At 40.8% G+C, this 144,179-nt stretch overlaps 2 protein-coding genes and 1 long non-coding RNA gene across 15 annotated transcripts in view; 2 read left to right on the top strand and 1 right to left on the bottom strand.

The window, feature by feature from the left end:
• The window catches only part of SLC49A3 (solute carrier family 49 member 3), a 25,893-nt gene extending 2,491 nt beyond the window's left edge, over positions 1 to 23,402 (bottom strand). The window contains exons 1-9 of the mRNA XM_071424628.1: positions 22,800 to 23,402; positions 12,856 to 13,014; positions 11,760 to 11,979; positions 5,964 to 6,040; positions 5,709 to 5,846; positions 5,031 to 5,147; positions 3,327 to 3,479; positions 1,352 to 1,509; positions 254 to 366 (exon numbers count right to left, since the gene is read on the bottom strand). Of these exons, the coding sequence (XP_071280729.1) occupies positions 254 to 366; positions 1,352 to 1,509; positions 3,327 to 3,479; positions 5,031 to 5,147; positions 5,709 to 5,846; positions 5,964 to 6,040; positions 11,760 to 11,979; positions 12,856 to 13,014; positions 22,800 to 22,928 (1,264 nt within the window). The 5' untranslated portion in view covers positions 22,929 to 23,402. The remainder of the gene's footprint in view (positions 1 to 253; positions 367 to 1,351; positions 1,510 to 3,326; positions 3,480 to 5,030; positions 5,148 to 5,708; positions 5,847 to 5,963; positions 6,041 to 11,759; positions 11,980 to 12,855; positions 13,015 to 22,799) is intronic.
• Positions 22,119 to 29,563, top strand: LOC139588877 (uncharacterized). Its single transcript, XR_011678850.1, has 3 exons — positions 22,119 to 22,856; positions 24,433 to 27,692; positions 28,385 to 29,563. It is a non-coding gene; the product is annotated as an uncharacterized lncRNA (long non-coding RNA).
• Positions 29,564 to 49,958: 20,395 nt separating this feature from the next.
• On the top strand, positions 49,959 to 105,392 carry PCGF3 (polycomb group ring finger 3). 13 transcript variants are annotated; one of them, XM_071424620.1, is made up of 13 exons: positions 49,967 to 50,096; positions 51,330 to 51,431; positions 55,837 to 55,874; positions 77,130 to 77,172; positions 81,657 to 81,719; positions 84,464 to 84,581; positions 89,274 to 89,370; positions 93,139 to 93,194; positions 94,167 to 94,277; positions 94,779 to 94,867; positions 96,531 to 96,668; positions 98,671 to 98,751; positions 100,064 to 105,392. In XM_071424620.1, the coding sequence occupies exons 6-13, from the start codon at positions 84,473 to 84,475 to the stop codon at positions 100,109 to 100,111; spliced, it is 729 nt and encodes a 242-aa protein (XP_071280721.1). In that variant the 5' UTR covers positions 49,967 to 50,096; positions 51,330 to 51,431; positions 55,837 to 55,874; positions 77,130 to 77,172; positions 81,657 to 81,719; positions 84,464 to 84,472; the 3' UTR covers positions 100,112 to 105,392. The 13 variants fall into 13 exon arrangements, with proteins under 13 accessions (XP_071280718.1, XP_071280719.1, XP_071280720.1 ...); XM_071424617.1 differs by lacking the exon at positions 51,330 to 51,431 and having other exon boundaries at positions 49,959 to 50,096; XM_071424622.1 differs by lacking the exons at positions 49,967 to 50,096; positions 51,330 to 51,431 and adding an exon at positions 54,616 to 54,767.
• The last annotated feature ends 38,787 nt before the right edge of the window (positions 105,393 to 144,179 follow it).

Here is a 144,179-nt window from a genome sequence, read left to right as displayed (position 1 = left end):
TGACTGCAAGAGAAATTTTAACCCAGACCAGCAGTGGCATTCATGGCACCATAGAGTTCTTTCTATTTCAATCTTGCAGGATTGGTTTAGCAGGAGCAGCAAGGAGTGCACCATCAGACTCAGAAAGGGGGTTAGAAGATATTCTACAATAGGAATCAGACTTGCAGGGTTCCTCACACTGAGACCTGGAGAAGAGTGGGGAGTACCTGGGGTGCAACCAAGTGTCCAGCATAATTTCCAAGAACATACTTACTTGTCCAGTCCAGGGCTCCATCCTGGTCAAGGGCACAGGTGGAAAATGGATCCTCAGAAACACGGACAGTGAGAGCTTGTAGAAGAATCATTAAAATCACACCCTCAATCTGGCTGTGGGGAGAAGACAACATGCAGTTATGTTACCTGCCTGAGGTACCAGTGCTGCAGACAGGGCCACCTTCCCCAGCTGGAAGAGAATAATGTCTCTTTCTGCAGCATGGTCCTTCTAGCAGAGAAAGCTACTGCTGGATTCCTCTGGCCCAGGCATTTGGTTAACTGGTTCTGTCCCACGGGGTGTCCAGGTCAACTTCAGACAGAGGGCTAGGGTGGCAGGATCACTATATACTCCCTCTGAAGGCGAGCAGGTGTTGAACTACACCTGTCAAAAACCTGAGGCATATTCACTAGGCAGAGACTTGGAAACACTTCTCACTGCAGGACTGAGGATATAAAAAAAGGCAGTGGCTTCAGCCTCCTCCTCATTCACAGCTGGCTGGCAGCAGTCACTAAGTCCACAACCTGTAAGAGACAACAGCCTTCAAAGGCAGTGTCTGACGCCCCTCACTGACGTTTCTTGCTGCTGCACCTCCTCCTGACACAAACACATATCACTGGTGTCACTGCTTAGAGCTCCAGCAAGTCATTCCTGCTGAAATCCAGAGGCAGCCCTAGGCAGGTAAATTGATAACTGGAAGGACAGTCACTGTCCCTCAACAGAGCACTGGGAACTGACTCATCCCTGTACTGTTGTGGGAATGGTGCCTCTATTAGCCACGTAGCCCCCATCTACTTCAGAGGCAGGTGGTGCTGGGCATGGTTAAATCATACTTTGGCCAACCAAGGGAGACCTTCATTTTCCCTACTGCTTTTCTTAGCCTCTTCCACAGAGTCCTCCCTTTTTAAAACATTTAGCTCTTCATCTCCATGGCTTAGCCAGCCAGCTCCCCTTGCCAGGGGCATGTGCACAGACACCAGAAAGACATTCAGCAGGACGGCAAGCACTGATATGTCTATCTGCACCCACATCCCTGTGCATGTGTGTGTGAGTGTTGGAACCCAAGCTCACGTTTCAATTGGATTTAATCTGCCTGCTTACCTTGCAACAAAAATCAGGCCTGTAGATGTACCTTCTCCTACGGGGTAGGAGCACTCCACAGCCAGCTCCATGGCAATGGGGTAGATGGCAAAACCAAAGAAACCAAAGAGCGAACTGGTGATGGCCAACGTGATGGCCTGATGTCTGAACCGAGAAGTCTGTAGGCAAAACAAAACAATACCAAAGTCTCAATGCCAGCACTGTTTTGCAGAAAGTCTCTGAACTTTTAACCTGCAGAAAGTCTCAGGGGGTGGCTCACCAGTATATTCCCTACCTTTTCCTGAAAACAATTTTTTACTTTCAGCCCTCTAAAGTCAACAGAAGGCTACAAAATGGAGAGGTGTCTGTTGAACTGAAGTAAGGAGAGGATCAGCAGAATTATCTGAAAAGCACTGGTGTAGTTGTACTACAGTAATTTCACTGGTCAGTAACTTAACAGTAGTACGTTCAACATCTCTCTAGGGCCAAGTGAAACACACACCTTTGTCCCAAAGCAACATAATATCTTGGAAATTATGTTTGCATTAGATTACTTGTGAGAATTGTGGGTTGCTGCAGCTCAATGGTAGGGAAAATCAGTCAGACACACATTTGTAACACTAGGATTTTAACATCAAAAGATCTAAACAAAAATGCAAACAAAAAAACCACCTGAAACATTTACAAAACCTGGAGATTAGTTTAGTGCCTAGAACAGCCTGTCCCTAACTCTAGAGGGAAGAGCATGACCTTGTTCAGCCAATGCTACTAAAGACAAAGTACTTTACAGCCATGCTGCTAGTACCTCCTTCCTTCACCATGTAATAAATTCCCAGAGAGGAGCACAAGGTGTCTGTCCTGGGATGGCAGCAAACCTGGCCCAGCTAAACTGGTTATGTCAAGGAAAACTCTATGTGTCTGGAATCAGAGTTCAAAGCACAAAGGGATCAAACAGATTTGAATGGGTGATTTTTGTTCTACCACTTTGAACTAACAGTTCTTCTGGATGGGATGAAGGTGAGGAGGGAAGGGCAGGAGGAATAGGTTTGCTTGTTGCTCCCAACATAGCCTCTTACCTATTCAGTGCTTCACCTGAGTCCCTGCAAGCTGGATTGTATTCAGATCATCCTCAAAACAAATGCCAGAAAATAAAAAGGGAAAATGCAAGGTGTGCTTTAGGCACCTTATCCTACATTGACAAAAGCATTATATTTGTCTGTCTCTTCCAAATGGAACTACAATCTCTGGGGCCTTGGTCCCAGGGAAGGTGTGATCACCCTCTAGTGAAAGTCTGGATTTTTTATCACACAAGAGAAATGCACAGGATAAGACTGCTGGGAAAGCAGAAACCTGCACCATTCTGGGTTCTCTGTGGTGCTGTGTGTTGTGATCAGATTCCTGCTGTGTGATGGCTCCCATTGGCAATGGCTGTGCTTGAGTGCAGTACTTGTAACTTGGCCTCATGGGTGTAATTCTCCAGGTTGTGCATTCCTCTCCTGGCTGAATTCAAGTGTTTTCCTCTTCTGCCTCTCTTGTCTCTCTCAAGGAACTACTTCAGAGCTAGACTATAACTAGGTCCTTCCCACTAATGTCACAACCCTAATACTTACCACTGTTAAAGGCAGGAGTTGGAAAAATATGACATTCTTGTTCATTTTTGTGATATAAATACTTAGCAGTTCCCTTTCTTTTTTTCTTTAAAAGAATGGTCTCAGGAGTCAGTAAGCAAATGGTGATCCAGTATGGAGAAGTAAAATTATGCCTATTTATCTTTATCCCAATTCAGTCTGTCTCAGGCTCCACAGTGACTGTCAAATCCTCAGTAAAGGGTTTTTCTTTAAAACAAGAAATTCCTAGCCCAAAGAGATAATCCCAAAGGATAACACAGGGCTTAATAAACACCATGACATCAAATGACCTTGATTTAACTTGATGATTAATCAGATAGCAACAGAAATAAGCCCACGAGAATGGCACAATGCAAGGGAGAACTCACCACTGCAAACATGATGCTGGCAAGCGCACTCAGACAGAAACTGATCTTGGTGGACTCTATGAACTTCCTTGTCCGATCAACATACATGCCTAGCAGGAAAGCACCCAACAAACCACAGACTGTGAACAGTGCACCATTCAGGCCAGCAAAGTCCTGGAAGGCAGAAGAACAAGTAATGAGAAACTAGAGCAGTTAGGAAAGACGTTTTAATGTCACTGACCCATCTGCCAGCTACCAGTGGTTCATTACTGAGGTAGGAAAAGCTTCTTTGCCCATTGCAGTAGCTGAGGCCATCAGAGGGCTATGAGTAGTAAATGACAGAGTCCAGGTGCTTTTACAAGTGTGTGGGGGCAGCATGGTAACAGCACTCCCAAAGGATGACAAGTCTCTGTACACCTGTCAAGGGAGGCTGGATGCAGAGCCATAGCAGGTCCCTGGCATTAAATTTTCCAGCCTGGAGCCACAGGGCTCTTCCAGGGGCAGTCAGGTGATTTGTCCATACTGGTGACAATGGGCCCAACTGCCTTGGTACCTGCTGATGTCTATAATTACCCTCCCGGCCCTTTTCTAACCAGGGACCTGCACTGGGACACCCAAAGCATGTTAGAGGAGACACCAGCTGAGTCAAAGTCTAACTAGAGAGGCAGTGAGCAGTGGCTAGGATAGGGTACATGCTCTGTTGCCTGCAGTGATTGCCCTTTGCTTGTAGCACTTCTTGAGCTCCATAAGAACTCAAACGCAGACAGCAATCCTGAAAGCAGAGAAGCTTTTAACAAATTTGGAAAAGCATTTTTGGGACCCTGAGTGGCACTGGAAGGAAAGGGTATATGGAATAGCTTCTCTGGGCTAAAGGGCCAGGACAAGCCAGTCACACAGAGACAAAATCAGGATGCACATAAAGCAAGGCTGCAAAGTTTAAGAGGTTTCCAGTTAAAAGCCAATGGAGTGTGCAAAATGTGACCTGGCTATAGAGCCCTGAGCCAGATATCATCAGATCTGGGAGCTGAAGAGGGGGTGGACAGAAGCCAGACATGTTAATGTGCATATGTAACAGATGGAGAGGTGTTTTAAGAGGACCCCCATGGCAATACATATACCAGAACTGAAGTGCAGCCTGCTGAGAGGAAACGCCTGAACTGGGGGGGCCTCCTAATAAGCAGGAGGGGGAGAGCAGCAGGACCCAGCTGTGCACATACTGTGCTGAACTGTAAAAGTAGCACCTGCTTCATGAGAAGGATGAAGAAACGGCTGTTACAGTACCACTGACCTCTTCTACTGCCCTGGCTTCATGTAAATCTGTCCAAAGAGGAAAAGGTGCTTGCATCAGCTGGTCTTCGGCTTCACTCTAGGGCCTGCCTGGGCCCCATTCTACTCTGGAGTAGGTGACAGAAGGCTGCATAAGCAGTGCTCTGGAGTGGCTTAGAAAAATCACAATATTCTTTTTTCCTGAAAAAATTTTTGTTTGCAAATGGGAGCCTGGCCATGGGCAGTAATGAAAATGCAGGTCATCTATTATACTAAGAGTCTGACTGTGTTCTGGATTAATCTGCTGCTTAATCTATATTAGATAACATGAGCAAATAAGATATGAGACTGCAGCATATTCAATTGTCTTCATTTTGCTCTGAGTCCTTTATAAGGGAATATCAATCTGACTGTATCATAGACAATGTGGACAGTGGGGAGAAAAGGAAGAAGACTCACATTTGAATACCCCTTTTCACAAAGGATCTGTTCCAGCAGAGCTGAAAAGCAGGTGAACATCCCAATTCCTCCTCCAAAACACACTGCAAGGATGATGTATGGCTTGTTTCTCAGGAGCTAAAAAAAGAAATTAATGTAAATAAGTGGAGGAGGAAAAAGGCCTGTCTGCGACAGCAGACTTGAGGGTCAGTGGCTCTGACTCCTCAGTTGAAATTGCTGACAAGGTAACCCCATGATCATGGACAAAGGTGTGGCTTTGTCCCGGCAATTCAGCCAGAGGACAAGTTTCAATGGGGACCATGTTAGGGAGGGAGGAAGTCTTCAGTGCTCAAATTCTTCTTTGCTTTGCCATGTGCTATCCTAACTGTTACCACATCTGTTCAGAAGATTCAAGTTGTATGGTCCTCTTGGATAAGCCCAAGTCTGCCTGTTTGAGCTATCTGAACGACTGCCAGCCCACAGGTGATTGATCAGACAGTGTCTCTTGCAGCTTTGCTGTGAGCAGCTTCCACTCCCTGAGGAAGGAAGGAATACTGATCTCCTTTAAGGGGCTTCCATGGCAGGTTTGGAGGAGGGGCATTCAGAGTCTCTTTTGTAGGCAGATTGTTCAGCATATCCCCTCCTTGCAGGGCTGCATCCCTCACTCGAGCATGGCAGTCTCTAGGTTGCAACACTTACCATTTTGAGCCCTGTGAAGAATGGCTGTGAGTTGGAGTTGGTGGCACTGGCTGATGGAGGCGTTGGTGGGACCTTCTCACGAATCCCCAGAGTTGCTAGAGCACAGGCTGTTACTGCTGGGACAGCATAAATACCCAGCTATGCAACAGAAGGACAAGACAAGTTACCAGTCTTTCCAGCTCCACCACCTCCAAACAAATAAATCAGCTGGACCCAAATCAACCCAGCTGACTGATTAAAGCAGTTCTCATTTACCATCAATGGAATGTGCTTTCCTTCAGGAACTAGTGCAGGGGACAACAAGTTTGCTATAAGAATGCCCAAGGGATTGGCTGGAAGGAAATAGAAGAGAAATATTTTTTTCATGCAAGCAGTCAGAATCAGGTATCCACCCCTACTGCCTGCCAGCATCACAGCTGCAGTGTGCAGCACTGTAATGAACAAGGACAAAACAAGGCATATATAGGGAGAACCAGGAGGGGAACATTTGGAGAAGCTGACTGTGTGATCTTACTCTTGCCACATCTGTTGTCTCACTTGCATGAAATCCATTCTATAAAACCATCTCCCTTCAACTCCTAACTCCTGTAAACTGTTTTTCAACTATGGACTATGATGTCCTCACTCTCACAAGGCTGCCTCAGTAAATGTCAAGCTAAAGGGACAAAATTAAAATGGGCGAATCCATGTCATCTGTCCTGGTGTTACATAGCAGGAGTTACAGAGGTGTTTTTCTTTATTCCCCTATACCATTAGGAATGTATACATTGTGTAGAGGATTCCTCTGCTCAAGGGTGAACAGCCACAGCTCTCTTAGCCTCTGCTGCCATGACAGATGCTCCTTTCCCTTAATTGTCTTAGTGGCTTCTTAACTGCACTTACACTAATACGTCCATATCCTTCTTATATATAGGAATCTACAACCAGACACAGTTCTTCAGACGTGGACAGGCAACCTCCCTCAAGCTGCTGGCAATGATCTTTAGGAGGGTCACCAGGATGCCATTACTTTTCTTTGTCAAAAGGCCATGAAGAAAAAAAGTCACACTAGGTTCATTCCTGAGACCTTTCAAGCCTTTACATTTCATTTGCAAAGGCCAGGCAGGTATACAATATGATCTCTGCTACTTATCTAGTACAAAAATTACATGGCAGCAGAGAATCTTGCAGATTTTGTACAGGAGGAGGCAGTTGCATTATTATGGGGCTGGAGCTGAGCAGTGTGTGAAGCAGCACTCCTGGGACTCAGGTTGGAAACATCCAAAATTGCAGGCAACAATTTTTTAATGTTAAGGCAACATTCTGGAAATAGTCAAACAAGTAAAGCTGCTTTTCTACTAGCGTGCAGGGATGGGGTTAAGAAAGCCAAAGCCAGCCTGGTGAGCCTGGTGAAGGGCAATGAGAAAGGTACCCTTAAGCACTTTTGCAGCAAAAGGGAAGAGAAATGTGGGCCTTCTGCTGGATGAGGCAGGAGACTCAGTGATAAAGGACACAGAAAATATAAATGTATTCAATGCCTTCTTCACTTCTTCTTGATTGGTAAGACTGACCTTCAGCCCTGGGATCAGAGGTAAAGTTTGAAGCAATAAAGATTTACTCTCAATGGAGAAACAGTAGGTTGGAGAACATTAAGTAAGCCAGACATACAAATCCATGGGACTGATAGAACACATCAGTGCTGAAGTAACAGATTGTTTCCATTGCAAGGCCATTTTTGGTTACCTTTAAAAGCAATTCCAAGAGGCTCCTGAGGACTGGAAGAGAGCAAATATCACTCCCATCTTCAAGAAGAACAAGAAAAAGAATCCAGGGAACTTCAGGCTTTTCAGTTTTACTTTGTTCCCTGGGAAGGTCAGGGAATAATCAATCCTTGTCACCATTTCTAGGGACATGAGGGATGAAAAGGTGAAAAGGAAAAATGCTTAACTAACCTGGTAGCTTTAATACAGTGAAATGACTGCTGGATGGATGAGGAAAGAACAATTGACACTGTCTCCATAACAACCTTGCAGACAAGCTGAGGAAGTACTGTCTGTCTAGACAAGGGAGCAGTGAGTTGAACTGAAATCCAGCTGAATGGCTGGGCCCAGAGGATTGTCATCACTGACACAAAGACCAGCTGGAGCCCTGTCATCAGTGATGCACCACAGGGGTTGATACTGGGGCCATACAGTTTACCTGGATGATAGGACAGAGTGCACCCACAGCTAGTTTGCAGATGATGTGAAAATGGGAGGAGTGACTTGCAGAAGAGATGGCTGTACTGCCACTCATAGGCACTACAATAGACTGGGGAAATAGGCAGAAGGGAACCTGGTGAAGTTTGACTAAAGGAAATACAATATGCTGCACCTTGGGAAGAATAAGAACACATTCACCAGTACCCCTTCAGACTCACCAACTGGAAAGCAACTCTGCAAAGAAGGACCAGAGGAGGAGTGGGCAGGGAGTCCTGGTACACACTAACTTGACCATAAACCAGCAACACAGCCTTCTGATAAAGAAAACCACCACAATCCTGGGCTCAGCATTAGGCAGTGTTGTCAGCACTAGCAAGTCCACATCTGGAGAACTGTGAGCAGTTCTCAGGTTCCCGGTGTGAGAGAGACATGAATTTACTGGTCCAGAAAAGAGAAAAGATGATTAGGGGACTGGAGCTTCTGTCATGTGAGGAGCCACTAAAAGAGGTGGGACTGATCAGCCTGGAGAAGCTGCTGGAAAGCAGTTTTATAGAGACGGACATGGGGTCTTGGTGGATTGCAAGTTGACTATAAGCTAGCAATGAATCCTTGCAGAAAGGTGTCCAACAGCATGCTGGGCTGCATCAGGAAGAGCAGGTGGAAGATCCTCCTCCTCTGCTAAGTCCCGGTGAGAAACATAGAGTGCCAAGTCCAATGCTGAGTTCCTTGATACAGGTACCAAGTTAGTGGAGCAAGTCTAGTCAAGGGCCAAAGACATGATTAAAGGTCTGGAACATCTCTCGTACCTAAGGAGGCTGGGACAGCCGGGACTAGTTAGCCTGGACAAAAGAACATTGGTCAGCAATTATAAAGATGGAACCAGACTTTTCTCAGTGGTGTACAAAGTGTAACACAGGAAACTCCACCTGAATATAAACTTCTTTACTGTGATAGCTGTTCAGCACTGAAACAAGATGCTCAGATAAGCTCCTACACCTCCATCCATGGAGATAATCAAAACCTGACTCAACATAAACCTGGGCAACCTGGTCTTGACAATTGTGGTTGAGCAGGGGTGTGGACAAGATGATCCCAAGAGGTGACTTCCACCCCTGTCTGTTCTATAATGATGCTGAGGCATCATTAATAATCCTATAGCACACAACTGTAGCATTTCTACTCTTGTGCTTGGGAAAGTACTAGCTTATGATGCCGGTGAAATATTACCTGCTTCTAAGTACATGGAAACAATTAAATAGTTTCCAAGGAGATGGATTACATCTTCTCTGTTGGGATAAAATGCAACTGGGCATTGTAGGGGACTGCCTGTAAACTAGTCAGCTGTTTCCATGAGCTATCAACATGCTGAAGCAGTTCCAGAAAGTGTAGATGGGGGTTGGAAAGGTATAGGTGAGCATTGGACTAAATTTGAAAGGACTGAGACCACTTGAGGAATTACATGGTTTCAGTTGCCTTCTTTTCCTGGGAAGAGCTATTGCATGGCCTAGATTATGAATGGAAAGGAAGATACTGAGTTAATCAACTATACATTATGATGGAGGGAACTGGTGGACTAGCTTGCAGTACTCTGCAGTGGGGCTTTGTGTTTTGTGGTCAGTGATCCTGATGCACTGGAACTCTTCAGGGTGAAGAAAGTGATATACCAACAGACTTCAGTAAATGAAGGCTCCTATGAATGAAGCAAAGGTCACTTCAGTGCACTCAGACAACTCTTTCTCCTTCTGACACAGGAGAATTTCTTGTGATCTTCACAGGGGATGAGTTCTTGGCCCTGCACTGCTTCTCTCTGAGTAAGTCTCTACAAGTGATGGGCAGAACAAACAATTAAGCTGAGTCATTAATCATTATGACAGCTGAGTCATAGTAATTTCAGCTGCTCAGCAGGATCCTGGGTGCAAGGTTCATATTTATCACAAAAGCCCACGGAAGCCTATCCATAGGCATTAAAAGCAGGAGGCTGTAGAGCCAGTTTCTGTATGCAGCACTGATACTGACAGAACTGGAATTCTGAGTGCTGCTCAGCATTAATTACACGGGAAGTGGGCACTGATAAATTGGAGCAAGATGACACAAAAAGCTCACATCAGCAACAGCAAGAATGGAGACAAGTGCGAAGAAGCAAAGGGAAATTTGGCTGTAAAGTGCCTGGGAGCCATTTGGTCTTTCAAGACAAAGTAGAAAAGAGATATTCAAATCTTTCAAGAGAAAGTAGAGAAGAGCTGATAACTACCTGACAGACAGATGCAACAAGACTGAATACAGAGGGCATAAAGAGCATTGAGATAATGACATTTGCCATGAGTTAATTAACAACTGGATTAAAAGACTGGGGCTGCGGCAGATCCTCCTTCCAGACAGTATTTAAATTTTCTTGAAATTAAATCCTGATATTGTACAGCAGACATTATGGATGTAACCAGGCATTATTAATGGAAGCCTTCCATAGAGCAACATGCAGGTGCTGCAGCAGACAACCATCACCATTCAGCCTGCACTCTGACATCCCAACATGCCAGACACTGAACAGCTTCAGGCCTTGGGATTCCACTGTTCCTTACTCTTCAGGTTTGTTCTTTGTCATAGTTAGATTCATTTGGTTCTGTAAAGACCGAGGAGGCTTTGAGAATAAAATGCTCTTTAGCTTCTCTGGCTGCTCTCTCACTTAAAGGAGCCCTTTGTTTGCAGGCTGCAGTCCTTCAGGGCAGTGAAGCACTGAGTGCCCAGTGGTCCTTGGTAATGCCTGTATCATGCCACACTGACAACAGAGCTCCTTCTCCAGCAACGAAGGTGAAGGTCTGTCTCAGCACTAGGAAAAGCAGTGCAAAAATAATTCATTCGTTCTGACACCATAGATCCATTCTTGCTAAACAACAGTGCCCATGCTCTAGTCCAGTAGCAGCATTAGAAAAGCTGCATAGGGCTGCTCTTCATTCCCCACGCCTAACCCTTCCTTACAGCTTCAAGGCAATGGGGAGGGAAGGCAGCTGCTGGCTGTTTTGAGGGAAGGACAGATGGGGCTGCCACACACATAGAGGTACTATGAGGCTTCACAGCTGGAGCCAGTGAACCAGCCCAGTTTCTGGAGCACCTCTCAAGTCCTTGGAGAAAAGAGGAAGAGATTTCTTTGGCTGCTGGGCAAAGTGTCACATGAAGAGAGGAAACAGGTCTATCAAGAGTGGTATCCTGTCTCTATCTGTGCCCAAGAAGCCAAGAGAGGAATGTGATTAGAACAAGCTTATCTGCTTATCCAGTTTCCCAAATTCCAGGCACTTAGCAAGGCAAGTGTGCTTTCTGCATGGATAGTCCTGCCATTTAGCATCCCCAACATGTTTGTGCAGACAGACAAGTATATTTTGTTTGTGTGTGCATACATACCAATTAGGAATATGTGCTCAGCCTTCCTACTGGATGAACTGGTGGGCAAAATTGCCACAGCAGCCTCACCTCCCCTCCATCCAGTTACAGAACTTGGCAACTGTGACCACTGGCACTACAATGCAATTTAAGACACCTTCCTAAGAAACTGCAAAATTAGGGCCACTAAATCTTAGTAACATTAAGGGCTGTCATCACCCTATGTGATATTTAGGCAAAGATGACAACCTGGTCCTGGAAGAGAGAAAGAAGGTTAGGAGTCTGGGTGGTGAGCACTGCACCTGGATGTGGCTTATATCCACTTCTTGTTTGTCTGTGTTGTTGCACATGACTAGAAGACTTTTGGGTGAAGCTGTATCTGCAAGGGCAAATGGCTGAAGTACAAAGGACTTCCTCTGCCTGCTGCCTCTGAAAGGCAAACAAATTGCTAGCAAGTTCTGTGAGGCAGCAATGTTACTTTGCAGCTATCACTTACACATTGATGCAATCATATTTGCTGTTGCTCTCTGGTGGTCTGGGAACCATAGTGCTGCCAGCTTTGTTGGTGAAAAGATGATAAGAGGCTGTGCTAATGCAGAGAAGCACTGTCCAACAAACAGGTACCAGTAACTCTGGGAACCCAAGCTCAGGAACTTCAGAACGCTGAACATCCGGGTGATGCTACCAACCATGTTCAGCCATGCACTCAGGACCACCTGCAGGTGAGCAGAAACAAACAGGGTTTGCATGCTGAAGCCTGAAGGGCAGAACTTAATACAATGGATTAGCATGAGCAAGGTCTCAAACGCACTACAGGAAACACTGGGTGCTAGTAATCACTGCCTGCAGACCCTCCCCACCCCTCTGGGCCACTGTGAGATGCTCCTGATCCTACCCGCCTCCTTAGGGAGTGTCTTGGGGTGACAGGGAGCAACGTGGCTGTCTCAGCCCCATGTAAGAACCACATTGATGAGAAATCTGAAGTTCGCTAATTACACCTTGCTATCAAGTTTGCACCATCACCCATATTTTGCTGTGACAATCCACGGATAATGGCAATGAATCATCCAGCTTATGGATCCTGCAAATGTTCTTCTATTCTATTAGCATACTAGTGTTTCACTGCTGCTTTCCACAACACAATTCTGGGATTGTGTACAGATCGCAAGCTGGCTTAGCAGAGGCCAAGCTCTAACCTGACAGGGGTCTCTTGCTTGCACTCTGTCCTGCTATTCCTTAAACTGGCCCAGACAACAAAATTGTGGTGCTAAGACTTTTCCATAGCGGATCTGACCCAATTACAGAAAGCTCTTCACAGAGTCAGCTCACAATATCTGTCCCTGTCAGTTGGCTAAGAAAATGAAAACTAAAGCTGGAAAAGGCAAGCATACAACTTTATTCTGACTTTTCCCACTGCTCTCTCCACCATCACCACAGAGGTGATGTTACTGAACTAGAATAGAGCTTTCAACGTGCTAATTCTCTGCAGCATTTGGGAAGACTCCTATTCAAAGCATGTACATTACTGATTTGTGCTTCTACTGCTACCTCTAGGTGAAACTTCCTCAGGGAAGCAGAACACTTCAACTCACAGCACAGCGGAGCCCCACGCTGTCAAGGACCCATGTTGCCACCAGACCAAATGGGATTGAGATGAGGAGGTACACCATTGAGAGCCAGTTGACTGTCTCCAGGGAAATGTGGAAGTAAGCAGCTGTCTTATCAGCTACAGGAGCAAACGTCAGCCAGAGCTGCCGAACAAAGACCAAAAATCAGTAAGCATCAACACCCCCAACAGAACAGTAATTCAGCATCCCCTCAAACTGAGTTTTGAGGAGGCTCGCTGTCTTAGTCTCTCCTTGAAACTGTGATGTTAAGGCTGGTAATAAAATTTCAAACCTTCAGTGTCTGCAGTTACTTGGCCCAGAGCACCCCTTACATTTCACTGCTTCATCCCCAGTCCCCTAGTCCTGATGCTGGAGGCTGGCAAAAGTAGAAGTCAGTACCTTTCCTGTCCCCATGTTGAACAGGTTGGCTCTGACACACTTACTTACCTGATGGAAACCACATGGACTCGTTCTGTGTTAGCATAAAAATATAGAATCTGCCACCTCCTCTCTACAGCTAAGATCCCTTAAACTTGGACTGGTAGTTTCAGTTCCATTTTAATACCTGGTTGTGGCCTTGTAAGAACAACTTTACTATGTGTCAGCCAAGAGATATATTATTCCCTGCCTTCTTAGACACACTCAACAGATATAAAATTACCTAGAGATTGCATTATTTAATGTATTAGAACACATAACAGGGAGGTACACACAAAAGAGGTACTTCAACAACTATCCACATTTTTCTTCCAGCGCCATATCTGAACACAGCTCCCTAAACTTTGTTGTAGACACTGATTTCATTGTTCCTGTCTGCTTCTGGTTTCTTATGAGAATGACAAGAACTGCTTGATCCTAAAATCAGATTCTGAGATCACATCCATGAGAAAGCAAAGGAGGTACTGCAAGTTAGAGGATGTTTCTGTAGATTCTTTGCCAAGATGCATCCTAGTGCTTTTCAAAAAGACTGGTTTAACCTATCAAGTGGCCTAACCATTCAATGATGTCAATTACAGGCTGCCTCACTGTTAGAGGATGATCTTGCTGCTGCTGAATACTCAAGATTATAAAGTTTGCAGAAATGTGAGCAAAAACTTCAGTTATAGCTTTCTACAAAACAACTACAGCCACAGTTGCTTTCCAGGTACTCCCTTTTGTCATCACAATCTTCCTCTTCACAGCCTGCATCCTGCACCCAGCATCAGATGTGGCGTTTACGTGTAACTGAAAAAGGCTTGGATAATCTCAGAGGAAGGTGTGCTCCTACAAACTGTTTCTTGTTATTTCCAGGGTTCCTGGGGTTTTTTTCTTACATGATAGGGACCATAAAAACTGTCACATTATACAGGAGCAGAGGGGAGATGGGCTTTTCTTCTCCCTAGAGTCACCATGTGACAACAGCCACACACAAAGAATTCTTTAGCTAGGCTTTTCCCCTAGCAGGGAGGCAATGAGTAAATGGTAGTAACAGAGAAGTTTTGAATATATTCTCAGCAGCCTTGCAAGGACTCCTAGCATCAGCCCTTTCTTCTTTTCTGAAAGGAGCTGCCATGCTGTACCTCCTGTATTCAATTCAAAGCTCATATCAGCATGCTGGGCTCAGACACACCTATGTGACATCATTTAAAGGTCTGGTAGGGGACGGATTTGGTGTTTACTCAGCTGCTACAGCCTGGTGAAGGAAGATGCTAGGTGCAGAAGCAAACTGTACTCTTAGACAACAAGGAGATGAATCCAGGTCACTTTCCAGACTTCCATCAGACAGGGATGGGAGTTTAATTGTTTAATGCTAATGTAACTGTTTAGATGTTACAAGCATGACTAAGACATGAGCATTAGTTTGCTTATGGGATGCTAAACTGCTGCTAAACAAATCCCAGCTGTGTATTTCCAACAACAGCACTTCTGTGTTCCTCAACGTGTGTTGTTCCTCCTCCTGTGTTCCTCCTATGCAGGGGTGGTGGTGATGAAACACTCTACAGGAAACAATTAAAGAGATGATACATTTTGTAAGACAGCTTCAGGTACATTTTCACCCCCTTGCTCCTCTACACAAAATGATCAACCATGCATTATATCATTAGGAAAGTGATGCCACAAGCCAAAGCACAGCATTTTCTGTTCAGTGACTGTATGCATCCAGGTGATCTGGGACCAAGCACTGGCACAATTCCATTAGATCTATTAAAACCATTTCATGCAGAAAACCAAGCATAGGGGCTGCCCCGTATTCCTATCCCAAGCAAGAGCTCCAGTCCTAGCATATCCATGTGAGAGCATGGAGGGTGGAAAGTTGCAGCTTGTCCCTCAAAATAGGAAGTGGGTCTATTTATGGGTCTGGAGAGAAAAAGTATGTTTCATTGTTTACCATGTGTTGTTCTAACACAGAAATTCAGAACTGGGCAATGGAGCTCAAAATGTAACTGTAGTCAAAGAGGCCACCAAATGCCCCTACAACAAAGAGGTGGCATTGTGGGGTTTTGCCTATGCAGGGAAATACACAGTCAGTATGCCACCTTCTGCTTTTGGTTTTCCCAGTTATGGTAACTTCACCCACAGCAGTTAATAAGCTCTTCTGCTGGAAGCCAGAGCCCTTATCCAACATGCTTTTCTGAAACTTTGCATTGCCAAGGCCGGCACCTACATAGAGGCTGCCCTGAGGTAAGCCCCCTCAGGTAGAGCAGGTAAAGAAGATGCAGCTCTCTCTTGGTGAGATCAAAGTCCTGTAAGCTCCAAGGATGCAGAACAGAGACAGAGAGAGATTCTGGCCTCCAGCACTCTCCAAGGGCCATTTTCTTCACTAATCTTTGGCACACCAAAACCACAGAATCACAGAATGATGGAATATTCTGAGTTGGAAGGGTGCCACAAGGACCATCAAGTCCAAGTCTTGATTGAATGGCCTGTATCAAGGCTTACCACTGCAGATCACAGTGACAGATACAAGGGGAGAGACAACATGTGGGGTTACAGGATGTCAGACCCCAGAAGCTTGTTGCTTCTGGAACAGATAAAGAAAGTAGAAACAGAGAGATACCTCTTGCAGGGTTGTTCAGTCATTGCAATTTTCAGTCCCTGCACAAGCTTCACTTTGTGGAAATACACCCTCGTGGTCTGGTCAAGCTGCATGCAGCTCTGTTGTCTGAGAGGCCACACAAAACCAGAGCCTCAGTGTGAGTTGCAGAAGGCATCAAGATGAGTTCTTGCTATATACTGCACTGCTTCATCTGTGCTCACATGAGCTTCTCCAAATGCAGTTCAATAGATGCCACAAGGTCAACTCCTGACTGTGATGCTGGCAAGCAATTTTCACTCACCTACTACAGCTTATATCCCTTCAAAGCCCTGCCAGTGCTACAATTAATGAAACCTTTTGGCAAACTTTGACAAAATTCTCAATTTGGCACAAGTTAGAGTAGATAATGATGAAAGTCAGCAGCAGTTCACTTTCTGGACCACGGCAAGTTAATCAAAAGATTTACATGGAAGCCCATGTGTCAGGATCTTTAGCTTGTCAGAGTGACCCCAAGAAGAGTTCGAAAGTCTCTTCTCCCAGACCGGTGCTTGTAGAAGGAGTCAGGGCTCTTCATTTCTTGGTCTCAAGGTTGTTTATTGTATCTTATCTATAAAATTCTTTCTCCTGTCCTGCCAAGATCCGCTCAGCAAGACAGTCCGAGGCATTCTGCCTGCCCCCGGGGCGGTGTTATGTCTTTATACTAAAAACTACATACACAATGTTTACAATAACTTTGCAATACCTATCACCTATGTTAGACAGTGAGCTTCTACTCTAAACCAATCTAAAAGTGCCAACATCACAGCAGAAGATGGAGGCCTAAAAGAAGAAGGAGAAAGGCTGGACACACCCAGATCCCTCCATCTTGCCTCCTGAACCCCCATTCCAGAAACCTCAAAATCTATTTTTCCACCCTGTGATAACTTCACTATTATTCTACTTAAACTGTTGCAGCTTGCTGATCTTCATATAAGGTTGGTAATTTTCTCCACGGGTCATAATCAAAACCACAGGTGTTTTGGGCTCCATGCCAGGGCTTCTGAGACCCCTGGCAGGGGTCTTGGCCATTCTGGACAGCCAGAGGGATGTTCTGGGTTCCCACACCCATGCAGAGCCACTAAGTCACAGGGACTCACCTTTGCAAGCCAAAAAGCCACAATGAGTTTGTGACCTCAATCCCCTGACACCTGTCAAAACTCACTTCCCCAGCAATCTGTCATAGATTTTGCATTAGTTGTTTTCAAATTGCAGCTCCTCCTGTAGTATAATCCAATATCAATTGTTATTTCACTGATGTTTTAGATCATGGTATTTGCTCCTTCAGCATTTAGTTATGGACTTTTGTCTCAGATATGCACCTAGCTAGTGTAATAATAGATGCTTATTGGAGTTTCTTCTCCAATAATTGGACGTTTCTTCTCCAGGAAGAAGGCAGGAATTTTAGTTCCTACACTCCTTAGAAACACCTTCATCTCACTGTGGTTTTAGGTTTAAAGACAGCAAAAGCTCCAGTGCTTGCTAGTCTGGTCTGGAATACATACCTCAGCAGGTATACATACACTCTTCACTATAAAAACTTGTGCTCAGCAGCTGAGGAAGAGAACAGAAGGGCCCCTGATGATCCACGAGCCTGTTCCAGCTGACACTGGGGTACAGCTGTAACTCCCACTGCACACAGCTGCCTGACTGGGGAGCCATGCCCCCACACTAGAAGAAAAGGACAGAAATGTTTTCTACCCACAGTCAACTCATATCCTCAGCTACAGGAGGGCCTTTCCACATCTTCTTTAACAATGAGGCTTGCACCAGGGCCAGGGCACTGACACTCAAACTATCTGACTAATACTGATGTTGGGAATGGTTCTGGCTCCACTTTCAGCTCTCTTGCCCTCTGCTTTAATCTTCTTCTAGCTGACATTTTAATTCTCCTGCACCAGCCAGAGACTGCTTGGTCCCTTCTCCATTAACTGAGATTTAATCTTCATTAAAGGTGGCTGAAAGGAAGGATGGAGAGGGACTTTTCACAAGGCATACAGTGGTAGAACCACAGAGAATGGCCTTAAATTAAGGGACGGTAGATTTAGATTAGATATTAGGAAATTTACTTTAAGGTTGGCGAGGCACAGGAACAGGTTGCACAGAGAGGTTATGGACTCTCCATGTCTACAGGTGTCCAAGGTCAGGCTGATGAACAACTTGGTCTAATGGAAGGTGTCTCTGCTCATGGCAGAGGGGTGGAACTAGGTGATCTTTAATGTCCCTTCTAACCTATGCCATTCTATGATTCTATGATCATGATCTTATGACAACTGCAGGCCTGCATGAGCATTCCTGTAATCAAAACAGGTTACAGCTGTTCTCATGCTGATTCCATTTTTAAGTTTTTATGTTGTCCTTTCTGATATCCTTGTAGACCCTTAGCTGACAGGTAAGGGTTTACAGGTGTCCCACTCTCTTCCTCCCAGAATCAGATCAAGTTCTTTTGTTTTTCTCCTGCACTCATTCCCCTTACGACTCCATCTTTTCTTGGTTCAGTTCTTCCACCCTACTGCCTTCACTGTTCCCACTCCCACACAGACTCTCCAGGACCAATTTCACCTGCAGGATCTGGTTTCCCTCCACCCATTTGAAGGGAGCCCAGTGTTTGTCCTTCCTCCCATTTCTGCAGGAGGTAAGCTGTGAGACACCAGCCCTCTGTCTGCAGTGGTAGCAAGGTGGTGCCTGAAGGCAGGACTCCACACAGGCTCTGCACTTTGGTAAGCAACAGCTGTGAGCTGTCACATATGATGGAAATGGCATACATGACAGATGCAAGATTTTTGGATCTCAAAGTGCAGCAACGTTGATGCACCACACATATAACCAGGTACAACCCTGACAAAAGCAGTGCCAGACATGTTCTTCACAAAAGGCAAGCTGGTAATCAATGCCTGCTTTCCTCATGAACAAATCAAGATTCTAAAAGTGGAAAGTATTTGCAGAAAGGCAAGCATATGCAATCAGGCAGGGTGGGACTCAGGCCACTTTGCCATGTCAGTGGTGGTATCAGCTAGCAAAGGTTGCTAGATGGAGTATTTTTCATTGTCTAGCATACTGTATAGCTGACTATAGAATGAGACTGTAGAAATGCCCCCGCAGTACCTTTTATGTGCAGTTTTAAAAGAAGGAGCCAAGGGGGTTGTCTTGCATAAAATGGGAATTTCTGCTTCGTAACAGGCACCAGCACAGCTCGCCAGTCCCCATACAGGCTTCGCCTACAGCAATTCTGCCAACTCCAGCATGCATTCTTTCATGTGCCTGAAGACAGCTTACAAGGTGATGTAAGAGATCTTTCTGTGACATGGATGCTGCCTCCTTCTCCTCTGAAACTGGACGATGAAGCCCTTACACCAGAGTCCCCATCTTCAAGGTTAAAAGGGACACACAGCTTGGAAGCAAACAGCCCCTGTGCTCAGCTGAAAGAACCCATGCTGACACAGGAGTTTAGGACATTAGGACAGAGGTGTGATCTTCAGAAAAGGCCAGATTCTTGCCAAGATGTCTCTTTTAGTCTCTACAGCTCTCAAGAGAAGTAGCAGGAAAAAAGAGCAGCAGCTGTGTGCACACGTGTATCTATAAGGGCACTGCTGGAGCAGACAGGTGTGGGTGAGGAGTGTGTGCACCCTGCTCTGGAGCATGCCAGGCTCCACTTGTGCAGCTCTCCTTCCTCTGCCAAGTACACTGAGTGGTAGTGTAAGTCCTCCACTTAGTGAGTCAGGAGCCACTTGGCCAAGTGTGAGCTAGCGCCAACCCTCTGCTCCCTTGCTCCTTCCCAGCTTGCTCATGCTGGTGAGCACAGAACCAGGCAGTAAACACTCTTGGTTTCATTCTTCTGTCTTTTTCTGTGTCTCCGGTGCTAAAGCAAGAGAAAGTCCCTCCTGTGAAACACGAAGTTCCCACCTGTGCAGCTTCACAGGAAGGAGGAAAAAAGGGAGGAGCTATGTGCTACAGCAGCTGCAAGCACAGCATGAATACTCCTAAACATTAAGCCTTCAGATGAAAAAAATCATACTCAAAACCACAGTGGAAGTTGGGCAAAACAAATCTGGGGAGAAACCACAGGCAGAGTTATGTCAACCCCCCATCAGCAGTGCTGCAAGAGACAGCAGCTGGGGATAAATCATCTAAGTTTAGCTGTAGTCACAACATCCTCTTTGCACACGACTTCAGGCAGCAAGTATATTATGCTGATGTCTGCTTATGGCTTTCCTAAGATAAGGCAGCAGTTTTTTACACTATATTGTCAGCTAGGAATTCCCAGAATAGCCCTATTTAGGAAATGACAACAAATTCTTGATAAGGTAGTACCCACTTTGTACAGCAGGGAGAGACAGAGGCTTTTAAACTCAGGCCAGTAATAAAAGCACAAGCAAGGGGCTATATTTATCGTTGGTGTAAAAGCCTCTATATCATATTAACTCCACTCTGCTCCAGTTAATGCAAGGATTGCACACGATGAAACAGCAGGAAGATATAGGGAAGAGTGCCTCTTTCATCACCACATGGTCTGCTCTGGCTTTGCTCAATCACTCTCTAAACCAGACTAAGAAATACTCCTTTCTCAGCCTGTACTTGCTGCATGACGAAATGTGCTGTCCTGCAGTTAAGTTGCTTCTATCTTGTCTCCTTGACACTGAAAGTCTCCCCCACTCAGTACTGTCTCCTGATTGCCACTGCTAGTGGCACCAAAGGTCACTAATAGAAAACTGCATGTCTATGGACAAGAATGAGGAATACAAGGCATCATTCTGGAAGCTTGATCCAGCAAATGTGGTTCAAGCTAGAAAATTCAAAAGTCCTGTGTCCTCACTACATGCATTTGCAGATAGCCTTACACAGATGTACATAGAACAAAATGCTGCATGCAACATCTGCACAGGAATTGATGACACAACTTGCAGGGCAATTTTTCACATCACAGAACTGGTTAATTAATCTTTTCGTCTGTAACTTTTAAATAGCAACCAACCACTTTGATTTCATGGACTTTCAACTACTACGTCCATTTTAATGTGATTTTTATCAGGAACATTCAGAAGAAACTTTAGCATCAGGAAATGTTTGCTTACAACTTTATATGTTAGCATAGTTGCCATTCCAGATCCTTGCAATGGCTTAGAAACAATAATTCCATTCTAGGATACTTATTAGGCACCCAGTCTTGAAGTTGTAAAGTTCTGGCCTAATTTCATACCGTGGAAAAATAGTATTATGGGCAGTCAGGAAGTTGTCAAGATACAAAGGAGACAGAACAGGTCAATCTTCCAGGGCTACAAAGTTTTCAGCAACACACTGAGGACACAGTAATACTTGCAGATATACTGAAAAGATCTGTTTCTTAAAGTTTCACCTTTAAGATTTCAGCAAAGTCAAAATCTGACAAGACATCCTGAAAAAGACTTGGTACAGTTTCCTTCACCCATGCTGTCACTGTCCACTTATAGGGTTTATTTCATGTCACATAATGTTCTTCTGCTGTGCCAATTTAACTGCAAGCACGCAGTGGGGCCTTTCTGCAGTACACTTTTTTACACTCTTAAAGGATATACTGATTTTCCATTGAGAAGGTGCATTAATTTTTTTTCCCCATATACAGCCAAATTCTCACTATGTTTTTTCCATTTCTCTACTCCAGCACTCTTACATCACGGAATACCTAATCATCCTTCAAAGCATTTAAATGTTTGCAGGTTGCAGTGCCTGATCTTGTCTGCCAGACAGCCTGCATTCACAGCATGGTAATCCTCAAGAACATGAATAATTCTACATCAGTCTGATAATTATCAACAATGTCCTCAATGACTTGATGAGCAAAGATCTGGGCTTCTTTTTCATATACTAAGCCTTGATAAGAGGAAGCTTTATGGGTTTATCTCTAGAACTACTGAATTTAAATCAGTTCAACAGGTGGGGTATGACCTGGCATCCAATTTTTTCAAGTCTCTCAGAACAAGGCAGAGTAGGCAAAAAGAAGTTCATACAACCATCCGTTTAGTGCCTAATCACTCCTATAGTGTTCTGTATATGCAACAGACCCTGAAAGGAAGCTTGCTTCTTTTCCTGACCAGATAAATCTGCTGTCGCAGGCAAGCAATGCAGCAGTTAACTCCAGCTCCTCTCCCATGGCGTTTCAACACTGCTCTCCCATTCTTAGGCTAGAAACATGTGACCCTCAGAGACGATGAATACTTTCTCTGTCTCCCCGTGGCATACGAAGTGTACTCGGCAGCAATTTTTGCTGTGCTCCAGGACACATTTTGCTTCATCCCAGGCTGACTTGACGCTGCGGTACTTCCTGCTGAGCTCTTGGAGATCCCACACACCCTCCCGCCCCATCCTGCCCTTCCCCCGCCACACCCCTCGGTGTCCCGGATCCCACCGGTCAGAAAGGAAAGCGTGAAGGCCTAAGTCATAACCAGAACGACAAAGTTCAAAAGTAAAACCCGGTTATTCCGTCCGTAAGGCACGGCCAGGCTGGCGCTTCTCCGAACTGTGCGCGTACAACCGATTCGGGTGCTCCAAGGATGAGGGGGTGGATCTGAGACAGGGCACTGGGGCAGAGCCCTGAGGATTGCCTGGCTGCTTCTAGGAAGAAACAGGAGGTGCTTTTGGCTCTGGCGAGCCATGTCAGCCCGTCTTCCCTCCGCACCAGCAGCAGCAGCAGCAGCAGCGGCCAGACCTGCTCTCCAGATCTGCTGCACAGCGAGGCGGCAGGGAAGGGCTGTGTGCCCTGTCTGCTCTGCGCCTCCGCCTGCTGCTCGGGCACTCGGGGCTGCCGGCGGCCGCCCCCTTCCCCAGCACTCCGGAGGATCGTCCCAGCCCAGGCCGGCTGCGGGGAGCGGCTGCCCGCGCCGGGAGAGGCGGCCGCACTCACCATGGCGTTGGAGCAGTTCAGCAGGCACACGACGGCCAGCAGGAACCACCGCCGCCGGTACGTCCTGAAGCGGGCCGGCGGCCCCAGGCTGCGCTCCCCCAGCAGGCTGGCCGTCTCGGCGCCCTCCATCGCGGCTCGGCGCGGTGCGGCACGCTTCGCTCGGCTCGGCTCGGCTCGGCTCGGCTCGGCTCGGCTCGGCTCGGCTCGGCTCGGCTCGGCTCGGCTCGGCGCTGCCCCGTCCGGCCCCGCCCCGCCGCCCTTCCCGGCCTCTCGGGGCGGCCCCGGCCGCGCCGCCGCCCGGCTCGGCGCGCTGGGCTGCGCTGCGGGCGTGCCGTCGCTGGGGAGCCGCCCCGGGCCGGGCGCCAGCCCTTCCCCGCGGAGCCGGGTCTGGCCTGCCGCGCTGCTCGGCGGGTGAAAGCCCGGCGCCCCGCATCAGGGCTGCTGAGGTGCGCGGAACGGGGCTGCCCTGGCGAGGAGACGCCTCTCCTGCTCGTGTGTCGCCAAAAAAACAACATCAGCATCGCCTCCATCGCTAATGCCCGCTGACGGCTCCGCGTTCCCGTGGGAGTCCCCGTTAGCTATCGCCTCCGGCAGCAGCCGAGCGGCATCTGCCGCAGCTGGGGGTGCTGGTGGTGGCATGAGCCGGGAGAAGCCTTGCGAGAGCAGCCCTGTTCGAGGGGTGATCGCTTACTGGAGTAGAAAAAGGACTAGAGGAGAATAAGGGGAGAAGTAAGACCCACAGGGGTCTATCAGCCGAAGTATATATAGTTTGGTTATGGATTTTTATGACTGGTTTTGCTGCTGTCTTTCCCCGACGTAGAGACACCCTACTAGATGTTATCTCCTACCCAAAAACTCACGAAGGGAGAAAAATGTAAAGGAATGCAAAAGAAGTCTCCAATGGTTTCAAACAAGACCTATGACTAGATCAGATGAACACTGGTAGTGCTTCGGCGTCTTTATGTCAACTCTGAGATGTAATCACCCTCACACACCCACTGCACACCAACACTCGGCCTCAGCAGTACTGAGACGACAGGCTGATGGATTCCAGAAATGACCCTAAAATACTAACATCCACCATGTCACCTCTTGCTCAGGCCTTTGAAATCCTTGTGCCATTCCTCGCCACAACCTGCTAAGACCATATCACCCTCTCAGTAAGAGGCTGAGGTCACTTACTGTTAGAACGACTTTATGCCAAATGCATTGAGCATATTTGGAAGAGTGGGTAAGGAAGGTTATCCTGCATGCCAGTATTCTCTCATGAACAATTTTAGCTGAAATTTTCTGGGATCGGAGAGGAGTAGGGAATAGAGAGAGGAAAATGAAGAAGAAGGAACTATTTCTATCCCATGTCAAGCCTGTTGTTTCAAGGTAGAGGGAAGCATGGGTAATTTGTGCAAGTGAGCAAGCTAGTCAGCTTTACTGACTGATGGATTGTGCCTTCTAGTCTCTCTTAGCTGGAATGAGGGGTTGACATTTAGTAATACCAGTTGACATTTTGTAATAACAAGTGGGAATATTAAGGTAATATTATTGATTGACATGTTTGTCTATCTACAAATACCTGACCTGGTTTGCCTGGTGTGTGAGATGCTGACAAATGTGCACTGTTGTTTGTATGTTGTAGGCTGATGCACAGCAGCTTCTGCCCTGCTCTGGATAGACAGATGATGCAGTGATCTGAGTTATGTGCATGAGTGAACTGCCCTCCTGACTCAGCAGTGCTGTCACATGCAGAGAAACTTATCCACCAACATGCTAGGAAGAGCCCAGATGTGTGGGACAGCAGAAAGGCACAGTGGCCAGTGCTCACCAGGAGAGCCATCATTCCCTCCTCTCCCTTGTCTCTCCTGGCAGAAAAAGCCCTGTGTGAAAATCAACTTCACTAAGACTCTGTGTAGATGAGCATCACCATGCTCACACCCTCTTCTGCTTAAAATCTCTATTATCATTAAAGATGTCTGAAGAATGCTGTCAGAAACCAAGATCCCATGTGAAATTCCCTTACTGATTTATTTTGTGAGTAAAATATGTCAAAAGCTCAAATATTTGTAGAACAGATCAGATTCAAGTCTGCCCCGTTTAGCCCCTTTCGATATTATTTATGTCAAGATAACATATGCTGTTTACTTGAAATAGTGTCCCAGAAAAAATTGGAGCTGGATGGTGACAGAGATACTTTCTGTGAGAGCTCTGCCATTTGGGTGCAGACATCAGAAATCCAGTGTCAAACAGGGCTACAGAAAGGGAAAAGGACAATGCAGCAGAAGAGAACTGCTTTGATGTTTGAAGCAGAATAATTTACTCCCACACCTGGGAGTAAAATTAATCCTTTTCTCCACTTATCCTTCTAGATGTATTGCCTAGTTGTATGCACCCTGTAAGGACTGGTCTGGAGCTGCGGAAACATAGGAGTATTTCGAGCAGCTCTTTGTGACCTTATTCCTCTGCTCTACACCACATCCCTGATGAACAGAGGCACCAATTCTATTGGCAGCACAACCAGGACAGCAATAGGATTAGTGTTGAAGGAGAATGGCTTCATCTGCCCTGCATCTTCTCATTCTTTCCTAGTCCTTTGTTTGTTCCTAATGTATTTCTATCAGTCTCTTTCTCCCCAGTGTCGCCCTCTCTTTCCCATCCTATCCCTATTTTCATCCTTGTTCTTGTTTCTATGATCTGGAAGGATAAGCCAGATTTCTGCTTCTTAGTTAAGCAGTTTCTTAGGTACTTGTACTGGGATACCTGTAGCCTCTGATGTGTGAGTATATCTAAGATATACTGAACAGATCCAGCTATGTAATTGATACAGTAAGTAAGGGAAAGAAAGTTTTCAGCAGTGGAGTAGTTGAAATCTCTGTACCTTGGTTGAAAAATAGATATGAAATAACTTTGTGTCGGAAGAGAATTCTGCACCCATAGCACTTTTCAAGTATTAAACCATCATGATGGTAATTACATGATAATCCAGGTTCCAAGCACGGTCAGAAATGGTGGCTTAAGGGGGAGGGGAGTATCCAAGATTTGTAGATGCTCATGGTTTAAAGAAATTACAAATCAGAGGGGCTGCAAAATCTTACAAAGTTTTATTAGTAAATGACACTCTTGGCGTGTCAATTGGTGTAAGCACATGGCACTGGGTTTGGGTAATGGGGTAGGTTGAATGAGAACAGAGGCATGAATTGGAGAGGAGGAGACAGAGTGAAAGGAAAAAAAGTCCTGGCTCCAGCACTGATCCAGCTGATGGTATGTTCAGGGTTCTGGGAGCACCTATGCACCTGTGCACCCAGGCTTTATAGTGGTACCTTCTACAGATAAATCTCCCCATACTGGAGGTAAATTTCTCACTTTCTATGCAAATTACTAATCCTGTGCAGTCCATTCCTCTAGACTTTTCTGGAAATGGGTTGGGGATGGCTTTGGGGATCTTTGGTGGTCTCAATCCCCTCTTACAGCCCACTTCTCAGCCTCATCCCTGCATTTGTGTTGCGTTGTGCTCATCTCCAGGAGCCAGAACTAGGACATTTGTCCCAGAAATGTGCTGCCCTACCTCCTTGTGGCCTCTTCTCCAGCCACATCCTGTTCTTTCTTAGGGTAAATTACCAATAATTCCTGGCTGTTGTCACCAACAATCCATGGCTGGCTCCACAGCTATCTGGCTATTGGTGTTTGAGACATACACATTAGCCCTCTTGTCTCCTAAGATTCTACAGAAATGAAGTCAGACCAGTTTGCTTAGGACTTAATCTGGTCTTGAAAACCCTCAGCAATGGAGACTGCACAACCTCTTTGGGCAACTGATTCTCCTGCTGGATCAGTCCTAGGATAGATGCCACAATGCAGCCCTCAGATAAAGTACAACTCATTAAGCACAACCCTCTGACCTCATTCAAAGTTGGATCAGTTGGCTAAACATCCAGACCAAAATGTCTTAGCTTAAATACAAGAATGCTGGTAGACAGAGTTGAAAATGTTGCTACATTCAAGGTAAATAACATGCATTGCTCTCACCCATCCACAAATCCCATTCTTTTATGAAAAAAGGGCAATCAGGCACGTTCACTGTTATGACTTATCCTTGATGAACCTGTGCTGATTATTCACAATTGCCTATTTCTCCTTCATGTGTTCAGAAATATAATGCGAGAACCTTTTTTATGGTCTTTTTTGCCAGGGATTGAAGTGTGATTGGACAGTCTGCAGTTGCTTGGGCTGTTCTTTGAGTTCTTTTTAAGTATAAATGCAACATTTCTACTGTTGGCAGGGATATCCATAGCTCCTCAAAGATGATTGAAACCTTGTGCTGGAGTCAGATGTCTCTCTCAGCATCCTTGGACACAGCCCTTGTATTTCCATGGACTTGTATAAGCCAAGTTTTCTCCAGCAACTCCTAATTCACCCACTCATGGTGATCTCTTCTATCCATGAATACCAGGCCTGAAGCCCTAGGAGACCTTGCTGTGTAAAGAAGGCATTGAGTTCCTCAGGTTTAATTGTGTCCACTTAGAGTAAAACACCCAGCCTGCTCAGTGACCAGATGCAATTTTCCTTGTTCAGCTGCTTACCATTTAGCAGCTGAAGCTCTTTTTGTAACTATTGACATGAAAGTTAAAATTCCAGCTGAGCTTTTGCTTTCCTGACACCATTCCTACATGCCCAGGCAATGTTTGTAAATTCCTCCTGCGTAACCCATCCCTGCTTCCATCTTCTGTATATTCTTTTTTGCACTGGAGTTCTGCCACAATTCCATATTTACCCAAGCCGGTCTGCTTATTTATCTCTTTTTTTCTTGAAAACTGAGATGGCCTGTTCTTACACTTGGTGGAAGCTTCAGAGATCTCCTCACTGCTGGAAAGAGTGACAGAGTGAAAAGCAGCTGTGCGAGAGGTGAGGAACAAGATGTCCTGAGCTGCAGAACTAAGGAGTCAGATGTCTTGGGGCTGCACCTTTGGGTTGACTAGCACTGAGAAAGTTGCAACCCTTTCATCATGGTTGGGGCATTGGTAATATCCTCCTGCATGGATCATCTGCTTGCTGCTGACACTGCAGGTTTCTGTGCTGCCGTGCTAATAGGTTCTTTCCTTAGCCACAGGTTTTCAGGAAACTGGGGGCTTTTGTTATATTAGGAATGCTGCCTCTCTGCCATGTATCATTAAAACTTGGTAACATTGAAAAAAATAAAGAGAGAAAGAAAAAGGAAATAGGCAAACTTACTAGTTTTGTGTGTTCTGTACTATCTAAGGAGCCCGCATGGTACCTGAAAGTGTAATTAAAGGCCACGCAAGCTCATGAAATACAGAATGTGTGTATGGGGGTGGAGGTGGAATTAGGATTGCTCAAGCAGTTTTTATTCTGGCATTTCCTAATGTTTTAATGTTTAAATTAACAAGACTTAATTAATTTTCATTACACAAAAATATGGTGAAAAGTGATGTTGTAAAAAAAATGGATCCACTGTCCATTGCTTTTTTCTTGATAGATCTCAGAAGCAAAAGGAGGTTTCCCCAGGGAATGCTGATTTTTTTTTTTTAATCTGGATGTTTTAAAGCTAATAAAGTATGTATTTGTTTGGTTTTTAGCAGAGAGGGCTCTGAAGACTCATTCTGCAGACCTGGAGGCCAGAAGTCATACTGTGTGTTTCCACAGTGCACAATGTGGAAGGTGAATTGAAAGAAACTATTTAAATCTTTATGTCGAAGACTGCCATGATACATGTCTAAGACCCTTCATGGAGCAGATCATAAATTAAAAACAACAGCAACAGCAAAAGATTTCAGAAGAGAGAGCAATTATTGAGTGCACAGAGCAAAACAGCAGCAAAGTATCTCCCAGACTGCAAGAGAGTATTGCATATGCAAGTTCCGCATTACTGGCAGGTATGGAGAGGAAACAGGAATGCAGAAGTCACTGCACTGGCATGTTTGCAGACTGCTGAACCAGACACTTTCTTCCGGACATAGATTAGCTGCTTGCTTTGACAAACAGAGCAAAACAGGCCAATCGAATCACAAAAAATATCATAGGAGACAACAAAACGCATGTCCCACACTCTGGGTAGCAAACCAGTTGTCCAGTGGCTGAATCTCTTCACAGTGAGGCAGGTCCTGGGAATGATTCCTCATGTTGCCATCACTGGCAGTTGTGAGCCTGGAAAACCAGCTGTAAGGGAATTGCGAGCAGCTGCCAAAAGCATGGGAAGCTGTGTCACCTCTGCTGCTCTAAGTGCCAGTGAAAGACAAGTACATTATGCAGTCTCATCTCGGAATAATTTTCTTCAGGGTAAGTTTAAAGACTTGTCTACACTTTGTCTCGCTCCTCCTTGTGGAGATGTTCCTTCTCCCAAGGCTGAGTACCAGTTTGTCTTCATAGCTACAACTATTACTTCAAATGGGGAGATCCAGTCTCACAACAGGTCTTTTTTGGCAAAAAAAAAATTACATATGCCTTAGAAAGGGGATCCCATGAATGTGAAGTAAAACACACTCCTGACTGCTGTATTTCTGCTGCCAGTCTTTTCTGAAGCCTAAGATTACTCAATGAAAGATGTAAAAAATTCCTATTTATTTCAAAGTATTTTCTTATTTTGTATTTAGTCCTCCTTGAGCTATTTTGTTTCCATTTATACTTGTATCATTTTTTCCCACTTATACAAGACAAGCAAGTGGAATTATAGTTTATCTAAAAATCTGTCCTTTGTGAAATCACAGCTTCCTTAGTGACTTGTAGAATAAATTTTTCAAGAACAGAAATGGAAATAATACTTTAGTTTACTATTTTATTTTATTTGATGTGTGAAAAGAAATAATTATTTTAATTTTAATGGCTTCGCAAACATGCATAGCTGAAAGTGTTTCAGAATCATTATATCAGACCATATTTCATGCTCCATTTAAAATAAGCAAATGCAGAATCCAAACAAAATAGGTCCAATTTACATTTTGAAGTAAAAGGAAATTTTAACGATTAGCTTTCCTGAGACAGCATTGTCTCTGCTCTTCTTTTTTCTTTTTTTTCTTTCTTATTTCTTTGTCAGCACAAAGGTGTCTCACTGGGTCAGCAGTGTCTGGGTCTTGTCCCCTTGTATGGGCAAGACAAGACAGCCTTTTTCTCAGAAACATTCCCAGATTTGTCCTTTGCTCTCTGCACAAAGACATGTGTTAAATGGGAGCTAATGAGTGAAGCAAAGATCCACATATTGCCAACACAATTAGATGCATGATGGTCCCAGAAAGCAACAACTACAATTCCAGGTGCACTGCAACAAAGATGAAGATGAGAAGAGATGGTTGGTGCTATCCAGGTGGAGCACATCGGGGACTTAGTTAAATCTGCTTTAAGGATACTGTGCAAAGGCCATACCATTATCATTTTTAAATACAAGACATTATTGTTCATCTTCCCTGAAAGCAGTGACACCTATAGACAGTAGCTCCATGTTCTGCCTTTCTATCTTTTCTCTCGCTCCTCTTCCTCTTTCATTTTCCTTCTTGCTGAAAAACAAAAAATGTTGGGTGATTTATCTAGGCCTTTTCTGCATATCTGAGTCATCTCAGTTCAATTTCTAGTGTTTGGAAGACATATTTTGTGGTATTTTATTTCAGTTTCTCTTCAGAGGACTTTACCATGTCATTGGATGCACATTCTGTTATATGCCCCTTCAGCTGGACATTTTTCTGGAATGGAATTCCCTTCCTAAACCTAATTCAAAACACCAAAGAGTATGTTGTCATTTTTGACTGCTAATAACTACAGAGTTCCTTAAAACCTTTTTTAGTTTTGCCTTTCAGTAGTCAAATGCACTAATGCATTCCTTCTGCTTTATACACATTTTCAGATGTAGAGAGCAGCTCAATTATACAGGCTGGGTGAGGCATATATAGGCTGGCAGAGGATTTTGGACAGCAAAGTCCAAAGGTCTACAAGGTTACTTCCTCCTCTTCTGTTTTGCCTGTATCTGTGCATGCCAGAAATCCCCAGCAGGGGACTTCTTAATCTCTCTGCAGGAGGACGCACAGTATGTTCTCATACCCACAACACATAGAGGCATGCATGCTTGCTTTGCTCCTGGTATTCTTCTGTCAGTTTGTGTAATTGGAAAAGAGCAATTCAATATTTCTATTACACAGTGGTGGCAGAAAGTGGCATGTGAAAGCTTCACAGAAGTCCAGAATTAACCAGTTAATCTCAGTCCTTCTTTTGTTTCTGATATAGCTGCTGACCAGTAAATACATAACAAACCAACTGGACCTAAACCAGCCCAGAAGGATGAGAAATGGAAAAGTAATTATGTTTGTCATGCATGTAGTCAGTGTTACTGAAAATGAGAGCTAGCAAGTATTTGTGAAAGAAGTACAATTTACTTAGTGCTGCACTAGAAGACCCCTCCTTTTGCCAAGGGAAAAGTCTGGGATATGTATAAGTAACTTTTTGTGTGTGTTGACCTGTTTCAGTCATGCTGGAAATCCCAATGGCTTTGATGTCATATAAATTTTGTAAAAATTGGTTTCTAGGAAGACTAAAAGAAGACACAGCACTGTGCATAAGGAAAGGCAGAGAAGGGTCAGGTATTCTGTGTTCTGGTGAGTTCCCCAAAAGCTCAGGAGCAGAGTTAAGCTGGGCAGTTGGCACCCTGTCTCCTGTTCCAAGCCAGCCAAGGCACACTTGCCCCTTGCCTGCTGTCCACTCAACCAAAAAGAGCTCAGGGTCATCAGAGACACTCTATGTCTTGAAGACCAAAAGAAAAGATTCATGTGGTAGAGCGGATACTGGTAAGAAGTGCATGAAAACTACATGTTTTCTGCAGAAAGACCAATTTGTTTAGTTTTTTATTACACCAGGCCAGAAAGTAAAATTAGCTAGTTAAAAATCATGCCTATTTTCTTGCTGCTCTTTTCAGTTTTAATGATTTTTTTCCCACAGTATCACAGAGTTGTTAGGAAAATACCTAGGGTATAGTTCAAGTCTGTCTTCAAATTTGTTAGGACAGTATTTCACAAAGAACTTCTTCTGTGTTCTTGTGCTGAATTTCACAGTTGCTTCCCACCTTGAGCAAATACCCAGTTCTAGTTTCCATGTATAACTAACAGATATGAAGACAGAATTATTTAATACAGATCCCAATTGTTATGATTTTAAATTCTCTTTAGGGTCCTGCAGAATTACTGAAATGCTTTAAAGCTCAACTCCTGTTAGAACTTTATCCACCAGAGGCTGATTTGTTCTCTCTTGTGCTGTCAGACGTGCTAATATAGCTGAAAATGCAATTACACAATTTAAATGTTCTCAGCAGCACTAATTTTTAAAATCAAAATTGTTACAGAAAATTTTAAATACTTTTAGGGAATAATTAGCCTCTGTGTAAGTGATGGGGTATGGGGTGTTTACATCCTGTGGCTTGAGACTACAAAGCTGGAATTATCATTTGATTTTGAAAAACTCATAGACTGCATGGATGGTAAAGCTTTCATGTGACAGACCTGAACAGTTTTTATTCCAGCAGAAATAATGAGATTGATATTTGATTGTCATTGTGGCCTTTGCACATGCTGAAGAGAGACACTGTAATGTGTTACCCAGAGGAGCTGTTCATACAAAGAGCATGGGATAAATTACATACTACAGAGGCCAGTGAAGGTAACCTGTGTAGAGCTGGTTGCTTGTAAAACAAAGGTCAACTGTGATAGCAGAGCCAATGCAGTCAGCCATTCAGGCTGGTGCTGCAGTATATTATGCCAGCTCATCACTAAAGTAAAGGAAAAAAACTACACCAAACCAATTTATTTTACTATATTAATGCTCTAAAATCCAGCTGTTCATTTCCACATTGAACACATCATGATCTCTGACATGACTTCTTGGGCAGAGAATCTGTCTGAAATGGACTATGAACTACAAGAGACTTACAGACTGCCTGGCTGTTGTGCTTCACTACAGTATGCTCACAAGCTTTCCTTGCAGTCAGCTGCTATACACTCATCACTTCTGACAGTGGTGCAATTTGTTTATATTCCTGAATTCTCCTTGGGTTGGGGATAAGACTGTAGCTCTGATAGCCATTCTTAAAAACATATAGGCCAGGTTTTCTCCTCTAACCCATCTAAACCTTTAGCAGTCTGTATTTTATTTAAAAGATAAGGCTTCCCTCTATATTAGAATAAGTATTTCAAACACTTTTGAGAAAGCAACAAGCCATCTCTGCAATTTAGCCATACAACCTTTCTCCCACATTTTCATTTTCCTAAGGAGAAGTATTTTGCGTAAGACTTATTGATAACATTCTTAAAAACAAAGCCATTCATACATTCAAACTTAACTAATTCTATTTTTTGACCTCTGACTATCTTATTGAAGTCTCAGCAGACTCAAAGGTTGACCTATTATGCTAATTATATTGTAAAAAGTATATATAGTTTCCTTTATTTAGGTCCACATGTAGGTTCACTGCAATAAAAGACTTTATAATAAAATAATCACTGAAGATCTCAGGGAGCTTTTCAAGCATGTATTTAGGTCCTGTATTAATAGTTCATGTTCTGTTCTTTAATCTGGTTTTAACTGGGTGAAGTAGTACCATTTCAAGTAACAGCATATTAACTAATTAAGGAAATAATAAACTAAGTAGAATTATATTGCTGAACAGTAACTATGCTAGATAATGTCCAGTGTTTAAACTAGGGTAAGTATTTGCAAGCCAATAGTGGAGAAACTGTGATTGGAGACATTTAATGAAGATGAAGAGTTTTGGTAGGGGAAGGAAGAGAAGTCATAACAGCATGGACATCCTCTTGCTGAGAACGTGCATGTGGAACAACTGGCGAACTGTTTGCCTTTCTTTTTTGAAGGCCTTCTCCTGCTGTGGATTGTTCTGGATCACAGGGTCAAATACGCAAATTGTCTGCCTTGGAAACATGGTTGAAGAGCTGTGTAATAAGAGCCAGTCATGTACTGGCTGACCTGTAGCTCAAAGGCACATCAGAAATGCAATTTAACTAATCTCATTAATAACATGATGAAACCCATAGCACACACATTGGAGGGCAACTGTTAAGTTAAAACTAATTTGCATGAAATTGCAGGAGTTTTCAATAGTCTGAGTGGAGAAAGAAGTATTATTTTAGCATGTTTGTCATATGTTGCTGTTGTCAAATATCTGGAAAAAGTATTAGGTGTAATGTGCCCAATTTTCAAGATGAAAATATCTGACACAGGTGTGTTGGTTGCAATTAAGCCATAGAGGGTCCTGATGTGAAGTTGCCTCCCTCTTTGCAAGATTACTTTCCAACTACACAGATATAATGTCTCTTGAGCATGTGTGAAGGCCACAATCAAAGTAAAATCTCTGTGAGATTTCTGCTGGAAAAAACGTCTTTCAGATCTATTTCTTAGAAGTCTGCACAGGCAGACTTCTAAGAAATAGAAACAAACTAAGGTCTCTAGGCTGCTGAAGCATTACTGCTTGAGAAAATGAAGAAGAGCTTTCAAAATCTGCTGCTGCATCCCCTCTGAAGAGCATGCAGAAAGCCTGGCTTGCATTTAAAACAAGCAGCAAAAGCATGTCATAGTAATGAATCCTTTTGTACAGCAAAGTACCTATCTCCACTAAATCCTCCTAAAAAAGACTTCTAATAAGATAATTTACAGGCCTGCCTAAGTGGGAAAATGCCTATTATAAAAGTCTGCTCTGTCCTGAGTAAATTGGGAAAAGAGCAACTTTTGGGCAATAGCACATCTATGATGGCAATGTGGTTTATAATTTCCTTCTTCAGATAACGCCTTAATAGCAAAACATGAACATGTCTAGTGGTTAGCCCCATATCTGCCTGACCTAAACATTCAGCAATGAAGATAAGATAATCCCTATGGTTTCCATTTTCCCTAATGCTACTCAGATGGTAAATCACTCATTTAAGATAAATAAAATGTGAACTTTATCACTGTCTCCTGGTCATCAAGCTTTTAGGATCTCTCATTTGATTTTGACATTATTTCCAGAAGTCTGGAATTTTACTTATGCATTCAAGAGGTCTTTCTGGTAAAAATTTTACATTCACATGCAGTCATACATACTATAAGAACTAGCTCTCACTGCAGAGAGATCTGGACAAGGTGAGGAAACCCCAATGCCCATTTGCAGCAATATTTGCATTGTCCAGTGTGTTTTCCCTTATGTGTATTATTACTCGGACTCATGCTTGGCATAAAATTTGACAATGTATTGTTGCCATACTGACATCTCTAAATTGTTCCAAGTTCGGGAATTTTTTCTCTTGCTTCTATTTAATGAGTCAGCAGTTGAATTATGTTTTTTTAATTTATGTCCAGCAGGAATGACTTGTTAGGCTATTTTTTAGCATCCTTTTGAACAGGGTTCATTGTACAGATGAGAACAACAAGATTGTTTTTGTTGCAAGAACATTAAAGAACATAATAAATTAGATCAGCCATCCTCAGGTAATTTCTGCATATAATCTGTAAAATTGCTCTTTAAAGTAATTTCAGGGCAGGAATGTATTTGTACAGATTAACAATGTCTTAAAGGGTATGGAAAATGAACTCATGTCAGCTCCTCCTATCCCAACAAATGTTCTACCTCTGATGTGCAGCCTGTTTTTCCTGCTGGTAGTTTGCTGTGGGTGGGTATGGGAGGATGTTGGAGCATGGAAATGTTATTACAAAGGCAAGTCAGGACTCCAGAAGCCAGGCTCCTAAAATCTATGGTGTTTGTGAGGGTTTCTCATGTTTATCACTCTGTCTGCACTTGGGTCTCCTGTTCATGACCCTGCCAGCACAGTGCCGCTCTGACCCTTGAATCATGCTGCCTGTGAGCCTATGGACTTCTGTTTTCCCTGTCTCACCACTATGTTCCAGGGACTGATCATAGCTTTTTCATTGAGAACAGATAGTGGCTCAGTCTCTGCAAAGGGGTTCCTCCCACAGGCAAGGAGAGCAAACAAGGAATTCCTCAAGATCTGCCCCCTCATCACCCAGCAGTTTCTGTTCTTCCACAATGTAAAGCTGCCCTCAGCACCAGCACTAGCCTCCAGAGAAGCAGCCTGTGTCACCTGAAAGAAACCTTTATACATCTCAGCTGTGAGTCCATGCTTTCTGGGCTTCTAAGCTTTGGGGTATCCTTGATGCCTCAGGTCAGGCCAGGAAATACATGGTGCTTCAGCTCTAGTGGAGCAGCTTTGCTCTGCAGCTGGGCATTCCACGCTGAGGTAAGCACCTCGCCATTATCATCTCTCTTCATCTTTCTTCGGAGTGTGAGCTCCTACCAAGTGACTCCAGCCTGTCAGGAAATGCTTCATCTTGCCCTCACTCTGCCATTGCAGCTGGTAGGGGTCTTGCTGGGCTCTGGCATAGGGCAGGAATAAGGAGCTGAGACCTCCTGACCTGGGGTTTGACTGGGGCGCTGCTCTGCACGGGGAGGAGGGCTGTCTTAGGATGGCTGCTGACTGCACCTTCTCATTGCTGTGGTGGGGATCACAGCCTCAAAGGGCTGAAAAACAGCTGAAGGTGGCAGGGGTCTCTGGAGGTTGGTCCAGTCCAACCCCCACGCTCCAGCAGGGTTACTGGGGATCAGTTGCCCAGATGAGATGTGAGTGAGCTGGATTTAATTGCAGAGAGAGTTTACATTAGACAGAGTATGCAAACTCTCTGCAATTAAAGGCAGCCAGTGGCTCCAAGACTGCAGACAGTAATTATATGTGGTTTCTCACTTCCCCATCATATGAGAACAGACGCTGTGGGTTTGCAACAATAAGCCCTTGCCACTCCAAGGAAAGAGCTGATCTTGTTTTCTCCACTCCTAGGGTTGTTGTAAGTATTTTTTATCTAAAATGATTACAGAAGATCTGAGTTTGAACCATGGGATTTACTCTGCTTAAGTGTTTGATTTTAGTTTCTCAAATTACCATCTTAGTCGAGCTCCTTAGAATATAAAAATAACTGATCATTTTTGAAGTCCAGCTCCAACTTCAACAGTTTATTTAAAGAATATAAAATTATTTCTATAGATTTTTGCTTCTGAAATTAATTCTGTCTTTTTGAGAAAATAAGTTTCAGAGACAATTTTAGATTAATTCTTTAGTCCTGAAAATAATTTGTTTCAAGGGAAGTGGATAGCATTTAGATGATTGTACAAAGACAAGTGTTTGAGCAGTTTCTGAAAGGCACTTACAAAGATTTTAATTAAAATACTTTTATCAATGTTTAAGTATTTGTATGGAGTATGTAGATATCCCACATAAAGGTTAGGGAGCCTTTCAGTGGTTTTCTCATGGACAAGAAATCCCTCTGCCCTGGGCAGACAGGCAGTGGGACAGTATTCATTTTATTGTGCTAGACTCTGGATCACTGTTTCACATATCAGCATCTGCCAGAAATGAAAACCAAAATTAATAAGTACTTAATAGTACTTATAGTACTAATAGTAATTAAAAATTAATAATTATATAAGGGGTCTCATGGCATAAAATAGATTACAATCTAAAACCTGTCACTTTTTTACCTCTTATGAGGCCAAAGAAAATCAGGTACAAGGACTTAAACAGTGTTCCCCTGCAGGGCTGGCACAGTGTTAAGGAACTGTTCTATACACCTGCTTCTATGCCACGCACACCTAGATATCTCCTCCTGGAAAAACCAGTATCTGGTACACAAAAACTTCTCACCCAAGAATTCCCCTGTTAAATTCAGGAGAGCACCAAGACCAGTGCTTCAGATTACTCTAATAAACTCAGCTGCCTGAATTTGCTTCTGTGCCACTTAATTTCAAATTTATGTGTTTTTCTCCTTGCATCAGCACCAGTGAGCCTGGCAGCATCTGGAGATCTGTGCTGAGTTTTGCCTCCCTGGAACTGGGCAGCCATTAACTCCATGGAAAAAGCCCAGCAGATGCTACAGAGATAGAGAAGGTGCTGGAGCGTAGTACATCTGGAAAGGGATGGAGAAAAGACTTTCGTACTGAGACACAACATCTGGAGACAAGAAGGGAGAGAAGGACTCTTTTGGATGTCTTCAACTTCTTTGTGGTGGGGAAACAGAAAGGAAAGAGACAGACCTCTTCTCTGAGGTATAGAGGGACAGCACCAAAGACACTTGCCAGAGACCAAAGGGGCCCCTTTATTCCCCAGCAAGATGCTTGACTGAAGAAGAGACATACAAAGAAGCCATGGAATCTCCACTCCTGTAGATCTTTCCTGCTCTACTGAACAAGTTCTGAGGCACCCTGGTTCAGCTGGTACTCCTTTAAACATGGAGTTTAAAAGTGTGATGGGGCAAGTGGTGGATCAGACCTCCAGAGGTCTCTTGTGAAAAAAATACTCTACAATACTATATCACAGCTTCCTGAGCACTGTTTCAGCTCATTTTGCTGAAATATCCTCTGCAATCTGTTAGCATTCCAGAACTAACAGGAGTAGTACTCGGTGTGTTGGATGAATCCTTGTCTTGGAGGACAAATGCAGACAATAGGAGATAATTTGTTGTGAGGCTTCTTTGTCCTGAAGCTGTAGTATTGGTGACATTGCCCTGGTGGCAAGCCATCAAGTGCATTTCTACTGCCTGTTCCTCATGAAACTATGATGCCTTCATTTATCCTGATTTCAAAAGTTACTAGTGTTTTAAGAAAAAAGACTTTTAATGTGTCATGTTACAGCCAGGCAAACAAGCTGGGATTATTACAAGTAAAGCTTTAAGAAAGCTTTATGGGAATAAAGGGAGTCAGAGGCTTCTGCAAGTCAAGCTAGATGATGGCTACTGTAGAGGGCTAAGGAAAGTTGGTGGTAGAATCTGTAGTAGCAGCACCAGGTGCAAGTAGGTACAAGAAAAGACTAATGGCTTAATCCAGGATGAAAGTAGCACAAGAAGAGTGAAGAAATTTATGAACATATTACTGGAGAAAACAAAACAAAACAAAAACCAGCTTAGTGAAGAACAGGGTAGACCTGAAGTCCAACAGAGGTATATGCTTTTTGCTTATCACAAAGATAGAATACTATCTGTTTGGCATGCTCAAAATATGAAAGTTTTTCACAGGAAAATTATCACAAAGCTACAAGACAATGTGTTTCCCTTTAAAGATAGCTCTTATAAAAAAATAATGTGTGATTGACAGCTAGATATGGACTTTGGGATTATTTTCTATTTCCTGGGTCTTAGCCTTGTATCCCATTATTTGTCCTGGCTTCCTTATCAACAAAACATCAGTGTGCAAGCTGAAAACAACAGAGCTGTGCTGTTCTCCTCATAAGAAGAAAAAAATACAGTCTTTGTATTCCTCTGGTATCCAGCTTCACAAATGTACCCATTGTTTCTGCTTGTTTTCTGCCTGTTGCACTAGCAATACTGAAAAAGTAGTGCTGTACTCGCAGAGCTGTACTTGGGGATTCCAAGAGCCCTCATATCTCAGCTTCAAACTTCTGCATGGCTAGGACAATGTTTCTGTTTGTGTTTTTGCTTTGTTATCTCTGGGAAATACCTTCATTCTCCTTTTAAAGTGTACTCAGCTCCCCTAAAGGTCTGGCTGCTTCAGGAGCCCCGGATTCTGCCATCAACATCTCTTATCACTGTACTCTAAATATGATGCTGCACTGGTCACCATAGTAATACCCTGTCACTGTGAGTCTTTCATGCATTTCTCATCATGCAAACACATTTCTCAATTTTCTTTTTTAAAACTGAACTGCAGTAATCTAACCCACAAATGTCTTGGCATGATCACACTATTAATCACTGACATTGCTTTTTAGAAGCCTGGCACCTTGCTTCATTCTCTGTTTGCAGCTTGCTCTTTGATATTAAAGCTGACTTGTGAGAAGGGAAGAAAGGTGGGATGGCAGCTTTACTGCCCTCCAACTCTTTGCCCACTCAAGGCTGCAAAAGCTTATGGAAGTTCTATGCCACTGAAATAAACCTGCAGCCTGCATATCCTCCCCCACGTGCTTGGAAATGTGGCACAGATGGAGCTGTACTGTCTGTGGGGATTACATACTGGGGAGAGTGGCTGTGCACAAGAACCCTGTCAGTATTTAAACCCACTCACTAGAGGCTCATGGGGCGAGTGGGTAGAAAAGAATATGGAGAAGAGTTATGATATCCCAGTCTTGGGCTGGGGCCTGTCCTGGGCAGGGAAGCACAGACTGAGAGGTTTTCTTCTGACCAGAGACAGAAGAACTTCTGGAGAACCACAGTGGAAATCGATTTCCTAGCACCTCTAGGAAGGCCATAAGTGAGGCTGAAAAGTAGATTTTTAATGGGCAAAAGACAGGAATAACCCAATGTATGTTTTCTGTTTGTACAGAATGTGACTTACAATCCAGGGACCTAAAAGGATCAGACCACATCAAATGGAAGTAATGTCTGTATCTTACTACTGTTCTTTTCAGGTCTGCTTCTCCTCAGCTCCTATTACAACCGTTCCATGCTGCACCATTTGAAGGCTACACATATTACCAAATCAGAAAGTGCCAAAAATCATTGTTGAAATAATTTCTCCTTCTCAAAGGAGAATCATGTGCTGTTTTGAATTCAGGAGAGTTTTTCAGGTTGTTCAGTGTCCATCTGGCATTAGACATGGGGCTAATGAGGAGGAATTACTTCTGAGACCACTTACTCAAGTGTAGGTCTCTGAGCTCTCACAGATTTTTTGATTGCTGTGGTTTTTTAATGATAGTTGAGCATTACATGTATTTTAGATAACACGGTAATTGAGCTGGTACTGTTGACCGAAGAGGCTGTTGTAATGAAGTCGTGGATGGCTGCTCAGTATGCAAATGTCATAATGACACTGAACTCCGGAAAGCAAAAAGCACCCATATGGGAACTGTTTGCTGTAGCATGCAACAAATCTTTGAACTGCCCAGTGTTAAATGAGCCAAGCTGGATCTTTAAATAAATGGGTGTAGATTAACCATTAGATTATTATCTTCAGTAATTGATTAAATTCTACCCCACGGCACTCAACAGAATTCTCTTTGACAGAGATTTGGACTCCCCAGGAGAACCCCTTCTTACTCTCACCCATCCCATCCCAAAGAGAAAGGTCATCTGTGGGAATCTGCTGAGGGATTTGTTCATGTCTAAATGAGGAGCACAGAACAGCTGCAACCCCAGCTAAGATGGCCCCAACATTGTTCTCAGTCCAGCCACAGCCTATTGAACACATTGACCATTTTATTAGACTGGAGATAAATGTAAAGGTCTGACTCTGTCTTTACATATAATGAAAATTTAATTTAAATGTCTTAGGCATAAATTTAAATGCAAAACTTTGTATCAACAAACTTGGTTAGTTTACATCAGGGGCTCGATCTGATTTTAGAGAGTGCTGGCAAAACCAAATATAATTGGTTTTGCCATGTAAACTGCTCACCTTCTCCAAAGTCCTTTACTGTCAGCCTAGTTTTCTCCCAGGTTAACAGTGAGGACTAGCTCTCCAAAACCACCAAAACAGTGCTAATAAGGTAGCATTTGAGGTACAAATAAGGTAGAAAAATGTTACAAAAAAAATCCAGATTTCAAAGCAGGCTAGTACCAGGATTGGTACTTCACCAGTTCTTGTAGTTTTATCTTTGTTCTCATAGAAACATGGCACACTTTCATTCAAGCTAAAAACCTGAGGGAACCTAAAAGGGATTTAAGAATGGAAGCGAGGTTCTAACTCAATTTTGCTTCTTATTAAAAAAAAAAATAATTAAAGGCCAATATATTTCAAAAGGGACTTAAGGTATTGATTTAAGAAACCAAAATGAGATGCCAGACTTCTAGAGTGATTATGCAATGCTTCTTATACTGCATCAATTTGAAATACCCTAAGTCATTAATCACTGGTGACTAACATCATCTTCAGAGTTCATAGAAGGAATAAATGTGTTGCTGTCCATGACTGGGAACCTTAGCAGACTAACATTCATTAATCAGAGCTGTAGAGCTGTCTTTTCCTCAAGGAAAATGACAGCTTTATAAATTTTATCTGTAGTTTTCATAGGTGTGGGTGATTTGGCTGACTCATTAATCCAGGCAGAGATTGTTAATCAGTGGATGACTGCTATGTGTGCCACAAAACCATGATTCAGATTTGCTCCTTTATGGAAATGCCTGATTGAAATAATAGTATGTCTTACATTAAGCTGTAGCCTTCTTATTTTGATCTTTGTTTTCCTAAGAAAAATGGTTCATGTCTGCCTCCTCCAAATCTTTGCTTTCCTTTGCCAATCTCCAAGGCATTCAGCAATAAAGTGGCGACCTCAGTCTCTAGCTGTCACGAGGTTTATGATAGCAGGTGGCTGGGTCAAGAGCCACTACATCACTGTAGCCCTCTTGATGGAAAGAGCTGCAGTCCTTACTAAACCTGGGAAGGAAGAAGGGGTACAGGAGCCAGGCCTTCACTTCCTTTGTTAGGCTCAGTGAGTGTGTCATTGCAGGAAATTCCTTTGTGGCCAATGCAGAAGGAGTTTTAGATAGGCAATTACAGACCTCCTGCTGAAATGCTTGCCCTTTTCCCACTCAGAGAGCTGATTTATTTCTTTGGTTTTGAGTGAACTAGTTCTTCTACAGTTGTGTAGAAAAACTATCCATGTGTGCAGTCACAGAATGGTACAGATACTGTAGAAGTGAAGAAGACTAAGAGGAGGTAGTTAGTATTCAAATCTTAGTATTCTCCAGTATAAGCTACTGTAAAAAGGTTAGTCATAAGCCTGAAAGTGTTGCAGGCTTTGGTACATGTTGTTGGACAAAGGCTAACCACCTCAAATCAGCAATTCCTTTACCAAAGCTATTAAAAAGAAATATGAAAAAAACTCAACCCAGAACTTTCTGGGCTTTATAGTGGCTACATTTTAGAAGAAGGCCTCCATTCTAAATGTCTTTTCAAAACCTGTCATAAATTCACAGCTTCAACTATATCATATTCAGCATACCTTGTGTTGAAAGTAAGAGGAATGCACTAGTGTCAATTTGAAAATGCAATAAATCTAACAAGCCACGTGGCTTTAGGTCATGGCACGTAACCTTGAGACTGCCACATAACCTCTTAGGCTCAATAACAAAAGGGGGGATACCCAAAGCGGTAGACACAAACAGAAGGGGGGACACCCATTTCATTTCCCCTACCAATGCTTTCAAGTTTCCTGCAAAAGAGAAGTGTGTTTGCAAAATATCTGAAAGCGATAAATGGGTAATTGACTTTTACATACACTTACTACATTTTCTGTAAAACTTAAGAAAAAACAAATCCAAACTTCATATGCTCTTTCCTCCACTTTCTCTCTTTGCCCTCTTTCTCCCCTCCTACAGACTTTCAAAGTTTGTTTTTTTTCTCCTTCTTTGCAGTATTAATTAATTAATTAATTTAAAAAATTAATCTTAGTATTAGTTTGTGCTTAATTTTCCCCCTGTTTAGTTTGCCTAGCAGATGGGGGTCTATCTCCCAGCCTCTCTTCATTCCTCTTGCACAGCCCATTGCTTTGCTCCTTGGCCATTCTCTTAGATAAGAAAGAAAAATACTATGCAGTATCAGATGATGGAGAAGTGGAGGAAACAGGTAAAGATTTATGGGTAGGTTCAGTGATTATAAGGAGGAATATAGTCCAAACACCTTCACTGTCAATATCAACAAGAGATTTGCCTTCAATTTGAGATGTCTAAGACTGTCTTTGGACAATTATCCCACAAAATTACATCAGTATCTCATCCAAAATAAATAGCTACTTTGGTGACTTTCACTCACCATTAAACATTTCTCTATGTCGAAGGTTCTATCTGTTCCTCCTTCCTGGTATACTCTTCCAGGTATATATCACAGAAGGAGGAAACTTGTTCCCTTGTGAGACAGGGTCACGAAGATCAACCAGAAAAAAGTGATTTACAGTAAAGGGCCTTGCCATGCCAAATGCCTTGGGAAGGTGGCTATTTTTCACTGAGTCACATTATCTATCTGAATGTTAAATTAAAAAAGGTAGTTCCTAGGTGTGGGCACAGCTCTTGTAAAGTACAGGTCACTAGCAAACTGGTTTAATCAAACAGCTTTAGACATCCTGTTTGCCCTTCATATATACACACATTACAATCCTTTTCAAATCTGGGAGTCTCTGCCTAAAGTTGAGTAGCTCACATGTTTCTGTGGAACTTCATGGTAATTAGGTGGTACTGTTAGTAGTTCCTGCTTCACGAAAGGCTGTGAGAATCACCCACATGATGCAGATCGAGGTATTTCACTGGATGGTTTGGGTCACTTAGCACGGAAGGTCTCATGCAGAATCCCTGTAGCTCTTTCAGTCACAATAGAAAATGCCATGAAGTCCTATCTAAAGCTGCTCAGGACGTGGTTTCTCCCTGTGCCTGCAGGTGCAGCCTATTCTTGCTGCACTCAAGTCCAGCCACATGATGCAGCTTATCATAAGATAACTTTTTCATCATGGACTATAACTATTTCTTCAGAGTGGGGTGGCTGTTTGTGGCTGTGGTTGGCACAGTATGAATATGCTAGTCCCCCAAATGGATATGATCAGAAGGTGAACATATGAATTCCTGAGGTCTTGATAGCAATAAATTATTATTATTATTGAACCTTTTTTACTTCCTATGTCATTCTCCTGATTCCTAGATCAACAGCATACTTTACCTCAAAATCTGCAGCAGCATCTGGAAACATCTGCACTCCAATACATCTGCTATTGTCACTGATCTGGCAAACTTTAGCCTATCATTAGGATGTTCCCCTATTTTTCCTGCCACAAGAAACCTAGATATTTACCCAGCCAAGAGTGCACCAATCCAAGCCATGAACAGCCAGTTTCTGCAGGAGAAAGCTGTGGGAAATGGTGTCAAAGGCTTTGCCAAAGTTCACAGAGACAACATCCACCGCCTTTCCCTCATCCACTAAGTGGGTCATCCTGTTACAGAAGGAGATCAGGTTGGTCATCCAGGGCCTGCCTTCCCTAAACCTTTGCTGGCTGGGCCTGATCCCCCGGTTGTCCTGTATGTGCTGCATAATGGCCCTCAACATGATCTGCTCCATGTCCTCCCCTGGCACCACTGCCAGACTGACAGGCCTGCAGTTCCCTGGATCGTCTCTCCAGCCCTTCCTGGCAGTGGGTGTCTAGACTAACTTCTGGTCACCTGGAACCTTCCTCTTTAGCCACAACTGCTGGTAAATAATTGAAAATGACTCAGTGACTCCACCAGCTCCCTCAGTACCCTTGGATGGTACCATCTGGTCCCATGGACTTGTGCGTGTCTAAGTGGTAAATCAGCACATGCTGGATTCTCAAGAAGAAATTATTTTTATCCCTTTTTCTAAGTGTTCCTTTTTTCTGGAGCCTGCTCCTCTTTACAGACTTTACTTCTGGCTTACCACCTCTGCTTTTAATTTTGTACAGGTTGCATGGAAGTGTGTCTGAAACTAAATTGCTGGAATTTAAATATTGATCTTTGTGGTTTGTACTTGTGTAGTCAATCAAAAGACTGACCAGTGTTCTTGTCAGTGTTCACTGTGGCAAACTAGAGCCAAATTAAAACTGATGATCATGAAGAAGTCAGGAAGGTCAGCACCAGTCAGGAAGAGAACTTCCTCCTCAGTTTCAATGCAATATCTATAGGTGACAGTCACAGGGACCACACATTGCCTCGCACAATGCAGTAGACTGCTGATAACTTTCCTCTTACTGGAGCAAGCTCCAGGTTCTGAGAACAGAATATCCAAGATGCAGAACTCCTGGGACCTGAGAAAGAGTTTCTGTTTTGCTTCTCCCTGCTGCCCCCTGCCCTCAGTATAAATTTCATCATTTTAAAGTAAGTATATTGCTAAAGCTTTTGTGTTTAAAACCCAGATCGTTGAAGGGATCTAAGCTGTGTTTATGTAAGTAATTAGTGGCAAAAGATTCTTATTTTTGCGTCACTAAATCCCTCACTATTTCCACTTTTCTATCTAATGCTCATCTTTGAAACATTAAGAGGTTTTCTGGTGAGGAAGACTTCATAACCAGAAGTTTCTAATAGCTAGCTAACAGTTACATGTTCTGGCAAGAGCATTAATCTTTCACTTACCAGAGGAAATATTTGTAAGACTAGAGATACTTAAATGTCTGGTATTTGCTTTTTCCTCTTTTACAAATGATTGCTGAATCAGTTTGTCTCATACAGTTCAGTGGATTTGACTAGGGAATGACCTTGATTTATTTGACATCGAGACCAGAGAGAAAATGAGGGATTTTTTTTCCATGGGAAATGGAGGACCTTGAAAACCAAGTAACAGTGACGATTGAACAGCTCAAGTGGGTTGGAATGATTGAGGGTATAGTTAAGTTGGGTTTAAACCTCTCTGAATTTTATAGTATCCTTAATTCATAAAAAACAATTATGCAGATCAGTTTAGGAATAAAACTGTTTAGCTAGAGACTCAGAAAATGCTTTATCAATTCTTTAGCAAGGACAGCAGGGAGAAAGATACCAACTCACCAAACCTAAAATATTAAAGGTTATTGAAAGAAACAGGAATTTCCTACTATTCTATAGATGCAGGAGGTTGCATAACAGTTATAGTGTTAAACACTTATGGTTATTATGCTTATGCTCAGGTAACATCTATAACAAAATGCTGAACAATATTTCAGAATGTCAGAATTTGGGAAGCAGTGAACCTCCAAATAGTCTCTTGCCAAGACAGTTTGCTGGTTGATTGGCCTGTCACCTATGTAGCTGTGTCTGTAGGGGGTGGTAGCTCATAGCTCCTCCTGTACAGGACCAATGGGTCTTTATTTTTAGATCAGAGGATTAATATACCACGTCTCTGAAGCCAGAATATCACTGTGGTGAAACCGACATTCAAATTACTGTCTTCCAGTGGTTCCTGGGCAAGAGTGAAGTTATCATTCAGTCCTTAGGATGACCATGCAGAACCTATAATGTAAGAATGGCAGTGCTTGATCAGATGATAACTAAAGAAGCGACACTGCTGCTCCACCTTATCCTCCTTTGTGCAGGGATCTTGAGTGATCTCCAAATGCCCCTCGCAACCTCACACATTCTGTGTGTGTGTTCTGATAATGCCTATATCTTATAGACTGACCCATTAGAATATGGTGCTTAAATAATTTATGCCTGGTGCATATGTGTATAAAAAATAAGCTGGTCAATGCTTGAGCTCTTTGGTTTTAGGCTGCAAGATGTTTGAGCCCAGCCCTGAGATCTTTGATTTCTCCATGATTCTCAGGGACCAAAGTGAGGCTGCAGTTCTCTAAATTATCTTTCTTACTGTTTTCAAAGACAGGTGAAATATTTACTATTCTCCAGTACTGGGGGACTTGCCTGGTCATTATGATCTCAAAAAGGTAATAGCTGGGGAGTAGCCTTGCAATGGCATCAACAGACTCTCTCAGCATTCGCAAACAGTCTCATTCACAGACCTACAGAATTGATGTAGCTGTTGTGCTCTGAGAAATTACTGGATATTAGTTCTCAATGTTTCTCTTTCTAAACACTTTATCATAGTAAGTCTTAAATTAGCGTAATTATGTCCTTTATTTTCCTACTTTGTGCTTTATTAATTTTATTTGCTACTTTTCTGCTTTGCTTATGAAAATGTGTTGCTTTGTTGGGTTTCTAGTAATTTCTTTGTTTATACCATTACTATTAACATCCTCATGCTGACCAGTTCCTTTTCACTGTTAGAAGACCTAAAGAAAGTAAAGAAAACTTCTTTTACCTGAGATGTTTGGGGTTCTTTTCTGTCAAGAAGTTCTCAGATTCTGTTCTATGAATTGTTTTAGTGAGGAAATATGTTTCTGGAAGGTAGAGATTTAATTTACCCATGTTCACATCATGCTCTTATTTGGGTGAAAATTGTGAAGACTAATGCATGTAAAGCGAACTTCAAGATTGTTTTAAATGCAGTTTCTAGTTCTCATCAAGTCACTCTCTGAAATTCAGTAGTTTGACCATGGCTCACTGACTGCAATGCAAACAAAAAGTTTCACTTCTCTTCTAATATCCAGTGTTGTAGCTCAGAAAAGGCACTCTAATTGTGATATTAGATGCTTTAGTCACTGGTAAAGCTTATATTTCAGAAACACCACTGTGTTTCTGTGTCTAACACACACTTTAATGGTACTGCCAAAGGCATTAGCACCGATGTTGGGTGATGAGGTTGCGAAGAGAGCAAATCACTGCCAGTGCTCTGAGGGTCACAAATCTTGTCACAGTGGGTATTTTACAGTAAATTGTTGTAGTAGACACGGTCGTATCATCTTGCTTAAGGTGCCATCTTCTAAAAAAATTCTATAGCAAGAGAAAGTCAACATCTATACACCATGGCCTTAATGGTTTTCCCAATTTGTAGTGTTTGGTCTGGAAACACTAGGAAAAAACAAGCCAACCAAACAAGAAAAGCAGGCATACAGTTTATAATTTGCTGTACATACTTATAGTTTGTTACTTTTTCTTCTGGCTACTTGAACCCCAGTTCCATGGGTCAGATGGGAAGCCCCATTATTTTCTACAACACACAACAAAGTAATTTGTGGTTAAACTAGAAACAGAATTTATATTTCAGATAGACAAGATGCACTCATGTAACTACATAACCCTTGAACTGAAACAAAGCAAATCTAAAATGCTGACATATTTTCCATTAACTCAGGCTTAGCATCTGGAAAACATAGCTCCCAGAGCCAAGCACAGCCCCTGTCTTGGCACACAATAAAAGCTCCGTAGTTTGTAGAACATGGAGGGCTTGTGCCATATCAGATAGCCCATTTCCAATGGCATTTTTAGACAAGGTGGAAGATTGTCTCATGGCTCATTCTTTGTTGGAAAGGAAGAAAGAAAAGAGGGAAATATGCAGATATTTTAAAGGATCACATTCAAAATATGTGTATATCTGAGAAGGTGAAGATTGGTTTGGTGTCTTTAGTCTTTGGACAGGTGAATTTTTAAGTACTTGCCTTTACAAGTTAAACGTTCAGCTGTTTGGTACAAACTTGAACTCGGCATGGGCTTCCCAAACTTCGTGCAAGCTCTTTGACCTATGAATTCACACCTTCAGGAAGACAGGATCTTGTCATTTTATCAGTCAGGAGTGTTTTGAGCCACCTACAGTTTGATACAGTGTGTCCTGTGACCAGCAGTCTTATTAAAATTTCTCCTTCCAGCAAGCTCCTACACAAGTTTCCACTCTCATCAGTTGGAAACACACCTGTGCGCTTTTGAGGAAAACCTTTCAGCGAGAAGAGGCAGCTTGGAGCAACACACAGGCACATCCTGCCTAAAAGCCAACCACCTTTGCTGATATCACCTTCCTGCTCACAAGTTGCATGGATTTTTCAAGGTTGGGCACACAGCCTCTACTCCTACCCCTGCTCTCTGCTGGTGTGGCCTCACCTTGAGTGTTATGTACAATTCTAGACACCTCAGTGTAAGAAAAGTAGCAAGCCATTAATATCCAAAGGAGGGCAGTGAAGACAGCTTTGAGGGGAAGCCATTCCAGCAGTGGCTGAGGTCAGTTGGTCTGTTCAGCCTGAAGGAGACTGAGGGGGCATTGGAGTTTCCAACATCCTCACCAGGGGAGACACACGGGCAGGCACTGATATCTCCTCTGTGGTGACCAGTGACAGGACCCGAGGGAATGGCCTGAAGTTGCGTCAGAAGTGCTTTAAGCTAGGTATTAGGAAAAGGTTCTTCACCCAGAGGGTGTTTGGGCACTGAAACAGGTCCCCCAGGGAAGTGGTCACAGCACCAACCATGACAGAGCTCAAGAAGCCTTTGGACAATGTTCTCAGGCACATGGTGTGCTTCTCAGGGGTGTCCTGTGCAAGGATGAGAGTTGGACTCGATGATCCTGATGGCTCCTTTCCAACCCAGCGTACTGTGCGGTTCTGTGACCGGGACATGGCTCGGGCCCAGGCCTGTCGGGAGCTCCAGACCCCCTTTCGCCGGCCCCGCTGCCCGGGGGAGGGAAGGAGGGGGCGGCCGGCGCCGTGCCCGGGTGAGCGCCCCGCGCGCATGCGCCGCGAGCGCGGCGCCCCCGCTCGGCTCCGCTCGGGCCGCACTCGGCTATTTCCGCCTCTTTGTTTTAAACTCCGGGCCGAGCCCTTTAAATCCCCCGTTTTTCTTTTTAAAATTTTCTTTGGAAAGGGAAGAGGGGGCCCGTGTTTCCCTCCGCCTCGCGTTTCCGACTCCTCTGCTCTCTGCCCTGCGGTGGCGCTCGGAGAAGGACGGGCCGGGGAGCGGAGGGTCGGCGGCGGCGGGGGGAGCCCCCGCTGTAGCCCCGAGCGGCGGCCGCGCCCCCCCCGTCAGGTCAGTGCGGGGCCGGGGCGGGCGTGGGGGTCCCGGCCTTGCCCCGCCGAGGGGCTGGGGGGCAGCCGAGGGGCTCGGGGGCGGGGCGGGCCCGGCGCCCCCCCCCCCCCCCCCCCGCCTGCGGGGTATTTGCGGTGTGGGCTGCGGGGTGAGGAGGGGGTGTGGGCGTGCGGGCCGAGCGTCTTCTCCACCCCGACGGCTTAGGGGGCTGCGGAGGAGCGGGCCGGGGCTGGGGGAGCCACGCTGGAACTTTCGGGGCGGGCGTGGGGTGGTCGCAGGCGGGGTGGGCGGTTTTGTGGGGTTCCTCTCCCGAAACTGTCAGGGAGTCTCCGTGGGCCAGGGGAGCGCCTGTCCCTGTCCTGCCCCGTGTGCCCACCGCGGGGGAAGGAGGCTCTCGGTGCTGGGGGAAAGGCAACCCGCACACCCCCCGCCCCACCCGTTCCTGCCCGCGGGAGGAGTTGCGGTTGTGTGGAGGGGCCTGGGCAGGGAACAGAATCCCACGGCTTGGGGAGAAAGGGTCTCTTTGAGTGGAGGGGTGAAGATGGCGTTTCCAGTAAGGTGGAGATAGAGGGGATACGTCCCTTGGGTGTGCGACTTCAGCCGTGCAGGTATGTGGCTCCAGTGCTGTCTATCTATGATATGAAGTTGTGAGAAATAGGAAATGAATTGGTACTCGTAGGTAAAGTACAGGGGCTTGAATTGTTTTAAAGTCTATAGTCTGTAGTCTGTTTTACAGTCTAGAGACAAATACGTATGTATGCGCACACACACATGTATATACGTGTGTATGTGTTCAGTATTAAGAAATTTGGAAAGTTTTCTAAACCACTGAGTTCTAGTAACTTGTGGTGTCACATTTGGCCTTTTAAGTTGGTCACTTCTAGCCTCAAAGTGTTGGGCGTTACTTCAGTGTCCTGTGTGGAAAGTTTTTCATGTCCCAAAGTTTATAAGGTTCAAAGAGGTTTGATTATTGAGGGTTATCAAGCACTTGGATGTTCTTTTGCTGCTTCACATATTTGCAATTTCTCCTTTTTTTTTTTTTTTTTGGTTACAAAACTGTTTGTGCAGGCTTTCTGTCAGATCAGTTTAGGCTCTTCCTGCTTTCTGTATGAAATGCATGCCTCTGAGAAAGGAGTTCAAGAAATTCTGGTTTATTACCCCTACATCCTCTGGAATGTTCTGAAAATATTTTCTTTGGTGTTTTTCAAAATAATACTGTGTATTTTCTTCCAGAGTATCACAGAAGAATTAAGTCCATGGATGAAAAGCTTTGAATTAAAAAAAAAAAAAAAAGTTGAGATGTGCCTTTATGTTTAAGGAGCATCCTCATCCCATGTATGTGTCCTCCATTATAGATTAGTTTTGTTTATACAGAATGAACAATTAAGCATGTGGTAGCTATGTTGTTAGGAGTCATTTTAGTTCTAGGTACTGTGCTGTTAAAAGATTATTATTAGTTATTTTGGGGTAGGATACTTGTCAACTTTTCTATTCATTCTTTTAGTGGCAGATCAGATTAGAATCTCAACTGTGGTACTCATCATGTGTCTCATAAAGGTGCTCTGAAATTTATGAAATTCTTTTGTGACAAGGGGAATAGAAACAGAAACTTTGTACCCTTTCAGTAGCATTACTATTTCTTTTGAAGCTATACTTGTAGACAGCTTATAATGTGTTTAAGGGAATACAGAAGTTGTGCAGAACCCAAGATACGTGGTGGAAACACACAGGATGCATTAGAAGAGGCTCAGGTGGCTTTCTACAGAAAGCTTGGAAATAGAACATTTCATAAACCAGTTCTGGAGGAAAATTTATTAGATTTTTTTCTTTGAGCTGATCTGGCTGATTTGATCTTGTTACTCTGCTGTCACTGTAGGAAATCAAGACTGAGCACTTGTAAATGTTACAATAAAGTAGACTTAGAGTTTGTAATTATCCTAGCCTAATGGTAATGCCAAGAATGGCAGAAATTAATTGCTATGATATGAAAGATTTCTGCTACTAAGAGGTTGTAAAGTACAGCATTTAGTCGCTGCAGCTGTCCTGCTCTTACATCTCCTGTCCACTTACATGATTTAGAGGAGGTCATCTCAAAGCTTTATATTTAAGATACAGGTAAGTTTTCTTGTCAAGAACCGTTCTACACTTACTTTAATAGCTTTCATTTCTTTTTTCCCATATGGCCATTTAATATAGGTAATGTGGCCTTTTTAGCTTTTCTCATGTAATGAACTCTCAGGACTGAAATAATTCTGGATTAAATTCCTGAACTCTTTGGGTGACACTATGAGAAGAAGTTGAAGCATTTCCATTAGCTCTGAGCTACAAAGTGGCTGTGGACATGATGTTTTGAAAAGCATGCATGTTGATAGCCTTTCACTCTACAACTACTGTTCTAAATTACAATACCGGTTTACAAGAAAGTGTAAGGACATCTTGTATTTTATAAATAAATATTTTCTCTACTTCGTGCTTTGGGACTGTTGTTGTTTGAACATGTATGTAGTAAGTCAGTAGTTACTAAGTGGGAATTTGTTTTGATAGTAGCATTTGGAGGTGCAGTTGATTTAAGACTGTCAGCATTCCTGAGAGGTTATTGATCTATACCCTGGTCTCTTTTTGTCAGTGCTACTAAAGGTGTTCAGTGATGTTTAAACTTCTCTGATTTGCTGGGTTAGGTTTGCTGTTATTTTTAAAGGAAATGGGGAGGAAAACCTTCTCAGGGCAGTTTGACTGCGGAGGTTAGAAGCCAGGCAGAAGGTGCCCATGTCTTCTAGCTTACACAGGACTTATTTGGAAGCTCTGTCTTGGTAGTTTTGCATTACTTACACCACCCTTTTTAAAATACAAGCTTGCTGTATTAGACTGCAAGTTTAGGTGGTATATGAAAGTCTTACAAGCAGTACAAGAGAAAAAAGAATCAGGTTATTCTGCGTTAAAAGCAATCTTATCTATTGTGATATGTAACACATTTTCATTGCTAACTGAAGAAACCCTATAAATAGTGGTTTGTTCTATAATTGCTCTGAAGAACCTAGAGAAAACTTGCTGCTTTTATTGAAATTCATAGAATCATAGGGTGTTTGGGTTGGAAGGGACCTTAAACATAATTTTGTTCCAATTTGTCTACTGCGGACAGGGACACCTCCCACTAGACCCAGTTCTCAGGGCAGCATCCAAACTGGCCTAAAACACCTCTAGGGATGGAGCATCCACAGCTTCTCTGGGCAGCCTGTTTCAGTGCCTCACCACCCTTACAGCAAAGAATTTCCGTGTGGTATCTAATCAAGACCTCCTGTCTTTCATTTTGAAGCCATTCCACCTTGTCCTGTCAGTAAATGCTCTTGTAAAAAGTCCTTGTCTTTTCTTGTAGACTCCCTCCAAGTACTGGAAGGCTGCTGTTAGGTCACCCTAAAGCTTTCTCTTTTCCAGGCTGAGCAGCCCCAGTTTGCTCAGCCTTTCCTTGTAGGAGCTCCTCTAGCCCTCTGGTCATCTCTGGCCCTCTGGCCTTCTCTGGACTCGCTGCAACAGGTCCATGTCCTTCCTGTGCTGCGAGCCTAGAGCTGGATGCGGGGTTAGGGTTAGACCCATGTGCGGTCTCACTAGAGCAGAGGGGCAGAATCCTCTCCCTGGCCCTGCTGGCCACTACCAGCAACCCGAGTCCTTCTCCTCAGGGCGGCTCTACATCTGTTTATCTGGCAGCTTGATTGGCTCACCAAGGCTTCCAGGTCTGGATGCAGCTCTGAACACTTGCTCAGGAGTCCCTGAGCTTGGGAACCCCCCTGTACACCTTGATCTAGTGCTCACCCTCACACTTAGCTCAGTCACTGCTGGTGGTGCTGCCTCATTGTCTGACTGAAAATTAGCTTTTCTCAAGTCAATTTTACTGAATAAGTGCATCTATACTTAAATCAACAGAATATGAAATTGAAATACTCAGTGTGGTGAGAACTAATTGGACTGAAAACCTTATGTGCTACTGGTAGTTTGACTGAAGTTTGTAGAGACCTGAAGTTTTGCAATCATACTGAAGAGCCAGCATTGTAGGAATAAATAAACCAGCAGTGAGTTCTTCAATGACATTATTTTCTTTCCAGGTCTGCCTTTTCTTTTATCTCTTTAATCAGAAACAATACTTTAGACTTGGAACTTCACACTATATGTAGGAAATTAAGGGTGTCTTTATTTCTTTGACAAACACAACACATACTTTCCAAAAGTAGGGGGTGGTACAGATCATTAAAAGTAGGGGGAATGACAAACTCTGGTGGGCTCAAGTTACTTGTTCTTTGTGCCAGAAAATGAGTGTTCTCACAGTTATGACTGCCTCTTTCAAATCACAATTTTAAGTTGATGGAGCCAGTGGGGGAAATTGTTGAGGAGGTGGGGGTGAGAACTGGGGTAAATCAAGGTATGTATGGTAGCATTATGATAGTGCAAGGATTGTAAGGAAGAAATATGCAAGAGTGATAATCAGGGTTTTTTTTTGTAGTTTTGTTGCCAGTAGAAGAACTTAAACTAGCTCTGACACTATTTTTCATCTTTGTAAAGTGGTATGGAGAAGACTTACTCTCCCTGCAGATGTCTATATTGGATGATCTTAAGAGATAACTATTTTGTCTTCTGAATTTTTAACTAACAGTAACCTAGAACTTTGTCTACATTAGAAAGGTTTGTGTTCTGGCAGCAGGAAGGATCCTTCTTGTTTGATACTGAGACTGTCCTAATTGCTGGAAACTGTTGCTTTATGAATAGCATTAAGTTAATTTTGATTTAAGACAGAAAGCATTCTGTGTATGTTTGGTGTCAATGAGAAAATGCTGTGCAGTACCTGAGTAATTAGGAGAGGAAAAGTTAATTTTTTAGGTTCACGGAATGAGTTTGATGTTATTTGCTAACTTGCAAATCATTGTTTTGTCAAGATTTTCCCTTAAAAACTTTTTTTCCTCTCTACATAACCAGACAGCATACAATGCCTTCTCTAGTTGATTATTATCCAGTAACATCACAATTATTATATATAATGCAATTTTTGTTTGAATTATGATTATATTATACCAGTACAGGTCATCTTTGTTATTCTTTTACAATATGCATGCAAACATTACAGTTTTTGTAATCATGAATGTCATTTTTTCATGCAAATGTATCAGTGCAGTGTTTGATGAATTTTCAGGGAATGTGTTATGCTGTATAATTTTTTCTGGTTTGTCACTTGAAAGAAGAAGCTGAAAGATACAGCACAGCTGGCTAAGTTAGAAATTTTTTATTTATGAATAATTGTATGTGACACTTACTGTTGTATTTGAACTATTGAGTATAGAGATTGGCATAATAAAGGCCGTGGGTCAGCTGATTACTTAATTAAAGGACATTGCCAAATTTATTTTAACTGACTAGACAAATGTTTTTACAATAAAAAAATATTTGTTTTACTGAGCAATGGCAATCAGTCCAACATTTGAGGAACAGGATTTTTTGGGGGTTTTTTTGGGTTTTTTTTTCAACATACTGTCCATACAAAGTATGTTCCTTCAGAGTGATTTTTCCCAAAATTTGTTGGAACATGGAGACATTTAGAAGCTTCAGCTTTGTCTTGGCACTAACATCAAGGTGGTCTGGGATCCTAACTCCTGCATTTCAGATGATTGTATTTCCTACTTTTTTGTTGTGATAATAACTGGATTTTCTTTTATTTACTTTTTTTCCCCTAATATATAAATTAATTTCTGGACACAAGGACTCAGATATTGATATCAGGATTCCAAATAGGAGGAGGTAAGGAATTTTTTTCTGTGCTTTGTAAGTACCTAATCATGCATGCTGCTAAAAGTATATATGCCCCTGTTCCTACATCCAAGTATTTACATTTTAGAATGTAACTTCTGTTAAATCTGTATCTGTAAAAGATACTTCTAATAGTATTTCATCACTTTAAGAAAGTGCTAACACACTGTATTCAAACCCGTCTTCTTAATGCTTGAAAAAATTTTCTTTCCATCTTGGAGTTATTCCTTTCCTCTGAGGTCTGAACCCCACACCAGTGTACAGTGTTTGCCTGATTGCTTCTGTCTGTACTCAGGAGAGCCCCTAAGTACAGGGGCAGTTTACTGTCTGGTTTTGAAGCTTTACCAAACCTTTTGTAGGAAAAAGCAAGCATAACTTGTTAAATGCTTGCTTAAAATTTCTTATCCCTATGTGCAAAGGTTGTTCTTACCACGTGCAAAAGACTACACTTGTGGAAAAGTTCCATGGTGTGGAACGTGTAGTAAAAAATTACACTCTTGTGTGAAATCCGTGGTCTTAGAGAAAAATGTTTACCTTTTTTGGTAACATTTGCATGGATTTATTTAATTTGTTGAATGAAGTAAGTAATTAAACTATGTTTTCCTGTAGCACTTGCCTTAAACTAATTGCAAAGTAGACTTCCATCTTAAATCAATTTATGCTTTAAGATCATGCTTTTTTCTTGGGTTGCCATAAGATGATGATTACTTCACAGATATTTAGTTTGAATATTGGTAAAATAAAGTTCTCTGATTTATGCTTGTTCTCAGATAAATTGCAGATGGACAATATTTTTCTATTTTCCCTTGAAAAATCCACGTAGGCCTTTTCTGTGACTGAAATTACTGGGGTAATAACATATTTTACCAAAAGTTTCAATCTAACTATTGCTGAGTAGGAGGAGTTTAACTGAAATGCTTTTTAATATCATGTATTCTTGTTAATAGTGGTGTTAGACTTGGTAGCACCAGAGTAAGTAATTTATTTTCATATCAATTTATTAATTTTCTGTTTCTAGTCTTGTACTTCTCTTTCTTGATTGGCTAGAATGAGGTAGAAATCCCTCCCAAGATCAGGTTATTCTGCAACAATTTCAGAAGACTTGTGTTTATATTGGTAAAATACTTCATTTGTCATTTTTTGACCATTGGCTGTAGTAAAAGTAGCCTAGTATTGTAAATGGCACCACACCAGGTAAAAAGGATTCCAGGTGAAGCAGTTTTCTTCTATTCACTTTCTTGCTTGTGAGATTCTTTCAAGTTTTTTAAAAAGTCACCAGAACTGATCTACATGGTATTAAGTGAATCTTTGCACTTCAAGGTTTCATTTTACTGTCTTAGAAATAAATAGGTGTAAAAAGTACTGTATCAGTTGCAGTAATTTTTAATGTAACATTTTAGGGATAACCATAGATACTGCCCCTGGAAATTGTTGATCTATATCTGTTTTCTCTAATCTGTAGCAGTTATTCAAATTTTGTAAGGTTATTTTGTCCAGACAATAATAGCTCTTGAGTTGTGTGGTTACGATTTTATGACTAAAAATGGCTTGAATTTGGACAAAGTTTTGCAGATAGAGGGAGGATAATATTTTGTTTTGTTTCCCATTGGTTTTGTTTTTTCTTTTTTTTTTTTTGGACAAAGATGTATTTTACCCTGGCCTTTTTTCTAATTTACTGAATTTATCAATGCTATGGGTAGAAAATAATTTTAGGACTAATTATTTATATAAGCTATTCTGTGATCAAATATGTAAATCAATTATGGTCTTCTTTTGCTGCTTCCCTTAGGGAAGAGAAAGTACATCCTGTCCCCATTCTTCAGTTCTGCTCTCCATCACTCCACCAAATGGGTCAAATTACTTTCATAGTGGAATTTGATGTACATTTCCAAAGCCAATGCTCTGTCAGAGCATTCGTTCTCCAGTCACAAGCATCAGTTGCCAATGAATTGAATTTCTGGAGGTGTTTGGAAAGTGTCATAGGGGTTTTTTTTCCCCCCTAATCTTTAGTATGGTAAATCCAGACTATAAGTAAATGTGAAAAGTTTCTTGAGTCCTCTTCTGTAGCTTCCATTATTAGGCCTGATGATACCATAAGATATATTCACTGTAAGAGTGAAGACAAGGAAAAAATGAGCTGCTTTTGCTTCTCCCCCAGATTCCTTAGCCATTTATGGTTTCCCATCAGTAACCTTTTTTTCCTACTTACTCATCCATTATTGCCATCTGCAGAGTTTGACAATTTTAGCATTCAAATGGAAAAAAACCTCCAAATTCAGCTCTCTTCTCCCGACTTTAATCCAAAACTAAAGTAATGATTTTTAAAAATGTTTCCCCTGAAATAACATCTTTCTAGTATGAAGAGACCTATACATGGTAAATCCTGAGAACAGAAAGTCTTTGAGATGCCCAGGATTTGCTTTGTGAAGATTGATGGAGACGCGGTCCTTTCTGACCTTGTCAGCCAAACTTTTACTGATGCATGCTTGTTGTGATGAATGTTGTGTTCTGAAGAATGGAGGGAGACAAGTGTCAGTGTGGGTGTCATCTATTAAAAAACTATTACATTTTTAATAAAATTGGTAAATTATTTTGGTTGTCTCTTATGGCATAGTTCAGTCACCAAAAGCAGGTCTTCATGAATTGCAGAGGACAAAATTCAAGCCTACAGATACTACTAGTAGGCTGCAGTAGTTAATAACTTGCAGTGAAAGATTTTATTTTCTTTTTATTGCATGTCATACATCCGTCTAGCATTTGAAATTTAGGGGTGTATGAAAGTGATTTGGCCTTAAGAAATTCCTGAGGGTAGTTTAAAAGTATATCTAGAATGGAATTATCAAGATAAGTAGCAGAAATAATATTTATTTACTTATGCCTTGCATGGACTGTCAGGGTCTGTTTAAGCTGAGCCTTTTCAGAGAATAGTTTATTTCAATAGTTTTTTAACAGTTTGTATCAATGTGCAGCTGAAAAGTTTTGGGTGGTAATGACTATCTGTTTGGATGGTAATTGTCAATTCTGTAAGTTCAGTGATGTTTCTAATGATGGATACCTTTTTTATACAGACTAAGCAAAAGATAATTATAAAAAGCTGTACCTCATCAATGACTTGCCAGTGCTTTCTTTGTATTTTGCTGCTTTCTGATCTTAAACGGTGGATTAGAAAAGTTTTCAGTATATCAGAAAATCATTATGACCATCTGAAATGCTGTCATAACTCTTCACAGTAAAAAAACCATTTCCATTTTAGTAATTATTTTAGTAATTATTTGTCTGCTTTCATACTAGTTTTTGACATGGGTGTTTTTATTTTGTTTCACCTGTCTGTTAGTGCTGTCTTTTTTACTTGAAATTGGCAAGAGGTAGCTGGTTATTTGGTTTCTGTTTGGATGTCTTTATTTTCACTAACAATTTCCCATTACCTATAAAAGGTGACATCATGTCTTGTTATAAGGGATTCTGAGGAGTTTCCTGCAAAGATCTAAATGCAGAACATGTCTTCAACTCTTTTTTGGATTAAAACTAAACTATTCCAGAAACTGTAGAGTACCATTACCAGGACTGGATAAGGAAGAACAACTTAACTTTTGCACTGCTCAAGTATGTATTTTCTCTATTTCTGACTCCAGAGAGACAGGTTTCTGTCTGGCCAAATGACAAAAGGCAAGACTGGAAAGGGAAACTTCTACTACCTGGATTATGTGAATCTTTTGTTAATGTTGCAGTGGGTGCTGAGGTGCTTTTAAAAAAAACTGGTAACTAACTGCTTACCTTCTCTGGGATTCAGTTAACCAGCTGGTATTTGGCAATTTAGCAAGTGTTTCCTTAGCTACTCCTTCCTGATTAAACTACAACTCTTGATGGACTAGGGGAAGGAAAGACAGACCATCATTTTGGCAGATCTTAATAATGTATGCTGTTAAAACAGCACTTGAGAATTATGCCAGGCAGGTAGGTGGATGTACCTCTTCTTACACCTGCCTTTTTCCCTGAAGTTTCTCCTTGCTCTTCTGCTATATGAAGCCTGTATTGCCAGAAACTTGCCTTCATCATTAATTTGTAGTAATATCTGTTAAAATAAGCACCTGATCTCTAAGAAGGTTTTGCTTCCAGGTGGTCATCTCCAGCAAGAGGAGTGGACAGTTCCAATCAGCAGTTTCTAAAACTGCAGAAGTGAGTTTGTCTAGGCTCTTGCACAAGTGAGACGAGCCTCAGATGAGATTTCGTTGCCTTAGTAATTTAGACCTTTCAGCTCCTGCATACTGCCAAGAAAATTTTCTCAATTTTAAATAAACTAGCAAGTGTCACATCATGGCAGTGATTAGGTCACTGCAAAGAATTCAGATGTAAGTGCTGAAGTCTCTAATGGTGTTATGGTTCACTATGGGCAATGTTCTTCATTGACACTGACAGACAAAATAGTGATGGTGTAATGGTGTCACTCTGCTTTTTGGTCAGAGTTTGAGGAGCTATCTGTTAATGACTTGATGCAATGGTTGGAATGATTGATATTCTGTATTTACTATCAGGTTTCCTTGAACTGTGACACATTATTCAGTTATGCAATGAAAAAAGAATTGTTACCGTAAAACTTTGGAAGTCTTTTCTTTCTGCAGTGTCTACAGTGAAATGTAAAAACAAACCCAAAATCCACAAACCACCCAACAAACTGAAACAAAACCATCAAAAAACCTCAAACCAATACCCAGCAAAACAGAAAAAGTTTTGATAACTGTAGATATTTTTTTCTGTGAAGTATCATTTCATTCAAGATAATGCATCTTTTCATATGCTAGACTTTTTACTTCTTCCCTTTGTTCCTACATGCATGCAAAACACCAGATCTAATGCTGACAGAGAAATGAAAATAGAATGTGAGTGCTTTAAAGGTATTATTCTTTCTACAAGTGTAAGTTTTCAAATGTTGATCTGCTGAGAATATTTTAAAATGGGAAGTGGAGTAATTCTCATTGCTGAAATCATTCCGACTTGGAAGTGTAGTTGTTGTTTTACATGAGCACACATAGCAATGTAAAGAAATTTCAGAGATGCCTGGCTCATGTCTCTGTAATTATTTCATTAAGCCTGCCACAAGCATGAGCGGAATCTTTCCTTCACATAATGGGACCAATCCTGAGTACAAACATAGTAAGAAAAATTCAGAATACATGAAATGTGAGAGACATGGCTGATGAAATCTAGTTATGAATGTCTTTTGTGTTTTGGTAGAAGACACTCTGTGCTGTCTGAATGGATACAGCACCTAATTGCTGAAAAATTGTAAAGGTTAAAAAAACCCTCTTAGGGCAGCTGGGTTAGTAGTTTAGAGCTGCTCTTTATGTTCCTATTTTGATTTAATATGGTAAAAGTGGTATGTTCAAAATAAGCTCAGATCTTAAAAGCTAGAGTTTTACTGTATTGGAAGGATGTGGTTTCATGCTTATTGGATGAGTCTAGAGGTTTTTATGCCCTGTCTTAGTCCTCCTTTGTTCAAACTGTTGTTTTTCACTTTCCTTTTTATTACCTGTCAGTGTGCCCATTTCTTTCCTAATTCCTCTTAGATATTCCTTCTTCTGCTATAAGCCTACATGTTTTTGTCACTCTATTTTGGCAGCCTTCCTTTTAGTCTGTTTATATTGAAGGCTGTTATTTGAGTGCAGTTTGCATTGGTACAAAGGGAGAAAAGGAGAGCTCTGCTAAGTTTGATTTGCCCAGGTTACTGTTTTCTCCCTGCCTTTGTAGGGCTGACAAGTGCTTATTCATTGCCCTTGATTCTACAGAGGACAGATGGGCCTAAGGGGTTTTCGTGCAGCTGAGGAATAGTGTCTCACATTTTTCGGACAGTTCTGCTGCTCAGTTTCAGGCTGATGGAAATGGCTTTTGGACCTTCACTGCTGGCTATCTGCTGTCTTTCAAGGGAAGTTCGTCACATGCCATGAGTGGTACCTGAATGAAAAAGACTTAACCATGAGAAACATATGTGCAGTACAAGGCCTGTGGGGTTGACACTGAAGAGGGGTCTGCTGGAATAGGAGGAGTGGATGCTTCTTCATGACACTTGCAATCTCAATAATAAGTGATGATTTTTTCCTGGTATATTATTTTGCTTGCAGTGACTGACAAGTGTGGCTTTATCCCAACTGTTAATGGATTAATGTATCATTGAAATTATTTGTAGGTCTCCTTGTTAAAAAAGGGAAGCTTTTAATAGTGTATTCTGGCATATATTTAACAAGGAGAAATCTTCCAGTCTTTGTAAATAACACATAAAAGCCTCTTGTGGTTTAACTCCTGCCAGCAGCCAAGTAGATGCCTGTATTATCAACACTGTTCAGCATATATCCAAGACATGGCCCCATACTAGCCACTCTAAAGAGAATTAGCTCTGTCCTATTCAAAACCAGCAGATTACACCCCTTATTCCATATCATTTTCATCATGCTCAGGTCCCACACTATTCCGTACAAGCTCATTAACCACCATTCCCCTTCCCTCTCTTTGATAAAATACCCAGATGTCATTCCCGTAGTCTGTGGACCACCCCTGCAAAATGTCCATAATATATCGTTTGATTTCATTTAGTCCATGACGTTGGGCTCCATCTGTTATGGTAATCACTGAGGACAGGAGAGGAGGTGTGTTGCATGCAATTAATTTAGTCCAATTACTGGGCACCAAAGGCAGCTCAGGTTGTGTCACTGCTGTGCTTGGACTTCTGGAAGGCTTCTCCTTTGTTGGTTTGAGTAGTTCCTGTTATATTTACTTCTGCAACATACAATTCAGATAATGGATTGTAACAATTTAATGATATATCCAATATAATCTTCACACCTGATCCTTTTGGGTTTATAGGGTGTAATATTGCAGTGAAATCCTCTTCTTGTCCCCAGCCTTGCTGCAAGGCATTTCCTGTTAAGAGCCCACTGTTAGTGGAGTCCACATCGTAGGACTTCCCGGGGCAGCAGGGACACCGCCTGTCTTACCATGGTCTTCAGCACGGGCTGCAAAGGACTCTCTGCTTCCCCTACGCCAGTATGGGCCCCACTAATGGGTAACATTGTCAAACGTGTGTCCTTGCCATGGGTTGCAGTTGTTCATAAACTGATCCAGTGAGGGCCCCCTGTGGAGACACAGGTCCTGCCAGCAAATCTGCTCTAGCATGGGTTTCTTACAAGGTCACAGCCTTGTTAAGTCATCTGCCTGCTCTAATGGGGGATTCTACATGGGCTGCATGGATCACTCCTCCACCGTGGAGAACACATCAGAGTCTCTTCAGCTCATCTTCAGACCAAAGTTGAACCTGTCAGCACAGTGGCACTACCCTGGCCATCTGCCATTCCTACATCAATGTGGTGTTACCAAGGTGTTCCCAGGCATAACTCGGGAAGGTGAGAAGCAGTACAGCAGTACAGAAAGCAGTGAAAGCAAAAAGCAAGCACTAGCAAGCACTAGACTCTTAATACATGTCAGGAAAGCAAGCCCCAAGGCAAGCACAGGAGGCCGCTGTTATCAGCTGAACTAACAGCTATTCAGTCTAATACATCCCAATGGAATGTGTCATTATCTTGAAGCCTTTGTGCCCCGTATCTGATGCAAAAAAGGACTGTGATGGTTTAACATGGTTTAAGGGTGTACTCTAAAAAAACTCATGGATTTAGGTAATGACAGTTTAACAGGGAAAGCAAAAGCTGAGTGCAGAAGCAGAGGACACAAGGAAACAAATTCACTGCTACCCATGGGCAGTTATTCAGCCATCTCCAGGAACAGTGCCCCGTCTCTTTTAACTGTCACTTGAGAAGACAAATACCATCATGCTAAATGTTTTCCTTGTTCCTCTTTCTTCCCCCCACTTAATACACTAAGCATTTTAACAATTACATTTGAGAGAGGAAGAAAGATGGAAAATGTTTTCAAAAACCAAAGTCGGAAGACTTCAAGTTAAGAATTGAGGGAATTAAATGCTAAAAGAAATGGAGGACTGAACAGCTGTAGGTGGAAACAAAAATAGCTTTTGTGCTCTATTGGTTAAACTCCTGCTGTAGTATTTAATATGAAGTAAATAATGTAAACAATTTGTTTGTTTCTCATTGCCAGATACGAGGATTGTGTCTGGGGTAAGAAAGCTGCTGCAGCAAGAGTTCAAAGGAGACTTTGAGTTTGTTGTATCATTGCTGCAGTTTATATCTGAAAGAGCAGAATGTCAGAATAATGGGAGAAGCATGTGAACAGAGTGCATCTTAGAGTCCTCCCAAGCTTTCAGGAACAAAAGGACAATTTTGCAAGGCTCCTTTATAATTTGAATTATATGGTACATGGATAGCTAATTTTATGTAATTTACTGTCTGTACATTTGAATCCACAAAGACTCCAGAATACCTGCTAACCACTTTGAGGTTATGGAGCAATTCTAGCAACATTTTTGTGCTAGAATTGTGCTGTTGTAGCAGCACAGAGGCAATTATTTGGCAGACCAATGAAGTTGAAAGCTTTAGTCACTTAAGTTTTTAAACCAAAGGATATGTAGTTTCTCGGGGCCTTTCAAATCTTTGGATTATTTAACCATCAAGTGCTGCTATCTGGGGTTAATCTACATGGGAATGTGAAAAAGTGATTGTTGGTAAAATGTGTCTTCAGTTGAATTGTAGTACCCTCCTGCTTCTTACCAGCTGGTAGCTTCTGGCCTGTCACTATGTATTTCTGTTTAAACCTCTACTCTTACTGGTCTGCTAGTGTACCTGGACCAGTAAGTGGAGTCAGGTGACTGAAAACCAGAATTTTTAAGGACCTTTTAATAGATAGCAAGAGGAATTGTCTTCTTCCTCTATTTCAAAACAATTGATAGAGAAAATTGTTGTTTCTGATAGAGATCTGTGATGAAAGATATAAAAAATCCTAGTGCTCAGATTATCATACAGTTACTTACTAGGGATACACGTTTTTCTTGTCTTTGTTAATAAGTGGTTGATTTCTGGGGTTATAGAATTACATTTAATTTCTTATATAACTAGATGTTTTTATTGTATAAGTAGGATTTTTCAACAGTGGAAGTTAAAACATACATGTGTAAATAGAATGAGGAAGGCAAATATCACCAAAGCTTAAAGATTTTGAGGAGCTGATGGCACAGATCCATAAGGCTTCTTGCTTCTTCAAGGTAAACCTTTCAAGCCCTCCTGGTTTTCTTGTCTGGATGGAGTTGGAGCAATCAGTTCAAACGTACACCATCAGATTCAAATGACAGCTGAAAGTCATTTGTTATTTTGAGTTGTCCATCTGTTCTGCAGAGGTCTTCATAATGAATGTTACAGTCTGTTTCAGCTGTGGTTAAGACTTTAAATTACTTCTCTGAAGTGCATGGATATTAAACATTCAAAAAGTGATGTGAAATCAGGTAGTGAAATCTCACTGAAGATTTTTTTCTTCATGATATTCAGGGCTGGTTTTGATCTCAGTTTTAATTACTGGAAGTCAAGGATCTCTTGGTCTGTGTGAAACAAAGTGCTTTTTTAATGACTTGTAGTTTACATCTCTAAAATCTCAGCATGTAGTATGCTGGAATATGTTCTTCCAGTGTATGACAAATGTTTCCATAACATTTTGTCAAGACTTGATCTGGGACAGCACTCAAGAGTAGTCTTTTCTTCAAAAGCCAGGAGGCCTCTAGCAATGATTTTGATTTCTGATAATGAGGCAGATTTTATTTAGAGAAGGTCATAATGGTGTTCATTACAGAAAATAAGTTCAATTTTGCTTTTATAATATTTTAAGACTTTGGGAACTTTGGCACTCTAAGACTGCTTCCCAGTTTTATCCATGCTTGTAAATGGATGTTGATTGGAAATGACCTCAGCACTAAAAAGGAAATAGCAGAATGTAAAGAGTAATTTGAATGTAATTAAATCAGTGTTTCTTTGTCAGAAGTTGGAAAATGTTTAGTTTGATAAAATCTTGCCAGACAGATGTTTTTATTCAAGCTATCTTGCAGAGAATTTTATTTGTTTTGCACAAATATTTTTCTGTGTCCTTGTATTTGTTACTTTGTTCTTAGGACTGTGTCAAGACCTTGTCATGAGCATCTCATGGTCTAAACAATTAAGCATGTTTTAATTGGAAGAAGGGTCTGGAAAGCACCTAAATTAAGAGTTTTGAAGGAAGTGGCTTCACAGACTGAGGAGCCAAGGCAGTGGTGTTTTGCTGCCAAAAAAATTTCAGTTTTCACCATGCAGTGTATCCTCTTTGCTTGAGCATTCTCAAGTTCTCCATTATCCTTCCTGTTAATAAGTGAATTTAGCAGTCCTGCAGAAGACCATCCACAGATTTGAGTCATTCCCAAAGCATCTCTAAGCTTTGAAACAGCACTACCTGTCTGGTAGATACTGTCTTAATGTGACTCTATTAGGAGGTGCTTTGAACTGTACAGTGGTGAAATTCCAAAGTCTGCTAATCAAGACGAGCTAGATGTCAGTTAAGAAAACATGTTTTCTAATCTAAAGTGCCACAAAATTCTTGCAAGGAATTTTATGGACAGTGTAATTTATAAAAGCTTTTCTAAGTAAAGGTTTCATTAATGAAATTTTATTAAAATGTATACCTTACTAGTCTGTATAGGACTTTGTGTACATACAGGTATTGTACAATCAACCACAAGTACAGTAGTAAGTCCATTTGATTTTTAAAAAATCCACCAAAATAAAAGCAAAGAATAACTGTGGTATTTTAGAACTTTGAGACCATTAAATCACTATTTCTAGTTGGATTATATTACAAATGCTTAAGATTCTTTAGGTTTTCTATTACCAAATTAAACATTTGCTTTGAGGCAGTGTTTTCCTCATTTTCCTGTTGTAGTTCTCTGTTTATGTTGCAGCTGCCTAAATCTTAACAGAATGAAATGGAAATGGCTTACATTACCAAAACATGATTTCATATAGATACATTAAATACATTACTTGCATTAGATACGTTACTTGCTGTTAGTGAAAGCAACTCTGTCAAAATGGTTTCTGTTGAGGGCAAGGTAGTGACTGGGCTGAAACACAAACTGGAAGTGTTTGCGTGTGACAGTCAAATGAGTTTTAAAAACCATGCCCTCCCTATTAAGAGATGAGCACAAAAGTTGTGAAGAATAATTCTTTATCCTATGACTCTTTATAGTCTGGCATTATAGTTAAGTATGCATCCCTGATTTCTGTGATACTGAGTACAAGTGCAGCCAAAACAAGTACAAGACACCAAGTTTTAAAGGTGTTTTGTTGTTTTCAAAACCTTTTTGTTTTGCCCTTTCTTTCTCTCTGGTTTTGTGCTGCTGACTCCTGCTCTGCCAACTGCATTACTTGTCTCAGGGGTTAAAAGGAGTGAATGATTCAGAAGGCTGGAGCTGAAAATGAAAGAATCACATTTCCCTTAGCAGCTGGCACTGCAGGTACAACAAAACTTAAAAATTTTTGTGCTGATGCAGTAGAGCCACCTTATAGGCTGTCAGTTTGAGTCTCCAGATACACTGCTGCTCATTGCAGATCTTCTGCCCAGACACTTTTCCTCCCAAAATACAGAAATTCAGTACTAGGTCAAAAGCTTGTAAATCTGATCCCAGTAATTAGGGTCTCTTACTAATGCAGTTCAGTATCTTGCTTCTGAAATTTGCCTGGCTAGCCAGTTGCCTTCGTCCTGCCTGATGAAGGAAAGGTTGATGTGGAAAAAGCATGTTTAAATTATAGGAATTCACAATAGTAAATATCCCTGTATTTTTCTGGTATATTTACTGCCATTTTAAATGTCATTCAAGAAAACCTTGAAGAGTATAATCACCTTTTTATCCCCTTTATTGAGGTTTACAGTCTAGCTTTATGATATTAATACATAAGGCCAATACAATTTAGGAATACTGACTGTAGCATGCTGTTTTTGAGACGACTACTTGGAGACAAAATAGTGAACCACTATATAAACAAACAATACTCCAAACCCTAGTATCCTAATACACTTCAGTAAAATAATAGGAAAAAAATATTAGCCAATCTGAAAGTACTCTGAGAATTGGATTTATCTTGTGTTTTGTACATTTTTGGCTAGCTATAGGAATTACATGGTCTTTATAATTGATGTTTCCTTCTCTAGGATGAATGTTTTCTCCAGTACTCAGCCCCACGCCCCCTTTTTTTAAAATCCTTTTTCTTTTGTAACAACAGCAGTCTTTGGATTAGTTTCAATAAATTTTGAATATTGATTTTAAGATAAGATATCATTTTACAGTGAAATCTGTATTGTGACTTACAAGCTCAAGTAAAAGCACTGCAACTGCATTTACTGTAACTTTTTAAGTTAATACTGATACTGAAAGAAAACTGAAAGTACCTATACAAAATTATCTTATAATATATTACTTCATGTTCATTATCATGTTTTATTTCTGATAAGAAATGCCTGCCATCTGTTGCCACTTGAAAAGCTTCCTATTGATGGACTATGATGGGATGGGAATGTGATCTCTTCCATAATAATACTTCCAGTGTCTTGAGTGGATGGTAATACGTATTTATCCCTTGTCTGACTCTAAGAAATGTTGAGGCAGTGGAAAAAGTGGAGGAGGAAGGATATGGGGAATAATGCACTGGGGCTGACAGTAGTGATGGTAGGTGGGAAGCAATCAAGTAAGTAGGCCAGGATGTTGCATTTAGTGTGTATGTGTGTACACGTTCCTTACTTCAAAAATCTGCCATTCTCTCTTATTTTTCATTCTCACTGCTCTTCTTCCTAAACAGAACCTTTCAAAATGCCAGCTCTGATGTAGTATTGGTGCTTTATGCATATTAATATAAGACAATTTTTAATCATCATTGCTTGACATCAGGAAAACCTTAATCTTTAATTGCTTTGCACTGTGTTTGCTTTTGCCTTTAGAGCTGAAGGCAGCTAATGCCAAAATCTGTCTCCGGCTTCCTGTAGGGAGGCAGGGTGCTTGTTTCTCTGCTCTTTTGAATTCGCATTTGTACATTCTAAATGCAGTTCCATTTTCTTTCCTCATTATGTACTCCTGCAGCAAAACTCTGTAGTGGGCTTCTATAATAAAGATTTGGAGAAGTTACAGGTGGTCTTTATGGGAGGTAAATAATGGTTGTGCTGCAAGTCAGAGTTGAGAGTATGACATCATTTGCATTTGTTTTTCTGCAGCTGGCATACTGAGAAGAAAAAAACACTTTTATTGTTATTTTCCTGTGTTTGCTGTGACCTTGCTGTATCAAAGGCACCACCTTAGAGAAACTATAAAGCCTGAAACACTTGTCTGGATCATTTAGTTAACTTCACTCTCCCCCTGTCTTTAAGTAAACAAACAAGGTGCCTTATTACATTTCTACATTATCTGAAGTATAGAAGTATTACAGATATTTGGGAACATTTTTCTAAAGCCCACCTAAATACAGCTCTTAGATAGTTTGCGCATGTGGTTTCTTTCCAGTGTATATTTAATTTAAAAAACTCTTTCAGTTTTCTACTTATCTTGTAAGTAATAGTCATATAGCCCTCTCAGATCAGGATGTGATAGGTGAATATAGGAAAGACAGAGGGATTGTTTTACTCACACAGTGTTCTGATACTTGGTCCAGTTTCATGTCATTATTCTTTGTGTTCATCTAGAATTGAACATTATTTCAAAAGATGCTTTACTTAGTGGCTTACAACATTGCACTTAAGGCAGACTGTAACTATTTAAGTTGGCCCATGATACATTCTGGATTAGTCTCTATCTGATTATGGCTGCAGTAAATATTATCAATGTTTGAAGCCTGTCCTTTCACATGTTTGGACAGAAGGTACTGTCCATCTGTCCATGCACAGTTTTTATACTGTTAAGTCTTGGCATCTATGAGTTCAAATCTACAATGAATCTAATGAAACTCAATATTTATTGAAAATAAAATATGAATCATAGTGCAGGGATTATGTCTTTCTTCTTTGAAGTCTTATGTTATTGGTAGGTGAAGAAGTGGATGTGTTTTAAAGTAAACACCATGTATAATAACACTCTAGTGTTGCCATTTTTCTGACAAACAGGTATTTGTTGTCTTTGGTTGATTTTATTAGAGGAATAATGGTTACTTGATTTTCAATGTATCTTCCTTACTTTAGTGCTTTATAAGCATCTGTTGTCAGTTGAAATTTTAAACAAGTCTTACGTTGTTGATTTTGGTATTTGTTTATCTCTTTGGCTGCAAACACATTGATGGATCAGTTTTGCAACCATTTTTTAGCTAAATTTAACAGCTTCCTTCCTTTGCTTCATGGTTCAGGATTCTAATGCAGTAAATTATTTTAATAAAAACTCCAAATCTAAGCAAAGTATAAGAGAAAATACTGAAATAAAACCATATATTAAAATGTCATTGTATTCAACCCTGGTATTAAACACATGTCTAGTAAATGAGATTTTTGAGATATTTGGCAAACTGAGATTGAATGGCTCTTGTTGTTTGTGGTGATCGCTTTGTGTGTGGGAAATTATTTTTAATATGTTTAACATTTTAATAGTATTTATATCTTACAAATTTTCTAAGGAAGTTAATTCCTGTGACAGCTGGGAGGGGGTGGTGTTTTATGTTCGTCATTTCATTCTTCAGATTGAAATGACAGAAGATGTTACCAAAATTTGTGTGAAGGGGTGTGGGACCTAGTTTTGAGTCACTCAGTCACTTAGACTTCAACTTCATTGCTGTTTCTCCTGTCTTAAATAAAATCCTTCTTTTCTTCATTATGCCTTTCACTAATGACATGTAAGACAGAAATTTTGAACATCTTTGCTGTTTTGACAATTGACTGCAGGGCCTGTTTCATTTACTCTGGACACATCTTTGGTGGGGAAGTACCAGATAGATCAGCCTCTCATTGTACTGTAAAAGAAAATATGTGATGTGAATAAAGAGTAGATGGGTAGACTTAAAACTTCGGTGTCCTGATTGTTGCTTCTACTTTATCTCAAACACTTGTGTCAGACTTTACATATAATTTATCATCAGTACTGTCTTTTAATTTACATTGAAATTAATGAACTGTGTGTAAAAGTGAGTGTGTTTTGCTTTGGGGTGAACTTTTCTTAAGCCACCTTAATGCAACTATTAATAACATTGTGAATGTATCTTGAGTAGTTCCTCTTTAACCAGTTAGTCAAGTCTTTTCGAAAAAAGAGCCAGGTTCTCTTGAGTATAATAGGTGAAAGAAATAAGTACTACATGGTCACTTTCAAGGATGTTTTCATGAAAGTGTTGTAATCATGCTACTTCTTTGTTTTTGTGGTGTTATCACACCACTTCTTTCTTTTTTGATGGCTTCTTGTATTATCTGATAGCTGATGTTACCATTAATCATGATCCAAGTTCTCTAAAATAACGTGGCAAACTTAATTACAAATATATTGGTTAAAATCCCATTATTTGTATTTGGTTGACTTGTCAGCTCTTTGTCTTTTGATCATGAATGTGAAGTGGGAATTGGCTGGTGAATAGTAAGAACTTCTAGAGTAAAAATCTGTCTAGCATAAAGCTCATCAATGAAGCAGCCTCTTGGGTAGCAGTATTGAAGATCAAGTAATACTTCCTATGTATTGGAAATTTTGCCACAGAAATGTTCAGAAAGAGTTTATTTGAGTTGCTAGCTGGTTGTAGGGAGGGAGAAAAAACCATTTAATTCATTTGTTGAGTTCCAAAAGCAATACTAGAGATGAAAAAAAACCAAAACTAAAATCTAAACAGCTTTTTCAGTTACCAACTCACACAGTCACTTTAAAACTAGGATCATAGGCTTTGGTTTGTAAAAAATTTTCTCCAGTATTCTTTGGCAATAGTAATGCTCTTGTATAAATTAGGAATTTTACTATGTCTGTATCAAGGATGTTTTTACTTGCTGTGTGCAAAATAAGGTGGGGATTTTGTCCTTGGTAGGTTTTCTGGGGTTTTTTCTCCTTTTTTGATTTCCTCTAAACTGGACTTGAAATAAATAAACTTAGACTTAGGGACTATTGCAGGGAGAAAAATGTGATAGTCTAGAGCTTTGAGCTTTAAGTACTGCTCCAGTTTTTCTTCTATCACCTTCTCTTTTGCTTAGTTGTGTTCTCAGGGTTTTATGAATGTGTTTGGTAAGCATTGTTCTTGGAAGCAGTTACCTCTGACACAAGCATGCAATAATACAAGTTACTGGGAAGAATTCCATGACTTTTCTGCATCTTATAAAGTTATCCCTGCTAAAGAAAGTTCCTAGTTTATTAAGGAACAGTGAAATGTCCCAGCATCTCCATCTACCTTGTCCTTCTGAAGTATTGGAATATGTAAAAACAAAATAGATGTGGATGTTAGCCTGGAGTAGGAAGGCATGGTGGTTTTCTTCCTAATCACTTCACGAAAGGTAAATGCATTCTCATAACTTTTATATAGGCTTTGTACTGACCTAGTTTTTAATCTTGATTGACTGACCTGATCTCCTTCAGTGACAAGGTGACCCACTTAGTGTATGAGGGAAGGGCTTATCTTGTTTATATGAACCTTAGTGGAGCCTTTGGCATCATTTCCCACAGTATTCTGTAGAAACTGGCTGCTTAGGGCTCAGACAAGTGCGCTCTTTGCTGGGTAAAAAGCTCTCTGGATGGCCAGGCCTAGAGACTAGTGGGAAATGGAATGAAATCCATCTAGTCATTGGTCACAGGTGGTGTTCCCAAGGGCTCAGTACTGAGGCTGGTTCTATTTAATGATTTTATCAACAACCTGTGTCAGGGGATTAAGTGCTGCTTCAGTCAGCCTGCAGATAACACCAAATTGGGTGGGAGTGTTGATCTGGAGGGCAGGAAGGCTCTACAGGGTTATCTGGACAGGATGGATTGGTAGGCTGAGCCAGTGATATGAAACTGAACAAGGCCCAGTGCCATGTCCTGCCCTTGGATCAAAACAACCCTATGCAGTGCTACAGGTTGGGGGCAAAGTGGTTGAAAAACTTTCCAGCAGAAAAGGAGCTGGGGATGCTGGTCAGCAGCAACTGAACATGAGCCAGGAGTGTGTCCAGGTGGCTAAGAAGGCCAATGGCATCCTGGCCTGTATCAGCAATAGTGTGGTCGGTAGGACCAGGGCAGTAATTGTTCCCCTGTACTCATCATTGGTGAGGCCACACCTCGAGTTCTTGTTCAGTTCTGGGCCCCTCATGACAGGAAGGACATTGAAGTGCTGGAGCAAGTAAGGAGAAGGGAAAAGGAGCTGGTGAAAGGGTCTGGAGTGTAAGTCCTGTGAAGAGCCACTGAGGGAGATGAGGTTGTTTAGTCTGGAGAAAAGGAGGCTTGGGTAGACCTTCTAAGTCTCCACCTGAGAGGAGGCTGAACCTAGGTAGGGATCAGTCTCTTCTCCCAGGAGGCAAGTGATATAAGATGAGGAAGTGACCTCAAACTATGACAGGTGAGGGTTCGACTGGATATTTGGAAATATTTCTGTGCTGAAATAGTGGTCAAACCAGGCTGTCCAGGGCAGTGTTGGAACCCTGAAGGTGTTTAAAAGATGTGTAGATGGGGCATTAAGGGCCGTGGTTTAGTGATGTGCTTGGCTGAATCTGTAGTTTATAGTGTCAGCAACTATAGTAAAGTGAGTGAGTGCTACTGACAAACCAGCCAAGCTTACCAGCATGGACAGGCAGGTGCATCTCCTAAGGGGGAGATGGGAGGAACTGACTGTTGGGGTGACCAAGTGAGTCTGGATGGCTTCCAGGGACACAGCAGGATCTGGAAGTCTCCATTGTGAAAACGATGGTGAATGTGGTTTTTTTCTGTTTCAGAGCAATCCTGGTTTTTTCTGTGCTCAGTTATTAAGATACAGCTACTGCTTTATTGAAGGTAGGGTACTGGTGCCATCTGGTGGTGTTAGGACATTCCCAGGAATGAGAAAAACCCCTTGCGAGGAATTCCACTGAGATGTGAAAAATTGCTGGCATGATATTAAAAAAGTACGTGGATATATTTTCTGCCTTAGCATGTAATTATTCTCTTGAATTAAGTCATAAAAATCTGCACATGTACTCATAACTAAGCTTGCTACAGCAAATTTAAATATTTAATCTATTACTTTATGCTCAACAGAAAGGTTTGTTTCTAGTAGTATCTTTTATGAAACATTGCTTTGCAAACACAACATAAAAGAGTTTTATTGGAGCTTACAGTATTTTAAAACTAATTTTAAAAGACAAAATATTTTCTGTTACGCCATTTTGCGAAACCCAGCACAAACTTCTCACTGCTAATGTTTGAAGTCACTGTGTTCTTTTATATGTCGCTTATATATTGTTTCAAAGTAAAAGTTCAACAAGATACAACTCACAACAGTTGAAATAAAAAACCTTGGTATCTGAAGCAAAAGCAACCACAATACTGTTTTCTTTGTCCATCTGTTGAAATCGTGTCCTGCACCTTAAGTTGCTTACCTGGGATAATATCCTCATCCTTCTTCAGAATACTGTACTGGCTGTATTGATGTTTCTAGAAATGGAAGTATGACTATGACTGCTTCTCCAGTTCTCTTGAAGTAAATGTCTGACTGATAAGTATCTTGCCCTAGAGTGGAAAAACTTGTAAAAGAGAAAGGTACTTTATTTTAAGCTGGTGAGGCTTTTTAATTAATTTTATTTAGCTGTTACTCTTCATTTGTTGCGGGTCACCATATTATTTGAATAAGTTATTTTAAAATAAATTTCCTTATGGAACAGAGGTCTGTTTGTTCAGTCATTAACAACTTCTATCTTTCTATTGCAACTGATTGGAAAAACAGACTATTTTATTTATAGTTGAAAAAGACAAATTCTGTGCTTGTATCTCTTCATAATCTCTGACCTCATGACCATACAACACTTTACTTGCATTGTGATGGCAGTGTGAATTAGACTTAGTTCTAATAACTAACTGCATTAGTTCTCTTATTACATGGTTGTGTTCACAATATCAGGAGCCATTTTTTAATTCTGTCTTTATGGAATAAGGTGTTTCCAGGCCAGTTCAGCTAGTATAGTTTGTGGAATTAGATAATTTAATGTTAATATTTAAATTAATAGTTAAGATGTTAATTTATCAAATTATCAACAAATCAACAAATTTATCAAAAAATCAACAAATTTAATATTTGTTGGTCAACTTTGATTGCAATAGCAAGGTTAATTCAGCTCATTGAAAATCTAGGTTTAACTAGTGAGTGAGATGCGTGACTTTTGTGATCTCACAAAAGTGAGATGATTATGCCCGATGTAAGCCACACAATCATAACATCAGATTTGAAATTCTTCTTTTCCACACTTAGTTTTGAATCTGAACAAAGATCTGTTGTTGTAGTGCTTTGTTCTTAGAGCTGTGACTTTCACCTTAAATTCACTGTCCTTGTGAGTTGAGGTACACCTCTTGCTTCCAGTACAGTTGTTATTCAGCTTTCGGTGCTGTATGACTTTAGTACCTTTCAGCAAAATTATTCAGCTAAACTGTTATTATTTACTACATGTAGTTGTTTTCCTCAGGGTTCCCCCACTGTGAGCATTATCTTTCTGTTTTTTAATGAATTAACATTATTGTGCTATGTTTCAGCGAAAGAAAAATACATATGCTTGTTCTGTTAAAATAGAGCAAAGTTGTAATGGTTTGTAAATCTGCCATTCTCTTTATTTCTGAATTTGTACCTGGTAAGAATAACTTCCCGTCTTGTTGTACCACAAAGCTAGGTGGTACAAACTACAGTTAGTTTGATAATCTGACAAGTTGTTAATAGCAATCCCAGCACTTAAAAAATCATTAAAGAAAATATTAGTGCTCACTTCTAACTTACTACAAGATCAGTACAATGATCCACTTGCCCAGTCTCCAGCAACCATCTAAATCTAAAAATGAACTGAATTTCCCTGTTGTTAGCTTTCATAGTGCATCACTATCACCCTGTAACTAGAACTGGAAGAATATAGTGATGATTTAGGACCAATTTGGTTGGTTTTTTTTCCTCACAGATTGAGTGCCACTTCCTTTTTCAATGAAGCAAAGTGTAACCTTGTCCTCTTCCAGCAGTAGCAAGGGAAGATGTATGACAAGGCCTTTTGGAAGACTGGTTACTCAAGTTCATGTTGTGATGTGCTTTTGGAGTTGTGATAAGCTTCTGAGCTGGTTTCTTTAGAAGCAGAGTGACTGCTCTCCACATTTTGCTGGAAAAATAGGTCTTTTAAATAACAAAATCTTATGGAGTTTATTCTATTGTATGAGAGGCTTTGTGTCCTCAATGGGGATCTTTTTTGTGGATTCCAACAAAAGAGCATCTCCTGCAACTCTGCATTGCTTTCTGTTAATAGTAATTTTTTATTTTGAATTCAGTCAAAGATGTCCACAGTGGAACTGCAAAGAGATTTTTATTGGCATTGTTCTGAAGTTTTTGTCAAGTGCTATCATTAACAGCTTGTTTTGTCATTGTTTTCATAATTCCCTTAGGAATATAGCAGCAAAATCAGTAACTACAGGCTATGCCTTTGATTTTTTGGAGCAGGAAGATGGAACTAGTAGTACTCTTTACCCGTCACTGTAACAGCTGAATCTTCTCTGTGTGAATGAATAAGAAAAATTGCTTCTTCTGTCAAACTTAGCTATTCATGTGAGATTGTTTCACTTTTAGCCAAAGAATAAAGATCTTATTTTTTATTATTTTTAAAAATATAATTTTATTCTGGCAAATAGCTAGAGATTCTGGAAATACTAGTTATTTCCTTGAAAGAATTTCAGAAGATTAAGATACAAAGAGCAGATTACTTGAAAACATAGCTTGAAAACTGAGAAGGCTGCTCATCTAAATGTCCATCTTCAATTCAAAATGTTTTCTTTTCTTCCAGACTTTCTAGTCCATATGTCATTGTTAAAGAAATCTGCTTATTTATTTGGTTATTTTCCCTGTCACTTATGAAGATAATGAATTTCTTTTTATTTTTCCATCATATGCTAACAAGACTTCTTAGAACTTCTTTTTTGAGCGATTTTCTTGGTCTAGAAGGAGACTGTGTTAAATCTTATTTTTCTTTATTTTTCCTGAGGATCAATTTTTTCCCCATTTTCTTGCTTACAAGTGCTTCTGCCCCACTGTTCTCTTAAATTAATAAATTTAAGAGAACTAAATACTTAGCTGAATTTAGTAAGCTGAGTATTTCTTTGTGCCAGCTGTATTTTGAGGAATTTTGGATTTTAACTTTCAGACTATTTTTCTGTCTTTTCAGGTCTCTGGATGGCAGACTCTGAAAAGAAATGCTGTTTTAAGAGGTATGCCTCATGTAGGCCAAAATATTCTGGACTGGTTTCTATATAAATGATAAGGCTGTACTTCTGAGGAGTCCCTGTGCTGATCCTCTCTGTAATCTTGCATGAATAATAGTTTCAGTGCTGACATCTCTCTGCAATGTGAAAGCTTGTGCTGAGATATGCAGGCTTGTCATATCAATTTTAGTGGAGAGGTCTGTAATATGTTGCTTAACTTTTTGCTTGATCATCTTAGGAGAACACTGCCTTAGTGGATGAAGAGGGTGATGCACAAACAAAACAAGTCTACTTTCTGAAATGTTCATGTCCACTTTCAGCCACTCATGACTTTGTGTGTGTATGGGTTCGTTTGTTTGCTTGTTTTTTAATTGGGAATATAGTCCAGATTTTGTAAATGCCCTCACTCCCTTTTTGGTGTTTTGCAAGACATCCAGACAGTGAGAGGTTGACACTGTGCCAGCAGTGTGGTTTAAAATAATGTCAGTTAGATCCAAGATGAAGAAATACTAATCTTTTTGCAAATGATCTTTTTTTTCATGTTAGCTGAATGTTTGGAACATTTTCTGTGGTTTTTGGGGTTTCATGTTCCAGTACTGAAAGAAAGTTTCTCTTCTCTCTCCATTGTTGGTATGTTGTTTTTGAATAATTAGTTGCTTGGCAGCTGTTAAGAAAATTGTCTCTTCAAAATGGAATTCTTCTACCAGGTCTTCCATCCATTTCAAGCAGATGTGGTGGCATATGGCATATGTTAGAAAAGTAGGCTTTGTCTTTGTAAGAGAAAGATTGGTGTGTTTTCTTCTTTTAGCTTTTTTAAACTGGATCTCTCAATTCTTTTTAAGCACCTTGGAGGGCTTCCTATTTCTCTAAAGCAGTGCAATGCTGATTTGTTCTGCCTCCAAAATAATAACCAGGATGAAGTACTAACAACTTGGGTGAAGAGTGGCTCTTCAGCTATTGAAAAAGATCTTGGTGTTGCTCTTTTTTATGCAGTGTATACAAAACTCCTAAAGAAAGTGATGCTGTGAATTAGGGAAGATGTTATTGCTATTTTCTACACAACCTGTGGACAGAAATCAAGATGAGGTGTGCCTCCACTGCTCTTGGAGGTGTACACTTGTAGGATGAGAGGCATTGTACCCAAGTTACAATGTGGGAGGTTCCTATGAGACAGTAGGAACATTTTTTGCCAGTGAGGGTGGTCAGGCACTGGAGAAGGCTGCCCAAAGAGGCTGTGGAATCTTAATTGTTGAACATTTTCTGAGTGAAGCCAGAATAGCCCACTGTAACTCTATTTACGTGGGCCTGCTTTGACTGCAAGGTTGGATTAGAGAAGCTTGAAGAGGTTACTTCATTATTTCCATAACATTATTATATGAATCTGTGTAACATGTTGAAGGGACACTTTTTATGAATTTTACATTTCCTGTAAAAAAAGTTAAACAGTTGAGGCTCAGGTTGGTGTTTTGTGTGTCTTTTTTTAGATGGGTTTTTGTTTTCTGGGAATTTTTTAGTTTGTGGAGGGGGGTTGTTTTTGTTTTTCTTTGCTTTGCTTTGTTTTTTGTTTTTGTTTTGGGTTTTTTTGGTGGGTTGGTTTTGTTTTTGATTGGTTGGTTGGTTAGTGAGTTGAGTAGAATTTCGTGATTAAAGAACTGAGGAGTGACTTCTTACTATCCCAGCAACATGGTTTTGAGGGAGAAGTGTGGAAACCCAGCGCGCCATGAATATTTCTCCCTCTGCTCTGGGGTGCCCTGACCCCCAGGGGACCACTGAATTTGACCCTCATTCATGGAGAAAGTTTCCTAGACTTCAGGATAGACTAGAATCCACAAAAGTGTGAAATAGATTATAGAAAGTAGTGTAGGTGTATCACGAGGTGAGAAATTTTGGTTTTAGGATTTTTAGTATGTTGTGGATGGAAGCAAGATGGAGGGCACAGGGTGTTGTCCTGGATTTCTTCATGCTGCTTCTTCCTTCTTCTTCATGGGTTTGAGTAGCATTTTGTAATTGGGCAGAAAAGTCTGCATTACAGGCTCTTTGGGATCAGTTATTGGGTTAAAAGGGAAAATAATCTGGGTGTCAGTTCTTTAAATGGATAGTTTAGTCTTGAAATACCTTGTAACAAGAGATGGTTAGCCATTTTGTGCCTTCTAATGAAAAGCTGCTGAACTCATAGTAATGAGACTGTTTTATTGATAAGAAATAATAAACACTTGAGTCCTAACACAAATTACTGTCTCAAGTGCCTTCAGTCTAGACCCAGAAAAACTGACAACTGGTGCCTCCACAGAGAAGAACTGTGTTTTTGCTACAGTGTTTATTTGTTGACTAAGTACAGAGCAAGACTTTAAATTTATTTAATCAAGTGTCACAGTTCAGTCAGTGCATTGAAAGTTTCAAGGTTATCTACAGTTCTTAAAGTTTGAGATTGCGTGCTGTCCAAGGTTACTATTTGAGGAGGTAAATCTCAGAAGAACTAACAATTTAATTAAGAAGAACTAAAGAATTTATGTTTTACAGAAATTTGGCTTTCTTGGCTTTGACTTTCTTAAAACTAAATTAAGGTATGGTATTTTCTCTTGTCTGCTAACTGCTGTGGGGGTTCAGTGGGGGCCTGAGGTTCACAGTATTCAAATGAGCTATTAGGTTTGGAAAATGATACTGTAAATGTTCAGAATTTGGTCTGTCCTCTGAATTTACCTGTTTTTATATTGGATGGTAGCTTTCTGTGAAACTTTTGCTTATGAATTTGAGTGTGATCCTGTGATCCATGCTCAAGAAGCTCTTGAGCATGTGTCCTCTACAGTGCGTGGTGGGTCACATTACAAAAGAAGGCAAATGTAAATTGTGTGTTTTAAAGCTTTGTTACGCCTACTAAATCCTGCACAGTCTAGTGAATCTCTGTTAAAAAAAAAAGTGTCAATTGGGGGATAATGCTTTTGGTCTGATTTTTTTAAATATATATATGTTTTTAGGCAAGGAGGTATCAGCCTAGGTTGCACTTTGGAAAAGTAAGCTTATGTCTTATTATTGGTTCAAGCTGGTGTGCGTGACTTAAATGTCAACCCAATTCTGTGTGTTTTCTTTTTGCAGCAGCCAGGTTCAGATGTTGTGCTCATGCTAACTTCATTGAGTCAGCGTCTCTGATTTTCTAATGGTCATCAGCAGCTTGAGATCAGTCAATATAGTAAGAACTTCAGCTTGCTTAATACATGGATAGGCAGAGGTAGTAAATTCATTGGATCATATGATGATTCAGGTTAGAAAAAGATCATGTCCTTCATGTAAGGTGGTTACCTGTAATAGGGTGTCAGGGAGTGGCATGACTTATGTCAGCGAAGACTTAAGTTGGGTATTGGGGAAAGGTTCTTCCCTCAGAGGGTGGTTGAGCACTGGAACAGGCTCCCCAGGGAAGTGGTCACTGCATCAAGCCTCACAGAGTTCAAGAAGGGTTCAGACAATATGCTCAGGCACATGAGACACGTTAGGGATGTCCTGTGCAGGACAGGATTTGGACTTGATTCCATGGGTCTCTTCCAAATTAGGATTTCTATATAATCCAGCTGCTCAAAGAAGAGTAGACTGAGGTCAGACCAAGTGGATCAGTGTGTTATCCAGGTATCTGTCTGTGCTTTTAAGCTGCATGGTTTCTTGGAAATATGTATTGAGATCTGTGTCATTTTTGTTTTTAAGGTTAGATTACTTGTTTTGGAGGTATGTGAATTCATTTTTAGCTTTCTTTTCAGCACATAACTGTTTGAGAGATGAGAAGATGAGTTCTGTGAAAGAGATCATCAGGAATTCAGGTTTTAAAAAATATCCCCTTTTCAAAGGGAAGTTGTTTAAGGGAGACCTGGATTTGTCTGGAAAATAGAAAAATTGCTTGTGTGATTCTTAGTCAGACTTAGTGTGATTCTTAGTCAGTTTGTATGAGATTACTGGCATGGATTTTGGTGGGGTGATAACAACTTGGCTGTCTTATATGATAAAAGTGGCGCTTAACTTCTGTTTGGCACTAGGCTGTAGAAACATGGGCATCTTGGGATGCCTTCCCAAGAGCAGATGTGTGGTTCAAGTAGTGCTAGTACCCTGTCTGAACTGATACTGTATTCCAGATAGGAACATGAAAGACATCCTGTATTAGCCACCTATCCACATGGAGTGTTTCTTCTTAAGCATTGTGAGTAGTAGCCTAGCTTTGTATTTCCTAGTGTGACTGTGTATCATGTTCAAATGCAATAATAAAGAGAAAAAAAAGTAGTTAATGATGAAATCTGCAATTATGTTATTTACTTCCCTCTCAAGTGATACAGAACAGGCAGGTGAATAATGTGGAATTACTTTACATAATCTGGAATTACTTTATGTTTTTAATTAGTCGCTATGATTAGTGAATTTAATTTCTTATATCAGGTTGTAACATTAGTGTCTCTATTTTTCTTTATATGTGTCATTAGTTCTGCTAAATTTTTTTTTCTATTTCTCTCTAGGAAGCAATTCAAGTTTTCTGCAAAGTCTGAGCATTTATGTTATCTGACTGAACTGACATCTTGGTAATATGCCTATTTTTGCAAGCTTCTCTCTACCTTTCTAAATAGATATGAAGTGGTCTGGCCTTTTTTAAATTTTACTTTTATTAATTTTCAGATTTTTAGTAAGTCCTCTTGTTGTAACAGGTTAACTGTTTCGAAAAGCAAGAGAGGCATTCTGAGTTCTTTGTTTTCCCAAGACTAGAGGATGTGGGTCACAATTGTAGAAGACACAGGCTTAAATAAAGTCTGACACTGATAGCTTGCTTACAAAGCCAGTTACCTCAAAAGCTGTGTTGTTTATTGGAGATTGAAGGTGTGCTGAAGCAACCATGGACTCTGCATGAGCAGAGAAGAGATCCTTCTCCTGTTTTAGTAGCTGCAAGAAGGCAGCAGGGGACAGGCCCTCTGGAGAAATGTCCTTCTGTAGGTTTTATCACCTTTTGAAGTCTCTACTGCCCTGGAAAAACCTCTTACCTTTCTGTTGCTTCTTCCAATAGTTCTTATTTTCAGTCCTTCAGACATCTAATGAGAGTGACTTTCTGTGCTCCTTCAGAAAACCAAATTTTCATAAGGTTGATTTGATAGGCTTGCTCTTGATATTTTAGAAGATACTCATTTTTCCAGTGCCAAAATGTGTATGATTTTTTTCCTATTAGGTTGGAAAAGTGTGTATTATTCTTGATATCCTCTTTTTTCCCCCTGGCACAATGGGCTTTATTACTATTTTGTATTATTTTTGCCTTTGTTGTATGGTTCAGTCACTGTTCTCATAATATTATACCCCATCTGAATTTTTTTGTTTGTTTATTTATGGTTCTTCTAGTGGCAGCATTTATCTCTACTGTTGGGAAGAAAAATTGTAATTTTCTTTCTAGAAAAAAACCAATTTCTTTGCTTCAGATTTCACTGTTAAGTCTTTGGCTCTTCTGCCTTAGAACTGCTTGGATTTCTGCCTGTGGTTATCCTGAACACCTTCTTCTGAATTCCTGTCTAGACAAGCAACTAGTTATATTGGTACTGCCTTTTTCAGGATCTGTTTAAGCTAATTTTTTTTTTGTCTGTCATGAATTGTGTTTTTTAGCATGCCCACTTTCAAATTAACTGCTGGCTTGATGCCATCCCTTGAGCTCTTCTTGAAGAGTGATGTTGAATAGCTCTTCCTCAGCACCACAGAAACCTACATACCTCATGTAGTAGTGTTTAACTGATGACCTCATCACTCACCTGAAAGGATTTAATGTGTGTCTGGTTTTCAGAGAGTTAAAAATAATTCTAAAATTAGGAAAGTAGTTCAGGTTCTAAGTAAATGTTTTTCACCTATTTTGTCTACTGCAAAACCAAGCTGTTCTTTTATTCTTCTTTAATGGGAGGTTACTAGATTTATAACTAAATCTAAATCTCAAATACTATAAAATAATACTGATTTTTTTTCTCCCATTGTTTACATCTTAACCATGAGAACTAGAAATCTTCCTAGTCTTTTTTGTATAGGACAATGGAGATTGGAATGGGTGGGTGTTGGATATGTTTCTCCACAGTTCACAGTGGAACATTTTGTACTTCTCTGCACTGGAATAGTTCAGATTGGTGTGGAAGTTTGCCATTTGATAGTTCTTTTTTCTTAGTACCACTTCACTGAACACAGGGGAAAAAAAAGATGACAAAATTAAAGATCAGACAACCTTGTTGCAATATTTCAGTGTGAAACTTAGGGAACATGTGTCACCATTCAAATTCTGAAATGTTTTCCAAACCGAGCTAGATGAAAACCAGTAGTTGTGAGCCAGGGACAGTAAAATCACTTTAAAGGAAAACAGTGTAATTTGGTGACTTCTGCAGTACGAGAACCAAATATAGTAGGTTGTTAGCAAGTATAGCCTGCTCTGTTAATTGACTAGAATGCTGGTCAAGTTCTGGTAATAGTACAATTTTCAAAATGTTTTGAAAAAAATAGTAACAGCTATGTTTAAAATGTAACAGTTTATTTGTAAAGGCATGGGCTTTGTGTGGTGTATTCTCTCTAAGCAATTGGGGTTACTGCAAAAAAAAGTTAAATGAGCTTTTTAATTTTTGATTTCTAATATTTTTTCCTTTTAAAGATGTTTATGCAATCCCATGCTCAAAAGAAAGGAATGATGTTTAGTTCAAGTTTTAGCACAACCAGCTGCTCCTCTGCCAATGAAATTATTTTAATCTGTAATGTAGTGTTCAATTAACTTCTGTTTAAATAAAAGGGATTTCAGAAGGTTTACTTGCCAGCCCCATTGAGAGACACATTCAAAATTATGCTTTAATATAGTGACACAAGGCAAACACTTAAAAGTGTAGTTAAACTGAACTTTAAACTGAACAAAGTTGCTTTGACTTTTCAATTGTCAAAACACTTTTGAATCTGAAAGTCACCTACTTTGAGGATCTTCTTCCTTCATATTTTGTGAGTTTTCTATCATAACTAGACAGAATATGATGACTCAAGCTACTGGGATAGTAGGGTTTTCATCTTAAATCTGAGTCTGTTGGTTGGTAAAAAAACTTATTAGTAGCCACTGGAAGGGCCATTTTCTATGCTCTTGCAGTACTGACTTGCAAAATAGTGTGGAGTTTACATTATTTAGTTTTCGTGAAGTGACATAAAAGTTAGTGCCACGACTGTGCACACACATCTGTATACATTGTACAAAAGTCTGAAGCTGGCTTAACACAAGTTAATCATTTATTCCCAAATGACTACAGCTGTGTTACTTTATGATACATCTCTTCCACAGACACCAAAGATGCTAACAAGGAAGATTAAGCTTTGGGACATTAATGCCCATATTACCTGTCGTCTGTGCAATGGATACCTGATCGATGCTACTACTGTAACAGAATGCTTGCATACTTGTAAGTAGAAATATAATTAAGTTAAAGTTGCTGACTTGCTTTCTATTTGTTTCTGGTTTTGGGTTTTTTGTTTTAAAACATTTTGTATGGTTTTCAGTTGAAATTTCAAATAGCTATTGTGCATCACCCAAAAAAGCATGTGCTTTACTAGACTGCTTTTCTTTAACAGTTGATTTGCTTTTTTAACAAAGCAAATGGAGGGAACATTAAAGCTGTGCTGCATAAACTTGAAGCCATATACAATAATAGTGGTAATGTAACTATTCAAGAATGCAGTCTGTCTTCATGCTAAAGGAATGTGGAATACCTAGTTCTCTCTTCTGTGACAGTTGATGTAGCATATGCTCTCCAGCTGGAGCCTTTCAGATGTCTCTTTCTCTCCTGTTCCTCTGCAGAAAACAGAGTAGTTTATCGATAAAGAATAAGTATGTTGTATTGTATCCTAGAAAAAAGCTTGTATTCCAAAACATTGTGATAAATTAGTTGTTTGTTGATGAGTTACTCCATGAATTTCTATTTTCATGTAAGCTAAGGATGACTTAAAACCTTGCAACCCATCCCATGTTTTAAAATTGTTCTGCCACAATATTTATTCTGATAAAGCTAGTAGGTTGTTTAATTAGCTTAATGACTTAGTCCTAAATTTTCTTGGAAGGCAATTATTCTGTGACTGTGTATTTATCATAAAACAAAAAGCGTCGGCACACTTCACCTTTTATATCTGACAAAGGGGAAAGGCAATGTTCATGATTTGTCAGTGATTATGTTTTTTATTGTATTCCATTTAGAAGCTCTTGTTTATCAGCAGTGATGAATTTGTTGCACTTGTCACACTTCATGTTGTTCTGAATATCCTCATAGAATCTAGGATAGTAGAAGGGTTTGTTCTATGATTCTGAGAATCACAGAATGGTTCTAGAATCTATATTCAGTTGCCTGGTCATGGGCAGGGTCAGCATCTGCTGGATCAGGTTGTTCAAAGACCCATATAACCTAGCCTTGAATGCTTCCAGTGATGGTACATCCACAGCTTCTTCGGGCAACCTGTGCCAGTTACCTGTGCCAGTTCTTTCTGATCTCTAATCTGAACCTATCTTCCTTCAGTTTGAAGCCATTCCCCCTTGTCCTGTCGGCACATGCCCCTGTACAAAGTTCATCCCCATCTCTCTTGTAGTGCCCTTCAACTTTTGGAAAACTGCTTTAAGGTCTCTCCAGAGCCTTCTTGTTTCCTATCTCAATTTCCATACTATTGTTTTCACAGCTAGGCTTCTACTTAGTTTTGCCCAAATTTCTTTACTGCTGCTAGTTAGAAGAGTGTATCCAAAATGAGTATCATAACAAGTTAACACGGCTAACAGCTAGAGAGAGGTCATTTTTTATTGTTCTTTAAAAATAAAGCAGAGCCTCACAAATACCCCTCAGCTGATATCGTCTGCACCATCTCTTATATTTGCTTATGGAGGAAATACATAGATGCACAGCTCTACGGCACTTGCTGCAAAAGTCAGGAAATGCACCATACTACCTTTTCCTGCTGCTTTTTCTGGGTTTTTCTTTGGCTTGTTTCTCCCTTATTTTGACAATTTATATTTTATGAATGCTACTTCGCTCTGTGTCCTGTATAATAAGTTTTGTGGGAAGAGGCACAGAGTCCTTCCTATGTTTTTAACAAAACTTCATACATGTTTGCATTGTTTGTATTGTGTAAGATATTGCTAATGATATATGTTCTGTAAAAGCATCCTTGCAAAATCCATCATGAAATTACCCTGTCTGTTGAGATAGTGAATTCTCTTCTAAGTCACACCACCTTGAAATTTTCATTCTCTTCTACTCAGAACTGTACATTTTTCTTACCTTTTCAATTTTTCTCTCATTTACTGATCTTTAATCATTCAAAGACTCTTCAGTAGTAAATGAAGTTCTTGGGTCCTTTAGTGAAAGTAATTTGGAGGACCAAGGCCAGCCCTCTGGAGGAACAGGGCAAATTTTTGTAAAACTGAATTTAGGAGAAAGCAAAGTGTTTTCACTTTCTTTCCTACTTACTTCTCTGCTGTGGTTTTAGTTTGTTGGTGACAGGTAGGCCACTAAGTCGCTAAAAATTTCATTAGTAGTAACTAAAAAAAAAGTCAAGTCTTTTTTTAGTTTGTATCTATTCCTTGATTAAAATTGTAGGCTACATGATACATGCTGGTCTTGTTAAACTTTGTGTTAATAATATCAGTTTTGTTAGTGTTTACAAAACTGACATTATAAACACAAAGGTTATAATGTTTCTATGTTTTGAAAGGGAAAACCTCACATTATGAAATGTATCATCTTCTGAATGCATCAGGATGATAAAAGGTCAACTTGAACTAGATACAGAAATCAAAAAAAGTCAAGAGAAGTGAAACTGTTAAAATAAAAAGTGAACATTAGCCTTGTTTGTTCCTGTTCCGATGAAACCTCTCTGATGTGTATAAGAAATCAGAAAATGTACAGCTCATGTCCACAATCAGTGCCTGTATATCTGGGTAAACAGAAATCAGAGATACTGGAAAACCAAAGTAGTGCAAAATTCTAGAAGTAATACTGTTTCAGACCACAGAACAATTCCCATGTTGCCTGTCCATTATTCCAAAGACTCCTAGTTTCAGGAGAGTTTATAATCCTGACCTGACCCCAGAAAAAAAAGAACCTAGATGGCTGCAGCAGCCTTCATAAGCCATCTAGTGGCATTTATGTGGATGCTGTGCTCAGACTGAAACCTGCCAGAACATTAGCTAACTTGTGACTAATTCATTTTAGGAGTTAGTGTTTACCTAGTCCAAGCTGGAAGATGTACTAACATGAGATGATATTTTAGATATCACAGAATGCTTTGGGTTGGAAGGGAACTCTAAAAGTCGCCTAATGCACTGCCACAGCAATGAGCAGGGGCATCTTCAGCGGCATCAAGTTGCTCAGAGTCCTTGGTGAAGCTGTGCTGGCTGTCTGGAGTCACCTCGCTGTCCTTCACATGCCTTAGCACACCTTCTAGTACTCCACGGTCTTCCCAGGCACAGAATTAAGGTAGACAGGTTGGTGATTTCCAGATCTCTCCCTTTCTACCACTTCCTAAAAGTGGAGGCAATGTTTCCCTTTTCCTGGTCACCGGGGATTTCACCTGACTGTCAGGACTGTCGCTGTTAGTGGCTTGGCAACTACATCAGCCAACTCGAGACCCTGGGACACATCTCGTCAGGTCTCAGAGACTTACGTGTATTCACATTCCCAGGTGTTTGTGAGTCTGATCTTTTCACACAGTCAAAGGGACTTTACACACCCAGTACCTCCTTTGCAGTTCATCTACGCAAGAGCTGTGGGAGGAGAAATTGCCAGAGAAGACTGGGGCAGAAAAATTGGATACCTCGGGCTTCACCTTGTCCATTGTTACTGATTTGCCAGTCATTTTTATCAGGGGTTTACACATTCTTTGACCTTCTTTTTGTGACATACTTACAGAAACTCTTATAATGCTTCATATCCCTTGCCAAGTTCAGCTTCATTTGTGATTTGGCTTTTCTGACCCTTCCCTACCCAAGTTAGCAACATCCCTATACTCCTTCCAGGATACCTGTCCCTGCTTCCTCTGTCAGATTCTGCTTTTATTGACTTGGTAGGAATAGAGTTTGGCTTCACTTTTGCAAATGGATCTACTGTTCTGGCACTCTGCTGGAGCAAACTGCTGTGCAAGATGAGGCTTTGTCTAACATCTGCCACCAACAGTGCTGTCATCCTAGGTGTGTAAATACACAACACAATGCAAAGTTATAGTACTTCATTTACTGTTACTTTTTTTTTAGTCAGTGGGTGTTTATGTAATTGTACTGTCTTCTTGTTTGAGAGGTAGATGGCACTATAGTTACAGAAATCCTTTTGTTTTGTATGAAAAGTGCATTAATACCAAGACTACATGAACTAGTGCACTTCAAGAAAACCTCCCTTCTTTTCTCCATACCTTTTCAGTTGCAACTTTAAGTGAGTGAGGATATCATTTAGTAGTGTATTTTATGAGTACTGTTTTGGGACAGGAGAGTGGTGTATAATAGTTTGAAAAAGATGGATGATTGTGTGTATACATATAGAAAGATGCAGCTTAATAGTGAATCACTACTTAGCAACTCCTAGCAGGACATTTTACTAATAATGAAGGTCTGTGACAATGTAATTTTTTTTTCTGGTGGAAGTTCAGCTGTAGTATACTCTGTGAAAGTTAGAATTAAAATGACACACAAGATATCCACTTTCCTGCTTTGGAATTCTTTTTGTGTGCTGCCACCACACACACTTGTTCTGTAGGTGTCCATGGTTAAAGCAAATATATTTTGTTTAGTATCTTAATGGCAAATAGTTCCTGTAATGTCATCCATGCAAGCTGAATGTTGACCTGCTAGAAATTGTTCTAGTAAATTTTGAAGTGAGATTTTGTGTTGTGTACTGTGTTAAGGTTTTTGATAGGTATAGATGCTCTAATTCTAGTGCATTCTTTCCCTGTATCAGGAAAATTTATGAAAGATACTTGAAACTGTGTTCTGCAAGATTAGACATATGATGCAGAAAAATGAACTTCATGTAAATTTCAGTATTGTGCATTCTGTGACTATATAAAAGCAGACTTCTGTTATGCTACTTTTATTCCTTTTTAATTGTGAATGTCTTTTTTACTAGTCTGTAGAAGCTGCCTAGTGAAATATTTGGAGGAAAACAACACCTGTCCAACCTGTAGGATTGTTATACATCAGAGCCACCCATTACAGTATATTGGGTAAGTATAAAAGCAGAAGTGCAAGTAGCTTCACTCTTATCTGGTTCATCCCCTTTGATACAGTACAGCTTCTCTCAGAATTTTTGCTCTTTCTTATCAGCATGTTAAACATTGAAAAAGAAGTATGAAGGTGACTGAGGAGATACAGAATGAAACTTCTGCTATGAGTTTGCAAGGCCTTAGCATGGTAGCTTGTTCCAGACTTACAAACAAGTTAACTATACACTCAAATGTTTAATTTCTGTGTGATTTTTAATGAGATATAGTCATTCCTCATTTTGTATGCTTGGGTTGTAAAAATTATATATATGAAACATTTGTAGGAATTACACTTTTACAAAATTATCAAAAATTAGTCTCAGTTGAACAGTGCTTTTCTGTGTGACAGTAATAAGAGAAATAATTTTCAGCTTTATTGTTCAGTTAATCTTCCAAAGGTCTGCTTAGGTTGTAGGAACAGATAAGAATGTCATAGAATCATCATAGAATGGTTTGGGCTGGAAGGGACCTTTGAGATCATCTAGTTCAGGTTTCTCAAAGTTCCCTGAAGCCTGGACTGACACCCCGCTACCCCCCCGCCTCCTTTCTAGGGGTGGGGTATGCACAACTTCTCTGGACAATCTCTTCCAGCCTTGCCACTCCCACTGAAGAATTTCTACCTATTATCTAACCTATATCTGTCATCTTTTAGTTTAAAACCATTCCCCCTTGTCCTATGACTACATACTTGTCTAAAAAGTCTATTTCCAGCCTTCTTTTGGGTTCCCTGCATGTACTGGAAGGCTGCTCTGACGGTTCCCTGCAGTCTTCCTTCTCCAGGCTCTACAGCTCCAACTCTATCAGCCTGTCTTCACATGAGGGGAGGTCATTTTCATGGCTCTCCTCATTTTCATGACTTTCCTCTGGACTCACTCTAACAGGTCCACATCCTTTGGGGCCCCAGAGCTGAAAGCACTGGTCTAGGTAGGGGCTTTTGCAGGCAGAGTAGAAGGACAGAATCACGTGCTTCGATCTGCTGACGAGTTTCTTTTGATGCAGCCTAGGTTGCAGTTGGCTTTCTGGACTGCTCTTGCACATTGCCAGGTCATGTTGATTTTTCCATTTGCTAATATCCCAAGTCCTTCCCCTCAGAGCTGCTTTCAGTCACTTCTCTGCCCAGCCTATATTTGTGGTTGGGATTACCCCAGTCCAGGTGCAGGACCTTGTACTTGGCCTTGTTGAACTTTGAGCTTCACATCAACCCACCTCCTAAGCATTACTTCCTTCCAGCATGTCTACTGCCCCATACAGCTTGGTGTTGCTGGCAAATTTGCTGAGGGTGCCCCTCAATCCCACTGTCACTGACAAAGATGTTAAACAGCATTGATCTTAGTACTGACCCCTGAGGGACAGCACTTGTGACTGGTCTCCTCTTGGATATTGAACTGTTGATCACAACTCTTTTGAGTGCAACCATCCAGCCTTTCTTGATCCAGCAATTCCTTATGCACCAAGTGCTGCATTAGTCAAATCCAGATCTCTCCAGTTAGGGACAAGGATGTTGCGCAGGACAGCATCAAATGCTTTGCACAAGTCCAGGTAGATGCCATGACTCACCCTTTCCTCATCCACTGTCTCTGTAACCTCATCATAGAAGACCACCAAATTTGTCAGACACGGTTTGCTCATAGTGAAAGCCATGTTGGCTGTTGCCAGTCACCTCTTTATTTTCCATCTGCATTTGAATAGTCAAATTGCATGTTCACTAAGTATTTTTGTTGGGTTTTTTCCTCCTTTGCTTGTCAGAAAAGACGTTCTTTTTCTTTTCCTTGAGTGCTTTCTTTCCTTTTTACTCCTGCTGATGAAAATACATTGTAATGGTATGTCTGCATTAGCTGTTGCATATCAAGTAGTGTTTTGTCTTCCATTATAAAGAACTTGTGTTTGTTCATAGCATTTTTCAACATGCCTTTCTCACTTCTATAACAATTGCGGAAGCAATGGTTTTAGCAAATGAGTCTGATTGAACTTTTATAGAAAACTGTCAATGTTCTAAACACACATTGCTCAAGCTCATTCTCATTCAGGAGCCTGTAACTAAGTATACTAAGCATATTATAAATGTATCCACATTTATAATACACACTCATACTCCTGTATGAGTGTATAATTAAAGGGACAGGTACATGCAAGTAGGCAAGAATGAATAAATGACATGTAAGACAACATGTTTGCCTCGGTTCAAAAACTTGGTTTTTGTGCAAAAAGGGCCAGGAAACAACATGATATTGAGAGCAGCTAGAAGGCAATTTGTTATTTGTTTTTTATTGTTGAATACACTTCAACTTAGGTAAGCTGCTTAAATTAGTTGTAAAATATTGCCCATTGAAACTGAAACAGACTTTGTCCAGCCTACTTTTGGATATATTTATTTACCTTTTTAAAAAAATAATTGACAGTCTGGAGTATCACAAGGTGTTTGAAAATGGAGATTTAAACTCCTATTCATCTCTGTCTGGAAAATAGGTAAATCAAATGTGTCTCCTTGTTTACATTTCTAAATACTGTTAAATAGCATCAGAGACTTAAATTCTTTGGTGCCTTAAAGATCATCTGTATGATCTAGTTCCAACCCCCAAATTGTCACCTCTGATTTAATGGTGGTGTCATACTTATATATTTTTGTTCAAATAATTTTGGCAATGTGTTTGCAGTCCATAAATGACACTTTATAATCTCAGCTTGTACAAATGAGATTGCTACTGGTGAAAATGACATGAATTTAGGGTAAGTGATATTCTGAATCTTGTAGTGCTACTTAGAATATTGTAATTACTGCCTGTAAATGTCTTAATTTGTCACGATTTCTGTACTTGCTTACTGATCTCCACTGCTGCAGAGTGCTCTTGTCAGGTGATGAGAAGCCTGAGATTACTCTTGTAGGCCTTTTCTGTTCAAATCCAATTCAGGACTTGATACTGCAGACACTTTTGAGATTATGACATTGCAGCAGCCAAGGCAGACACTTGAAATGTTTCTTATACTGTTTCTTAATTGGAATTTAATGTAGTACTTAATTTCTTTGAGACCCATAACTTATTTTAGATTAGAACAGGATTTTTCTAGGTGAGCTGGGGATTAAAGTTTAGAATCTTAACTTGCCCCACTGTCCTGCAGTGGGATTGTTGACTTTTTTTCATTTGAGCCACACTACCTCTACAGGCTACTTAGCTAAATAATGTTTCTCACAGTTACTTTGTCTTTTTAAGAAAAAAGTAAAACTTAGTTTGTTGTGGTCTTTTTCTGTGAACTCATCTCATACATTTTAGAAGATCCTAGTAAAGATAATTAATCTAAAAATGTGAGAAATTAGTCTATAGGGGTGAGAAATAAGCTATTATTGATTCTTTTGTAATAAAAATGAGTTTAAGTTGGAAAAGAGTTTTAGGTTATTACTATCATACTTGCCTTTTAGGTTATTACTATCATACTTGCCTATCCTTGTTGCAGAAGGACATACTCAGTGGGGTGAATTCTTCTACAGACTAGTTTTTCTCAAACTTTCATTTGTTTTCTGTCTAAGCTTGTACTTTTTCATAGTTTCTTTTGTGTTACTGTTCTTTCTGGTTTGATAGAAATACTGATTGAGAAGTAAAATTCTTAGATGAATTTAGAGATTTTTGCATATGGTTAATACTGGAACTTTTTAAGAGAAATGTTTTCAATCAAGATCATGAACTTAAGCTTTTGATTTTGTTTCTGGTTTTTTGTTTTTTTTTTCCTTGCTAGTCATGACAGAACAATGCAAGATATTGTTTACAAACTTGTGCCAGGCCTCCAAGAAGGTAAGTTGCGGTGTGACCTTTTTAAAGGTCAGTTTGCACATACTTCTTTGACATTAAATATAAAAGAAAGTTTCAAGTGATGAAAAGAGAGGCTGGGGGGGGGCAACTGAGAAAAAATACAGTGGAAAATGAGACTCTTTCACTTGTGTAATTTTTAGCAATTAATTTAATTTCGTACCTGTACTAGCAGCAACTGAGTGTGGGGGTGGTGGGAGGCAACGTGGGATGTTTCTTCCAAAAGCAGTATTATGTAAAGCAGAATAGTCATTCAGCTTTCAAATGTTGCCATACCATAACTCTAATTTGTTTTTGTTATACCTGTTGTGCAAGCTTTCTAGAATTCTCAGAGGTAAAATGCAATTTTAAAATGCTTTTAGTTTGTGCTATTTTTGAGAGTTCTTTTTTGTTAGAGAACTTTCAATTACTGTTTTCATAATCCTCTTTGATGCTAGATCTGTTAAACTAAAGAAATACTTTATAAATATTGCTCAGTGGTTTTTTTTTGGTCTTAATGTATGTTAAAGTTTTCATTTAAATAAAGTATTTAAATCTATTGAAGCTGCTTTTTAACCAGAGCATTTCCAACTGTCAGTGTGATTAAATAGATATTTTAAAAATTATTTCTGGGATATTGAAAACCAGAACTATAAATAAAAATTCAAAACCAATGTTTTGACTGAAATTCAGTCATACTCAAAATGGGGGATATTCAAAATTAGCTGTAGTATTTTAAATTCCATCTCATTCTAACAGTAATAGTGTAGTAGTAACTATACAGATAACTTTTTTGCTTTTCTAATTCTGAAAAATAAGATTAGGCGTAACTTGATGCAATAGGAGAGATAGAAGATAGTAAATAATGATACCACTGCCACTTGTTGGCAGTCCTAAAGTGGGAAGGGATTTGGAATAACTTCATAAATGTTGCATTAGAACTTTATTACAGGAATTAATATTTGCAATTTTAAACAGCGGAAATGAAAAAGCAAAGGGAGTTTTATCACAAACTGGGCATGGAAGTTCCAGGGGATATCAAAGGGGAGACATGTTCTACAAAACAGCACCTAGATTCTCATCGAAATGGTAAATAGTCCTTTATTTATTCTGTTTTTGGTGGGTGATGTATAGTAAATTGATGAACAGATCTGTTTGAAGTATGTGCCCAGTGAGTACATTACAATCATTGTTTCATAACAGCAAGGAATAGAGTCAGCATAGCATTGTTGCCTTGTCCCTTATTTCTGCACAGAATTTTTGGTTTTAGCTGTTAATAGAATGTTGCTTGTGGCAAAGTTGGTCTCCACAGCAGTGCCTGCATGGGGACTGTGAAATTACCCAGCTTCTGGGCTGCTAGCAGCTGAACTCCATAGGTGTTCTCCTCTTTCATGTCACGGGCTGTTGGCTGGAAGTGTTGCTTGAGCCGATAAGCACAATTTGGGGATAGCAAAGCTTATTCTATACTGCAGTCCTGAAACTTGCTGTTTTAATTGTATTAGCTCTATCAGATGCTGCTGAGTATGTATGGAGTTTATATATGATAATAATATATATGTATCCCATATATCTGGGTTTGTTTTATCTAAGGTGAAACTAAAGCAGATGAAAATATAAATAAAGAAACTTCGGAGGAAAAACAGGAAGAAGATAATGACTACCACCGAAGTGATGAACAGGTAGGCTCATAGGGCATGCTCTAGTTTTATCTTCTGTTTTAGCTGTTGTGGTTTGGTAAGGTGACTTTGATAATCTAACAGAGAAGAAAATAAGTTTATTTCAAGCTACTTCTTCTGTTCTCTGATACAAACACGATGCAGTTTGGGCAATGCTTTTTTGTAAGCATGAGGTTTTACCTTTGGATTTTGGCAGGAATGGAGAATACATTCAAATCTTCTTGCAAATATCTTTATATTTTTGACTGTTTATGAGTCTTCAAAGTTTGCTGTCAAAACAAATTAATGAAATTTTCTGCTTTCTACAGGAGTGCACCCCAGTGTTACCATCATACATTAAGCTGAATGTGTATTGGTAATTATGAATTAAACCACTGGCACTGTTAACACATTCAGTGCAGGTAGCTCAGAGTGCAGTTGCAATGAGAGCTGCACGCTGAGCTCTGGATGGGAGCCCGAGGCAAGAGGCCATGAACTGCCAACCTTTGGCACAGGAAGGGGCACAGGGACCTGTGGTACCAGCCTGGGGACTGGACACTGAGACACAGAAGCAGCTGAGACCCCCAGACTTTGGTTCTGTGAGGGTATGAAAGCCCAGGGGTTCCTTTCTTCAGGGCCCCTTCTCCGAGGCACCAGCTGGAGCTGTTGTTATTTAGTTACTGCACCACAATTAAGCTGTTTGAAGGACCTGGATGTCTGAGACTGTGCTATGGGAAACCTGGGGTTGAGCTAGTAAGGAGTCCTGGTCTGAATGTGAGTGTGAGGGGTGTAGCTGTGAAGGGGCTTCTTTCCCAGCTTAGGTGGTGTGAATGTGACTGCCAGAGCGGCTCCTGGATGGCCAGACAGGTTTCCTTAACAGCAGTCTTACTAACTTATTACATACTTTGTTTTCAACCTTTAATACTAATACAGTGTTAGCCCTGAATCATAAAAATATTATAAAAGCAGGGAAGCCCACTGTTAAGTTTAGAACACAAAGCTTGTTTGAAGGTGAAACTTCCCTTTGGTATAAACAAGCCATGCCTTTTATGTTTTCTGATTATGTGAGTCCAGAGTAACTTTAGCTTGGGTTAATTTTCTTCCCAGTTGCCATGTAAGGGAACTTTCAAAGGGATTGTACTTGTTACTAGGTCCTCCTAGTGCAATACAAGCATACCATCACAAAGAGTTTAGACTGTAATGAATAGCTGCATGGGAGAAAAAGTGAGAATTTGAAACATTTGTCATATCATTTGTATTCATTCTTTTTAAACATGTTAAAATTAAACTAGATTAGCAGTTGCATTGACAGCAAGAAATTATGTTAGAAGCAATCATTAAGAATTGACAATGGTTTTCTTAATGGTTTATTCAATGGTTTCCTTCTTCTCTGTTTTCTTGCTCTAGCTTTTAACATATGGCCCTCTTAAGCTATTGACAACCTATGAATTTGGACTGAAGCAGCCTTGTTCCAACATCAAAAATTACTACTTGAACATATTTGTCTTATTACTTACCACTCGGCTTAGGAAATCTTAGAAAATGTGGTTTTCTTAATAGGCATTTCAGTTTAAAGAACACTAGTACTGTACTTCGCTGTATTGGATTAATAAAAATTGCATGTGGAATACATAAGACTGCAGAAAATTGTTGCAGCCAACTCTTGATTTTTTGCCTTTTTCTGAAGGTAAGCATCTGCTTGGAGTGCAATAGCAGCAAACTGCGTGGATTGAAACGAAAATGGATTCGTTGCTCTGCACAAGCAACAGTCTTGCATCTAAAGAAGTTCATTGCCAAAAAACTCAACCTTTCTTCTTTTAATGAGGTAATATTTTAATTTTTAAAAATAAGTTTACAGATACAAAAACTTGAAAGGGGTGGGTTTGTTCCTTTGTAAAAAGAATGTCTTATTCTGATTTTATTTTCAGAAAACAGAAGCATACACTGCTTCTTGAATGCTATATATGTTACATAGCAATTTTCTTATCCTTTCTTGGGTCTGTACAGGACTTTCCAGTTAGTTTGCAGTGCATCTTTTCATGTGCATTTATAAATAGTTGAGGAAAAAGGTTTGCTTATGTGCTTCCACATGTGTTTAAATGGACTCTGGCAAGATGATTTCTTTGATATATTGTAGTTGAGTTTATCTCAAACATTTTAGGAAGTTTGCACTCTACAGGGGCCAGACAGAAACACTTCAACAGTGAAGCCCCATTGAAGAGAAAGCACTACAAATATGTTGTTCTTTTCTGTGCTCTTAGTGAAGCTCAGTCTGAAGTTGCTGCCTACCACAACCAGATTGTTATCAGATGCCTACTTTTCCCTATCTTTACAGGGTATCATGAGAAGAATTTAAGTTGAAAGGTACAGAAAAAAAAGGCAATACTTTGAACTTCTCCTAGATTCAAAAATTAAAAGTGGCAAACTATGAATGCAGCCCCTATTTATCACTTGGCTGGATCTTGGTAACAGTTTCTGGACATCTCAGTTGACTCTCAGCTTGACATCTCTCAAATCCATATTATGACATGGATTTACTGAATTTCATTAAGACATTTCATACAAGTCAAATAATCTGCTTTCCAGTCCAGTATGTCAACACCTTGCTGCTCGATCTTGTCAACAGCCAATTTGCATCTCTATCACTTTTCCTCCATAGCTTCTGTACACTTCAAACTAACACTCTCTCTCTCTTATGGTTCAAGTATATCCCCAAACTCTGCCAGTTTTCCTGAAACAAAACCATGTATCCCGTCTTGTCTTCAGCTGGTTCAGAGGTGGTTGACTCCTGGCTTTAGCCCAGCAGCTAGATAGCTACAAGGATTGTTCAAAAGGTTTTTTTTTTAATATATTCTTTTGGTATATGCGAGTGTAAGCCCTCCGATGCAGTGTGCCAAGATGTGACTTAAGAATCTACTTGGTTTCTACTGAAAGAAAAACTTCTCTGGAGTACTGTTTATTTTTTTGTTATCCCTTTCTGCCTTCTTAAAAATACATAAATGGTCATGTAATCATTGTACTAGTACTAAGTCATATAGAAGGAGAATTTGAGTACATGGTTACTTGGTTGCTTGATACAGACTATTTCAGGTTTGAGTTACTGCTATGTAAGTGGACGGCATGCACATTCAGGCCTTCCTGGGCTATGGGGTAAAACATTGTAACATAAGCCAACTTGGTGGAACTTGTTCTCATACATGTTCCCTGGTTTTAGTTCATGTTCAGATATTGTAGTTCAGCTGATTAGTAGTCATATGATCCCTCATACTTTTAGGTTGAGATCCTCCCTGTTTCTAATATCAAGATTTTTAAAAACAGAGATAGAAAATAAAAAATACCTGTTAAGTATCTGTAAAACCCCTATAAATGTAGCATATAAGTATATGGCAGACAATGTTTTTTTAAAAAACCTCTGTCCTTGTAACAATGCCACCTGACTGGTGTTAGGTAAAAAAAAATTCATAGTATGCTAAATAACAGCTCCCTTTGAGATTTCTCTCCCCTTGTTCATGTATTCAAGCTTTTTAGAAGCATGTAAAGCTTTCAGGAAAGGACATTAGTATTGCTTGGGAAGATAAATCAAACATTAAATCCATATCATACTATATTTCTTAGGCAGGCATTGACATGGTCTTTCAGTACTTTATGTTGAGAGCAGATTTTATCTTGTCTTTCCTGGTATGATTTTTGTCTGCAGGGCAACTTCAGGATTACCAGTTCCAGTGTCTTCAGAGAAAATAAGTCTTGTCAAATGTATAGTAATATGTGAAATACGTTGTTTGGTGCATTGGGTCCCAGTGAATTAACTGTCACCTTTATTTTGTCAGCTGGACATATTATGCAATGAAGAGATTCTTGGCAAGGACCATACGCTCAAGTTTGTAGTTGTTACTAGATGGAGATTTAAGGTATGACACAATGATTCAATGTAAATCATGAAATGGCCAAATAAAATGTTTATAAAATAGCGATAATTTGGAACTGTACTGCAGTATAGCTTTATAGAAGGTACTTTTATAAATATCTACTATGATATCCTTAGACACCAAGTATTTATTTGTTTCCAGTAAGTGAAGGAAAGGAGAATTAAGTATTCATTGGAAGAGAAAAGGGAACACTGTATTAGTTGTCAAATTGTTATCAAGTCTGTCAGAGGAAGTAGAAGCTACAAAAAGTGTTATTTTTAACCCCTTCAGGCAGTAAGAATGAGTAGCAAAACAGAACACTTAGGAGGAGAGTCAGTATATGTACACACGGAGTTACTGGAACAAGAAGTTTGTATTTGTAATGCAAAGCCAACACATTCTGAGCATACAGTGTACACTGAGGTGAAATCACTTGGTGGCTTTGGATGCATATCTAGAAGAGGTCCGTGTGGGAGTAGAGAAGCATTTTTCTGTCTTGGAATTACAAAATAATTGACCTGTGTAAGAGTCGCAGGGTAAAGTCAACGGTCAGTGTTAAAAATGCAGAGATGTCACAAGTGGAATCCTGCTGGAATCTGTTTCATATGGTGTTTCTGAATGACCTGGAAATGGTCTTTACAGTTCTGAATGACAGGTGATTAACAAACACCTGAAGTTGAATGTAAGTATAGATTAAAGGATACAATGCAAACATTAGGGTTTTGTGGTGTAGCAGAGAGAACCAAACAGATTGATGTGCATCTATGCAGTCTACTCTTCACCTGTGAGAGATCTGTGTAATTGTGAGTCATGTGGAAAGCAGAACTGTGAACTGCCCTCCCAAGTGAAAGAAGTGGTGGATGTAAAATGGAACTGAGACACGGAAGGTCCAGAACAAACAAGCTGAAGTAATTGTTTTTATGAGACACGGAAGTCCATGGTGCAGGATGTTGTGGTGTAAAAGTTTGCCTATTCATAAAAAAAAATCAATGATGCTTTCACAGAAGAGGAATCAAGTGAGACCTATTAAATGTGAAGTACCACATACTCTAATTTCTGCTTTCTGGACATCCCTTACTTCAGGGAGTTTTCCAAGATAAACAGATCTGCTCCTGAGATTAAGGGGAAAGGGTTCTTTATTACTTGTTTGAGCCCCACAGATGAAGTTGCACTTTGTCTTTGTCTTGGTGAATTTTTGACAGATCAGATAGTTGCTCTTGTCTTTAGTGAAGCTTTCGTTTATGACACAGTTTTTCCTACTGAACAGATTAGTTCTGGATTTGTTTCTTAACTTACTGGTATTTCTGTCTTGCAGAAAGCACCTCTACTGCTACATTATAGACCCAAAATGGACTTGCTGTAAGGGAACTTAAGTGTCCTTCTGGACAGAGCTTTTTGCAGAGACTATCATCTGGCACCTTCTTAGTGCATCACTAATCACATGACACAAACCAGCTGAATAATTTTGGAAGACTGGAGGGCTTTCATAGTGGGCTGTCCTGAATATTTCTTCTAGGGATGTGTTACCTAGACTTCTGGGCAGACAATATTTATACTTTTTGTATGGAAGAAAGAAGTTTCAACTCAGCAAGACACTACCAGCATTAAGTTTACAGATACTGAAAACACTTCACAGTTCCATGTAGCTCAGCCTGATTTGTCTCTTACAGTTACACACAGAAAAAAAGTTTGAGTGTTGTGGGGTGATATAAATATGTTGCTTTTGACACCAAGTTGCTTTAGTTACTTCTCGCATTCTAAATCTTTAAAAACTATATTTTTGCAAAGTGTTATTGTCTTATATAGTATGCCTGATTGCATTGGCTTTATTGAAGTTATCTGTAGAGCATTGAACATACCTGATAATACAGTGACTGGTGATAATTTATTATGCTGCATTGAAAACTTAAGAAAATCTGGGAAACCAGTAAATTTGTCATTTTTGCCCAGTTATTGCTCTCCCTCACCTTGTGTTTTAATAAAGTTTTGATACTTCTGTATACGTGTTAATTTGGTAAGACTAATAGAAATAATTTCAGTTGATTTTAATGTGCTGTGATATATATTTTGCTATGGTATAAATTGCACCACGTAATGACAAATACTCACAAGTGCTAGATTTGTGAATTTCTTAAAAAATAAACATTTCTTATGTATTTGTGGCTTGCAGAAATCAGTTTTTAATTTAGAGAGAATTTGCTATCACTAGCTATTGAAACAGTGGCTCTTGGACAACTGTGGGAGTATTGTAGGTTTTTCATTTCACTGATTAAAACTTACAGGCAGCTTTAAATTTCTTTAGCTGTTTTCTTACAAAACCATAGCATTTTCTGTACTGCAATTCCAAACTTACTTGGGGTGGGGAAGAAGGGGGAGTCAAGACAAGATTATTTTAGCACCTTTTGGCCTTAACTAGTAATTTTGCTTGCATCAGCCCTAATTGGATGCAAGGTAATACACATTAATGTATGTATGGGTACATACATCTATATACACATATAACTATATATGTTATAGAAAGCACCCTCAATGGCACTTAGCAGGGCTCACTGCACTTTTTGTAAGGCTTTTGGAAATAATTGGCTTTTAAAAAACTGTAGTTGAAAGTGATTTCTGCAAGCTATATCCACTATGTATCATCCATAGAACAATTGTAAGAACATTTGTCTGGCACAGGTGTGAAGTCACTGAAAACAGTGTATGCCCTATTATGGCCAGCTGGAAATAGTTAACCTAATTTTTGGAAGAGTTTTCCTGTCAGCTGAAAATGCTAGTCGCTATTCCTATTATTAAACCCTGTTATTTTTTGATAAATTGTCTTTTGATAAGAAGCCCTGCTTCCTCTTGCTGTGCTCCTTTGCTTCTTCTGCTAGAAAGTGTTACTTAGTAACTGGAAGCTGATACTGCAAGAGATTTATATAAACATTTTAAATATTCTTCCTCTTAAGTTTTCAAAGCGCTACATTCCTCAGCACATTTCCCTTAATTTCCCTCTCTGGAGTCTTCAGTTCTCCTTTCCCAGCTCTGCTGCTGCTTGTGCTTACCTTTGACAACAGGGCTCCTTATTTTGATTACAGTCACAGATATGAGGAGGAAGGAAATGAAAAAGAAATTATGTGAGCAGAGAATGAAAGGGAGCCTCCTGAATTGTGGAGATGGAAAAGAGAGCCACACAAAGGCCAGAACATGCTGCTGTCCATGCAGGTGAAAGTGTTAAGATAGCTGCATTTTAATGTTTAGGTCACACAGAACTCCACATCTGGTTCTTGTGTGGTGTTTGTGTGCATGTCTGTGATTCATGCAATCAAATTTTGCTCTGATTTTATCTTGCTGTTTGTGTATTTTTGGCTTTTTTTCTGTCTTGAGCATTACTTGATCTGGCAGAAAAGAACAAACAAGATCATGTGTCTACCATTTTTAAAACTTTCCATGAAAGCAGTCAATGCAGGTGGTATGGATGTGTACACAAGCTGACATACTGGGCCTCTCTGGAGCTGTTTCTTACGTGATTGTTACTGTTCTAGTGTGAATAAGAGGCTGGCTTTGCCACTGAGGCCCTGAGAATGTGGACAGGACTGTAAGGGTCCCAGCTCTGTGCACCCAGAGTATACACACAGTGGCTGTACCTGATGTAGACATTAAACTAAAGCTGCCAGACAGCATTCTGATTAACCACCTTAATCAGAATATATATATATATATACACACAAACAAAAAAATATATATATACATATACACATATAAATGAGATCTGTCTACCTCAAGTGTGTGTACTGCAGGAAACTTAGGAAACTTTTGTATGATTAGATATTGACGCAGTGCTGTTAAAGTACATTGGGATTTCATTTCTTCCTTGTGTACTTGAGCAACTGAGAAATTAATTACGAACACGCAAATTAAGAAGCCTTTCAAATCTATCTCTTGCTGTAACAACTTACAATAGAAAACTTATAACTTCATAACCATCTTTAGAATCACTTGAATTTGTTATGGTGCTATCAGTATATAGAAAACTCTGTTTATATGGATACATAAATTCAAGCCAGTATTAATACCTATAGCTGGGGTTTTTGCTTGTAATTGTGTGTAACTGCTTTTGCAATGTGTTTAATCTGATAATACTGCACCATTAAAAAAAACAAAAAAACAAAAAAAAAAAAACAAACAAAGAAAACCAAACAAAAAACCCCCAAACCAACAAAAAACTCCAAAGTTACTCAGTTGTTTTTCTAAATCACATGTGATAACATCTTCACTTCAAAAATTGCCCTCAGGAGTGGTGTGACTCTGTCTGTACCATATGTTAGTCTCACTAAAAGACTACAGTGTAGAGCAAGGTCTTCTTTGGGTCAGAGCCTTGTTTAATTTCTGTGACACTTAAGAGACAATTTATATCAAGATTATATTGGGTAAAGTAACCCTGATACTGTTGAAAGTTGAACTAAAATTTGGACACGGCCATACATATTTCTTAGTTCTGATGAGATCATGGTAGTTGATTTTGGCTTTTGTGAAGATGCCATTACTGTGAAGTAGTTTTTATAATTTCTTACGCTGGTAAATAGTTGCAGTAAGGAAGTATCTTGTTGCATTATCCTCAGCAGCAGTGAGACTGATGAATCACCTGGGCTTAGAGTCTCACTAAGTATACTTTCATTAAAAATAAAGAATTCAGATAGAATATATAATATTGAATTTAAATAAGATTTGGGGGTTTAAATTTTAACTTTATAAAATTATTTATTCTATTTTAAGCCTTCTGTCTTATTTTACCATCCCAGTATTTTTGGTTTTAGTGGTCCAGCTTTATTTACGGGCATATAAATTGAAATTGTAAGATGTTTTTACAAGCTTCTTCCTTTTACATTGAGTTTGAGTAGCTTTCATCTGTATGTTTTTGTTTTGTATGGATAAAGAGCATTACTTATGCTTTTGTGCAATAGGTTTGAAACATGCATTTATTAGGCGTATGTTTAAATTGTAAATGTAGCATCTACTTACCATTACATTTAAAAGGAATGTAGATGGCTTTTCTCACTTGTTCAAATGGAGTTTTATTTGGGGCTGTTATTTGGGGGTGGGTGTGTGTTTTATGCTTTGTTCCATTTTTTATTTCATGAGTGAAATGGGGGATTTAAAATTTCTGTAAGTACAAGAACTATCTGTCAGCAATATTTTAAAATAAACGATCTTGCAAGAAACCTTAATGTGAATTGTGGAAGCAATCGACAAGACTTGCAGCCTATCTGAAAATGTTTTGTGCCATTGTTAGGTCTGGTATATTTGTGTACCATCACACCTGGGAATATTTTTTCTATGGTTGTGCAATAGTATACACAACACTGTCACTCAGGAGATATGGGACCGTAAAAAATATCAGACTACAACTATGATGGTGCTATTTTTTCCAGTAGGCTATGAGCCTTTGAAAGCTTATCTGGCTCTTATTGTCTTTATAACAACACAGTCCTAGGGGATATACAGTTTTTTTTTTTTCTACTAGATGATAAATATAACTTGCTGTTTTACAGCATCCTGCATATTACATTGAGATAAAGATATTAGGAAAAAGCCAACCAGTCTGTACATCAGTGAGATGAATCTTAGGTACACATTTTGTACGGAAGGCTTTACTGAACAGAAAAATCAAGTTTCTGCTTTTCCTCAGGTAATCACTTCAGTTAGGATGTTTCACTGAAAACATTAATGCAACTTTAGTTAGTCTACCTAAAGTTGGTAACAGAAATTGTTCCACGCACGAATCTCCCTACATAAGATACAATTAGATGTTACTTGGGTCTTTTGAGATCCATTTTTGAAGAAAAAGTTGCAGAGAACAATACTAAAGAACATGGAACAATGCTTCAGTCTCTGCTCTCATCAAAACTTGCAGTCAGGACAAAAATTACCTAGAACTTGGGTCTTGTGGCAAATCAACAGGTAATGTTTTACCTGTTTATTTATATACAAATTAAAGGTATGACTCTACTGTTTGTTCCATATTTTATCCTACTTAAGAGTTTTTTGGAAATCTTTTGAAGCCACAATGACCTGTCCATGTCCTGGTCGTAGGGTAGGAACTACATGTCCAATTCTATGAACATTTACATTGGTAACTTTAGTAATAACCTGGATGGTTCCACAGAAACCAATGGGTTCATTCATGCAAACAGAGGTATGGCTGAAGGAAGAAGTCCTGAGTTTTGAGTACTGATACTCCACTATTTTTGTTATTTCTGTTTAAAATGGAAAGTATTGGTTTGATGGAATCTTTAATTCAAGTGACTTATCTGGACAAAAGGAAAGTTTGTTCTTTCCTTCTGCAAACAGGATCATTTTGCAGTTAAGGGACAATTAGCCAGTGCAACCACTAAGCCTTTTATCCTCATATGTGGTGTAATAAAGATTCTGGAACTGTCAGAGTGTAAAACCATATTTTTGGCTTAGCTTCATTTAAAAGTTTACAATTTTTTATGCTTTGTGTTGCTGTGTAATTTCTGTACTACTGGTGGCTAGTTTTGTCTGAATAAGCCTTTTGGGGATTAATGCTTAATGTTTTGATTTTATGATAGTGAAGCTTGTATCCAGTGTTTTGCCAATGAATATTATATGCTTGTTAATAAAAGCAGAGAAACTAACTGAAATGCTGTGAGGCTGAAAGTTTTTGTCCCATTCTTTTGAAGGAACATAAGGAGCTAGCAGTCACTGTAGCACTGAATAAGTGCAGTGTGACTGAAACAGAGGTGGTGTGGCATTGCATTGTCATAAAATCTGCCTTTTACTCAAAACAGAGGAATGGCTTAAAGTATTACTCCACTGGCAGTATTTCTGTGACAAGTGTGTGTCAAGTAACTGCCAGATAGGAAATTAAATGGCTTCAGTCACTGAGAGGGAAAACAGCATTATCCTGGTGTCTTTATGTACCTGGATAAAAAGGTACTTTCCGGACCTGTATTTGTTCCTTTCAACCTTACCCTTACAACCTTACCCTGGTTGAGACATTAATAATGCAAAACAGATGCTACAACAGGTGAATTTCTTGCAGCATCTGCATTACATGTAATGCAGATGTATAGCTTGTGACTTGCTCTACATGCTGGGTACCTTTATTTATACTCTTGGCTTGCTAGGAACTGCCAGCAACTCCAGGCTGCTTTGAAGTCAGTTTTATTCATACATGAATTTCTTATTTGCACTGATAGTACCCATGCACAATTGTCCTGAGGCACTTGCCACTTACTATATTCATTTAAATATCAGTATGAGAGACTTAACTGCAGAAAAGTCCCTTTGTCTGTGTATAGTCACTTAAAATGGAATGAAAATTAGCACTAATTCAGCAAGTGTTACTTTTTGGAAGTCTTCATGCCTTTATTATAAGTGGTTTTAATACTTACCTGAACTTTGTACTACTGGTTGTTTCCATCTATCTGTGAAGTAACCAGTGATGGGCCTGGCTCCATCCCTTTCCTGAACGCGGTGTTATTTAATAAATAAGGAGTAAAAGCATCTCCTGTTTGACTGAAATTCCCAAGCATTACAAAAAGAAATTGGGCTAACAGTTGTGTTTGCTAGCCCTGAAAGCATAAACCTGCCCTGCAGCCAGTAGGAGCTAACTACGTTTTTTTTTCCCAGAAGAAATAATATGCAGAAGTTTTACTGGTGTTTCTTACTTTATATGTAACTGATTTTCTTATTTTGCTGATTTACTATTCTGCCATTAAAAAAATCATTACTTTGAGTGCACTACCTCTTTTTGTGCAATAACTTCTTCCTTGGGATTAGAGCAGTCAGAGAAAAAAATCCATATCAATTGAATATGTGCATTTAAGATAGATAAATTCAGCTGTTTAAACCCAGGTGTAGATGTAGTCATTCAGGATTCAATTGGTCACAACTCAAGTTAGGCTACTCCAGTGCTGCATATGAACAGAGGTATACTGCAGTGCAAATCCCTAGTACCTCCTTAGTCCCTGCGCATATTTAATTTCCAACGTCATCCACGTTTAGCTTTTTATATTCCTGATTTTTTTAGGCTTTCTTTTGATTAGTTTTTCTTTGAGAAAGTCAAGCAATGATCTGGCATTAGTGAAGAACGGTTTACAAGAGTAGTCTGAGAGATTCGACTACTAAAAGGCAGATGTGGTCCACATCTGTATAAATATGTCTAGTCTTTCACATGGCAATACACTTGCACTTGTCACTGTGTAGAGGTGTTTTACTGAAGGGCTTGAATTGGACATGTCTGTGCTTTGTGTGTCTTGTGTAATGACTGCATGTTGATGTGTCCATGGAAATAAGAACAGAACAAAAATGAAAGCCATTGGTTTTAGTCCAAAGACTGATTGGGTGATTTCCATGAGGAGATGTTGCCATTAAAGCTTTGTTTATTGTTTCCTGCCCCTTTTGTTTGAAATTGTTTCTTCAAGCACCTGAAGAAAGTGAAACTTCATTCTCTTAATTCATTCAACTCTCTCATTCAACTTAAATGAAATTCTTTAAGGCTATTTGTTTATTTGTTTTCTCCTTTGATGCAAAGTTCACTATCCCTTGCCTGAATCCTTATTCAAAGAGAACACAAAGGCTTTGATTGTGGGTGCTCTGAGGCTGCACCATATGACAGTTTCCATTACTGTTGGGAACAGAACTGACTGCTGTTGCAGCAAATAATGTCTCTACTTCTGGTCTTTTCTACTGGTTCTCAGCAGGGTGCAGAGCAGAAGTTCTGCTTTGGTGCATTTTGTAATCCAATGTATTGTCCAAATGCCTCTGCTTTCCCATTTGAGCAATGCCTTTGTAACTAGCTGCAATGGATTGGATTAGCATTACTTGGATTATTGTTTAAATGCATTTTGCTGTTTTACAGAAGTGCCTGGAAAGAGAGTACACTAGTGAATCTGGACATCAAGTAGAATGTATCCCTTTGGCTGCTCTCACGCCTCTGGAAAAGATTCCTTTCTCTGCTTTGTGTCAGTGTTACGGACTGCAGCTGCAACATCTGAGACTTGATGATTTCAACTGAAATGCTCAGCTTTGAGGGTCTCTCTAGATTTTATTGCAGCCATTGCAGTGGGCATTGCTTAAAAATGGTCAATGCTGATTTGAAGCACAGATGATGAGTTGTTTTCTGGATCCTCTGCCACTGGCATCTCAACAGATCCTCTGTGCTGTGACTCAATAAAAAACAGTCTTCTCATTCTGATGACTGTCTTCTCTTTCCCTAGGAAACAAGCAGTCCCATGTCTGTGCGTTCTGATATGACAGGGAGTGCTTCACCATTTTCTTCTGCAAGATCTTTTTGAGATTATTCTTTACAGACAAGGTTGTCTATTCAGGCTCACAAACTTTCACAAGCAACTTTGCTAGTTTTAATCAGAATGGCTGGAGGCTAAGCAGTTGCAAAGAGTTGTTCACAGGGCTGTGATGGGCACCTGGGGTACCTCACATTGCCTTCAGGGAAGTTCTCAGATCTGAGATAGATGGGTCTCACCTTAAGCATTTTTCATAGCTGACTGGCATCTTGGTACTGTTTGTCTGATCTCTGAGGGTCCTTCTTAAGAAAGTATGCTTTCAACTTGCCTTGGGCTTCATCCTCTTGCTTCATTGGCTTTGGTGGGTTGACTGCCTTTGTTGCTGCAGTGTGGGCACTGTTCCTTCTGGATATGACAAGGCCTCATCTCTTCCTCTTTCCCAGTTCTGTTACTCAGATCTGTGTGGCCCATTTGATGTTGCACATCGTGTTGTAGGTGGTGCAGGTGACAGTTCAGCTTCCTGCTTCATGCTGGGAGCAGGAGCCAGTTCTGTTGGTGCTGTTACAGTCCACCCCCACCATGGAGGAGCAAAGAAAACTCTCTGTGAATATAGCAGGATGAACTCAAAGGTTCATTTATTCCCAGAAACAAGAATAAAACCAAAATGAGGTTAGGCAATGATATCAAAAAATTTGATATAATTTATTTAACAGTAAAACAGGCAAGGAGAAGGAAAAGTAGGGAAAAGTTATTAAAAGCTAAGGTTACTTTAAAAAGTATAGTATTGCTCACCACCACACTGTTGCTACCTTTTTTTGTCACTGATACCAGGTCGGGGCAAAGCAGTTTGTACCTTTTTTTGTTGTTTTCTGCCATTTGAAGTGTCTTATTTGCCTTCTCCAATCTCAGGAGGAGCTTAGGTAGAAAGTAGCCACCCTTCCCCCGAAATGCAGGCATTGTGCCTGATCCCCATGGTCAAGCTCTCACCACAGAAGGCAGGAGCAGTGAGATGGGGGGCTTCCACAGCTCACTTGTGACTTGGATCCAAGGAAGAAGGATCGAATGATTCTCCTCGAGCTGGCAGCATTGGCTCCCAGAGGCCTTCGGGTGTCTCACAGCAGGCGGTGGTGGGTGAGGGAAGGCAAAAGTCAGAGATTCTGCCCTTCTCTTTCTTCTCCACATTTTGCACAGATTTTGTCTTCCTTTTTGTGGATCTCAAGCTGGGCTGTTGACAATCCATCCTGCGCATAGTTTTCAGGTGTTCAGAAGAGATTTTAGCAAGCAGACATAACGATGAAGCACTTTTTGTCGCCTTTCTCTTAATATCAGGTTCTGCGGACACAGGCGCTCATGATCTTAAAAATTGTCTACTGTTTTCTGGATTTTGTGCTGGAATTGGAGAGGAGGCTGATTTTATTACTAATCAATCATTATCCATAATTCATGGAAGAGGTAAGAACTGTGTAGACTAACACACTAAGTGCCTGGAACATAAAAAACGTAATTATTGTGGCTGTGGATCTGAAAGGACAGCCACTGTTACATAATTGATGATAGACTTAATTTAAAGTCAAAGAAAAAATTGGAATTCTGCAGGAGATTCTGAAGGTCATCAGGAAGGGTGAGCTGACTGTGAAACAGTGAAGTCTGTGCTTAGACAATGGAAAAAATACAGGCTTCACAGGGGTTACTTGGGATGTCTGAGAAGTCTATACACTTCTGGGTGCAAAGTAATTGGAAAAAGACACAATGGAAAAGAGATATGAGTTTGTCATATCAACAGGGAAATGCCTGTTTCCGTACATGAGGTTGCTTTGGATTTTGTGTCACATACCACTTAATGTCTTGTTGCATGTTGGAAGTGCTGGGCCGGTGCCCCTGCACACTTCCTGGTGACCCAGCAGCCCCAGTGCAGAAGCCGTTCACGAAGGCCTTTACTGAGTCCTGTGGCTGTGAGGGAGTCAGGTCCTTGGTTAGAAAAGAGGCTCTGAGATGGCCAGTCACAGCTAGGGGGGAAGAAACTGTGTCCTGGGGTCTTCCAGGGTCATTTCAGCACCTCTGAGGTGGTCAAACAGCCAGTGGGAGAGGTAAGCCCTGGAAGTAGCAAGAGGGGTATCCAAAGACAAGCATGTAGCTTTATGGACAGCTATCAGCCAGCCAGCCAGCCTCAGGGAAAAGAAGGCATATATTTGAGAGAATGGGTATGCCACACCATCAAAGTGACAGCTAGGGTGCAGTCATTGAGAAGTCAATGGTCCACCTATCATCCATCTGCCCTCCCACAGATCAGTTTTATCAGAGATGCATGCAGCTGTTTTAAACTGATCCAGAGCCATTGTCAGCTAGATCCCACCCATCTGCTGGCAGGTGCTCACAGGAGCTATAGGAGCACATGTCTGCAAGACTTCAACATGAAAGCAGGCACAGCTTGGCATTCTAAGTCCTCAAAGGTTTATACCATGTTCAGACTCTTTGCTCATTCCACTTCTGTAAGTCTTCCTGGTCTTGGAGTCCAGAAATGGTTCTGATTATTTTACAGCTGGATTTTCCTGATTTTGCTGCAGTTTTTCTTTCTTTATCAAAGAGCTCTTTACTTGGTTTTCCCTTACTTCTTTTGTTTCACTTTAGGGCATCTTGTATCACACTATGGAAGCACCTTTCCAAGTGTTTTTTTGGTCTGGTTCATTCAGGGATTATTAATGGTAGCAGGGCAGTGTTGGACTGCTCAGGTGACCACCCTCAAAGCAAACAATTGGGCCAAGGCAATGGTGGATCCATTGTCTCAACTGCAGCATAGAAACAGTTAGAAATCCCCTTGTAACTACAGGGACTAGAGATCTGCAGATCTCAGAGGAGTGGATGAGGTAGATGATTGCTGCAGATAATGTGATACACTAGGGACAACTGGCTTTGTTACTGTACCCTGGGCTGTATGCTAACACATCTCTTTTACCATTAAAATTGTAATTCAGGAAGCCTCTTGGTTTTATTCTCCACTGTGTATAAACCCAACTTCTCGATAATAGACATGAAAGCTGAGTTAGATGGGCTTTCCTTGACACTCATGCATCTGTTTTTTGTCTTACTGTGCAATGGGTCTATTTGAAAACTGTGTTCCTTGCTAGCCATTTGCAGATTGTTTCAGAGCAGCCAAAGCCATGCATAACATTAAAAAACCAGGTGCTGAACAGTGCACAGCTCAAAAAGTGCATTTGTTAGGGAAGAGCAAAGTTTTGAGGAAAAAAAGGCACTTCTGTCTAGAAACCAAAGACAAAACAAAAGCTCAGAACTGGCACCAGTAGCAGAACATGTGGACTGCACGTGCTTGTGTGTGTTTGTGTATGCTGGGGCCTCTGAGCTTCAGCTGTAGTCATTCACAGAAAGCATTTACTCAGTACAAGGATGACTGGACTCAGTCCCCAGCCCGTCCGATAGCTGGACACCAAATCCCAGTCTCCCCACTTGCTTTTGTTTGGACATACATGCCTTGGAGGGCACAGCTCCATTCCAGGTCCTGGTACCAACCATCACATACACATCACTCACCATCCCCAGACACCTGCACCATAACTGAGTGCCCCTCATGCAGGAAGGGGGTGGAAAGGAGTTCACTGTGAAAGATGAGACAGATGCACACCAGGTACATGGCACAGTAAGACATAGGTACTGACAAGCTGACTATTTACACAAACCTGGTCCTTTAAAATCCCTTTACAGCTCTGTTTTCCTATGGGTTTCTTCATGCCTCCACTCACCTCAGCCTCTAGCTTTTCCTGCCTTTGATTCCCCCTCATAATGAGTCCTGTGCCATCCAGAAGTGCTTTTCCCCTGCATTTCATAAAACATCTCATAGCCCTAAGCAGCAAACCCCCTCAGACACCTGATCTGGAGAGCTGCTCCTGAATGAGGGTGGGTATGACACCTGAACATTGGGCTGATGGTTCTCCTGGGACAGCCCTCAGAGGGGTCGAACAAGGCTCCTCAAGAGTACTTAATTTTCCTGCCATTGTCCCTGTGTCATAATTAGATGAAGGCTAAAAATAAATCATCCTGGTGCAAAAGTGATTCAGTTTTGCTGCTGTGGGCATGCAGAGTAGCAGGAGGGGTAGTAGACAAGAACTGGTTGCAGATCTTGCTCACTTTTCTTTTTGGAGAGACTGGACAGGATGCCTACTGCTGCAAGCTATCCTTAAAGGACAATGAGGCACATCTCAGCTCAGCTGCAGCCAGTCTTTGTGTGTTTATGAATTTTCCAAGGCACCGTGAATAAACTCTCTTTAAAGCCCACCATTACTTTGTAGAAGAGAAGAAGAAGCCTATTACTTTTAACACTATCAAGCATGCCTATGTTAAATACTTCTCGTCTCTTGCACTGTGGTGGCAGTGCTCACCTTTGCAGGAAAAAACATTTTTCCTGGAAAGCCTCTGTAGGTGATCATCATGAGGTTTTGTAAGTGCTTTGCACAGATTCCTCTCCTCATGTGTTCAGCCTTGCTGGGGATGGAATATATATCTTCAGGGCAAGAATAAAGGATTATAGCTGGCAAAGTAAAGTACAAGCTGAGCTGCCCACAGGCTTTGAGTGCACAAACAGCAGTGTGGCATCTACCTGATGGCTTTTCAAAGCAACAGGCTTTCTAGACAGACTAGAAGTGGGGTCACAGTCAGTGGTGGACTGCTGTGAAATGTTGCACGAAGGAGGACTGACATTTAGAGAGCACTTAAAGTAATGGCTTATTTAATGCTATGCCTCCTCCTGGCTTACATTTTGGGGGTATGTCCATGTTCGTGCTTTCAGAAGTCAATTTTCTTGAGCTAATTTCAGGTTCTGCTGAGCACATTTTAGTCCAGGGAGTGCAAAAAAAGCTGAGTTTAGTTTAATGTGTTGTTTGAGGTCTTCTCTTCATCCTGGTCAGCCTTGCTTTTCTCTAACCATTTTGTAAAACTTCCCTCATCCAGGCATGCTTTTTATGTGCAGTCTGTGGGCGTGAAGGTACTTTAATAGATTTAGCTCACTGATAGAAGTATTGCACTACTGGACAAAAGGAAGGGGCCTGGGGACAGGACAAGCAGAGCTCTCTGGTGTGCTAGGCAGTAAGTTTGGAAGTACTTTGGTAAAGATGACCTTTCTAGGTTTGCAATAGAAACAGATTGTGAATCTAAGTCAGGTTAGTCCTGGAGGTCTGGATCATTTTGGAGGTCCTTCCAGGCTTTCATCAGCTTTCTGGAACATAACCTAAAGCTCCTGTTTGCAGAACAATTCTTCCAACTGCTTTGCGCCAGAGGAAACCAGCAGTGTATGCAGAATGTTATATGCTGACATAATGAAATATTTCAAGGGCACCTCAGACGGCTGGGCTGGTTATAAATAGTACTGGAGGAAAGCTGCATGAGAGTCACATCCAACCACTCCTAAAAATCTCTGCAGGGAGGTATTTTTAAAACCCACCCACTGCAGTTTCATTAGCACCACCTGTCTTACATTTGGAGAAAGACAGAGATGATGTTCTCCAAATATTTGTGGTACCCTAAAAAGCAATGTGTGCAGTGATTAAATATTCATAGTGTCTCTTCATATTCAAATGTTTCTTTTTTAAGCCTGCAGCTGACCATTGTGTGACTTAGAGACACACTTGAGGACTGCAGGATTCTGTGAGATTTCATAGTAATATCTGAAGCAAATTAACTGTTGGCCCTAAGAAACTTCCATTTGAGATGTCTGCAATAAACTCAGCTATGGGAAAACAGCAGAAATTCCTGTATATTCATAGTTGCAAATTTTATTTAACTTTCCAAAGGATATTTGAAATGATGAGAAGATAGTAGAAATGCATAAAATTCAGGGGGCTAATCGGGTAATGCTTTTTAAGAGTAGAAAGTCTCCCAACTGTTCCAGGGAGCTAGCAGGGGACATTTGAAGCATACTGTAGCTTGGTGGCTGCTCTGCAGATTTAGTTAGGACAAATAAATGGAAGATTTGAGACCCGTCTAACTGGTCCCTAAACAGTTACTGAAATTTTCCTCAAGATACAAACAAGCTTTATCAGACTTCCTCCTGCTTCAATCTAGGACTTCAGCCTCTTACAGTAATGCAAGGTATTCCTGGAGCAATTCCATTCTATGGCATGTCTAGTCCACATCCCAGCTTTCCTTATAAGTGAAGAACTGCAGTGGTTCAGTTAAACCGGGAAGTGGCAGTGTTTGAAAGGAATGAGGAGTCAAGCCTGCTCTGCAGCTCCCAGAAAGGCAAATTCACAGTGGGATGGAGTGTCTGACCAGACCACCAAGGCTGTGAGTAACCTTTATGTGTCACTACATCACTCTGAACGCTGTGCAGGGGTCACCTCTATTCAAGCAAAGACATGTAATGGCAGAAATAAAGAATCATTGGTTGCTTTGCTTCTTGCCCTTCAGACCCTCTACCAGAACACAGACAATTCAGCAGTTTCCTTCTTGCAATGCCTATGTCTTTTAATGTTTCAGAAGGTACAACACAAAAAAGAGAAGACATACAAGCCCATGTTGTTCTCTTAAGGCATCACATCTCTTCTGGAAAGCCTTTTGTTCTTTGAAAAAAATAATCAGAAATGCTACTGAGAGATTGATACCTCCAAAATTAAAGACATGTCTCATGTTTTGCATGGTGATCTGGTGGTGCTGCTGCTCAGTACTATTACCTGTGAGACAAAAGAGAGCACTTGAAAATTTTCAAGGCATAAGACACTGATTTAACTCTTAGAAGATGTGATTCCTTCTGAGAGAGAGAGGAAGAGTCTCTCTGCCCCAGAAAGCATTTATTTCACTGCTTCTCCTCTTCTGGGCCACTGATTAACCCTAGCATTTCCAAAAATGATCAAACACCAAATAGTCATGTCCATAGTTGCCTCTGTGCACTGCTGTTTGGTCTCTTCCTGTAGCTTAATAGCAAAGAACTGACACTTGACTGCTAGAAGGAGGATACCAGCAGGTTGGCCATTGTGCAGCATTTGAACTTTAGAGTCACCAGCTGTATTTCTCTGAGACTAAATTTACAGCAGCAACTTTTGGAACTTATCGAAATTCACTACATTGTAGAAAAAATGTCCTTTTTCCTTTTTTCTCCTTGCCTTGTCTTTTGTACAAATAAGCTCTAGGTAATGCCATACTTTGATAAACTGACTGACATGCATCTCCCTTAGGTTTTCAGAAGGAAACAGTTCCTTGATTTGACTGTCTATGCTGTTACCCAGCAGCATGGTGCCATCGTATGCCAATGTCACCATGCAGAGCTCCAGGGCCTGGCCAGTGGGAAGGTGCAGGCTGGTGAAAAACTGAATAAAACTCCTCCTCTGCCATTGCAGAGATTTGCATCCTCATTCCATGCAGACTGTCCGTGTTTTTCACACTGTGGCTGCAAAGATTTAGGGGTGCATCAGTCAGAACCTCTAAGAGAAGTGACCTGGGAGAGGAGTATGTGCATGGACACTGCTGGTGGATTTCTCCCATGACGCTGTCCACGCTGGTTAGCATTGCTCTCCAGGTATGTAGAAGTAGAAAGGTAAAGCAGTCTTAAAGACTGAGGTATTGTCATGAACAGCTTTTTCTGATCTTGGTTTTTAGGACATTTCATTCATTCAAATCTGCTGTAGTATTGTCATGGGTTATTTGAACAAAAATTTGTGTTAGATTTCTTTTAGGGAGGCAGCTGAAACAGCTAACTCACCACCCAAACATTTTCAGTGTTAATATTTCTTCTGCATTCCCCGACCTGCCAATATAAACTGCTACTGAGGATCTCCTAGAAGAGCTGTAGTAGTAAACATATAATTCTTTTGGCAGTCTGTAGCTGTTTTATAAATTTAGACAAACTAAAATATATAAGCATTTCTGAGTAATATATTGAGGTTTCAAAAAATGATTCATCTATTTTGGATCACTTTTTTACTAAATAAAACATCTTTTATTAAGCAAAAATGTGATCCAAAAGAGAAAGTTGACCATTTAGCTTTTAGTTGTATCAAAAATCTTCAATGTTTCTTTCTACATATCCATCTCTTACAGTTCTTATGGGAATACTCAAATCTCCTCTTGGGAGAGTACTGTATTTAATTAAATACATGTGTAATGCTAGCGCAGTGACTCAAATTTAACTTTTTGCTCCCAAATAACCTACTTTGACTGATGCCTTTTCAGTGCATGAGGCTTTTAAGATTTCTAGTCTAGGCATATTTTTATACAGGAATTGCTGTATCTGGTCCTGGGGAAACCTGTGGTGTTAGACATTCCCCTCAATGCTGGAGCAGGGCTGCTTTCTCACAAGGCTTCTCTCTCTGGAGCAAGACCAGGGCTGGTGTGGGGTCTGAGCCACAATTCTTACAAGGAGAATCTGAGGGAGCTATGTGTGTTTCACCTGGAGAAAAGGAGGCTCAGGGCTGACTTTATCACTCCCTACAACTCCCTGAAGAGAGGCTGTAGCCAGGTGGGGACCAGCCTCTTCTCCCAGGCAACTAGTGACTGGACAAGAGGACATAATCTGAAACTGCACCAGTGGATGTTTAGGTTGGACATTAGGAGGAGTCTCTTCTTAGAAAGGGTGATTAGACATTGGAATGGACTGCCCAGGAAGGTGGTGCAATCACCATCTCTGGAGGTGTTTGAGCTAAAACTGGATGTGGCACCCAGTCAAAAGAGTCTTGATTGGTCAAAAGGCTGGGCTTGATGATCTCAGAGATGGTCTTTTCCAACCTAATCAAGTCTGTGATTCTGTGCCTGTGCTGCACCACCCATCCCCAACAACCTCACTGGGCTACCATAACATTTACCCTTGACAAAATCAAGGTGCTTTCTTGGCATTTTGACACCCCAGACCTGCCCCTTCCCACTGTAAAGAGCAAGGCATGTAGCTGCTGACGGGGAAGATCGAGGCCCTGTGAGGGCAGCTGGCTGCTCTGGTGCCCTTGGTTAAGGCCACAAGCCAGTGCAGCTGGCAGGATTACCCAAAGTACATTAGCAAAACTACTTCGGCACCGATCGATGCCTTTGTCCCTCACTTAAATTCCATTACTTAATTTTGGAGGCCACAGCCTGAAAGTCAAATTGCAGTAATGTAATTTGGGTGGATAATGAAAAGGGAAAAGACAAAACCACCCTTACAAATAGTCAAGAAACATCTATTTTGCGTAATGGTATGGGATATGTTGCAATACCTCTTAATTTAATAGAATAAAGTTTATTAATCTGGGTTTATTTTCCTGCACAGTTGTTGTGTATTCACCTTATTTGAGGGTGCAAGCCATTGTCTTATTGCTTTATTAATGCAGAGTATGTCACTGCATGTTTCCCAGCTATCTTCTTTAGTCTGACTCCTTTATACCTTTGCTTTTCTTAGTCTAGCTCCACACATTTGGTCAAAAAAGAGAATTACAGTTGCCCCAGGAGAGACAGTTTCTATCTTAAAATTCATGGTTCTGCAAGTGGTCTGATAAGTATGTTCTTTTTTAATTAAACTTTTTAGCCTATCAAAACCAAGGAAGTCAAGCTGGTGATTTAGTACATGGGAAAGTATCACAGCATATTTTGATACTTGCACTTCTTATTTCCCTATGATTTATTGCTGTTATATACCTTAGAAGGACTGAGAATCAGAATAGATAATTTTTTTTTGTACTTCCAGTCTGTAAGAAATGGATAAAAATACCTGGTTTTGTTTAAGAAAACTTACACTGGATTTTAAAACACACTGCTCATAGATTTACAGATAAGACCTTTCTCTCTGGTTAGGAATAGTGCTTGTCTTCTATTCAATGTTCTTCTATGGAATTTGCAATAGAGTGGATGGGATCCTCATACTGTCTTCATTTCCACCTGGACGAGAGACAAAGAAAGAAGCTCAGAGATAGGCAGAACAAATAATTTCAGTTTTTGATTGTCAGAATATTTTGGGACAGACACAATCACTGCTTACAGAGTATACTGTACTCGGTAGTACGAGTAAAGAAGAAGAGTTTTGAGTTCTTTTCTTTGGAGCCTTGTTCTCTCACAAGAGAAATGAGTAAAACATTTGGTCACAGTCAGGATTAAATGGAGAACAAGTGTGGAACTCCTGACAGCTGTCTGCTGGGGGAAGAGAGAGTACTGCTATGACAGACTAATTATAAAAATTATGGGGAAGTGATACCCCTGTAACACATCTGGATGCAAGTTCCCTTGATAGCATTATGATTTTACAGATTGAGTCCAATCACGTAGCATGGCTCTAAGTGAAATATTGTATTTCACACTTTTTGGTTACTGCTTGATGGATCCTTGTCTTACGGCATCTGAAATCCCAACACAGCTTTTGACTAGGAGAACAATTCATGTTTGACTTGGCTGATCAGTGTGGCCAAACCTCCAGCAATCTGGAACCTGCCAAAACAAAACAGGAAGGTTGTTTTCACATCATTCATACCAGTGGGGATCAAAAATACCTGGGGAGAGCTGGGGAGGAACATCCTCCACAGAACCTTTGTCACAAATAAACTGTATCCCTTTGGGCTGGTGCAGAATGAAATCTCTCCAACACCTGCAGGCTGGCAGGCAAAGACTTGGACACTAATGCTCCACTGAGCTCTGGCTGGCTTTAAATTTCCCATTCCCTTTGGCTCCCTCCTCCCCGACATGCTGCTGATGTTGCTGTTGTAGGATGTTAATTAACATCTTCTACAGAAGCAGCCATTTCCACCTGATGGAGACACGGCTGCCATTGTTATTCCTTAGGTCTGCAGGATCAGGTCTGAGCTAGAGACTGGGAAGAGGTTTCGGAGGAACTGTCCCAAGGCCTGCCTGCCAGTTTCTCTGCCTCATTAGGTAACAGATTGAACACTCTTCAAAAGAAGAGTTAACAGCAAAGTAACCTAGAGTGACACTTGGTAAGCAGCCCAGCAGTTGGAGGCACAAACTGTAGGATCCCTCTTGCAAACATTTTGGTTAGTCACCAGCAGCTCTGATCTGCATATGTGAGATTCCTGAGACCAAGAAGTTGGAGAGGGCTGCCTGGGATGGTTCTCCTGGAGCTGTGCAAGGGCACGTGGAGACAAAGCTACTTGAAAATCTTGATAGCCATGCCAACAAGGAAGAATTTCATTTAGCAAAACCAAGAAATTATTCTCCCCTTCCTGACAAGGACCCTAATGCAGCAATCTCAGATTCACTGCACAGTGTGTGTGCAGGGCACTTTATGGATGAGGGCAAATAGCTACACATTTCACTGATAACTCTGCAGGGTGCTTCAGAAGATTGGCCATTTCAGGCTTCTGATTCTTCTTTCTGATAACTGAATTTGATTTGCCATCACACTCATGAAATCTGCTTGAATGTGCTTCCCTCCCACCTCGGGAAAGTAGAAACTCTGAGAGGAAGAAAAGGCAATTTTCCTAGTTCAGCTAGAAGTCAAGATTTCAGCCTCTCTCATGCTATGATAATATGTGCTGTGATTGGTCCATCACTGCTAACACAAGGAAGCTTAAAGTGCACCTGAAAATGGAAATAAGAGACAGAGAGATGCCTTAGGACCTCAGCTGCTCACAGCATCCACTTCTGCTTTAAGCCTCTCTCTGGCACAAACTGAAATAACCTAAGTGTAGAACCTTGAAACTTCTAGTGAAAATGGGGTGCATAGCAAGGGGGAAGATATTTTGATTTATGATCAGATGACAGAAGTTACTTGTAACAGAAGGGACCTGCGCATTTTGAGGTTATATGGGAATGCACTTTTTTTTCCTTTAGAGGAAAGTGTAGGTAAGAGGAAATAGTATTACTTGATTGGAGCAGTTGCAAAGAAATTGGTGTAGCTTAGCTAGGATGTTGATGAACCCACTGGAACAGCTCTGTTCTGGTTTGTTTCCTACAGTGTTGCCAGAGCCAGCTCTTGGCAGGATTATAATTATATTGGTTTTAATTATGTCCACCTTTTGACATTATTGATTTTGTAAGGTGCTACTATTCCAGCATGCTAGGCTTTATAATCTATAATTAGATAGGTTTGCATATGGCCTAGAAAAACATGCTGCAAAGAGTGACCACAGTCACCGAGAGTTATTTAACCTGGAAACGCCTCCTTCCTTCAGGTATTAATTCTAATTCCTTCTGTCCTGTACTGCTGTCTCCAAGATGCTGTGCTATGCTGGTGCATAAGGAATACATTCAATGACCACAGTTAACAGGTCAGGGAAGCAAGTTGTAGTTTATATCTGGACTAGAGTTATGTAGTTACATATTTACCTAACTATAGGTTTATAGTTCCCATGCAGGGAACTCAGGATTTATTCACCTATAAGGGAAGATAATAATTACGTTCTCTATAGTGTCTTCCACTACTTGTGTAATAAATCTGAGAATGTGAAAGTTTTGACTACTGCTGAGTACAGAACTGGTGTTTTTGGTGTATTATCGACAAAGATAAGATTCCTGAGGGGTAACTATTAGTTCAGATGCCATCATTTTATATATTAAATTGATAGCAGTATTTTCCTCACCCATGTGCATAATTTTATGCTCATCCACATAGAATTTAATCTGCTCTTTTATTGTCAAGTCACTTGATATTACCAGATACATATGCAAAGTCAGGTCTTGTCTGGATAACTGTGATTAGGCTAGTGAAGTTTCTGGCCTCCCTGCTTCTCTTCTCATCTTTTAAAAGCTTATTTGAGACTGTGTTGAACAGCAAAGGTCACTGATACGCACCTCTCTTGAGATTTTCCTCTGCTGAAATAAGCCCCCACTTTCTCCTGTTCTTTTCCTTTTCTCTTTTAACCATTTATATGAGGGCTTTAGGCTGCCACCCCATGGTAGAGTTGTATCTCTTGAGGGCTGAGTTGAAAGCCATCAGAGCTGTTTCAAGTTGGCACGTTTGCCAGGCCATCCTAAGAGCACAAATAAATTAGTAAAGCACATTTTTCCTTCACAAACACGACTGTGACCTGTTCTTAGTGCCCGCAGTTTATCCATGTGCCAGTAAGCGCTATTGATTAGAAGACTCTCTGTGAATTTGCCAAATACAGACAGGGTGTTTGCAGGCCCGTGACTCCCCAGGTCTCATGGCTCTGGCTCATGGTGACCTGGTTGTCTCTAGAGAGGTTCCCAGCCAGCAGCAGAGTCTGGACATGTTAATCAGGTCAGATAAATATAGATTTGCCTGAGAACATGCTGGGAAGAAAAGCAGAGGGAGAGGTGGCCACATAGGACCTTCATTGTCCTTTAGAGCTCTGGACAAAAAGGAACAGAGAAGCTTTCAACTCCTGCTATGAGTAGCAGAAGAGTGAAGACAAAAGTTGTGTGAAGGAAGTCAGATGAGGAATGAAAAAACGTAAAAACGTTCAGGGATAATGGGAGAACAGACAGAATGCTGCTTTTTGGGAAGTGCATACAGGTATCTCCATTCTGATTTTTGGCTGAAGTGGAGAAATGAGAAGAATTTCCATCTCCTTGTTATGATTTAAAAATAAAACAATAATAAATATAAATAAAAGAAGCAGCAACATAAAAAAAATCAGGTCATGTTTGTTAATTTTCAAATCAAAGTCAGTTGCTTCAGCAGAGGAGAATTGATGACAGACTCACAGTGGTATGGATATTTATCCCTGGTTGTGGTGGTGCTTCATGGGTGCCAAACTCTTCTGGCAGATAGAAAAAATGATCCATGGTAGTGCAAACTTCTGTTTGTGGAGCTAATTTTCTCCCAGTATACAAGCAAAAAATGCTTGGGAGAAATACCTTGGCTACCTGGTTGCTGAGCTGCATCCAGAGTAGTTTTCTACATTCACCTTTGGCCATCATCACTGCTTATCCTGTCTGCCCTAGACTGCCTCAGTTGTTCCTGCCCTCCTGGCTGCCTCCAGCAGTTTCCGTTCAGGACACAGTATCCCTTGTGTGAAACCTTCCTGTTTCCTTTCTTTCTTTCCTTTCTTGCCCCAGTTATTGCATGTTAAACTTTTCTCATAGTACAGAACAGTGCCAAAAGCCTAGTGCAATCATCAGTAGTAATAGCAGAAAGTTATCATTTTAGGTGTGACTAATAGAGTGAAGAATAGAGTGAAGGCTTCATTACAGTAAAGGCCTTGCAGTCAGGAAAAAGTAATTATTGCCACCTTGGAAAGCTTGTGGCCCAGGGATGCATTTAGTGTTCAACACCTTGTGATTGTTTCTCTGTTGATATAATAGAAAAATGGTAACCTTGGCTTCAGATCATAAAGGCTTCTGAAGTTCCAAAAAGTAAAGCTGTGAATTCCACTCTCTCCAAAGCTATTACTGGTGATTTCATAATTTTCTGTTCACTTTGCAGCAGTGTTGGTTGCACAGTAACAAAGGCATTTTCTTTTAGGTTATTGAAAAAGAGTGAGGGCACCACAGACCTTTCCTGTCCTCTGTATGCTCTTTAAAAGACCAGTGTACACATACAGACATCTCTAACTCTCCCCCAAAACCATAGCTCAATATGTGGATTTCTAGGTAATTTTTTGTGTTCTTTCATGGCAGAGCTGGCTTTCCCTAAAGATGCTGAATGGTTAGCGATGCTGATAAGATGAATTCACAGTCACAGCATTTTCATGACAGCATCCAAACCTCTGAGGATTAATAAGCTGAACCACAGACACTCCTGAGCACCTCTGTGATGCCTGTGAAGCTCATGGATTTCCATTACTCCACCTGTGACATGGCCCTGTGACATCCTGGAAACAGAATTGCACTTGGCTGGGCACACCTCTGCGTCTCCCTCCTGCTCTGTGCTGGTTTGAATTATCAGGTGTGTGATTCAGAATGACCTGCTTGCTCTTCTTGCAGTGCTCAAGGAGAGCAGTGGCAGTGGAGAGCAGGCTCTGTGCATTGTTGTGACACAAAGAAAAGGGAAAGTGAGGGAGAAGTGAAAAGATATAATGAAGAAAAGCTGCTGTGGTACATGCACCAGCAAGTGAGATCTGTGAACTGGGAGAAGAGGATTATGAAGCCCTTTCAAAGATGCACCATCTAATAGTTAGGAAAAAAGTAAAGGGACAGTTTCTAACCTCTTCTCTGCTTTAATCAAATGGAAACTGAGAATCATTTCCTCAATCAACTCCTCATAGGAGGAAAGCCAAGCAAAGTGCAAAACCTGTGCTTGCACAAGAGAGTCATAGAATAGGAGCTCACCCATGGAGAAAGATTCTTTTCTTTTTGATCATGCCATGGCTGACTTGGGAAAAAAAGCAGTGGGAGAGTTGTTTTGAAACAAAATAAATCCTTTCAGCCGTTATGTACATATGGTAAAAATATATGTACTTGCCAAAGATTTCTGGAGTTCACATAAACCATCTGAGTGAAATGTTAGAGGGGTCTTTGAACTTACTTTTGTTGTAGGTAAAACCCAGATGCTGATGGATTGTGGGGGCCCTGGAGGGGCTTCTCCTACATTACACCCCATTGGCTCCTTCCCCTGTTCCTATGCCTGAACATAGGTGCTCCTGAGGCTCTCCCTCCCTTTTCCCTGATTGGGTCTCACCTTGATACTGCTTGGAGACCAAGGTCAGCCAGGAGGCCCCTGGGGGAGAGAGCGGGACCTTGGGAGGGAGTGTGTGTCAGAGAGGAGAACATCTCACCACGCGGCTGAATTAAACTTCTATGGATGTTATGCAAAAGCCTTTTTTGCTTCTTTACCCTGGACTTTACTAGCAGCAATTCAAACTGCAACAATGGATGATATGCATAAAATTTCTGCAAAGCACTGGAAAATTCTTCTTCAGAAGCTTCATTGTGTCTAGATGCTTGGAGCTGGAGTCTTTCCGGTGTCTGGAAACTGAGAACCAGGAGTTGTCAGGTTGTACCATGGGAGGAACACCCCACAAGCATGAAGATTTCTAGAGATCTTTTGGCTTTCTTTCAAAATCTTTTGTCTCTCTGTTGACATAACTTTGCACAGAGTAGAAACAAATGCCATCTCCTGGTCCTGGCTGTAATAACCCTCTTGACGTACCCTGTCCATATGCTCAGCTTGCTTCATTATATGTGAGAAGAAAAAAGTATTTGCTAAATTCAGGTTCTATTGCCTTAAAACAGAACTTTCCCAGCTGACGGGCAGTAAGGGCTCCATATGATTATGCCAAGAGTTTTGGTGTGCAGATGATAGAGGAAACTGGATAAACTTAGAAGGACCAGGGACAAAGACACAGACATTTCTGGGGACCTTGTGGGACTGTTTTATCTCAAGAAGCAACTGAAAGTAGTTGGGAACATGGCTGGAGAAAGTGTTTGCAAATGCTTTATTTCAGTCTGTTTTCTCTGGCAGATTTTTTCTCTGTTAGAGAATTACTTAGTTCATTGTTCTTCTGTTCCAGTAGCAGAAGAGAGAAAGCTGGCATCCAAGGATGCTCACTAGCAAGACATGGGCACTTGTCAGGTTTTTGCTCCTTCAGGATTGCATTATGGCCTGCAATACATCATTTCCTAGGAAGTGCTCTTGAGCAGGTATCCTCCATTGCCTCTGAGGACTGTCGGAGAGCTTTTGGAGAGGAGGGAGAGCAATGGATCGGCATGCTCTGCTCAGGCAGCTGTTTCCTAGCTGCTGTGTTTGAGGAAGAATGTGCAGCTTGGCAACCACTGTCTGAGTGGTTACAGCCAAACCCCTGTACTTGTAAAGGCTTTAAGTCAGCAAGTGCAAAGCAGCAGATGAGTTCATTGTGTTCATCATCTGGGCAGTGCCTCCATGAAAGAACTGAGACTGAGAGTCACTGCTCGTGCAAGTGGAAGGACTTGAATAGTCACAATCCATGTGCAGTGCGTGCTTGTGTCCATCTCTGGCCAGTGTTGCTTCTTTCAAGCCATGCTGTGTAAGTGCTCCAGAGCCAATGCCATCTCTGAACAACACGGCAATAAGTGGTTCCTGATGCAGTTTCTGAGCCTGAGGAGAGCTTGGAAGGACAAAGCAGATTGTGATTTAGTGTAGTTTTGCATACTCAAATTTTGATACAATCCAAAGTCTAGCTTTCTAATGACAGCATCTGTTGTCCTGCAAAATTTCTGTCTGTTGCATTGTAAATGAATCAATATCTTGTGAAGAATGTTTTTTGAAGTGAGACAATAAGGAAGCAAAAATGAGAAACTTGTTGTGTCCATGATATTTTCCTAGAAGCAAGCTAAACTCCACTTGCAAGTGAAAACCTGCTCTCTGTTGTTTTTTTTCCCCCTCGGGTAATATAAACAGCTTAACTTGTCAGCAGTGACATCAGTTGTACACAGAAGTGCTTGTGTGGGTTTTGTGTAAAGCACATTTCTTTATTTGGAGTTATTTCAGTGAAACATTTCCCCCTTTCTCTATGCCACCAAAGGATGTTTTGAGACTACAGTGTTTTCTAATCAATTAGATTTTCTAACCTGCTGTTCTGCTCTTTACCAATCCATGCAAGTGATTTTAGATGGGGAAGTTCAAGCTGGCCTGCCTGCTATGGGGCTTTTGCACATTGCAATAACCTGCAATGAGCACAGCAACAAATAGAAACACGATGTAATGTGTTCAGGAGGGAAAGCTTCTGAAGGTCAGGGCTGCAGCAGTCTGTGGGGAGGGAGAGTGAGCTAAAATAGTTCCACAGGAAAAGTTATGGGGATGATCTCCTAGGGGCTTGAGGAAGGGTGAGGTCGCTCTTTGTCTACCTCAAAAGCTGGTGTTCTGTAACACCTTTTTTCTTCCTTTTTCTTTTTCTGCCTTGTGGGAATTTTCACTGCTTTATTTTATTATTCCCTCCTGATTCAGAACAAAAGGTTAGGTCTAAAAATAAACTGTGGACTGGAAACAGGTAAAAAGAAACCACCAACCTACACACACATACACACACACACACACACACTCACTCACAAATTTCAAAAGAAGGGAGTTAAGTACCAAAGTAAAATTACAAATGCTTTTAAAATAAAGAAAATTATAAAGCTCATCTTTTCTTGACAGTTTATGGGGACCATTGTGTTTATGGGCAGAAAAAGGAGCTTTTACAACCAGCTGCAGGCTGATGACCGTTTTGGGTTGTGTTTATCCTTCTCTGGGACCCACTGTTCATTCCTGCACTTGTGTTTGTTTAACTGATCCCAAGGGACTTGCTCTGTAGTACCTATCCTTCGGGTAGTTGATGCAATTGTCCATTCATCTGCAATTGGTCTTCCTTGAGACTTGCACCAATTGGGAATTGAATCAGGATTTGAAGATATTGTCCCCACCCTCATCACCGGCAATGATTTGTTTTTTAGTTCTTCACTGAATTTTATGTTTTGGGTGGTTCTGCCTTTTGCCATGTGTGTGTGCAGATTGGGAAGGTACTGCCTTCTTTCCCAGCCGCCTCTTCCATGCTGTCTTGGGAACACACAACCTGTTTTATTTTCATTCATTTGCTTTTCATATCCAGGTTTGTTTTCTTAGAGAGCTTCCAGCCTCACCAAGACTCTTCTCCTTTCTCACCACACAGACACAGTGGTGACTCCCAAAGGAGAATTTCAGTGGTGTTGAGATGCCACGGTGAGCCAGGGTAAGTTGCACAGGAGAGGTGCATGCCCCTTTCTGTTGAGATTTCCAGGCTGTCTCCTGGCAACTGGCATCAAGCCTCCTCCTCCTCTGCAGCTCACACCACAATGAAGCATTGTCTCCAGGAAGCTCTTTTTGATGCTGAAAGCTTTTCACTATCATTAGCAGAGGCCCAGGATAATAAGTTTTCTCTACAGTGCCCCTGAGCACAAGTGGGCAGATGGCTCCGAGGTACAGCGCTGTGACAGAGGCATTACACTCAGTTATGTGGTCCCTGTTTCCACATCTAGATTGTTGAGTGACCTTGCACTGGTGAGACAATTCCTGCCTTTATCAGCAAACTCTGTCCCTCTTGGCTCAACCCCTTTACAGCCAAGAACAAAGTGCAAGTGGTTCTTCCTGACCCCAAAATGTACATCCCTCTCTCACCCTTTTTTGAAACATTTTATCTGTTAGATGTAGCTGAAAGAAGACAGCACCTGTGAATACCTGCTCTGTCTTTCATAATGTATTACATACAAAAGAACATGAAGAGTTTGTACAGGGAATCTTAAGGGGTAGAGTCCAGAGTTTTCCACAGGGAATTAATTATGAATTATTCTGGTAAGATTTTATTCAGAGCCTCCAGGAATTTAGGGGTTAAAGGGAAGTTAGAACATGTGTAAAATTGTCCATTCTCATTCAATTCAAGTTCTGGAGCTTGGTACTTGGCAGAGAATATATGAAGGAGAATTTTCACGGCACCCCAGCAAGTCAAATTTTATGCAGGAGCAGAGTGAACAATATGCAATTTTCTAAATCCATTTTCTACGTGCTTGGTAAGAAATGTTACTTTTGTTTTGTGATTTCTCTGTTAAGAAGCATTTGGAAAAAAATCTGTACCACCACAAATAGAACACTTTAATTCCTATAGAAAAGGGAATGGAAAAATGGTGTTTTGTCTGCTTGTCCACAGGTTGTTTTCTGAAACTCAGTAGTCTCAGCTGGCTCCTTCTAGATGAGATTTGCTATAAACTGGAGGCTGCAACATTTTATGGACAGTCAGGGAAGATTTTGGCAAATTAGACTACCTTACTAAACATAATTTTACTGTCTACTGCTTATTATAATATGCACCACAGCACTTAGTGTGCTTTAATGCTGATATGTGTCTCTCAGTACTATCTAATATTTAAACTTTGATTACTTCTTATGCAATCTAACTTATATTGCAGCAAAACTTCTGTCAGTGCTTGTGCTCATAACTCGACAGTTTGAAAGACGTAGCCCATTAATTTCCAAATAAAATGTAACAAATCTTGTCAGAATCAACACAGCTAACTAAAATGGTCATGAAGAGAGTATCTTCACAATGTGTACCATTTGCTCACTCTGGAAACTAAAGGAAGAAAATAATTACAAGTTACTAATGGCTTGGTGTACTCTGTTCAAAGCCCTGCCCGGGTGTCTGTGTTTGTGCACTGGCATGAAGGATTCTGTTGTAAAAAGGAAAGTATTTTCTTTTTGAAAATAAAATTTTGACAGTCTGGAAGATGTGATTTCTTTGTCCTCCTCCAGTTCAGTCTCCTGTGTTTGCGTGCCAAGTATCTTAGACAGCATTTGGTAGGTGTGGATAAGAGATGGAGTTGAGCTTGAATTCATAATAAGTTTGAATCTGAAAATAGATTTTTGAAGGGAATTGAATTTTTTTTCTAATCCAGAAATATGCCAAGGAAGAGTTGCTGGAAATTGTCAAGGCTTGCAGCAATAAAATGAGTGAAGATGAAAGTCTAAATCTATAATAGAAAATATTCTTTTAAGCAGTCAAATCTCTGAGAAAGGATGGTTCTAGTGTGGTACATGGTATGTAACCAGTATTTGCACCTCTAGCTCTCCTGCCCGTTGAGCAAAGTGTGTCCCAGTTCCTTACCTCTACAGATTAGTGCAGTTTTGTGAAGAACAGATTATCTTCTCAAAGTCTGACACACCAGGTCCTCTCCTGATTCCCAGGCTCAGCCTGCTAGTGAGTTTCTCCATGGCCTTTTCCATGGAGAAGCTACAGGGGTGGATCCACATGTCAACACGTGCCTTGTGGAACAGGGCTCAAGCAGCCTCAAGTCTACTGCAAAGGCCTGGCTTCTGCTTTGGGACTTCAGTTTGGGACAGAAATACACATATTTGTAATTCAACAGTTTAGAGTGCCTTGGTAAACAGAAGTACACAGTCCATTGCTTGGTCTATGAATATATTAAAACATTTCTCCTAAGGAAGATAACCTGATTCTGTTGTAAGGAGGAACACCTCTCCAAGCAGAAAAATGCATTTTGCAGAATGAAGCAAAAAATTATTGGGGGCGGGGGAGGAAGTATTCTCTGAGTTTTGCTGCATAGAAAAGAAGTTAAAAAACAGGTTCTACAACAATAGCAAAGTACAAAACTTTCCCTTGCTTCGACCAAGTCTTCAGTTTATCAGAGATTAAAGTGTATGTCACTGCTGAATACTCTGTCCTTGAATTTTTTTGCCCTCAGGCCAGTCTGACCTGTTCCCAGGAATGGCACAGACATCTTCAGGGGGTCAGGGAGCTGTGCTCATACATAAATAAGCTGATCTTTCTGATGTGAATCTCACAGCAACTACTGATTTCCTTTTATCTGAAAGTACACTGGAGAGAAAAAATAAAAACTTTTTCTTGTGGATTTGTTCTTCATTGGACTTTTATTATGTGTGAAGACACAGTTTCTATTTCAAAGGCATTAGAAGAGAATTTTTATTTAACCCAGCAGTCTCTGGAGTGCAAAGCCTTCTCTTTATGTCCTTTCTGAAGATTTCTGATGCCAAATTTGAGGCAGTGAATAAGAAAATTGTAGATGTGTTGATTTAATAAAAGTCTTTATCATCTAATGATGCACTTCCAGATTTTTTTAACTCTGGATTTAACAAAGCAATTCAAGGAAGTGTTCTGGATGAAAGTTCCTAACAGGAATAGAAACAGGAATTTTTAAAGCCTGTCCTTCATTAGCTGGCATAAGCATAAGCATTCATAGCCGAGGTCTCATACCCATGGAGCCCTAAGTCCCCAGCTTTTCCCATGTAAGCTCTGACCTGCCAGTGTATCCTATGGACCACAGGATCCACAGCCAGAGAGAGATGGAAGTGAAGGAGCAACTCAGGCCTCAGTGTTTTCTTATTGTGGTGTCGTTATTGAAGCCAGTGTATGAAGACAGTGTATGAATAGCTACAGCTTAGCAAACTTTCTGTTCAGTCAATTGCACACTGTGAGAAGTATATTAATTATGTGAATTTCCTTTTTATGGTCCCGTTAGTGATCTCAGATTGGTTGAAAAGATATAGGAGAACTAAAAAGTTTGCATTTGAAACATGCTAAAAAGTGATATAGCTTGTATGGAAGCAGAATTTAGAAGCAGTTGTGAGCAGATTTCTTATCTCAGACCACCTTGGGAATGAAATGCGTCAGAAGATTTCAGCCCAAATAAATGTGAGACATTTAAAAATTCCAGTGAAAACAGCATGTGGTACTAGTAATTGAAATGTGACATTGCCCGATCCCAAGTCCTGTGGTTAAATGCAAAGCAGCTTGAATAACTCAAATTAAACAAATAACTCAAATTGACCAGTCCAGCAGGAGGGCTAGACTGTATGAACTCTTGCATTCACCTGTAACCATGCTTTTAGAGACTGTGAAGGGTTTAGTAGCCTCTTGTATTATTTGTGCTGCAGCAAAATTTCCATAAATAGAATGCTTGCTAACAGGTAACTACTTGAAAGTAGAGCAGTGCCAAGGTCAGATTTAGACTGTAGTTACTCAGTCCTTTGGGGGCTTTAAATCTTCACAAGCCTAGTAAGTCTGGGTTAAAAAAGTTATAATCCATGCTGATGAAGGAAGGTACATAGGCATCAAGTGTGAGCACAGCTGTTTTTTTTCTAGAAGATGTGGTGGGGCATTTTTTGAGCTGCCACACTCAGAAAATGCATGAAATATTGCAGGAGGGAGATACAGGCTCAAATACAACTACCTCAGTAGAACTAACTAGGCAATGTAGTGGATATTAAAACTTATTCAATCTATGCAAATAGAAAATAAAATCCTGCAGCAATGTCCATCTAATGCTTAAGTTGACAGGAGTTCTATCTCTCACGAGGAGCCAAAATGCTATCAGGAAGAAGCTCAGGGTTTTGTCTCAGAGAATTTGCACTGACTATGCAGTAAGGAAATACAGACCTGCCCAGAAGATTTGCTTTTCTGACTGTTTTAACACCTGTGAAGAGTTTAAAGATAAAAGTCACAAATATTTGTTTTAGTCGTCATTTGTTACCATGTCCAGTGCAACTAAAATTTCACAGTTGTGTTTTCTGCCAGATGCGTCAGACCACGAGCAGAGGGGTTTCTAGTCTGTTCTAAGTCTTTGTTTTATTTCTGAATTATTTTTATATTTTCTAGCACTTCTGAGCACTACATTTTTGCAATAACTTTCTTCCAGTGCACAGGGGAAGAGCAGAATTCAAAGGATTTAAAAAACCTACTGGCACTTTGATGTTGGTGGAGGCTGAGCTGGGTTGGCATGTGCTGTCATAGTACTTCTAACTCAGCAGGTGGCAGTGCTGGGGACAGTATTTGTGCCTCCTAATGTCAGACAGGACTCAATTATTTCTCTGAGAGGTTATGTGCAGGTGTTGATGGGTGAAGCTAGGTGCTACCTGAGGGGGGAGGACAAGGCACACATCTGGTTCGCCTCTGGTTTGGTTGAGAATGTAATGATGGCTCTGTAAAGGCAAGTTTGTCCTGAGCCAGAGAAGATTAACAACTGCACCAGCAAGGCCAGGATGGAAGAACTTGGTAGTTGCTGGCTTTTACACTTTAGGGCATCAGATGCGCCTTCCTCAAAGCTGAGGCTGGGGAGTTAAAAACCACAGAGTTTAAAAACAGGTTTGTGCTTTCCTTATTCACAGTTTCCTCCAGGAGAAGCTGTGAGTGACACATATAGGTGACTCCCACCATTCTCTTTTAGTAGACTGAATGACTGTGTATGTGTGCATTTGGGTTTTTTTAGCCATGCTGTCACAAGTGTTTCCTATGGTCTAGTCCCCTGCAATCATACTGTGGGTCCAGTGCTCAAACCCTGGCCAGACTCTCCCTGTGGGATCAGTACTGGTTGTGGTGGTGGGACACCTAAAAATGGTTACAAAAACAGTGAAAATTGTGGAGAAGGTTTTCATCTCTCTTGCAAGCCAAGGGAGGCTGAACAGGGCACTCACATTTCTTTGCATCCCTGAAAGCTAGAAAGGGAACTTTTCCCCAGCAGAAAGGATTTTGGTAGAATTTAATGATCACAGGAGGTGTAGATTATCATGCATGAGTCATAGATATTTTTGGCTCTGGATGCAAGCAAAAGTACTATACTCAAGTATACATGCAGTCTCTCTGTACAGTGCAGCAGCAAAATTAAGCACAGAGAAGACACTGAACTTCAAACATCTTGGCAAAATCACTTGTATTTTCTTGATTTTACCTTAAAGACTGTCTGCAATTTACAGTAGAGCCCTTTTCTATTCTAGACTGAAGCAGCAGGACTGATTTCTGGGTGTGAAAAGTGACAGTTTTTCTCAGTACCACTGTTGCAGAATGAGGAATATGTCAAAATTATCTTAAGTTGGGATGTTCTTTAAATACTTTAGCTTGGCTAATTAAGACTTTCTTATATCAGCAAGAAAGGACTCCTAATCGGTGGAACAAACACTTAGCATTCCTTAGTCAAGGATATCTGGGAAGCAAGCTGTAAGAATGCAATAAATGAAGATGTTGTATGTCTATGAATGTTACTGAATAAACCTGGCAAATGACTCAAGGACCATGTATCCCTTAGAGGAGCTGCCTGTATTGTAACACTGAAAGTCATGCCTCAAAGTCAGAATGACACAAGCCTTCCCTTGGGTTGTGTAGAAATTAGTATTAACTTGTTTAAATGGAAACTACTAACCAAGCATAATGAGTGGGCTGTACTTGGGAAGTTACTAACTTTGAACTTCTGTGTGTAAATAAAGCTGCAGAGGGTCCTACCAATGTGCTTTCTTTGTGGAAAACCTCCATGCACACAGCACAGATCTGAAAAAAGTAATCAATGTATCTGTCAATATGCCATTAGTGGCTTGTTGCATACCAGGTAGCAAATCCAATTTTGTGGGCAATACCACCATACTTTTCCCTCTGCTCAGAAGGGCTCATGCAGTGGTGGAGAATTCATTTCACAGTGGTGTGAAACAGGTGGTTCGAGCAAATCTTCAGGGACATCTTCTGTTGTTCATCTCTCACAATGCATGTTTTTGAAAACTGTTGAGAAATTATACAAGACTTAGAAATAATGAAACCATTTTCCTGGAATATTTTGATTCTTCTAGGAAAGCATGACATCTGCAAGTGCTTCAGGCCTTTCACTATATAATGTTACTTAAAATGTAGGAAAACAGCTGGAAAACATTTTTATGAAATGCTGATGTGACATTTACAGAACTTTAGCAAAACTGATTTTGCTACAATTTTTAAGCTGCAAAATTGTTGGGGAATTTAATGCTTCTAAAGGCCATTTACTATTTTTAAACACCATTAGTCACACTATTTTACCAGTAAAAGCCTTCCTTGCAGCTGATGATAATGTACTTTCTCTTCCCAACTTTAATGAGGGAAGGGTGAAGGGATCAGAGATAGGAGGCTGAACCATTATGTAATTCCTCTCTACAGCCTTGGCTATTGTAGCTTGTGTGCACAGATGAGAAGATGAGCTATGCTTGTTTTGTCTGGAGTGGCATCAAGTGTACCAGAATGCTGACAAATTTCAGAGGTGAGCTGGTTAAAGCTGCAATTTCTCTCCTATAGGGAAATTGTGACATTTTCACATATTTTTCACACCTATGAATAGGGGAAATGACACATTTCTCTTGCAGCTTATGAATTCACTTTTGAGTCAAGTTTCTCCTAGTTTCCAGCAGCCTGCCTGAAGAAAGCTGGGAGCCCCAAAGCCCCTACCTGTCAGGCAGTTAGCTGAAAGGCTGTCTGGATGACTGGCATGTTCTCCCTAGCACCTGAAGGACCAATTTTTCCTTGGAAAACTTGGGCTAAACCCTACCCTACACACTCAGAATTGGACACCATGGCCAAAGCTGTAAGGGAGTTTTGAAGTAACTGGCCCCATTGTCTCAAGCAGCCACAACACTAACTGATGTTGATGAGGGTGCCAAGCAGCTTTTTCCAATGAAGTTAAGGACAGCAGTTCCTCAAAGAAAGCTTCAGACAGGGATTTCTGCTTCCCTCTTTTTATGCGGCTCAGACACCTCTTGCCATGATGGGAAGGAGGGCAGAGAGCTGGCATTTATAGGTCTTCTTTAAGAACCCTTTCATTGTACTGATTTGCTGCCCAGGAAAATGTGAAAATGCAGAGATTTTTTGACATTTCTGTTGATGTTTCAGGGATGTAGTCACAGGCTGTCACTTAAGATGTGAGGGGTTGTTCCCAAGTTGTATCTCGTTTCTTTGATGCCCTTGCTGGGGCCAGGCACTGATGTAGATTTGGGCAGAGCTTAACTGCTGCCCTTGGCATGGAAACCTCTGATAGAAACAGTCCATCCTTTTCCAGCCTCACTTTCACCAGTCCTGGCCCATCTGAAAAGAACTTGAATGTCTGCAGGCAGTAGCCAGAATCACTGAGAAATGCCATCCCTGCTGTTGTTGTACAGTCTTGTATTAGAGCTGTCTGTGACATTTATTTTGTTTATGAAGCAAAGACTCCTACACCCACTCCTGTTTTTGTTTGTTCATGTAAATTACAGCACTTTGCAACTTAATTGCTATGGGCTTTATGAAACTGCATTAAGGACCATGCTAATTGTGGGCTTGCTCCCTTCCTATTTCTGAATAGATTTTGAAATTCTGTAATTGGATGTATTTAGTTTTTTGTAACTTTATATAATGAAATTGTGGATTAATATGAAAGAAGCAGAAAAAATCTGGCTCTGCATCAATGCAGAGCTGTTTCTAGCAAAAGGTTTTGTGTTCTGGGAGTTTAGGCTGTTTTTCAGAACAGTGATTCTGGAAAATACTTAGGGGATTGGGATTTGATAATTGGAGAGAAGGGTTCTACAGAAATACCTGAGCTAACCCTCCCACAGCTAGGAGCTCTGGAACCTACCCAACCTTCCCACCTGTCAGAACGACAGGTCAGGGGAAGTGGTTTCACCATGAGGTAGAAAAATTTGTGGGAAATATTCAATGACATAAGCCATTTGGAAACATGAAGATTCAGATGGTGGGTCTGGATCACTGCAGGACAACATCCTAGGTATTGCTGTAATGGGCAGCAGAGGCTAAATCTTAAGTTAGGAAATATCATTTCAGAAAACTTATGCCTCTGCATTGACTTGAGATGGAGAACATCCATCAGTCATTGTTTCCTGTTTGTCTTTATGAGCCCAGATACTCATAGAAAAACGATTAACAAATTTGGTGAAGACAGCCTTTCCACAGCTAGCTGGCCAAGCTCCAGGCTGTAGATTAGACATTTATATCTGAGTTACCTATCAGGTTGCTTCACCTATTCTCTCACTAGCTCTATGCAGCTATGAAAATTGTATCAAATTCAGCAGTTCAGTGAACCACTCCTGCTTTTTGCTGACCCCGTCTTTCATGGTGCAGTTAAATCCATGAACATGAAGAGCAGCAGATGGGCCCAACAACTTGCAAAACATTCCTTTTGTGTGGTAAAATGTCTTTGTTATTTTTAACCCCATTTCATAGTTTCTCTTCTTCTTTCTATTTTATCTAATTCACCGTGTAAATGAAATGCTGTATTTGGTTTTCACTGCCAGGTTTTAGTAGAGAGGAGGGTAGAGGAGGCAGCTGTAGGGGTGGTTGCTGTAAGAAGCTGCTGGAAGCTTCTCCCATATTTGCCAGAGCCAATGCCAGATGGCTCCAAAACAGACCCACCACTGGCCAAGTGTGAGTCGATCAGAGATGGCAGTAATGACTCTGTGATAACATCTTTAAGAAGGGAAGAATTGGTGAAGACTGTGGTAAAGCATCTGTCCCCCCATGGAGGTACCTGGAGGGTGCAGAGATACACCCTCTGCTGTGGCCAAGCCCCATGCTGAAGCAGCTGAATGCCTGAGAGGAGGCTGTGACCCCTGGGAAGCCCAGGCTGGAGCAGGGTCCTGACAGGGGCTTGTGGACCTGTGGAAAGAGGAGCCCATGCTGGAGCAGATTTTCTGGCAGGATTTGTGACCTTCTCTGGAGCAGTTAACAAAGAACTGTAGCCCATGGGAAGGACTCGGGCTGAAGAATTTAATGGAGAACTGTCTCCTGTGGAAGGGACTCCATGCTGGAGCAGGGGAAGGATTCATCCTCCTGAGCAGTGGCAGGAACAGTGTGTGGTGAACTGACCATAGTCCCCATTCCCATCTCCCTATGAAGGCAGAGATGGGAAGAAGGGAGGGGTTGGGGAAGGTATTGATATTTCTTTTACTTCTCATTATCTTGCTCTGATTTTGATTGATAATAAATTCAATTAATTTCCTCAATTAAGTCAAGTTTTTTTCGCTGTGACCGGATTTGGAGAGGAATCTCTCCCTGTCCTTATCTCAACGCATGAACCTTTCATTGTCCTTCCTCTCCCCTGTCCTGTGATAGAGTGGCTTTAGTGGGTCTCTGGCATCTGGCCAGGGTCAAACCACCACAAACACATGATCACAATAAACAACAAATCTAATCTATACAAGAAATCAAACTTACATCATTCCCACTTGCCCCCCAGACAAAGAGGACTGGATGCTTGACTTAGAAAACAGGATTTTTCTGTATATAAGTTAAGCTCTATAAACTGAACATCAAAATGTTAGGTAAAGGCTTGTCAGCTAGGCTTTTACCTTAAAGCAAAAAAGATTTCCACCTTCCAAATGTTTGCAGGATTATCTGCATGACTCACAGCAGCATTATCAGCTCACCATACTCCAACTAATATGTGTGGGATATAAGGATCCCTGGTTTATACTGATATCTAGCTAAGGGCTATTCAGCAATAGAGACAAATTTAAGAGGTAAAAAAAGTAATAAACAGATATATATACAAGCTTTAATAAGCTGACCAGAGCTGTTAGGTCAGGTCTTTGCAGGAACTAAGTGTAGCCTCAGAGATGTTTAACTGGAGATATTTCCAGTTAATGTAAAAGGGTAAAAAAGATTGTCTTTGGTCTCCTGGGAATAAGTAAATTTATTATGAGATATTTGAATGGGCTTGTACAACTGCACAAACCTTCCATGGGATTTCTTAAGGGGATTATGGAAATGTGTAGGAATCCTCCTCAACTTTTTCTCCAGGCATGTGGTCTTGTTACTTACTCTTTCTTGGATGCATCACTGTCAGTGAGACAAAACCTCAGCATGCTCTGGGGTTTTCTACTAGCCTGTTATACATTTGCAGATGTGTGAGGGACAGATGTGTGGTCCAGGTGGTGTCAGATCAGTAACAAATTATTCCTGCCTGACCAAAAGGATAAAATGGTAATACATTATGAAAGTGGTGAGCGGAATAAGTTTTTGTGTTCTTGTGGTTACAGATGACAACAGCTGACTGCTTAAATATTCTTTCTTTGTAAGGTCATCTATGTTTTGAGGTTTGCCTCTGGCATTGGGACAATTGGTTTTCTTTTTCCAAGAATGGATATTTGCCCAGTGATGAATACAAACACTGGCAATGTTCTGTACTTCGCTCTAAAAGGATTTCTTTTTGACTAGTTTGGTTTCCCCTGATTGTGAGGAAAGTTTGGTTCTTCCTTGATCATCAAGAATTGAGAACTTCTGAAAATTTGTTTTGGTCTGGTGTTGGAATTAATTCTTTTCCTAGTTTAGAATGGAAAGTCAGTTGGAAATTATGATTATGAGCCTGTTGTAAGCTGTGCATCAGCATGAGGTGAGATCTCTGTGTGGCTTATCCTTCTTCTCCTGCACCCAATTTTTAGGTGAAGTGGCTGTAAAACAACTGGCTTTTCTTTTGCTTTTGAAGGAGCACAGGTTTACCTGCCCACTGGATTGGTCCTGTGAACTTCAGTGAGAATGAGCCTAGAAGAAAATCACTCAGAATATTTTCTCAAGGTAGAAAAACTCCAGCCTGCTTTTAACCTAAGTCCAAGGTTTCATTAGAAATGGATTTTAGTTTGGTTCAGTTGTGCAGGCCTTTCCTGTGAGTCTCTTTTTGAGTTCTTATCTCTGACAATGCATGTCACTAGTATATCCTTGCATCAGTGAAGGCCCACCCTCTGGTGGGCTGCATCACTGAAGCATAAGCTGCTGAGTTTAATGTGCAATTGCAGGAGAAAAGCTTCTAGCTATATCACTATTCAAAGGATTTTCTCTTCACCCTTCAGGACATGGATTTTGCAGCCAAATTGAGAGCCCATGAAGAGATTTTTAAGCATGGCTTGAGGTATTCCTGCCTGTCTGCAGTGGTCAATACTTTCAGCTTTCTGGCTAGATTGACTCTGAGAGTTTCTCTTCTCTGCCTACCTTTATGTTCCCTCAGTGTTCACTGCGGAGATGTGGACACAGATGAGCTTGGATTTGCAACATAGCTGGCTGCATTAGTTCTGTGAGGGAAGAACAAAAATTAGTCTGGTTGATGAAGAAGTGTGGTGGGAGAGATTCTTAGAAATGCTGTTTGTAATGAAGTTTGAATGCATGAGTAAAGGCTTCATGACAGGAGTAAGTCTGGTCACTGCAGGAGTCTTTAAAAAAATTCAAATCTGAATTGCTATCTTTCCTAAATTTCAGTGGAGGTGTGTCCATAAGCCACGATCTATTTCCTGCTTAGAAGAACCAGATTGTATCTCTGGCAGTCAAAGAAGATGAGGAAATTCCTGAGCAACAGTCAAGCAGCAATAAGGGAGTATTTTCCCAGTGAGTTCAATCCACACTGTAAGTGCTCTCTCTCTCTTGAGGGTAACTAATGTAAAAGTGAGCACTCTTCATAGGGAAGCTGTCCCTTTTTGGGTAAAGTCCTCTGTGGATCCTAAGACTGTATTCCAAGAGACAGGGAGTAAGTGTTGCTGTGGGACAAGGAGCTTTTGCAAAGCATGTATAACGCTCCCAGATGAACAGGAGAACAGGTCCATGAAGAGAAAACCTGCTTCACACACCAAGGGAGAAGTACTTGCCTTGGTGCACCTTGGTGAAGCTGGAGGGTTGCTGGGCTCTGGCAACACAAACGCATTCAGTGCCTGATGTGTACCTAGCCTTTGTCCCCTCTCTGTTCTGGGGGCACACTGAGCTGTAATGTTCTGAGCAAGCACTGGCTGGAGCTAGCTCATGAGGGCAGGGGCAGTGAAGGTTCAGACATGCCTCAAGTTAGTTCAGCCTGCTGTGCCCACCTGACTGCTCCAGCTGACTGGCTCTGCAGTGGCAGTGGTTTTTAGTTTGCAAGAGTTAGTGACTGCACACTCTTCCTGAATGCTTTGTCTCTTTCTCAAGAACGATATTCTGCATTTGCCTCTGGATAGTTTTGTAGCAAGATCTAAATAGTAGCTCTGGGTCCCTGCAGGATATAATAACCCTGTTGTTCTAATCAGTTTCACACTACATGTCATGTCTCCCTTGATCATAGCTGTCTCCTTACAGTACTGCATAGGATGTTTTCCTCATACACAATTCCTGACTTTTGCAACTGCATGTAGCTAGGGCAATACCACTGCAGAACTGTGAAGAACAAACTGGGAAGGAAAAGGGAAAATAGACATCTACAGTGACAAATTTTATTCCTGCATGTTGTGTTGATACAGTTGTTGACTCATAATAAAGTCAACAGTCTCATGTTAATAAAATAAGTAATTTAATATTTATGAAGTCAACAGTAAGTTCCAAGAACAAGTTGTGCGTAAGACCTCTGGAAAAGCTGTACATTTGTAAAGAAGAAGGAAGGATTTGTTTTCACTTTACTGCCTGGTTAACTGACATATCCAAATCATCTTGTTATTAGCAGGGGCTGCTTGATTTGTTGAACTGAGACCTGAGGAGAAGCAGTTTATAAATAAAACAGTGGAAATGCACATCAGAAAATAAGACAGGACCTTAAATCTCTTGTCATTAAGTGAGATGAAGAATAGGTTGGATTTGGAGGAATTTGCATACATATCTATTGTTGAAATAGATATTTGATCCAAATTACAGTATGACCTGTGGAAACCTCTGCACCAAATGACAGATCTACAGATGTAGCTCTTGGTTATGGCCATTTTGCATTCAGTGGACCCTGTTCACAGATAATGTGTTATTCTTGGCATTTCACCAGTTCTCTGACTTTATATTGCATCAGTTAGGCAACCTGGAGAGTTATACAATATAATCAAGCGCTAAAATTTAACAGTTGAGTAATAATTTTAATATGAGGAACCCACCCTAATTTCTAATAGCTTTATTTGATTTGAATTCCTTTGAATAATAAAGAGATGAAACACAGGTCTCTAGGCTAGCTTTTTGATTTGAGAAGCCAGTCTGATAAATGACAGTGCATATTTAATTCTCACAATAATTTATTTTCAAATGCCTTTAAATAATTTTTGTTCTAGTGTTTGGAGGATTCTCTGTTTTGTTCACTGAGTCCGATTCTTAGCAAGAAAACAATTGTTTTGAATGGAAAAGTATCCAGAAAACTGGATTTCATTTATATACTGAAAAAAACCCAAAAAAACCCCAGTGAATTAATCTCCTTTCATATTCCCACTCTTAGCTATCTGAGTGCCACAAAGTGCTTGCTTTGCTTGTTCTTCTGTCAAAGTTCACATACAGGGGATGACTAGTGGTTGTCAGCAGCAGCTTCTCTCTAAAAGGTTTGGAGCTGCCAACAGAGATTTTTGAACTCAGTAAGACTTCTGGAGGACCTAAAACCCAGGGTGGGCAAAAGTATCCCAGTAAGAATCCACAACCAGGCTTCAGAGGGACAGGCAGTTTTAAATAGGACACCCTGGGGGTGTCCATTCATAGTCTAGGCAAGGTGATACCTGTCAGAAAAAAATTGTGCCCCCAAGGTTTGAATGAATTTTATTTCTAGGAGGTCAGAAAACATAACAATGCCAAGAGATGATGCTTGAGCTGATGCTGGAGAATAGATCTTCTTTGCCACTTTCTGAACACCTTCAGACCAACATTGTTTGGCTGGGTGCTCTTGCTTACTGAATCATTCTTATTTCCTCTTTGAGTACTTGTAATTTACATTTGCTGCTGCAGCCCTGTAACTTGGGAAGGTTAGGAGTAATTTCAAGCCTGTCAGGATACCCAGGGCAATTTAGGTGACCTTAGTAAAATGTTTCTCCATCCAAAACAGTTATACCTCATCAGGTATAGCAGCCTGTGGGAGAAAACTCTTCTAAAACATAAGACATTTCTTGTGTATAGTTGGAAACTCTTCTGCTTGACTTATTTAAATTACTCTAGTGCAGACAATCTGATTATCCAAGGATGAGGCCTTATCAGAATTTTATTAGCTTTACTTGCCCATATTAATTTTGATATCTGCATCTCACCCACTTCCAGACCCCTCCCTTCCAGCATTACAAATTTTACTTCTTCAGAAACAAATGAGATGGTAAAAAAAGGTGAACTCAAGGAAGTTATTGAAGGGAGAGATGAGATAAGAATCAGATTATGCTTTCTTTGTTTAATTCAGTATTCTGAAAAATCTATTTATTTTTATTTAAATGCAGATTCCATTGAGCAGTTCTGCTACTGCAAGTATTTAGTCATATTTCCCCTTTGCTGTCTTCAGGTTGACCATGCAGTGAAAAAAAGAGCACACATCAGACTCTAAGGAGGACATTGTAAATCAGAAATCCACTATGACAGAAATTATAACAAGACTAATAACTCTTGGGCTGATTGTTTCCTTTCCTGAAATAAATGGTAGATTTTTTTTCAGGGAGCTGTATGTGGGTTTAATAATGATGTGGATATTATGCTGAACTGGAAGTGAGACTGTGAAGTAGTCCTGACTGCAAACAAGTACACAGAAATAAAAGCTCTGGAGGAACCATGAAATAGAGAATACAGTGGAAAATGTGACCACAGGTGAAAATCCCTCAATACTTTCAAGACATTGATGGGAAAACAAGAAAAACTTTAAAAAATGCAGAGCAACTCTGTATACTGTGAATCAAAAGGAAGGTGGTCTGCATTAAACTACTGAGTGCATGCAGCTGGACTCTGCACCCACTTTGCACATTCATAATGAGCAAGGAGAGAGAGGGGCTGGGAATCAGTTCTCATGTGACTTCTGAATTAGTGCTGACTTGGCAAGCCCTTTCTCTTAATGTAACTATTCCTTATCCTACACTTTGAGAAAGTGGGGAATTTACAGTAGACAGCTTGGGATGTGTGTGGGGGGTTCAGTCTCCTCAGGAAGATGACAGGCACAAGCACCTACTGAATAAGTCATGCAATAGACTGCTAATGGCAAGTGATAATTTTATACCTAGAGCACAAGGAATTTCAAAGCCTTGAACATGACTGGGCCCTGCTTTGGGTAGGAAAGAGAAGCCATAATATTGAACAGAGGAGATAAGCAAGAGCTGGGGAAGAGATAAATTTTGCCCTTTTATCTGAAATTAGTTTTGACTCAGAAGAAAGCTCAGGGCTGAACTGAGTTGTGCTGTATTTGCATGGCAAGATTTTGGCAGTGTAGAGACTACACTGTGAGCAGCTGCTGGAAGTTTCCTCCATGTCCAACAGAGTCAATGCCAGATGGCTCCAGGACAGACAGGCTGCTGGCCAGGGCCCAGCCAATCACAAATGGTAGTAATGACCTGATAACATATATTTTAGAAGGAAAAAAATATTGCGCAGATGTAATTGTGCTCAGAGAAGTAAGGAGTGCAAAGTGAAAGGAAGAGCTGTGCAGACACCAAGGTCAGTGGAGAATAATGGGGTGGGGGGATGTACTCCAAGTGCCTGGGAAGACATTCTCCTTCAGCCTATTGTGAAGACCATGGTGAAGCAGCTCTGCCCCTGCTTCCTGTGGAGATCCCTGGGGGATGCAGAGCTCCACCTGCGACCCATGGAGGAACTCCACACTGGAGCAGGTGGATGCCTAAAAGGAGACTGTGACCCTGTGGGAAGCTCCGGGAGCAGGCTCCTGTCAGGGACCTGCAGACCCATGCAGAGAGGTGCCCATGCTGAAGCAGTTTCCTGGTCAGACTTGTGACCCTGTTGGGGCACTGTCCTGCTTCCAGCCAGGACTGAGTTAACTTTTTGCAGTGTGTGTGGAGGGGCAAAGCCTGAAGCCATGTGGGCATGTGTAGATTGCTATTCTGTACCACTTAAGTCACAGCCAGAAGTGGAGGTGAGGGACTTTTGGGAAGGAGGGCGTGGCTTGCAATCCAAAAACCCAAAAAGGGGGGGAGGGTAGGGAACCTGGCCGCCGTTGTTTTTGTGTCCCATGCTTGGTGAGTATTTTTAATGTGTATCACTTTCTATCTGTACAATATTAATAACTTTTGTTATTAACATTGTTACTGGTCCTATTTTTTTTCTTATCTCATTGCTGTTTCTAGGGAATTGTTCTTATCTCAACCAGTGATCTTTGCCTTTTGTACCTCCAATTCTCCTCTCCAGCCGCCCCCACAGTGGGGGCAGAAGAAAGGGGAGGGGGAGTCAGTGAGCAGTTGTGTGGTTTGGAAAGTCTCAGTGGGAGAATTAAATTGGGGAGTACCACCCCTAAACCACGACAGGCACCCACACTGGAGCAGGCTGTGTCTGGAGGATTTCACCTTGTGGAAAGGAACACAAGTTGGAGCAGTTCATGAAGAACTGTTTCTCATGGTATGGATTGACCTTGGAGAAGTTCATGGGGAATGGTCTCCCGTGGGAGGGACCCTATGCTGGAGCGGGTGAATGGCTCCTCTTCCTGAGCACCAAAATGTGTGATGACCTGACCACAACCCCCATTCCCTGTCTCCCTGTGCCACTGGGAGAGGAAGCAGACCCCAGGAAAAAGGGAGGGGTAGGGGAGAGATGTTTTTAAAGATTTGTTTTACTCATTATCCTGCTCTGATTTCATTGGTAATAAACTCAACTAATATCCCCAAGTTCAGTCTGTTTTGCCCATGATATTATTCAGCAGTGATCTCTCCCTGCCCTTATCTAAACTCATGAACCTTTCATTTTACTTTCTCTCCCCAGGCTACTTGGGGAGAGGAGTTGATAGAGCAGCTTTGGTGATACCTGGCATCCAACCAGGGTAAACCACCACATGAGTAATGGAAAACCTGCTTTAAAATTTAGCTTTTTTGCTCTCAGAAAAAAGAACTGTCTCGCTCCTTCCAAGCAGTGAATTTAATTCTCCAGGAGGACCTCTGCAAGTGGACTCCCTACTGACAGAAAGAAGGAAGCAGAGAGAAATCTAGCACAAGTTTTTGCAGAGAGCGCTGCTTTAGCTGTGTGCTGCCTGCACAATCTCTTTTTGTCTCTTTCCTGGATCAACAGCATTTTTCAGTCAGGCCCATTTTGCAGTAGGTAGTTGTATCATTGGGTAGCTATAACAGGTACTTTCAGAGAACTGTTTGCTGGGCTGGCTGTTGAAAGTCACGTCCACCAACACCCATGTATTCTGCTCCTACCTCTCCAGTCTTGGTATGAGTGTCCCCTTCTACCTTCTCAGCTT

The sequence above is a fragment of the Agelaius tricolor genome, unplaced genomic scaffold (genome assembly GCF_023055355.1).
Source record: "Agelaius tricolor isolate 1412-34295 unplaced genomic scaffold, bAgeTri1.0.p SCAF_4, whole genome shotgun sequence".
Classification (NCBI taxonomy): domain Eukaryota; kingdom Metazoa; phylum Chordata; class Aves; order Passeriformes; family Icteridae; genus Agelaius; species Agelaius tricolor.
The sequence above is the reverse complement of the archived record's forward strand: the minus strand, read 5'-3'. Positions and strand labels throughout refer to the sequence as shown.

What these genes read in the sequence shown, in the direction of transcription:
- PCGF3 (XM_071424615.1), top strand. Translation starts at nt 84,422, where the DNA reads ATGACTACAGCTGTGTTACTTTATGATACATCTCTTCCACAGACACCA. An exon ending in CACCCATTACAGTATATTGG is followed by an intron (nt 89,371 to 93,138) that starts GTAAGTATAAAA and finishes TTTCCTTGCTAG; the next exon opens with TCATGACAGAACAATGCAAG. An exon ending in TTACTAGATGGAGATTTAAG is followed by an intron (nt 98,752 to 100,063) that starts GTATGACACAAT and finishes TCTGTCTTGCAG; the next exon opens with AAAGCACCTCTACTGCTACA.